This window comes from Hetaerina americana, unplaced genomic scaffold (genome assembly GCF_022747635.1).
Source record: "Hetaerina americana unplaced genomic scaffold, ioHetAmer1.1.p SCAF_25, whole genome shotgun sequence".
Classification (NCBI taxonomy): Eukaryota; Metazoa; Arthropoda; class Insecta; order Odonata; family Calopterygidae; genus Hetaerina; species Hetaerina americana.
The window spans coordinates 1,469,892-1,614,070 of record NW_027286819.1 but is presented as its reverse complement, the minus strand read 5'-3'; the positions used below and the strand labels follow the sequence as shown (position 1 = coordinate 1,614,070).

At 41.6% G+C, this 144,179-nt stretch overlaps 1 protein-coding gene across 1 annotated transcript; it reads left to right on the top strand.

Moving 5' to 3' along the window:
• Positions 1–37,378: 37,378 nt before the first annotated feature.
• TrissinR (Trissin receptor) lies at positions 37,379–124,682 on the top strand. The gene is made up of 6 exons (XM_071586733.1): positions 37,379–37,406; positions 38,307–38,451; positions 112,485–112,644; positions 113,695–114,074; positions 116,006–116,277; positions 124,009–124,682. Exons 1-6 carry the CDS (start codon positions 37,379–37,381, stop codon positions 124,680–124,682), a joined length of 1,659 nt encoding a protein of 552 aa, XP_071442834.1.
• The last annotated feature ends 19,497 nt before the right edge of the window (positions 124,683–144,179 follow it).

Genomic DNA, 144,179 nt, shown 5'->3' with positions numbered 1-144,179 from the left:
CCTTGCCCGGGAATCGAACCCGGGCCCCTCCGATCAGCAGTCTAACGCTCTACCCACTGGACTACCGCGACCGACGAAGTCAAAGAGCAAATGTAATTTACTTGAAGTAACTAAAGAGTGATATCACGAATCCATCACCCTTCCATCGTTTTACTTTTTCCACTGAATATGAGCCACTGAAAAAATTCCCATTTAAAAGCATCACCGTATAAAAGGGACGTTGTTCCTCCGATATTTTATCTGCATAACACTCCGCAAGCCACCGCAGGGGCGTGTTGCGGAGGGTGCTAGGTCATCACCCGTAACAGTGAATAGTACAACGTACAACACCAACAAATTCATGCAAACCTACACCCATAATGGCGTAGATATTCATGCAAAACCTCTTTAACTTACACGCATGCAAATACATACAAAATCGTCTATCATGCTCATGCATCTGAAAATGTCGTAAAAGTCAATCCAATTACGTGAGGATTATAATTGAAAAGTGTGAAGGGGAAATTCCACTAGTGCATGGACATGCGACTCATGGTCACATACCCATTAACCATGTGACATATCACATCAGACACTGTAAGCATTGGGTATCCCACAGGGAAGTGTTATTGGTCCGCTCCTGTTCCTTTTATATATAAATTAATTACATCGGGTCTCAGGTTTCGAGTAAACTTCGTCTGTTTGTTGCCGATGCCGTGACATATACGAAAATATCCAATCATGGAGATAGAGTATCATTAGCTAACCACCTGAATGCAATTCAAAAGTGGTAGGAGACATTGGAGCTTCCATTAAATTTGAAGAAATGAGTTTCGATAACTTTTTTAGGTGAAAGTACTTCATCAGAAATTCAAGCACAATACAGAAAACCAGCATTACACACGTGGAATTGGCGAAATACTTGGCTGTAACGATAACTACAGATATGTTCTGGGGAAAACACATTCGTTAAATTTGCCGTAGAGCTAATAAAAAGTTAGGATTCATAAAAAGAATATTTGAGAATTGTAATGAAAAAGACCATGCAGCTTTGTTATATCACGTCATTTAGGTCCCACCTGGCGTATGCTGCAAGTGCACGATGGGATCATCATGAAGTAGGGTTAATTTTGGAACTAGATCGAATGCAAGGAAGAGCAGCTAGGTTGTGAAGAGTTGTTGTCTTGGGCAAGGCAGCAGTGTCGCGACACTATTGGAAGAATTAGGAGGGTAGCCACTTGTTGAGTGCAGGCTTATATAAAGGTTACATTTATTAAATTTGGGGCAGGTTGTTTATCTGAGGATGTTAAAGACATATTACAGGCTCCCACTTACTTACTACATCTACATCATCTACATAATACCCCGCAAGCCGCCGCAAGGGCGTGTGGCGGGGGGTGTTTGGTCACCAACCGTAAAAGGAAAAATACCACATGCAAAAAAACCACACGGAAAATCACACCCACAGCAGCGCACACACTCATGCAAAAATCCCTTCATCCAATACTCATGCAAACACATATAGTATACCGCACAACAACTAAAAAACTGCACCCCATGATGCAGCACGAAAGCCATCCTACAACACGGAAGCCAGGACACAACAAGCAAGAAATTGAAACATCACTACCACATGAAAATGCACCACAAAACACTCTACCCCCAAAGAGTCTGTAAAAGGCAGGGAATGCGACCCAACGTTACAGGTAGCAGGAATTTCCCCCCGCGGAGAGGGACGAGGGATTGAAAGGGAGACTTAAAAAACAGATGAACGGAACACGAATGAGGTCATTCGGAAAGAATGGGTTATTATAGCAAAACACATAAGGTTAGTGGAAGAGCATGCATTTAAATACAACTAATTATTTTTTAGACGCTGAGGGTGGCAAGTGGAATTTTTGCTATCTATAACCCTGCAGTTCCTATCCCGTATTGTCCGTGGGAAGAAGGAGTCCTTGAGTCGGCTAGTTCTGGCATCTATTTCCCGAATTTTATATGCATGATCCAAGCGACCAATGTATGTAGGAGTACGAATAATTTGCGAGACCTCGGTGCTGAAACATGCGGTTCTAAATTTATTTAATAATTTCAATCTTGCATTGAATCGTCTTTCAGCCAATGATTCCCAGCCCAAATCCATGAGCATTTCGGTGACGCTTTGCGTTTTATCGTAGGAATTTTTTACAAAACGGGCTGCCCGGCGTTGAACCTTCTCAATTTCCCGAATGAGACCTTTTTCACTCGGATCCCACACGCTGCATGCGTATTCTAAATGAGGCCTTACAAGAGCGTGGTAACAACGTTCCTTGACCTTCGAGTCACTTTTGCCGACAATGCGTCTAATGAATCCCAATTTTTTATATGCTTGACCACAGACTTTACGTATGTGAGTCCCCCAAGTTAAGTCTTTTGTGAATGTGACACCTAGGTATTTTACCGTATCGACTACTGCTAGGTCACCTCCAGCTAATTTGTAAGCAAATCCCGTTGATCTTTTAAAGAAATTTACCACTGAACATTTATTATAATTTAGAGTCAATCCCCAGTTAGAACACCATTTAGTAATGCAATCTAAATCCTGCTCTAGAATAAAAGGATCCTCCTCCCCAGATATCTCCCGATAGATCACCGTGTCATCCGCGAACATCCTAATTTTACTTTTCACTTCGCGGTTCAAATCGTTAACAAAAATCAAGAAAAGCAACGGCCCGATCACACTTCCCTGAGGTACCCCCGACGTGACTCGAACGCTGTCGGAACTAGCGCCATCAAGGACTACCCTCTGTTCCCGCTCTGAAAGAAAATCTTTAACCCAGCTTATGGCGCCCTTGTTTATACCCGCGACCTTTAATTTATGAATGAGTTTACCATGGGGAACCTTATCAAATGCCTTTTGGAAATCTAAGAAGATGGCATCCACTTGCCTACCTCTCTCACCAGATAAAAGTAAATCATGTGTAAATAATCCTAATTGGGTTTCGCAGGAGCAGGTTTTCCTGAATCCGTGTTGATTGTCACTTAAAAAGTTAATATTGTCTAGGTGTCTCATTATTGAACTGACAATTATGTGCTCTAAGATTTTGCAACCGGTAGAAGTGAGAGATATAGGTCTGTAATTACTGGGATCCTCCCTGTCACCACTTTTAAAAATAGGCGTTATTTGCGCGGTTTTCCAAATCTTAGGTACTTTGCACTCTGTGAGGCATTTGTTAAATATAAATTCAAGGTACGGGGCAATGTTTGGAGCTAAATGTTTTATCACCCTAGCTGGTATATTTTCGGGACCCGGGGATTTGTTGGGTTTAATCTCATTAAGCAATTTTAGAATTCCTTGTTGGTCCACTGTTATTTTTTCCATGGGTGGAGTATGTATTGTTTCTTGGAGATATGCGGTGGCAACATCATTCGAGAAAACGCTTTGGAAGAATGAATTTAGGATGTTAGCTTTACCCTCGCTGTCTGTATGAATTATATTGCTACAATCCCTTAAGCAAGCCACGGTTTGTTTACTCCCATTTACTTCCCTAACATATGACCAGAAAGCTTTGGGGTCAGTGTCCAAGTGCTCGCAAAGTACTTTGCGTTTAAAGTCCAGTAAGGAGCTACGTAATTGTGTTTTGGTTTCAATTTTAGAGGATCTATATGTGTCCTATAATTGTTTATTCTCAGGGGATGATGTGTTCACGCCTGCCCTCTTTACCCTAGAGTGTAGCATTCTCTGCTTTCGAAGGGCTTTTCTAACGTCTTTATTGTACCACCTGGGGTCGCGATTTGCATCAACGTATTTTATAGTAATTAAATCTATGATGCCTTCTTGCATAATATTGACAAATTCTGTCCAAGTTTCTTCCACGTTGACATGACTTAAGCGGGTTTTGAACTCGGGTAGTGAAGAGTTTAATTGATTGGCAAAAGATTCAAAGTCTGCTTTATGGTAATTATAAATTTTTCTTTTTGGTTTAACAATCATTTTTATTTCTATGTCAAAGTGGACATTAATTGCTTTATGGTCACTCAAGCCCTCATCAGTTGATACACTAATAATCCGTTCAGGCGTGTTTGTGAGAAATAGATCCAATATGTTCTTTCCACGGGTGGGCATGCGTACTGCTTGATGGAGGGAGTTTCGTTGAACCAATTTTATCATGGAATTGCAAGATTCGCGATCGCGGGTCCCAGATTTAACGATATTGTTGTCCCAATCTATACCAAGGAGGTTAAAGTCGCCAACAATTATGTTTATGCTGTTGTTATATTTACGTGTAAAATTGTAAATTTGATCGTTGAGGGTGTGAAGTGTTTTCAAATCTGCTACGGTAGATCAGATCAAGTACGTAAAATCAGGGAGATTAATTGTAGAACGGATAAAATTAAAACGTCGTTTTTCCTGGTGCCATCAGAGATCATAATAGACATGACAGCAACCGCGAAATAGATAATTAGAAATGGTAGTGTATATATTTGACAATATCGTGCATTTTTCTTCCTGCTTTTTGTTCTATTTATTATAACACCCATCTTTTTTAACAGTTCCACTGCATAATTTGAATGTCCGCATCCAGTTTTTAATATTAATGCATATAAGTCCTTTCTTTCGTGTGATTCAGGTTTGTCGAGTGCATGAATAAAAAAATATCTGTGTAGAGGCATCATGAATTGCTTCTGCAAGTGGTTTAATTGTATTTTACGTGTGGTGACCTAACAGCCCCCGCCACACGCCCTTGCGGCGGCTTACGGTGTATTGGGTAGATTTAGATGTAGATAGATGGTATCCGCCCTCAAGGACACAGGTATGGACTTAGACACACTGTAGCTAGTAGCCAGCGGAGGAATTGCTGTGTAATTATGGCCCCAAATATTTTTGCTAGCGCTAATTTGAGCACCGAGAAACTAGTATCCCTAGGTGTCGCCTAGGATATACTCACTTTCTCGAAGTAATTTTTTTAGAACTTTTGCTATTTCTTTGTGAAGCCTGATCATATTTTTTTTAGAGAATCTTGTGTTACTGCAATATTCTCTTCAAAATATTTACGCGATCATTTCGGTTCGATATTAATTGGTAGTTGCTTAGAAATATTAGTAAATTATTTAACAATATTATTGAAATTGATTGTTCGTTTTATAAAACTCCAAATAAGATTGGTTTGCTTCTTCAAAAATAGTTACGAAAGGACAGAGGCTTCTTAAAAAACTGGGATGGGAATCGCTTCAAACATTAGAGGAGAATTCAGGGCGAGGACTTCGAGGAAGAGAAATAATCCTCTACATGTACATAATGCATCGCAAGCCATCACAAGAGCGGGTGGCGGGGGGTGTTGGGTCACCACCCGTAAAAGAGAACAAACCGCATGCAAAATTAACATATTTATGGTTACCTACACCAATTGTAGCGCATACATTCATGCAAAAATCCTTTTATCTTACACGCATACATATACTATCAACTGGAATGCACATACACCTTAGAATGTTGTGCATCCAATCAAGTGCAAAAGAGAATTGAAAAGAAGTAGGCGAAATGCCACCGCCACATGGACATGCAATATACAATGACCTCCTCCCCCAAGACACTGGAAGGGGAAGTGAGACAGGCAGCGGGAGGGTCCCACCTACCGAGAGAGAGAGAGACGAGGGATGGAAGGGGAAACTTGAAAACAAACAAGACGGGGCAAGCAATCGCTCCATGTGTAACGAGCATTTCATACTTTAATGGCATTCACACGCGGAAGGGTTTCGGCAACTAAACCCGCGTGGTTAGTGAAAGTAAATATCTAGTTTACTTTGGCACCGGAGACAACTGCACGTTATATGTATGCAAAAATCAATTTAGCAGCACGTAGTAAGAGATCAAGGCTCCAGCACGATCAGCTTGAATGTTGTTCCTCACCTCCTTTCAAACAGTTCTCGAGCAGCTTGCTTACTTCAGCAGCAATGCTCCAAGAATCCAGTTGGAAACTGAGAGAGGCATTACAAACACACAAACTTAATTCGAATTATAAAATGTTGACAGCCATCGCCACATACTCCCGTTGTCGCTGTCTAGGATGATGGATATTCCACCTTAAGATGCGATAACATTGCCAAAGAGCCATATTTCCGTATTCTTAGTTTGAATTGGAAACATTTATAACCATATAATAAGAGTTGGAGGTCCAAGTATTGCTCTTCCTCAGAGGGTGTTCAGTTGAAATCCGATCTTAATCCAATGTTTTGTTCGAGGTCAGTACATTCGAGAGTCGAGCAGTACATTCGTTGTTCTGCATCGTTCACTCATTTCACTCCCTCGCGTTTTGTGTCCATTTCACCTGAAAATCTCTATCGACAGTTGTACTAATCGCTGAATATCATATCACATACCCAAAATGAAATTTTGTAAAATTTTCAATCATGATATTTTGTTTTGAAAAAGCAAATACTGTATAATTTGTAATTATTATTATTAGGTAATCTACCGGTTGTGGTAGGTTTTTGGTCGAACACAGCTCCTAAATAAATATTTTGTGACTCCTAGCAAAAGTCAACATACTACTATAAATCAGGTCCCTCTTCATCTCTGAGTACTTTAGTCCTCCCTTCATCCCGTCCAACATCCATATCCTCTTCCTTCCCTTTCCTCGTTTGCCTAATATTCTCCCCTCAATTACAGTCTTCAACTCCCACTACCGGTTAATACCCCCTTCATCCACTTTTCCTGCCTCCATAGGATTTCTCCCAACAAACCCCTCTCTTCGCCCACCATACCAAGTACTTCCTCATTTGTTTTCTTCTCTGTCCATTTCACCTTCTCCATTCTTCTCCACACCCACATTTCAATAGCCTCCAATCTACGTCTATCCTCCTGCTTCAATTACTACGTTTCCGCGCCGCACATAGCTACGCTCCATATCAAAGTTTTTACGAGCCTGATCTTAATATCCTCACTCAACGTCCCTGTCATCAACTCCCTCCTCTTTGTGAAAGCCTCTTTGCCCAGCGCAATTCTTCTCCTTACGTCCGTACTACTTTGACCTTGTTGGTCCAAAACACATCCGAGATTAGTAATTATGTGATGGGTGATTGGTAAATTGTGGAATTTTAAAAACCAGAAAGCTAATGAAATTAGTTGAGACAGATCTAGGTTTTATTATCAAAGCAACAGCTATTTTGTAATTGTAAACGTTGAAAATGATCAGAGCAACTGTCCGGAAAAACGAAGGACCGTGGTGCGATTTACGCTTAATGCATTTCAATCCTCCCGAAACTCTCTTCTTTCTGCCTTCCACCCCACTCTTGAGCTCGCCCAATCAAGGGCTCCCGATTCCTCTCTGCTCGAGCGCGGGCCCTGAGATGTCTGCTTCAATCGTTTCCTCTCAGCACCGGAGAAGGGAACGGGGAGTGGATGAGGGTGAGAGGGGGAATGAGAGGAGAGGGAAGGGATCGGGTGTAGATGAGGTTGAGAGGGGGAATGAGAGGAGTGGGAAGGGAACGGGGATTGGATGAGGGTGAGAGGGGGAATGAGAGGAGTTGGAAAGGGAACCGGGAGTGGATGAGGGTGAGAGGGGGAATGAGATGATTGGGAAGGGAATGGGGAGTGGATGAGGGTGAGAGGGGGAATGAGAGGAGAGGGAAGGGATCGGGGAGTGGATGAGGATGAGAGGGGGAATGAGAGGAGTGGGAAGGGAACGGGGAGTGGATGAGGGTGAGAGGGGGAATGAGAGGAGAGGGAAGGGATCGGGTGTAGATGAGGGAGAGAGGGGGAATGAAAGGATTGGGAAGGGAACGTGGATTGGATGAGGGTGAGAGGGGGAATGAGAGGAGAGGGAAGGGAACGGGGACAGGATGAGGGCGAGAGGGGGAATGAGAGGAGTTGGAAGGGAACGGGGACAGGATGAGGGCGAGAGGGGGAATGAGAGGAGTGGGAAGGGAACGGGGAGTGGATGAGGGTAAGAGGGGGAATGAGAGGAGTGGGAAGAGAATGGGGAGTGGATGAGGGTGAGAGGGGGAATGAGAGGAGTGGGAAGTAAACGGGGAGTGGATGAGGGTGAGAGGGGGAATGAGAGTAGTGGGAAGGGACCGGGAGTAGATGAGGATGAGAGGGGGAATGAAAGGATTGGGAAGGGAACGGGGACAGGATGAGGGCGAGAGGGGGAATGAGAGGAGTGGGAAGGGAACGGGGAGTGGATGAGGGTAAGAGGGGGAATGAGAGGAGTGGGAAGAGAATGGGGAGTGGATGAGGGTGAGAGGGGGAATGAGATGAGTGGGAAGTAAACGGGGAGTGGATGAGGGTGAGAGGGGGAATGAGAGTAGTAGGAAGGGACCGGGAGTAGATGAGGATGAGAGGGGGAATGAGAGGAGTGGGAAGGGAACGGGGAGTGGATGAGGGAGAGAGGGGGAATGAAAGGATTGGGAAGGGAACGTGGATTGGATGAGGGTGAGAGGGGGAATGAGAGGAGAGGGAAGGGAACGGGGACAGGATGAGGGCGAGAGGGGGAATGAGAGGAGTTGGAAGAAAACGAGGAGTGTATGAGGGTGAGAGGGGGAATGAGAGGAGTGGGAAGGGAACGGGGAGTGGATGATGGTGAGAGGGGGAATGAGAGGAGTGGGAAGGGAACGGGGAGTGGATGAGGGTGAGAGGGGGAATGAGATGAGTGGGAAGGGAATGGGGAGTGGATGAGGGTGAGAGGGGGAATGAGAGGAGTGGGAAGGGAACGGGGAGTGGATGAGGGTGAGAGGGGGAATGAGAGGAGAGGGAAGGGATCGGGTGTAGAGGAGGTTGAGAGGGGGAATGAGAGGAGTGGGAAGGGAACGGGGATTGGATGAGGGTGAGAGGGGGAATGAGAGGAGTTGGGAAGGGAACGGGGAGTGGATGAGGGAGAGAGGGGGAATGAAAGGATTGGGAAGGGAACGGGGACAGGATGAGGGCGAGAGGGGGAATGAGAGGAGTGGGAAGGGAACGGGAAGTGGATGAGGGTGAGAGGGGGAATGAGAGGAGTGGGAAGGGAACTGGGAGTGGATGAGGGTGAGAGGGGGAATGAGAGGAGTGGGAAGGGAACGGGGAGTGGATGAGGGTGAGAGTGGGAATGAGAGGAGAGGGAAGGGATCGGGGAGTGGATGAGGGTGAGAGGGGGAATGAGATGATTGGGAAGGGAATGGGGAGTGGATGAGGGTGAGAGGGGGAATGAGAGGAGAGGGAAGGGATCGGGGAGTAGATGAGGGTGAGAGGGGGAATGAGAGGAGTGGGAAGGGAACGGGGATTGGATGAGGGTGAGAGGGGGAATGAGAGGAATGGGAAGAAAACGAGGAGTGGATGAGGGTGAGAGGGGGAATGAGAGGAGTGGGAAGGGAACGGGGAGTGGATGAGGGTGAGAGTGGGAATGAGAGGAGTGGGAAGGGAACTGGGAGTGGATGAGGGTGAGAGGGGGAATGCGAGGAGTGGGAAGGGAACAGGGAGTTGATGAGGGTGAGAGGGGGAATGAGAGGAGTGGGAAGAGACCGGGTGTGGATGAGGGTGAGAGGGGAAATGAGAAGAGTGGGAAGGGAACGGGGATTGGATGAGGGTGAGAGGGGGAATGAGAGGAGTGGGAAGGGAACGGGGATTGGATGAGGGTGAGAGGGGGAATGAGAGGAATGGGAAGAAAACGAGGAGTGGATGAGGGTGAGAGGGGGAATGAGAGGAGTGGGAAGGGAACGGGAAGTGGATGAGGGTGAGAGGGGGAATGAGAGGAGTGGGAAGGGAACGGGGATTGGATGAGGGTGAGAGGGGGAATGAGAGGAGAGGGAAGGGATCGGGTGTAGATGAGGTTGAGAGGGGGAATGAGAGGAGTGGGAAGGGAACGGGGATTGGATGAGGGTGAGAGGGGGAATGAGAGGAGAGGGAAGGGATCGGGTGTAGATGAGGTTGAGAGGGGGAATGAGAGGAGTGGGAAGGGAACGGGGAGTGGATGAGGGTGAGAGTGGGAATGAGAGGAGTGGGAAGGGAACGGGGAGTGGATGAGGGTGAGAGGGGGAATGAGAGGAGTGGGAAGGGAACAGGGAGTTGATGAGGGTGAGAGGGGGAATGAGAGGAGTGGGAAGAGACCGGGTGTGGATGAGGGTGAGAGGGGAAATGAGAGGAGTGGGAAGGGAACGGGGAGTGGATAAGGGTGAGAGGGGGAATGAGAGTAGTGGGAAGGGACCGGGAGTAGATGAGGATGAGAGGGGGAATGAGAGGAGTGGGAAGGGAACGGGGAGTGGATGAGGGAGAGAGGGGGAATGAAAGGATTGGGAAGGGAACGGGGACAGGATGTGGGCGAGAGGGGGAATGAGAGGAGTGGGAAGGGAACGGGGAGTGGATGAGGGTGAGAGGGGGAATGAGAGGAGTGGGGAGATTCAGAAAGCACAATCTTCCAAGGAAGAAGACGGGTGAAAGAGATGGCGAGGTCAGTCATTCGATTTGAAATCCGATTTGAAACAAAGATCCCAAAGAAACGCTTAAGCAAATTTGAACTTTGAACCTTTACGCGCCAAAGGTAAAGCATCATAAAATGTAAATGTTTCAAACTGGAAATTGAATTTGTAGAACTACTCAAAATGTTGATTTACAAAATGACCATTTTAAATTAACGTGTCTTCTCATTCGCCATTTCGCCCTATCAAAGGGAAAGATGTGTCAATAGCAATTAGGGTTAAATAGTCAGATATAATGAGTAAAACAAATTTGCAATTTTCCGCAGATTTAAATCTCTGGAAAAGTGCAAATTTATTTTTCTCATAAAGACTAACTTCCACCACATCTCATCTGATCCTGTTGAATGTTGTCAGATATCAAATTACCTGGTCACCAAACGTTAGGGAGGTGGATTTTCGAATGATTAATGTGTAAAAGAAGCTTTCCTTTGATTAATATTATATTTCTTGCTCATTTATATTTTATATTGGTTTTTAGGCCTGGCTCTGTAATCATAGACAGACAATATACGTATATATGAATCTTATTTTTATCAGAATTTACTCCAATACTGAAGAAATCATTGAAAGCAAGGCCTATAACCGCAAAATGGTAAAGGGTTTATTATTACCTTTCTTATTTCTGTCCCAAATAATTTTCTAGTTCTTAAATTGCTAACGAGAGCTGAAAAACGTTTAGTAACACAGAAAGACAATATTATTTATCCACCGAAATTCGTGAAACTGTATAAGTTTAATGTGCGTTAATGTAACATCATCGCCATCTTCTTATTGAGCGATCCATCGATATACCAGATCTGTTCGAAAAGTAACGCGAATTTTGAATTTTTGCGGGTTACGTATATTTGATTTTCAATTTTTTGTGGTGTTATGTTGGTACTTATGTCGCTCTCTTATGCCGAAAATTTCGGCCATTTTGAATGTTCAGTTAATTGTCGACAGTTGTTTTCCTTGGACGTGTTTTGGCTTGTCTTCGATTTTTGCCTGTTCCGAAAATTGGATCAAAGAATCTGTATCGAAATTTGTGCGGAAAACGAAATTAAGTGTGCGGACGCATTCCGAATGTTGACTGTGGCAAAATGTTCTCAGACGACTGAGAAGATGTGAACGACGAAGACCGTACCGGGCGTCCGAGCACGTAAACAACAGATGAAAACATTAATGAAGTGAAGTAAATAGTATAAGAATCACCATTATAGAAGTTGCTGAGGACCTAAACAATTCGATTGGCTCGTGCCATTACGAATGATTTGGGCATGGCACGGGTCGTCGCGAAATTCGTACAAATATTGCTCAATTTCGACCAAAAACAGCAACGCATTAACATTGCTAATGACTCTGACGGCCCAAATTTGCTCCAGAGGGGCATAACTGATGACAAATCATGGGTTTATGGTTATGACGTGGAAACTGATGCTCAATCATGCCAATGGAAGATGCAGCAGGAGCCAAGACCGAGTAAAGATTACCAAGTTCGGTCGAATGTGAAAGTTTTGCTTACGGTTTTCTTTGATTGCAGGGGAGTGGTGCATTATGAGTTTTTGCCACAAGAGAGAACGGTAAATAAGAAATATTGCCTGCAAGTTATGCGCAATTTGCGCGAAGCATCCGCCACAAACACCCGGATTTGTGGAGGAACAAAAATTGTCTTTTGCATCATGGCAACGCCCCTGCTCACACATTGTCGCTGGCCAAAAACCACACAATACTGATGCCGTAGCCCCCGTATTCTCCAGATCTGGCCCCTAGTGACTTTTTGTTGTCCCTGAAACTGAAGAGGCCCATGAAAGGACGACGCTACGCTACAATTGACGAGATAAAGACTGCATCGAAGGAGGAGCTGAACAAGATCACAAAAAATGATATTTTGAAGTGTTTCGAGGATTGGAAAAAACGTTGGTACAAGTGTATAGTATCTCATGGGGATTCCTCTGAAGGGGACGAAATAGATATTCATGAACAAAGAACTAATTTTTGAAAAAATACAAAAGTGGCGATACTTTTTGAACAGACCTCGTATTCGGCCCATATTTCTTCTCGCCCACGATTTTGCAAGATTTTTCCTACATAATCCAGCTCTTTTTTGGTGTTCATGAACCATATTTTACTGTTTTGCACAACTGTCTGCATTACTAAGCTCCTTTATAATTCCCACCATTTTTCTCATTCAGCACTTCTTTTGGAGTAGTTTATCTGTTTTTCATGTTCTTACTCTATGTATTTTAGATCCGGTCTCCTTCTGTGGCTTAAGGCGTCTATTTTTAATCTTCTCATCTACTACTGCCTTACACCCCTCATATTACTAGCGTGAATTCCTTTTTATTTTTCCTAGTCTATTCCATCTTTTGTATAAAAACATAGCTCGTTTTACGCTTATCTATTATTTTTCGAATGAATATTGTTCATTATTAATAATTTCCCTATCTCCCTTAATTCGTCAGTGAATTTTAAGTAGAGTCTAAGGGAATGAACCCTACCACTCAAGATTCCGAAATAAGAAAGGACTTAAAGATGGCTGGCCATCAAGTAATTGATTGTCAATATTTTCGATAGAAGTTCATTTCAGCGCTACCCTGAATTCAATGGCCTTATGGACTTGAAACAAGTTTAAAAACGGTATAAGTAAAGGAATTGTAATGGAAATGAAAGAATATCGGCAAAGATCATTCAAACTCAATCTACGAAAGCTCACGAAGTAGAGTGTATAAATTTAGAATGGCTGGTGACCTACCACCCCCTGCCATACGTCCTTATGACGACGAGCGGGTTTTTTTGTGGATGTTAACGTTAATATACAGAAAAGTACAACGCCAAATTCAATTCACAAACTCCTTCATCCAACGGATATTACGGGATAGTTTTTAATACAATAGGCATAAATTTGTGGATTATGCTTGCGGATTTATTCTTAGTGACGGGTGTTGACCTAACATCCCCCGCCTTACACCCCACCGGGGGCTTTCTGGGTACTATATAGATGTAGATGATAGAAACTATAGGGTTATAGATAGCAAATATCTCGCTTGACACCCTCAGCGTCCAAGAAAGAAATAGTTTTCCTCAAATGCATGCATTTTCACTAATCTCGTGTGTTTTGTTGTCAAATCCCTTCCTGCATGACCGCTTGGGACTGCTACTAAAGCACGTGTTGTTCGTTACATGACTGCTTGCCCTGCTTTTGTTTCAGCATTAAAAAATGGGGGCTGGAATTAAATTTAAAAAAATGTACCGTCATGCATTTTTAAACAAAAAGAAAACGCAACCAAACTTGACCAACTTACACACTCGGAGGTGTTCGGATGAGAGTCGCGGATGAAGTGAAATACTTGGGGGTCACCATTGCATCGAACATTTCATGGGGAAGACATATTAGCACGATTTTTGGAGGGGCGCCAATAAAGCTGGCATTCCTCAAAGGTATAGTCGGAAGATGTAAAGACGAAAAAGGGAAGGGAACGTGCTATTTATCTTTAATAAGGCGTCATATTGAGTATGCGGCCAGTTTTTGGGATCCTTTTAAAAATAAATTAATTACAGTATTGAAACACAGAGAAAAAGTGCCAGGTTCGTGAAAACCTTGCACCAAAGGGCACAAAGCGTTTAAACATACCAAGCAGAATCTGGGGTGGGAACCTTTAGATATGTGGATACTCGGGACTAGATTAACCTTATTACAAAGACATGAAGCGTGTGGTTTTGCATCCGACATTGGAGATATAATTAGCCTCCCTAATTACATTGGCAGGGTCGAAAATTGTCTTAAAATTAGAGTTAGTCTGTCGAACTGATAGATTCATGTAGTCGTTTTCCCGCGCACTATTCGCGTAATCAATAAAAAAGGGAAACCTAAGAAAATAATAGGTAAGCGCTGCCTGAAATAGGAGTTTACAAGATTAAAGTCCCACAAAACACTCTCCAAGTCTGTCGTCCCAACGACCCCGCCGTGCGCCCTTATGCCAGGTGGGTGGAGGTGAATGTATCTAACGTCTATTGCATTTGTGAATTGTCCGTCCGTAAATTGTAGAATAGTAACCGGGTGAAACTATATGAATTGTAAATGTGCCTGTCCTCCTTCGATGTGTTTTCTTGTCCTGTTAGTGTAGGAATAGGAGTCTCCATGTAACCATGTAATACTCTTAATATGAGGTGTGTTGAAAACATAAGCTTGCTTCTCAAATATCGCAAGCAGCATAAATTTAATTTCGTCGTGTCCGTACATATTTCATTAACATTTTTTTACAGTTTATAGCATATTTAGTTTGGTATTGATAGATTTAGGAACAGTGTGATAAATTCCCACAGCTTCCCGGGAGCGGATGCGGACTCTGACCAAAATTTAGTTGTGATGAAATGTAACGTCCGTTTCAAAAAGATAAGGCAGGGGTGGCGAGTTAGAAAATGGAATGTAGAAGCATTAAATGGTTTGAAAAGGAAGGAATGCAAACAGGTGGTAGAGGAAATCATGGCGGATGGTAAAGAGCTAAGTACTATCGAAGAAAAATTGGAAAGTTTCAAGAAAGGGTTGTCTAAAGCCGCAAAAGACACTATTGGAACCGTTTACGCTAAAATGACTAGGAAACCATGGATCACGAATGAGATGATTACAAAGATGGATGAGCGGCGAAAATGGAAGAATGCAAATATAGAGTTAGGTAAAATGAAGTACGAAGAGTTAAACAATAACTTGAAGCGGGCAACATATAAAGCAAAAGAAGCATGGTGGAAGACGCAGTGCGAGGATATGGAAAGTTTACAGAGGAAGGGTGAAATTGGTGCGCTGTACAGCATAGTTGAACCTTTATCGGGAAATAAGAAAGGAAGGTGTATGCAAACAGCATTGAGGCGGCTAAGATAATATTCGACACAGGAATGATCCAAGAGAGATGGAAGGAATATATAGAAGAACCGTAAGGTAAAGAACAAAGAAACTCGATGTGCAAATTAATGGTTTGGTGTAGTATCACCACCAATATAAGAGTAAGATAAAACAGGAAATGCCAAGAATTAATCATTTTATGATTTATTTGAAATAAAAATATCAGTTCTCAATATGGAAGACGAACAAAGTGAGGAAATTCGATTCAAAACACATGACAATTTTCGACTCTTCTCCGCTCGTGTACTGAGGCGGTTTCGACATTTTTCACTGTCGTCAAGAGTCCTCCCGAGATTGTATTGAGGGGCATCAAACTTACATATCCACCCGCGAGATGAGTGAATGAGGGGAAGGGGAGGGAGGGGAAGGGGAGGGAGGGGAAGGGGAGGGTCTTAACGCATAGCATCATCTTGATGGCACTACTCGCTGAAATCTGGGTCGGGTGGAAAAAAATTTAATGTGGAAATAAAAGGCGTATTCATTGAAGTCACGGATGGTTTCCACATATTAACACTGGAAAATTCACCTTAATACAAATCGAAAGACTTTACTATCTTTTTACGTCCATTTAAGCTGACCGCTGTTTACGTATCTCTGTGTTTATGAATTGCTTTGAATCGAACAGCCAGAATAATCGAAATCATGTGGGAATCTCTTGTTTGCTAATCACATATTTATAATGCGCGATCTATACGTGTTAATATTTACATTTAGGATCCAAATTTATTTAATTTACCAATGCGTCATCGTTCCTGCTCGTGCAAATAGTTTTTCTATTAGTGCATAAATTATTAGTTTTCATTCCATGATTTTACCTCATTACGATTAAACAATCAAGATGAAAAAGGACGTGTGGACACCACTTCAATGACGGATAAATTATTACGTATACATGGGTATCAACTATTTATTTGGACACTGACATATGCCTACGAAATTAAAATGTTGTTTTATATGTAGTTACGCGCTCAGCAAGTTGGACAATGCATGCGGTTTTTTTTTCTTTTTCTTTTCTAAATTGTCCTAGCACCCCCCGCCACACGCCCTTGCGGCGGCTTGCGGGGTGTTAAGTAGATGTAGATGTAGATGTAGACAATGGCTAACTAAAAACATAGTATTCCAGTGAACTTTTATTATGAAGCGAATTATTATCAAGACAGTTATTATGAATACTTGTCCTGTTCTTAAAGTATAATTATTAGAAAAATACTTGTGGAATTATTTGTTTACGTTAGTAAATAGCTAGTTTATTCATTTGATATCACCTGACATATTCTGACGTTTTTTCCGTATTGCTTCACGCAAACGGTGCATAAACTCAAGGTAATAGTCCTTATTGACCGTACGACCTTGTTGTAAGAACTCATCATGTACCACGCCACGATAATCGAAGAAAACAGTGAGCAAAACCTTGACGTTTGATCGAACTTGGCGTGGTTTTTTCGATCTTGGTTCTCGGTTGGGACGATTGGGCTTTGGTTTCGACGTCATAACCATACACCCATTATCCGTCGCCAGGTATGATCCTTTTGAGAAAATCAGGATCGTCATTGACGCCATGCAACAGTTCCTTAGCGATGCTCATGCGACGGTTCTTCTGGCCGAAATCAAGCAGTTTCGGAACGAACTTCGATGACACGCTGTCTCATACCGAATCATCCAAATAAATTGCATGGCACGAGCCGATCGATTGGCCAACATCCTTAGCAACTTCTCTAATAGTGATTCGACGATTCTTCAAAACAATTTACTTCGCTGCTTCAACGTTTTCTTCTGCTGTTGATGTGCCTGGGGCTTCCAAAACGAGATTCGTCATGGGCATCTTCTCGGCCATTTTGGAAGAGCTTGTATCACTGATAAACTTTTTTTTACTCAGAGCAGACTCACCGTACGCCACTGTCAAAATTGCAAGTGTCTTGGAGCACTTAATTACTCTTTTACGCAAAATTTGATGCAAATTCTTTGATCCATTTATTTTATAGGGGAAAATCGCCGAGCGCACCAAAACACGTCTAACATTTGTATCCGTCAATTATTATTACGTAATTTACCGGTTAAGGTAGGTTTTTGGACAGACAAAATTACTAATTCAACAATTTGCGGCCCCTAGCAAAGCACAACATCCTACCCTACATCAGGTCCCTCTTCATCTCTTAGTACATCGACACACGGCCGATTTGGCCGAGCCCCGTAGTTGCCACGACTCAGAATCTCTGTATTGTCCATCATTTAAATCTTAGGAATGATAATTGAGGTGGTTTCCCGATGCCTTCCTCAATAGTGTTTTTAACGTGACACCAACACTTACTGGCCGCCCCACTGGGGTCAGACGCCATTGCAGCCGCCTCACTGAGGAACAAACGCTGCGTGGACTACCTTTCGTCTGGCCCTAACCTTCGACCTATCTGGCATGGGTGACCCTACCAGGAACAATTATTATTACTCTTGCCAGAACAGCCTCAGGGGTCATCGGAACGCACACGCCCTTCCAGCACGCCAAGGTTGAAGTCCGGGGAGGGGGAAGTGGGATATTTGATAAAATTCAATTTCATCGATGAATTTGAATAATCAGCTCTTGCTCTCAAATTTGTTTTTGTGAAAAATATAAAATGTTAAAATTAAGCACTGACCGTCATCAACGAGGGTAGCAATAATATTTCATTAAAGTCACGTGATATCGAGTGGAATGTTTGTCAATGTGCTCGAGGATTCATTTTAATGAGAAAGCTCCCCGTCCAAGCCTTATTAAATATTTTAGTTAAAAAATAGGTGGATATGTGTGAGTGTCAGGGGGAGACGATAAGGAATAATTCTGTCGCAGCTTTAACATACACATTTACTGCCGGACAAAGAGTTGGCATCAGTGAAACGGTGCAGACATTTGTAAATCGACTCTTGCTGGACGGCATACATTGCTATTAATGCCTGGGAGGTTTTTAATAAATATTTGGGAAAAAATTGACCGTGATTTTTCTCTTAGCAAACACGTCATCAAAATACATTGGATTCAGGAAATTACTTCATCGTTCTTCAAAAAATAATTCAAATGTCTGAACAAACCAAAAATGTATATTCTGCCTCTCTTCATGTTTTCAATATTTCATTTGTTATCTGTTTGTATATTAATATTCCTAAACGGTTCCGTCTTCACTAAAATAAGAATGTCTTGATATCTTCTCCGGAGTAACCTTAAATTATGGTTGGAGGGGAGCCAACATGCGGCGATGAAGTGAATGAGGAGAGGCGGAGGACGGCGCCCTTCAAAGCCAGCTCAAATGAGCGCCCCAACGATTGGAGCTGCAAAACGCCATCTCCGTCCTTTTTATTTTCAACAATAATTTATAACCTAAACCTATTGAAATGAATGTCTTGCTTCTCAAAATTTGTGATAGCATCAAGAACATGGAAAAGAATTTCCACAGAAGTTGCATTACAATAATATTAAAAATAAGTATTCTTTACGCATTTCTTCGCAACTAATCTTCTTATTATAAACCAATTATAAATTGCATGCATTAGATAAAACCCAAACTAATGATAACCTTTGACTATATGTTACTTTTATCTTGCTAAAAAAAATTGAATTATGCGTTCAGAAACATTGTAGTTGAGTATTTTTCATTCGCCTTTAAAAAACGTTGCCTCGTAGATTTTAATGTCCAAATAAAATATTAGTTGGGTGACAGCAATTAACTGACTACTCTTTGCATCCATAAAAAATCTCTCTTTTTCTTTCTTTTTCATTTGTAGTAGCATAGAGAGATGTAAAAGATCTTATTTTTTCCTCTAACCATTATAAATTAAGTGTAATGGTTAGAGGAATGGTGAAAAATTTGACAATACTCTGCATATAATTATTTTTATTTAATTTAACCATATTTTTAACATTTTTACAGCATGATTTGAATATACGTATCCTGTCATTGAATGCAAATGCTAATCCTATCAGATGGAATTCTACATAATCATCCAAATGCATCCTACCAAAAGGTCGTGCATATTATAATGCAAATTGCTAGCAATTTCTTTCTGATGTACATTATTTATATTTTTAATGTACATAATTGGTAGTGTTTATGCTTTGACGATTTCCTGCATGTTATTATTTTATTGGACCCATATTTTTACGGTTCTACAACATGTTTTGAATATAAGTGTCCTGTTATTGAATATTGTTGCTCTTGTAAGTACTTTATTTCGTGTGATTAACATTTTTCGAGTGCATGATCAAACCAATATTTGCGTAGGGGTAACAAGATAGTCATTATGCATGGATGCCTAACACCCCCCCCCCCGCCACATGCCCCTTCGGCAACTTGAAGGATACTCTGTAGATGAGATAAGATAATTAATTGTATTGGTGTGGTGTATTGAAAGTCGATTTATTTAATAACGGAAGGAGTAAGACCTTGCATTGCCTAGAGAATGGATACAGATAGCCCGATGAACCTCGCAGCTTGCTTTCGCTATTGGTCTCCTGCAAAGTTGACCAGTAGCGAAATGACTTCGTAAACTAAGAGGAAACTTTTTATGAGCTTTTATCATGGGCCTATTTTTGAAATGATGCATTTTCTCAATAACTTCTACATCTACATAATACCCCGCAAGCCGCCGCAAGGGCGTGTGGCGGGGGAACTTATAGGAACTGCACCACAATTAAAACATCAGAGAATACTTACTAGGTATGCGAATAATGATATTGAAATTGATGTAGCGGGGATATATTTTGAATTCACAGGAAGCACTAAGAATGGGATTCAACAATTGTAGAAACATTTTCCAACTTTCCGACCGACTCACTACTGTCTGTACGAAAGATGAAATACGAAGAGAAGACGAAACAAATCTACATCTACATCTACTTAATACCCCGCAAGCCGCCGCAAGGGCGTGTGGCTGGGGGTGTTAGGACACCACCCGTAATTTAGAAAAGAAAAAGAAAAAAAAACCACATGCAATAACCACAAAATCACATATCCACAAAAAAAACATGGCATACATTCATTCATGAACACTTACACCCCACACACAAGCAAACACTCAATCTACACCTTACATACACATGCACCTGAAAGTATACCTAACAGCCTTGCAGTGTTTAACTTTGCTCCGACTTGTAAATTCAATGTTTTCAATATTTCTAAAGTTACTTCGGTTTCTTACTACGAGGGTCATCCGGAAAGTAGTACCCGTTCGTGAATTAAAGACACAAAAGTAAATATTAACAAACATAAAAAATTTTATTTGAAAGAGGATACTTTAAACTACTTCTCAACATAATCTCCAAGCAAATTAAGGCATTTGTCATAACGTGTGACAAGTTTCTGTATTCCTGCTGCATAGTACTTCGCCGCCAGCTCATTGAGATACAGGGTCACTCCTTCTTTAAGTTCTTCATCGCTGTCAAATCTTTTTCCTGTCAAAAAGTCTTTAAGCTTTGTAAAGAGATGAAAATCTGAAGGGGCCAAGTCCGGGCTATACGGTCGTATCGGATACGGACGGATCGTTCCTCACGAATTCGTCAACTGAGCTCACCAGTTGGTCTGTAATGACAGACGGTCTCCCCGAACGCTCATCGTCGTGTGTGTTCCCCCTCCCCATGTTGAAGTTGCGACACCACCGCCGAACAGACGACTCGTCCATTACATTGTCTCCATACACCTCCTTTAATTGGCGATGAATATCACATGGGCGAACGTTTCTTGCATTGAGGAATTTAATCACTGCCCTCACTTCACAACTGGCGGCGTTCTCAATTTTTTTAAACATTGTAAACAATCACAGAAACAACACAGGCAATGCTAGCGTCACGCAACTTGGCTCAGAGAAGGCAGACAAGCCACTGAAGCTATCTGACCTCGTCCAGCGGCTACTCGCGTCGGCAGCACTTCATGCGGCACGAACGGGTACTACTTTCCGGATGACCCTCGTATTATGATTTCTGATTGTTCGGGGGAAGAATGAGTATTTGTACCTATCTGTCCTGGAATCTATCTCCCTTAGTTTATCTTTGTGGTCTGATCTACCTAAGTAGTGTGGGGCCATTATAATTCCTTCAGTGTCATATTTAAACTCGTTTGTTCTGAACCTTTCTAAAAGTCTAAGCCTCGCTTGTTCTCTCCGCGCTTCAAGTGGTTCCCAGCCTAAATCCCCTAAGAGACCTGTAACACTTGTGTTCTTATCATAACAATTTTTAACGAATCTAGCGGATTTTCTCTGGACTTTATCTAATTCTTTTTGCCAAATTTTCTCCCACGGATCCCAAATACTTGCGGCATATTCCAAATGAGGTCTAACTAGAGCAAAATAACACCTCTCTTTAACTTTTTCATTACATTTCCCCACCACCCGTTTTATGAAGCCAAGTTTCTTTAAAGCTGATCCGCATATTGTCCTGATATGTGCTCCCCATGAAAGGCGTGGTGTTAGAACAACCCCCAAATATTTAACTTGATTTGCCGTAGTCAATACTGAACCCTCTATTTTGTAGTTTATATCCTGTTCCTCGCTTCCTTTATTCCAAAATTTCAAAACTGCACATTTATCTATATTAAGTGTTAATCCCCATTTATTGCACCATCCCGAGATATTGTCTAAGTCTCTAGAGAGTAGCTCGCTATCTAGTTGGCTCCTTGTTTCCCTATACACCACCGTGTCGTCGGCAAATAACCTCAGATTGCTACCAACGTGTGTGCTTAAGTCATTCATGTATATTAAGAACAGAAGAGGCCCTATTACACTTTCCTAGGGGTCGCCCGAAGTTACATCTCTATGCGTTGGGAACAACCCATCTATAACTACAATTTGTTTGCGGTTTGACAAGGTCTCTAATCCAATTAATTATTTTCTCGTTGATCCCATAGTATTTACGTTTATTTATCAGTTTATTGTGTGGGACTTTGTCGAAGGCTTTTTTGAACTCCAGGAATACTGCATCGACTTGTGTTGTTTTCTCCCGATAGAGGTATATCGTGAATGAAGAGACCAAGTTGTGTTTCGCAAGATCTGCTTTTCCTAAATCCGTGCTGGTTGTGGATTAGTATTTTCCTACTATCAATAAATCTCACAATGTTAGTGACAATAATGTGTTCCAATATTTTACAAGAGATCGATGTTAAAGAAATGGGTCGGTAATTGGTTGGTTTATCCCTATCGCCGCCTTTATAGATGGGAGTTATATGGGCTAGCTTCCAGTCGCGAGGCACTGAGCCTTCTTCTATCGATTTTAGAAAAACAATGTTTAAAAATGGAGCAAATGACTGCTTAAGACTAAAGCTCTAAAATCCTAATCTGTTTACCTTGTTTATTATCTTAACTCTTACGTCATATTTAATCTGCAATAAATTATTTTGAGTCCACGTTCACTCGTGGCAAATTTGGCGGATGAAACTCAACGAGCTTAAATTTTTACGTAACTATTATACAGGGTGCGGCGCTTAAATCTGAGCAAATTTCAATTTGAATTTCCCGCCATATCGCAGTTCCACTGGATACCGCAATTGGCGTTCTTGTAAGCTATAGGCATCTAGTAAACAGACATAACCTCAAAATGGCCGAGATGTTTCGCACAAGTGTGGAGTACAATCGAAGAACCGCCATTATCGAAAGTGTTATCGCTGGGCGTTATATTTCGAAATCGTTCGATTCTTCCGGTGGTACTCCAGATCATCTGTTTACGATATTGTGGCAAAGTATAATGCTTCGGAGAAGTCTGGGGAAGGTTTCGCTAACCCGACGAGGAAATCTCATTCGAGGAAATGCGTGCTTGTCCGGATTTAAGCGCCGCACCCTGTATGCATGGCAAACAAACAAACGACGTCTCGGAACGTGGATCTGAAGAGATCCTGCGGTCCTTTAAGGAGATGCACTCGGAGGTGAAACGGGTCGAGGTTGAAGGTCCCAATTAAATTAAATGTTTGCAGAATTGTACCGCGCATCGATCGTGGAAGGCTCGCCTGAAACCGAATTGGGGGTGCAGGTCAAAGATTATTGAGATTTTGTCGGGAAATTGGAGCGAAATTTGTCGATCTGAGGCCTGTCCTCTCATCGTATCGGGCACCTATTTACATGCGTGTAAGTTGAAAGGGTTTTTGCATGAATATATACGCCACTGTGGGTATTGGTCGGCATGGATGCGTTGATTTTGCATGTGGTTTTTTTCCTTTATGCGGGTGGTGGTACCTGACACACTCCGCCACACGCCCTTACGGTGGCTTGCGGGGTATTACGTAAATGTAGATATCTCAGCCTCAGAACTCTACAGCAAAGAAAATTGAAATGGATTGAACACACTTTAAAGTACAATGGATTAGTTATAAGGAAACTAGCAGGAAAAATTTGATGGACGATTCATAGGAATAAATGAAGAATGATATAAAAACACTATCATGGGATGAGTGATTTGATACTGGATTAAGAAGAATGAGGGGCTATAGTGAAGAAATCTTAGGATTTAAATACTAGTAATAGTATTATTATAAAAATACAGTGATCAACCATTTTATATTATTTTATCCTCCTCGTATTTTTCGTAATGAATAAAACCTCCTTCCCACAAATTCTTTTGCTCTACCCTCGCGCTCCATTTCATATTCCTAAATATGTCTTCATTTACATAAATACTACACTCTCCTGTAACAGTGTGTGTGGCAGGGGGTGCAATCATCAGATGGGAAGGGTAAGTGGTTACGGAGGATATGGGAAAGGAAAGGGAATGGGAAAAATACGGAGACTTGAGCCTGGCGCTCAGTTTTCCGGGCGAACTCCGTAACAACCCAGTCAACATAAGATGCGACTGGTAGGCTCCAACCGTACACGTGGGCATCAAATCATCCATGCATTGGATTCATCTACATCTACATAATACCCCGCAAGCCGCCACAAGGGCGTGTGGCGGGGGGGTGTTAGGTCACCAACCGTAAAAAAGGAACAATACCACATGCAAAACAACAACACGGAAAATTACACCCACAGCAGCGCACACACTCATGCAAAAATCCCTTCATCCAACACTCATGCAAACACATATACCGCCAAACAAATAAAACACTGCACCCCAGGATGCAGCACGAAAGCGAAAGGATTGCGCATGTATGGTTGGCGACCTCATACCGTAAACCGTAGTCCCCTAGCTCATTCCCTCCTCTCCTCTTAAGACCACTGCCACCCTCCAATCCACAATCATTATCAAATATTTCCTTCGAGGAACTCACAATCATTTCCTCCAACTCTTAATATGCAGCTATTTCAAACTGTAAAAATCAATCGACCCGTTCGGGATAATTTTTACACTCTTGGATATGATTTTGAAACAGAAATTGTGACATGTAAACACACATTAGTAGATAACTCGTTTAAACGTTAATCTTGTGGTATCTCCCGCAGTTTCTTAGAACCACTCTAAATCTTATTTCTTTAAATTATCTTCGTACAAAAAATGTAGGCAACCACTTCCCTCTGCTTTGTTTGCTTTAGCGCGCCCTCTATGGTTTGAGTCGCTGCTTTTATCTTCCCTACCTTCTAATCTTTGGTTAGCTTTCATGTGTGACATACGAAGGCATCAGCATGCTTTGAATGTTGGGTGCGGATAACAAAGAATAAACGACAGTTCGAAGGGCATTCCACACCACACGCTATTTGAATAAATTAAATGGCAATCCCATTTTACAGTCAAAATAACGCCACCATTAGCTATTTTCAAGCCTCGTGCATCTCTAAAGCCACTAACTGGGTTCATAGTTTTCGCAACTTTAGAAGTGACAAATGGCATCTGACTTAACGATCGATATCTTCTGCTTCAACCAGGGAGGATTATCATACTCCGCTACCTCAAGCTATCAGGGCTCCGCTTTCAGAGCCAATTAATTGTATTACTAACTTTAATAGTCTCATCTAAGTCATCTGTTTCTTGTATCTTAAGAGGATGAGGAAGAAGATGTACAATCTAAACTCCTTCTCCCGCCCCCCGGTCCAACCCGGCCTGGATTCAAAGCTAATTCTGATCTAGGCAGCATTCTCCTCGTAAATCCCACCGTAAAAACGCACTTCGAAGGAAAATGACTGCTTCACTTTGTAGGAATCATTTAAGTGTTAAACACACGGGAAATAAGAACCAGATACAATTTAGTTGTGTTTAATGAACAAGAATTTGACAAGTAACGTCGCATGTTAATTATAAATGGAATGAAATAATCTTTTGCCGTCTATCTAATTTGATACGACCACAACATAGAAAATTTAATAAATAAAATAAATTGTCCGTGGAAAAATAAAATCAACTCTTGTAATGTCGGTGGCAAATAGCCATTTCTTGTGTAAATTGAGAGGGGAAGGGAAAATAGATGGAAAAACGGCGAACAGGAGTTAGAGGGGAACAATTTATTTAGAAAAGAGCGCAAACGCTCAGGAGGGTGAAGAGAGAAGGGAAAAACCCGCCATTTCTTGCCATGAACACCTCGGATGATATCTTACAGCCGAGTCGTAACCGAACGATAAGTTCGAAGAGGTTTCGATTTTTAGAAATTATTGCTAAGAAACAACTAAGGTGCCTGGATGAAATTTATTCAACACATATTAATAGAATCTTATGTATATCATTTTGTAAGTTACAGTCTTTAGTACTGATTTGTCTGGTTTCGCGAAGCCGTTGATTGAAGTAACTCACATTGTGGAGAAGACAGAGGCTCACAGTGTGATTTGGTTCCTTCATTTGAAAGGGAAGAGCGCTCGAAAAATCCACGATGAAATGACGAATGCTTAGGAAAATGATAAACCGTCATACGGAACAGATTTGCCCCTCACAGACTATTCAAGACGTTAAAGACCATCACTCCCTGAAGATGCGATGACAATGAAGAAAGAGGAGGGCTTCATCCCATTAGAACCGAAGAACAACCATCCAAATGTTCACGACTCTGCATCTTCATAATACACCGCAAGCCGCCACAAAGGCGTGCGGCGGGGGGTAATAGGTCACCATCTGTAAAAGGGAAAAATACAAATGCAAAATCAACAACACATCCATGCAAACCCACAGTGGCGTATATATTCATGCAAAAATCCTATCATTTTACACGCATTTAGAAATTATTACTAAGAAACAACCAAGGTGCCTGGATGAAATTTATTCAACACATATTAATAGAATCTTATGTATATCATTTTGTAAGTTACAGTCTTTAGTACTATACCATCTACTCCATACTATAGTATAATATACTATTTATATTATTTAGTATATATCCATACTATACCATCATCTAATGAAGAATTGCACCTTAGGATTTAGGATAAGAAATTTATCCAATAATGTGCAAGCTGGAATTTGAGAAATAAGAATGCGAAATTCCCCTACTTCGTGGGCATGCAGCGAATCCGTGTTGCCCAATTGGCGTGGCGGACTTTCGTATTCCTGCCCTTAGCTCCATCCCCCTTGAGAGAAGCCACCCGGCCGTCTTTCTTTGATTGAAGCTCCTGCACCATTTTCTTCAAGGTGGCGATACGAGCCGCGCATTTTAGCATGAAGCCATCCTAGGTTGATGAACGAGTTCCCAAAAAAAAGCTAACCTACATTTACTAAGCCAAAGAAATATTTTTTTACAAGGTGGTACTTTAAATTAAATTGCACGAATCTGTTAAAAAATTGTAATGAACTCTGAAGCTTACGCGGCTTTTCAGTGGAAAAGAAGAGAAAAAGAGACTAGAAAAACTCTCCCACGCGAAGGAATGAAGACGTACATCCCGTCCAAACTCAAATGCGACAGTAAGGAACCTAGATGGTACAACGGGGAAGTCAGATCGGCATTAAGAAGGCAAAGAAAGCTACAGTCAAATTTTAAAAAGAGTTTAAAAAGTGACGATATAGTTTATATGAATGCATCCAAACAGCTACTAAAAGAATGTCGTAGTAAGACGAAAAGTATTTTGCGCGCAGCACTACACTCTTTTAAATCTAAAATGCTTAGCGAATATCTTGAGGAAAATCCAAAGTCATTCTGGTCCTATGTTAGGGAAATACAGGGTAAACGTCCCACTGTTCATTCTTTGAAGACGGAAAATGGAGAAATCATTACAGATAGCGTGAAAAGAGTAAATATGTTTAACCATTTTCTCTATAGCGTCTACCGTAAAAACACAAACGCACCAAACGATCCTCCACACCCACCCGGGGAACACATGAGCGATCTTACATTGACCAAGCAGGGAATAGTACATCTGCTCCGTAGTATCAAAGCACACAAGGCACCTGGTTCGGAAGAAATACCTCGGGAGTTATATGAGCTAGCTTCCAGTCGCGAGGCACTGAGCCTTCTTCAATCGATTTCAGAAAAACAATATGTAAAAACGGGGCAATGTTTTCAGCTAATTCCTTTAATATTCTAGCAGGTATTTTTGGAGCGAACCCGGAAACGATATCAAATTTGGCGAAGCCGAGATAATCGCCAAGGAAAGAAGATACTATCCTCGGCTGATTAGAGAATCAATTGAGATCACCAAAACGCCGAGAAACTTCAACCGGGAAGACGGTTACCACCTGACGAACGCCTGGAAGAGAGTGTTCCAGAAACCACAACGCAGCATCGAGAGAGCGAGGGCTATATAAACGCAGCCAAAGTGATATCGGCACTTTGACCTGAAGACACCTGATGGAATCCAGGCGAAACTGTCGTCAAGCATGACTACCAACGCGGCGGGAACCCGAAAAATGGAGACATCCACGAATCCTGAACGCCACGGAAGACTACGATCCATCCAAGACCCAGGTTTCAATTTATTAAGTCGCAATGAAGACCCTCTAAATCAAAACACAGGCCACGTACAACAAAATACATGGGGAAGAACAAATTATTTTCTTTTCCGATATGAATCGCTTCCACGAAGTGACAATTCAGACAATTCTCATCTACATCTACATCTACATCTACTTAATACCCCGCAAGCCGCCGCAAGGGCGTGTGGCGGGGGGTGCTAGGACACCACCCATAATTTAGAAAAGAAAAATAAAAAAAAAATCGCATGCAATAACGACAAAATCATATATAAAAAAACATGGCATACATTCATGCATGAACACTTACACCCCACACACATGCAAACACTCAAATTACCAACTAACATACACATGCACCTGAAAGTATACCTAACATCTTTATAATGTTTAATTTTGTTCCGACTTGTAAATTCAACGTTTTTAATATTTTTAAAGTGACTTCGGTTTCTTGCTATTATGATTACTGATTGTTCGGGGAAAGAATGAGTATTTGTACCTATCTGTCCTGGAATCTATCTCCCTTAGTTTATCTTTGTGGTCTGATCTACCTAAGTAGTGTGGGGCCATTATAATTCCTTCAGTGTCATAGTTAAACTCGTTTGTTCTGAACCTTTCTAAAAGTCTAAGCCTCGCTTGTTCTCTCCGCAATTCAAGTGGTTCCCAGCCTAAATCCCCTAAGAGACCTGTAACACTTGTGTTTTTATCATAACAATTTTTAACAAATCTAGCGGATTTTCTCTGGGCTTTATCTAATTCTTTTTGCCAAATTTTCTCCCACGGATCCCAAATACTTGCGGCATATTCCAAATGAGGTCTAACTAGAGCAAAATAACACCTCTCTTTAACTTTTTCATTACATTTCCCCACCACCCGTTTTATGAAGCCAAGTTTCTTTAAAGCTGATCCGCAAATTGTCCTGATATGTGCTCCCCATGAAAGGCGTGGTGTTAGAACAACCCCCAAATATTTAACTTGATTTGCCGTAGTCAATACTGAACCCTCTATTTTGTAGTTTATATCCTGTTCCTCGCTTCCTTTATTCCAAAATTTCAAAACTGCACATTTATCTATATTAAGTGTTAATCCCCATTTATTGCACCATTCCGAGATATTGTCTAAGTCTCTAGAGAGTAGCTTGCGATCTAGTTGGCTCCTTATTTCCCTGTATATCACCGTGTCGTCAGCAAATAACCTTAGATTGCTACTAACGTGTGTGCTTAAGCCATTTATGTATATTAAAAACAGAAGAGGCCCTATTACACTTCCCTGGGGGACGCCCGAAGTAACATCTCTCTCCGTTGAGCACAACCCATCTATGACTACTATTTGTTTGCGGTTTGACAAGAAGTCCCTAATCCAATTAATTATTTTTTCATTGATCCCATAGTATTTAAGTTTGTGTAACAATTTATTGTGTGGGACTTTGTCGAAGGCTTTTTTGAAATCCAGGAATACTGCATCGACTTGGGTGTTGTTTTCTCCCGATCTAAGTATATCGTGAATGAAGAGACCAAGTTGTGTTTCGCAAGATCTGCTTTTCCTAAATCCGTGCTGGTTGTGGATTAGTATTTTCCTACTATCAAGAAATTTCATAATGTTAGTGACAATAACGTGTTCCAATATTTTACAAGAGATCGATGTTAAAGAAATGGGTCGGTAATTGGTTGGTTTATCCCTATCGCCGCCTTTATAGATGGGAGTTATATGGGCTAGCTTCCAGTCGCGAGGCACTGAGCCTTCTTCTATCGATTTTAGAAAAACAATATGTAAAAATGGGGCAATGTCGTCAGCTAATTCCTTTAATATTCTAGCAGGTATTTCTTCCGGACCAGGTGCCTTGTGTGCTTCCCATCATAATTCTCATTAGTAAACGACATTGAGACCCGGATGTTGATGGGCCATGCAGAGCCAAATGAATGCAATTTCTAGAGTTTTTAATTCTATAGGGTTATGGGATGTGGGAAGGGGCGCTAGGACGGAAATATTGTAACACTGGTTGAAAGGGGTATTATGATGGGAAGCATGTTTAAGGATGGGGAGACCCGCGGACGGAGAGGAGGGATTGCACGAGGCTGGATGATTGTTTATCCTAAGGTTCAGGGTCGTGGAACATTGGCCTATGTAAAAGGCCGGGCAGAGTTTACAGGTCAGAAGATAAACAACATTCTTGGAAGTGCAAGAGGAGTGGGGGAAGGGCGGGAGAGAGTTAAATGGTGGGATGAAGTGGGGTGGAGTGGTGAAAATAGGGCAAGTTTTACATGTTCCTCGATGACATGGAGTGGGTGTGGCACTGGGAGTGGGAGGGGGTTTTGAGAGAGGCTTGGTGGATTTGAGGATATCTGCTCTGTTGGTGTGCCGTTTGAAGGTGACAGAGGGGCATTTGGGAAGAAGGTTGGAGGAAGTGTTGTGATTTTTGAGGATGGAGAACAGGTCTTTTAGGATTCATTTTGAATGCCTGGGAAGTAGGTAGTACAGATTGAGTGAGGGTGGTAGTCTATGGTGGAGGGAGGCTTGGGTGTGTGGTCATGTTTGAGTATGTTTTTAGTGAGGAGAGAATCTAGGTTTCATCGTTGGAGGAGGAAGTGGAATCCTTTAACCACGCTCACCTATAGGCACGGTTATATATAATCCATGATATGCATGATTTATTTATTTCCAATCAGAATGATAAGATTTCATCGGAGAAGAGCGAAGGTGCATCCTTTCAGAGCGCTTTCCTCTGCAAGGGTTAGCACGAATTAAAAGGAATATAGGAGCGGCAACACTGCCAGCCAGGGGCGACATTCTGCGGCCGGTCCGACTGGGACTACTATATTTCCGGTCTGTGATGAATGAATTCCTGAACGGGTCCTAGTCCTTGGTTGTTTCAAATTCCAGTGGGGGCATTGTGTCTGAGGAGCGGAAGGAAGGCGTGGGTCTGCTCCCTCCGCCCGGCGTTGCATTGAGTGGCGAGCAGCACGTGGTGCGGCGGGGCATTATGGGATGCGCTTCCGGCTGCTGCTCGCGCCGCTTCCCTTGAAAAATCCCCAGGAGGAAGGGAGGCGCCACTGCGGGGCAAGGTTGCTCGGAAATATCAGTCAGGGTTTTCGTGTCGATTTGTTAATTTGAATGTTGTCTTCTAAAACTTAAAAATATAAGAAAATATTACACATTCATTCGTGAAAATACGAATAAGTAGTATTTTAAATACTCTAGTTAGGCGTCATTTCGAATAACCCGTTAGTATTTGGGATCCTTGGGAGAAAATTTGGTAAAGATAATTAGTTTAAGTATTTTAGAATATCCGCCAGATTCGTGATAATTGTTGCATTAATAAGATAAGGGGCTTTGAGGGGAATTATACCGGGAGTTCTCTACAGCGCGGACCGAGAGAGTCACATGGACCGTCTAATAAGTGGGCCGGAGCTGGGCGGGCATATTTCGAAGACTGTGAACCTATGGGTACGCATTGCGCATCCTTTTCCGACCCGCCGACGAATATACAGGCATTCATTCATTCTCTGTGGGCTTGTCGTGGGCCTAGAACTGCGAATGCGTGAGCGGCATTCGGACCGCAGTGAGCTTTGAAGCCGAGTCCGGCGCTGATGCTTAGATGTCATCTCTATGCACATTAAAGCGAATCGCCACTTGACACAACACTATTGTTATGGATTAATTGGAGTTCGTTCAAATTAATTGGAAGCAATTGAAACACGAGAGCGGGCCCACATTCCGCTCCATGCATTTGCCCTTCGCCTCGAACTTTGTTTACGCGGCGAATTTTTGAGTTCCGGCCGAGGGGGTGTGACACGATCATTTCATTGGCAAGTTGAAAGTTTGCATCGAAATTTGGCCATCGCCCACGTCCCCTCGTGCGATAAATCAACGGCAATTTACTGCGTTCAAACCATCGTTGCAGCTTTCGAGACATGACTGGAACTTTCTCGGATGTCGCATCGAGGCCCCCAATTGGACCACCCCTCCCCCCTCTGCCTCCTGTCCCCTCCTCCTCCCGCTGCTGCGAGCCAAGTCATTGCTTCAGCCGACCGATACGGACCGGGTGCATTCAATACACGTTGGACGATAGATTGCCTCGAAATACGTCTTAATTACCCCAGGGTAACTCCGCCGTGCAGACTGTGCGGAAGCCAATTTTGATTTGTATTTCTTCCGTTTTGAGAATTATTACACGCAATTTCGACGGCTCGTAACGAATTTAAATAAAGTGCATCAGCTAGATACGTTTCAGGAAATGTCACTATTGTCAAAATCAACGTAAACAGTCCTTAAGTTACAGAAAAGGTGTGTGGCAGGGGGTACAAGCATAAGATGGGAAGGGTAGATGACAAGGAAGGATATGGGAGAGGAAGGGAAAAGTGAAAAATGTTTAGTAAATATTATTCGAATAACGTGCAAATTTGTATACACGCTGGTAAAAGATTAAATTAATAACTAGGGTTAATTCACTCATATTGAAACGAAATGTAATAATTAACTTTGTAATTCTACACAGTTTATTTTAAAAAACACGACCCAGGTTTCGACGTTGAACGTCATCATCAGGTGGTCCTCATTGAAGCACGCTGGCTTTATACACCTGATCATAGGAGGGGAGGGTTGGTCAGAGAGGGAGGTTGGAGGGGTAAAAAGGTTACAATGTAGCTGGGAAGAAAAGAGAATTACAGTTTTGATTTAGAAGAGTGGTAGGTCTAGGAGTGGGGAGTGGGAAGGATACAAAATTTCGTTGGCAAGATCATCTTTCCAACGGACACATTTCAAAATTTCTAACTGCTCCAAAGCATCGAGCCTTTGACCTTTTTCTTCAAAATTAATAATTTTTGTCACAAAGTCACTTTTGTGGTCACTTTCGATGAGGGGCTTTGCAAAGAGGGATGTTATGTTCTTATTTTTTACACATGTTTGGTGTTCTTTAATCCTTTCTTTAAATTTCCGTCCTGTTTGCCCAAAATACTTTGTGCTACATTCTGAGCACTTTAACTCGTACACTCCACTGCTCTCGTTTTTGGTTAAGAGATCAGGTTCTTAAGAGGTGTACCACTGTGAAAGGCACATTTAATTTTTTCTTTAGGAAAAATTAATTACTTTTTGAGAAACAGTCCCAAGATATAGAATTCTCCGCCATTTGGCAGTTTGATCTTTTTAATGTTCGGGGTTGTAAATGTGGCTTACGGCTATTTTTGTAAGTTTATTCTGGTAAAGTTTATTAATTGAATCTTCTGAATAGTCATTGTTTACTGCTAACGTTTTAATCACATTAAATTTCTAATTTACATTGAATTTTGACATAGAGATAGCGGTTAAACGGTGGATCATTTCATGAAATGCCGAAAGCTTTTGGGTGAAGCAATGCCGTGAAGAGGAATTAATTAATTGGTCTGTATACATTTCTTTATAAAAATGGAATACCGTAACCCATCTTTGTCTTTAGAAATGGATAGGTCAAGGAAATTCAAGGGACCATTTTCCTCTTTTCACTCGTGAATTGTACATTAGAATTGATAGAATTTAGATGTGCTAGAAACTGATCTAGTTGCCTATCAGAACCTGTCCACGCACAGAAGACATCGTCTACATATCTTACCCAACAAAATACATTATTAATGAGAGGGTGAGCTGAGGAGAACAAAACTTTTTCAAAATTGTCCATATACATATCGGCCAGGAGTGGGGACAAGGGCGAGCCCATGGCTAAACCATTGGGTTGTTGGATATATGTACCATTAGAAATGAAATAATTTTGGGAAACACACGTCTTAAGTAATACACAGAGTTCACTTATAACTAGCACTGGGATGATTTCCGGATGAGGATGTCTTCGGCAAGGTTCCCATATCCATGAGTGGCACGAAAAGGTTGCGTACAGCGAAGGAAACAAGAATGCACTCTTTCGGGATGACCTTTTCCATAAGGTCATCCCGAATCCCAAATTTTCATCTGCTTAAGATGAATTTGCCTACGAAATTTTGTATCCCTCCCACTCTTTTGAGTCAAAATTGTAATTCTCTTTTCTTCCCCGCTACATCGTAACCTATTTAACCCCCCCAACCTCCATCTCTGACCAACCCCCCTCCCTCGATCTAAAGGTACATATAGCGAGGGTACTCCTATGAGAACCACCTGATGATCTACACCTACATAATACCCCGCAAGCCGCCGCAAGGGCATGTGGCGGGGGGTGTTAGGTCACCAACCGTAAATAGGAACAATACCACATGCAAAAAGCCAACATGGAAAATTACATCCACAGCAGTACACACACCTATGCAAAAATCCCAAAATCCAGCACTCATGTAAACACATATACCGCAAACAAACAAAAAACTGCACCCCAGGATGCAGCACGAGGTACATCCTACAACACGCAAGCCAGGACACAACAAGCAAGAATGTGAAACACCACTACCACATGAACATGCGCCACAAAACGCTCTACCCTCCGAGGGGAATGTAAAAGGCAGGGAATGCGACCCAACGTTACAGGTAGCAGGAATTTCCCCCCTTGGAGAGGGACGAGGGATTGAAAGGGAGACTTAAAAACAGATGAACAGAACACCTACATCTACATCTACATAATACCCCGCAAGCCGCCGCAAGGGCGTGTGGCGGGGGGTGTTAGGTCACAACCGTAAAAACGAAAAATACCACGTGCAAAAAATCACACGGAAAATTACACCCCAGCAGCCCACACTCTCATGCAAAAATCCCTCCATCCAATACTCATGCAAACACATATACCGCAAAACAACTAAAACCTGCAACCCAGGATGTAGCACGAAAGCCATCCTACAACACGCAAGCCAGAATGTGAAACATCACTACCACATGAAAATGCACCACAAAACACTACCCCCCAAAGAGACTGTAAAAGGAAGGGAATGCGACCCAACGTTGCAGGTAGCAGGAATTTCCACCCGCCGGGAGGGAAGAGGGACATCTACATCTAATATCTTAATACCCCGCAAGCCGCCGCAAGGGCGTGTGGCGGGGGGTGTTAGAACACCACCCGTAATTTAGGAAAGAAAGAGAAAAAAAAACCGAATGCAATAACCACAAAATCATATATGCAAAAAAAAAAAAACTTGGCATAAATTCATGCATGAACACCTACACCCCACACACATGCAAACACTCAAACCACACCTTACATACACATGCACCTGTGTTTAATAGTATAGTGTTTAATTTGTTCCGGCTTGCAAATTCAACGTTTTTAATATTTCTAAAGTGACTTCGGTTTCTTACTATTATGATTTCTGATTGTTCGGGGAAAGAATGAGTATTTGTACCTATCTGTCCTGGAATCTATCTCCCTTAGTTTATCTTTATGGTCTTTTCAACCTAAGAAGTGTGGGGCCATTATAATTCCTTCAGTGTCATAGTTAAACTCGTTTGTTCTGAACCTTTCTAAAAGTCTAAGCCTCGCTTGTTCTCTCCGCAATTCAAGTGGTTCCCAGCCTAAATCCCCTAAGAGACCTGTCACACTTTTGTTTTTATCATAACAATTTTTAACAAATCTAGCGGATTTTCTCTGGACTTTATCTAATTCTTTTTGCCAAATTTTCTCCCACGGATCCCAAATACTTGCGGCATATTCCAAATGAGGTCTAACTAGAGCAAAATAACACCTCTCTTTAACTTTTTCATTACATTTCCCCACCACCCGTTTTATGAAGCCAAGTTTCTTTAAAGCTGATCCGCAAATTGTCCTGATATGTGCTCCCCATGAAAGGCGTGGTGTTAGAACAACCCCCAAATATTTAACTTGATTTGCCGTAGTCAATACTGAACCCTCTATTTTGTAGTTTATATCCTGTTCCTCGCTTCCTTTATTCCAAAATTTCAAAACTGCACATTTATCTATATTAAGTGTTAATCCCCATTTATTGCACCATTCCGAGATATTGTCTAAGTCTCTAGAGAGTAGCTTGCGATCTAGTTGGCTCCTTATTTCCCTGTATATCACAGTGTCGTCAGCAAATAACCTTAGATTGCTACTAACGTGTGTGCTTAAGTCATTTATGTATATTAAAAACAGAAGAGGCCCTATTACACTTCCCTGGGGGACGCCCGAAGTAACATCTCTCTCCGTTGAGCACAACCCATCTATGACTACTATTTGTTTGCGGTTTGACAAGAAGTCCCTAATCCAATTAATTATTTTCTCATTGATCCCATAGTATTTAAGTTTGTGTAACAATTTATTGTGTGGGACTTTGTCGAAGGCTTTTTTGAAATCCAGGAATACTGCATCGACTTGGGTGTTGTTTTCTCCCGATCTAAGTATATCGTGAATGAAGAGACCAAGTTGTGTTTCGCAAGATCTGCTTTTCCTAAATCCGTGCTGGTTGTGGATTAGTATTTTCCTACTATCAAGTAATCTCATAATGTTAATGACAATAATGTGTTCCAATATTTTATAAGAGATCGATGTTAAAGAAATGGGTCGGTAATTGGTCGGTTTATCCCTATCGCCGCCTTTATAGATGGGAGTTATATGGGCTAGCTTCCAGTCGCGAGGCACTGAGCCTTCTTCTATCGATTTTAGAAAAACAATATGTAAAAATGGGGCAATGTCGTCAGCTAATTCCTTTAATATTCTAGCAGGTATTTCTTCCGGACCAGGTGCCTTGTGTGATTTGATACTACGGAGCAGATGTACTATTCCCTGCTTGGTCAGTGTAAGATCACTCATGTGTTCCCCGGGTGGGTGTGGAGGATCGTTTGTTGCGTTTGTGTTTTTGTTGTAGTACGCTCTGGAAAAAATGATTTAAAATATTTGCCTTTTTCACGCTATCTGTAATGATTTCTCCATTTTCAGTCTTCAAAGAGTGAACAGTGGGACGTTTACCCTGTATTTCCCTAACATAGGACCAGAATGACTTTGGATTTTCCTCAAGATATTCGCTTAGCATTTTAGATTTAAAAGAGTGTAGTGCTGTGCGCATAATACTTTTCGTCTTACTACGACATTCTTTTAGTTGCTCTTTGGATGTATTCATATAAACTATATCGTCACTTTTTAAACTCTTTTTAAAATTTGACTGTAGCTTTCTTTGCCTTCTTAATGCCGATCTGACTTCCCCGTTTTACCATCTAGGTTCCTTAGTGTCGTATTTGAGTTTGGACGGGATGTACGTCTTCATTCCTTCGCGTAAAATATGTAAGAAATAATTCCAAGTGTTCTCTGTATTTGTTGTCAGTGTTTTTGTCTTGTATTGTCTTGTATTTTGACGAACTTAGTTTTTAACTCTACAAGAATAGCCTTATGGTCACTGATTCCGTCTATTATTTCAATGTTAGTAATGATTTCGGGCTTAGAAGTCGCAAAGATGTCTAGAATGCTTTGGCCCCAAGTTGGTGATTTAACAATTTGTTCTGAGGAGTGTTTTGTGAATATATGAAGGAGTTCTTGGCATGAATCTCTGTTTTTGGCAGATTTTCCTACGCAGTAGTTGTCCCAGTCAACTGACGGTAGATTTGTGTCACCAGCGATTATAGTAATACTGTTGCTTTGTCTGCTGCTGATAGTGGATATTTGTTCGTCGAGCTGGGGTATTAAGTAGATGTAGATGTAGATGTAGATATGCTTATCCTGACGGAAAATGGTTTTTCCCCCTTAAAATAATGTTGGGTTGGAGAACTTTCAAAAATTACTACTTTGATTTCCTTTATTCATGCATTCCACATTCTACTGGCAACCATTCTGTCGTCATTCGCATATCTTATGATCTCTTTATCTACCTAAATCTGTTGCAAACATTTTCCATTATGGCTTAACCATTCAGCCATAGCCTCTACCATTAGCTAAGTACTAATTTAATATGAAGCAAACAACAATTCAAATTAAATGTATTTCATTAATTTTAAGAAATGCAATAAGAAAGTTAATTAGAAATATTTAATGAAAAAGAAAAGTGCGTGTTTCAGTGTAATTTTTTATATGTTTATTTATCGTATTCTTTCTGCCATTGTTCACGTCAAAATCAATTTTCTTCAAAGAGGTTTTTTTGGTTGCAATAGAATTTTCTAACCTTGCAATATGCGATGAAAGCGTCTGATTGCGATGCTATTTGAAAAAATGGTCCGCGTCATGTGTTAACGTTTAAATATATATGTGTAATGTAGTCATGTGCTTATCATATATTAAGTTGAAATGTAATATCATTGTGTGAAGGACTCCCTTAGTCCCCAAGAACGCAAATGGAAGATTGCCGCTCCTAACACCACGCCTCTCTCTCCTCCTCCACGCCTCCTTAGGGAATCTGCTCGTCATCCTGGTTGTCACTCTCCACCGGAGACTTCGCTCGACGACCAACTTGTTCCTGGCCAACTTGGCCGTCGCGGACCTCTGCGTCGCCGTCTTCTGCGTTTACCAGAACTTCTACATCTACCTGATATCCAGGTGAGCCAATTCCTTTTCGCAACTCCTTTGTCGCGCTCTGCTTCCCAGTGCCGAAAGAGGCCGAGCCGGGAATCGGCGCTCAACGATGCACTTTCGGGCGTGGGTCTGCACTATGCAAGCGTTTCTGGAATCAATCGGGGCGTGACGACTCCAAATCCGGAGTGCCAGCTCCAGCTGCATTGGAGCTGTTGATGCTCGACAGATTTCAATCAATCTTTCCGTTAGTAAATCCGTCGAAAATTTCACTGTCCCCTAATGCGCATTGTGGTTGGAAAACTTATTAATGATATTTTTTGCTCAAAAAAGGGACATATTTATGAAAATATATATAAACAGAAAGAAATATGAAATTGTACGGAGTCTTGAAGTGCACTTGAGGTACCCATGGACTAGAGTCACCATTTTAAGAGGAAAAAATGTCGTCATAAGAACATGTTCCTAACACCCCTCGTCCCAGCGGCAGCTTGCGAGGTATTATGCATATTTAGATATACGTGAATATCTCAACATTGTTCCCAGAAAGAAATAATTTTATAAATTTCCAAATAGTTATTAATATTAATAATTTTGCTGGCTATGTAGTTATTTTGGATTTCAGGTCACGTGTGCGTATATAAAGAAAGTTTATTTAATACATTGGCCAGGGAATAATATTTTAAGTTTATTACGCAAATGTTATAAACCCTGATGACAAAAAGTTGACATATTACCACTTCTCGCATAAAATAATCTTAAAAGCCTTCTTCATAGAAATATCTAATGGCAACTGATTAAGAATAACAAATCGGACATAAGTACTAATGGCTGCTTCTAATTCAATAATTTTGTGCATTATTTACGGTGAAATTAGTACTTGTTTCAACGAAATCCCATGGAGTATGTTCCGTCTCAGCAAGATACATCCAAAATCAACTGAGGCTGTACCAAAGAAGAATGATTTTTTTCCGAAATAAGTATCGGGAAAGCAATTTTATTATAAAGTTTATAGCTGCATGCAAAAGTAAGAACTGAACGTTAACATGTAATTTTTAAAATACATTTCCTTATTTCACTCAAAATTCTATTCTGTTTAATCCATTTTCCTCTGTATTCATTATATCCCTTCCTTTAAAAAAACCGGAGTCCATTGAAATTGAATTATACTTCCTCATTCTTCGATGTTGGTTCCGCAGTGCGTAACAAAGTATCCGTCGCATCTCACGCCCGGTTCAGGATTCTCCTTGTCAAAATGTCTTTGTCCACTTTTTCCTGAGAATTATCTCGTAGTAGTAGTTTTGAGGGGAGGCGACCGACAGCTGAGGTCATTTGCGCCATAGGGGATGGACAGGAAAGGATGAAGGGTGGAGAGAAACCCGGCGTCGGCATTAACCTACTCTTAACGTCCCATCCGACGGACGGCGTACTCACTCAAAGTGCCCTCCACAAAGTACCTCTAGTAGGGATCGAGATACTTCTGAAAAATGTTCAACACCACCGGGATTTGAACCCGCGTCCTCTGGGTGGGAAGTCAGTGCATTAGCCCCCGCACCATCTCGATCCCCAAGTATCTCGTTCCTCGCAGTTTCTCGCGTCTGATTGTCCATAGTATATTTATTCCCATGCTCGGAAATAGACGGATGCATTCTACATCTACATCATCTACATAATACCCCACACGTCACCACCACTGGGGTGTGTAGCGGAGGGTGCTAAGGTCACCACGTGTAAAATCAGAGTAAAGCAACGTACAAAACCAAATCATGCTACTTCTGTGCAAACATCTGGCCGATCATGCACTCGAGAAACCCCAACCACACGAAATAAAGCACTTACATGCAACAATATGCAATTGCAGGATACGTTTATTCAAATTATGTTTTTTAACTGGTAAAAATATGGGTGTGTTAAATAAAAAGAGTAACATGCAGGTAGACAATGCAGGATATCGATGATTATATTCACTACCATGTATAATGATCTCTTACGTGATTGCTAAAAATCCCATAATTAATGACTGATAATAATGATTTCTCCCGTAATTAATGACACACGGGATTTCTCCCGCAAGTCATTATTTCCCTACAAATATGCAGAACAAACGAAAACCCGAGCTAAATGTATGTTACCAGAAACGGATCGGAGGCTTAATTAGCTGACTGAATTGACCACCCCGAGAAAAGCGGGTCAAGGCCGATGGATTAACAACTCGAGCAGATGGACCAGGAGTCCCCCAAGTATTACCGCCCGGGTTTCTCCTCACGAAGATTTCAACTTTTAATGAGAAGAAGAACAATTTAGGAGAATGCTCTACGTAAACTAGGTTCCAGAATATCGTGTCCTGCGTAACCAAAGTAAGCTTTCCGGAGAACTACAAAAATGGGAGATCCAGGTGTAATTGTAAATTCTCAGAATTTGCGACAATAACTGTAGTTGCCTATGTTACCCAACCACTTATTAGTTTGACCGTGTTGCCTAGAAATTGCAACGGGATATGATCACAAAACAAAGAATCGCAATAATTATTACTGAATCTTAAGGAAATACTGTTAGCAGCGCGGCAGAGGCTGAAGTTTCGGCCAGTCTCTGGCTGGAAATTCGATAACTTAGCTTGTTCAAACGTTGAAGATACAAGGAACTCGGTAATAATTAATGTCGTACGGTAAAACTGTCAGGTTAATTCTCGAATTTTAACCAGCTATTTAATTTTTCAATGCCATATATTACACCTCCTATGCATTGATCCAATTCAATGTTTCAGTGTAATAAATGCATAGTATGACAGTTTAAGCAATTTAGAAATTCGGTAGATTTAAGAACTTAAATAAGTCATCGCTCTCATAATTATTCAAGGCGTGAGCCGAAGCTCATAAGTATGGGTAGGAGTCTCTTCTTGATGTTTATACGTCAACAGTAACAACACCACCATAGAAGAAGATTATTATCCCTGGTTACTTGAGTCTCGAAAAATATAAACCTCCGAGAAAGATCCATTCAAGTAAATTTACCGATAGATGGCCGATTCTGTACCTCTTCTAACCAATACTGTTCGGCATCTCACGATAGCTTTATATTGTTTGCATTGCAATATTTCCTTTTATATTTCTTCTTAAATTTTGCCTGCCTTGATACTGCCAAAAAACTCCGCGTCCTTTCCGAAATTCTTATTTGAGAGAAATCCCTCTTCCAAGTTTACCCAAAATTCCCCTTAAACTGCCCGGGGCGTGGACATCCCTCCCGCGCCCACTCATCTTGCTCTCTTAGGACTTCACCCAAGCAGCTCTTCGGCCTCCGCATCTCGAATTTATTCGACAGTTTTCATTCTTTGTTCAAAATACCTGTTTCGACCTTTTCCACAGCCACACATACCGCACTCAGGGCCGTTTAAATTACCGCTTTTAATTGTTTCGTCTTTCTCAAAGGCAATTGAGCCTGGGACTAGAAATGTATTTATGTCGCATCACTTACATTTAATCACTGTTACTTCCGCTTGGAGTCCCCCTGGACGGTTATACCCCCGGCTTCATTCGATTCGAGGGCGTCGCCTTCCCCCGCCCCCATCCGCCCGCCCCCAACGCGGAGGCAAACAGGGCGATGGGAACGCACGTGCGACGACGCCCCTTGCCCTGACTTGGCGAGGGGTGGTGTGTCGCGCCACCCCCTGTGCCCTCCAAGAGAGAATCTGCCAAAGGGCCAAAGGTCGAAGGAAGTTAGGACGGCCAGAGTCACTCGGTTATATAGTTAGGGTTAAGGGCCACTTTAAGTGACCAAGAGAAAGTTGCTTTTTCTGTATCGATGGTGCACTGTGTCCTAAGGATGGCATTTTTACAATTCACCATGTGAAGGATTTAATGGATGACTTTGCATATTTTTTATGATCCCACAGGGAATTGCAAGGGTAAATGAGAAGAATTTCAGAGACGGCCGGTGGCTAGCCATATAGTCTCCGAGTGGTGATATCATCCATCACATGACCATCTTAACTCTAAAGAACATGTCTGCAACCACTGATCTCATCTCTTTCCACGATTTTTATCTTTTTCCAAGATTTTCTGTCCATTTTGCCCGTAAGAGCTTTTATGAACAATAATAATCTTGGTCCTCGGCCTAAACCTATTTCCTTTCTCCAAATAATCATTTCTTTCATTATTATTTTTTATTTTATGCGCAATAATTTTTGTGCGCATTTTTTCTATTACCTCGGCAAAATATATCTTTTCGGTTATTTCCTTCACTTTACCTTTCCCCGTTTGCTTTCGACATCCACTCTGCTTTGTTTACTTTACTCTAAAACCGTATCTGAGCAGCTTCTAACTTCTCCTCTCTCGCACCATAGAGTCCCACGTTTCTCCATAATCTGCTAGTGCACTCTGAATAGAGGTTTTTATAAATTCGTTGTTTGCGTATAAAATATACGAATGTAGTTTATTAGAGCTTTTTTGTTTTAAATTCAAATTAATTGATTTTTTTCTTCTTTTCACCTCCTATTGAGTCTATCAGTGGGTGATGATGATTCCAAACGCCATTTAATGCTTGCTTATTTTCCCAGTGTCGAATTGAGTACGGTTTACGTTTTTCATTCGCTTCCCTTTCGGAGTTGGCAATGATGGAGATGTCGTTTAAGAACCTTAAAAATATTACATGCCTCATATTTACTTCGATGAATTCTTTTACCCAATGGAATTACTGCAAAAGCTTTTTATAGTTATAGATTGAATAAATATTGAGAAGTGGGCAAAGCTTATTCGCCCTTCTTTTTCGTATTTTTGTCTCCTTACTCAAAGAAGTCAATTTATCATTATTAAAGGAAATGGAAGTTTTCACCCCACCTTATCAAACGCATTCTCTCTATTGATTTGAGTGAATTTAACTTTCTTGTTTCGTTCTAATCTTCTTTCAAGAATCAATTGTTAAGGGCACGATTATCACTAAAAGTATGACATTAATTAGTAAGATTATAAATGACCTTTTTGAATGACAGTTTTAAACTATGATATGAAACGATATAGAATTGATAAATTTGGTTAATTACTGTTTCTTTCCACGCAATAAAAATTAGTTACTCATATTATGATTGTTTTGCTTCATCACGAATGTCGACTAAATTTCTTCGTTGGCTGACCTCTTCAAAAGAAAGAAAAATCCCGATGGTATAGCTTCGACCAAAGATTCATTTGAACGACTCTTTCCCAAAATGATGTCGGCAGTTGAATTGGACGACTCCAGTGCTTACAGCTGGGGGAGGGTGCCTCAAGTCCCTCCTGCATTGACTCGTTCAAGAGACAGTGGAAAGAAGCAAGCCGAGTCACTTCCGCCCATCCTTCTTACTTCATATCCCAACGGAGTCTTTTTCCTTGAAACGGCGCTTCGTTTTTTTTCTTTTCGTTTCCAGCCACGTGATAGCTTTCACATGTTTTGAGATTCTTCGTTTGGAATTTCCTTTCGACGGCTCCTATAAATTTCCTAAATTGTTAAATATTACCTCTCGTATTAATTTTCACGTGCCTTTGGGAGGCCATGAGTTGCAATGTAGCAGTAGAATACCCCCTTCTTACCTTTTAGTCCTGCATGACCTCTCTCTTGTAACTTTCATCGACTCCCTTCTTTCATTAACTTTCAGGAGGGAGTTGATGAAAGTTACAATAGAAGTCCGCAAATGTATATGCATGTATTTACAATGTAGCGAGCATGGAAAATAGCATATGAAGGATGGTAGAAAAAGCTGCCTTCATCATGAGGTAAGTTAGAAAGCACTCAACATTAGAATGGAGACTGTCAGAAGAAAGTAGAAAGGCAGGCACAGCGAAAACAAAGCCCAGGAAATGCAGGGATGGAAAAATCGGGCATCGCAGAATTTTAATACATCCAAAAACATTCGGCCTCGTCAACAGCGTTTCCTCTGCGAACCAAGTTCTTCGGATCCCCGTTCATTCTCATTTTTGGGAATGGAAGGGCAGTGCATACATTGTGCAGACCCAATATCCTATCACCGAATCTTAATCATGCGGCTGGTACTGGTTCTGGTCAGGTGGTCATCTGCGGGTTAATCCTACCAAATGGTTTTCCGATCTATTTTGTTCTATTTACAAGCTTATGTAGTTCTCTTTTAATTGAATGATAAGGAATGCGACATATGTCAATGGTTTTTGCGGTATTTTTTTCTAAAAATCCAACAAATTAAGCGAAATTTCATGATTCAATCTTTTGATGCGTTGATATCGTTTCGTAAACCCTCATTTGGAATATGAATGCATCGTAAGAGATCCGAGTGAGAAAGGCCCCATTTGAGTAATTGAGAAGGCCTGGCAGGCCGTTTCGTTGAAAACTCTTACGAAAGAACGAAAAGAGTCGCTGCAATGCTTATGGAGCTGGGAAGGGGATCATTGGAAGAAAGACGATTCAATGCTAAATTAAACTAACTAAATAAATTCAGATCCGCATGTTTCACGCGAATTTTCAGGTCTTGCAAAGTTTTCGCACTCCAGCATGCATTGGTTGCTTGGAGCATGAATATTAAGTTCGAGAAATAAATGCTAGAATTAGCACACCCAGGACTACTTCCCACGGACAGTACGGGATAGCCATGCAGGGTGGAAATGCCACCCACAGCGTCTAGGGAATAATTACATTAACTCAAAGGCATGGACTTTCACTAATCTCGTGTGTTTTCTGGTGTAAAACCCTCCCCGCATGACCGCGTGGGGCCGCCATTAAAGAAAGTTAACAAGATTAAATTCCCACAAAATACAATCCAGGTCTGGCGTCCTAACTCCCGTCGTCTTGTGTCCTTGAGCCGGGTTAGCTGTAGGGCAAGGTATACTATTAAGTACACTGTATTTGTACGGATGGATTGCTGTTTTGTTTCGGGCTCTTGATCCAAGATTCGTCACCTGTGTGTGTAGATGTTATACGCAACTTTTGACGCACCGCGATTGCATTTGTTGAGCATTTCTTTGCACCAATTGACACGAGCATCTTTTTGAGCTTTTTTCAAATTATGCGGGATCCAACGAGAATAAATTTTCTTCACAGCTGAATGTTCATGCAACATCTTATTGATGCTCGTCACGCTAATCTCCAAGGATGCCTCAATTTCACGATAAATCACATGGCGATCTACCCTTTCTAGTTCTTGCACAGCATCGATGTTTTCTGGTACAGTAATTTATTTTGGACGATTTTCGTCGCTGAGCGAACGAAGGCCATGATGAAATTCGTTATACCAGCGTTTTGCAGTGGAAGCGAATGGGGTTTAATCGCCAAAAGTGGAAGAAAGTTGATCGATGCACTCCTGTCTTGATAATCCAAGTCGAAAGTCGTAAAAAACCATCGCTCGATAGTGTTCACGAGTGTGTTTGTTGCTGTCCCAGCAACTCTTAACGAGTTGCTGGGACAAAATTTTCGAGTCACTTTAAACGACAAAAGTAATGATCAAATGACAAAATGTTTCGAAAAAATTCAGCGTTAGAAGGGTCAAACTTTCGAATGGAAACGTCTGATGGCGGTGAAAGCACTTGGTGTTGTCAAGGCTCAAGATATTAATAGCAACTCTCGTAAAGATCCTGAATTACGTTATTGAGGTAGGTTAGTTTGAGAATCTTATCTACCATTTCTAGAGAACGTGCGTCTAATTCATGCAGATATTATTTCCTGTTTCTGACAAGGGGTCAAACTGTTGCACAAGTTTCCGTTGAAATAAAATTATTATTTCCATTCATCACATCCACCGTTTGGCGAGATTACCTCAATTACGCCACTTCGTTATGTGGTCATTTTGTGCAATAATTATTTATTGCATGGCATGATGCTTCACCTCACCTCACTGCAAACTTTACTTCCAAGATTAAAGCAAGGAAAAATTTCATGCTTTACACACCGCCAGCATGGCTTTCCAATTTCTTCTCTCCATCTGCTCAATTCACTTCTCCGGAATCAATTTCAACTTGGCACACGTGGCGTCATTCCGAGAGAGATTGTCTCGGATACATTTTTTCCAGCAGGGCCAGTATTCCTTTACTCCCACCGCCGTCTCAAGACACATTCACTGTCTTTTGAGCACTGCCGAACTCCATGGAAACATATTACCCTCACTTTTTATTCTGCTATTTCTTCACTCGCAAGATGGTGAGTGTTTATCGCTATTACTTCCTTTGACGCGATCGATAAGTTATGAGGCATAATACTTTCAATTCCTTTTAATGCATAGAAGTATGCATACATTTATTTAAATCTATGGATAATATTATTTCTTTCACAAGTAACGCGTTAGGAGAGAGAGGGGATTTTGGTCAAGGGTAGTTTGGTGTGTAATTCACCATTATTCACCATCGACGTTATCCCCCGATTCCGGTAAACATCAATATTAGAACTAGAAAGAGAGGTCGCCAGTTTGAATTCCCATTTACACAATGGGAGAACTATAATCGGAGAGGATCTCAATCTTCCGTCCATAGACTGGAAAAACTATAGTTTCATTGCAGGAGGTAAGGACAAGGGGTCATGCGAGCCATTGCTTCGCGTTTCCACATCGCATTCATTAAACCAATTAGTGCAGACACCCAACCCACCAGAGGAAACAATACACTTGATCAAGAAGCCACAAATCAATCCAAAGTCGCCCTAAACGCAGCCGCACTTGATTGACTTAGTCACCACTGAATTGTGCTGGCCAAAATTAACTTGATGACTATGAAAAATTATAAACCAAAAAGAAGAATTTCATTGTTCCACCGGGCCGATTACGGCGGATTAAGGCGTGACCTACTGCAGTCTTATTTTACGTTCAAAGAAAGAATTATAAACAGAGACTCAGAGTTTGTGCAGTGCTTTTCTCAGCGTCACCCGAGCTTCAATAAAAAAATACATGCCCGTTAAAATTTATAAGTAACCGGAGGAAACCTAGATGGTACAAGTGCGTAAAGTATTAAAACACCAAAGAGCGTGGAATTAAAAAATGAGGACATCACCCAAGGACGAGTCTGTTAAAACAAATGGGTCTAATAAATAAAAAAATTAACATGCAGGATATCGACAAATGTGTATACACGGCCAATTCTAATTATCTCCTACGCGATATCCCAGTCATATCTATTATGATATCTCATGGTTCGAGAAAAAAATGGCAATTTAAAACAATCCTTTCTGCAGTAAATCTCCCTGATTTCACTGTGGTAATCTGAATTACCACAGTGAATCTGGGCCTGTAATATGTTTTACGCATCCTCAGTTATGTAACCTCGGATTAATGCCCCAGTGGGTTATTAATTACTTTCGTCTTTTAAAGATCGCTGAATTGATTGTTTTTAATCGTGTTGCTTTCATTGCATTTTTAATTAATGAATCCACATTCTGACCATATTTTCAGCGTAATGCCGAGCTCACCGAGAGACTCGTCCAAATAATCCTCGCTTAAAAATGAAGATCGGATGATTTCCAGTGTCGGACGCTTGATTCCCTTGCGCCCTCACTTTCCTATTTATTTTTCATCGGGATTCAATCCTTCCCCACTTCAATCCTCCCTCCCTCATCCATATTCCAAACAAAGCCATTTCCTTTCCCAATCCATCTGGTTCTTCCCTCCTTGCTATCGTCATCTTTTCCCTCCCCTGCCATCTTCCTCATCACTCACCTAACAAACCTCTCCATCTCGTCTCCAGTGCAATATTTCGAGTGCTCGTGTTTTTCATTCACGTCCTTATGGCTCATTTCTCTCTTGTCCAAACAGAGCCACACTCCACCGTGAATATCCTCGCGGCTTGCTTCCACCTACTCGTACTCTGATCAAATCCTTTTTCTCCCATGGCACAATATGACGTATTTTTTAAAATTATTTTCATTTCGACCGTAGTTAATGTATTTTTGGTCCGCTCCGTTAAATCCATCCTGCAAAGCGTTACTTTAATATTTATCGGATTTGGAGGAAGGGTTTGGCTTTGGAGTAAGATAATTTATCAGAATTTATTAGGCAAGAGTATTCATAGAATTGAGGTCTTACAGCTCGCAGTATGATATGCCTTTCTTATCCCTTTCCTTTTTACCTTTTACCCTCTCCTGAATTGTGGCGTTAGCCAACTTATCTCATTTTTACTTTGTTTAGAAAGGTAAACTTTACGGCTATGGGAGTTTTTCATTTATTTCACAGGCAAGAATAATTCACCAGAAAAAGCACTACACAGGGAACCAACATAATACATGTGGAACCGGTAAAAAACTTGGGTGTAACGATAACTACAGATATACCCTGGGGAAAAAACTCGTGAAATTTGCTGAAGAGCTAATAAAAGTTAGGATTCACAAAAAGAATAATTCAGAATCAAAATGAATGGGCCAAGGACCTTGTTATTTCGCAATATTTAGGCCCCTCCTGGAGTGCGCTGCAAATGTATGGGATCCTCACGATGAAGGCTTATTTTTGGAACTAGATCGAGTACAACGAACTAAATAAATATTTTGTGACTCATAACAAAACAAAAAATCCAGTGTTTGACTATAAATCAGGTCCCTCTTCAGCTTCGAGTACTTTCTTCCTCCCATCATCCCGTCCAACATCCCTATCCTGTTCCTTCCATTTCCTCTTTTGCCTAATATTCTCCCCTCAATCACAGTCTTCAACATCCCGCTGCCGGTCAAACCCCCTTCAGCCACTTTTCCTGCCTCCATAGGATTGCTCCCAACAAACCCCTCTCTTCGCCCACCATAACAAGTACTTCCTCATTTGTTTTCTTCTCTGTCCATTTCACCTTCTCCATTCTTCTCCACACCCACATTTCAAAAGCCTCCAATCTACGCCTATCCTCCTGCTTCAATGACCACGTTTCCGCACCGTACATAGCTACGCTCCATATCAAAGTTTTTACGAGTCTTTTATTAATATCCTCACTCAAAGTCCCCGTCATCAACTCCCTCCTCCTTGTGAAAGCCTCTTTGCCTAGCGCAATTCTTCTCCTTACATCCCTACTACGTTGACCGTGTTGGTCCAAAAAATTGCCGAGATACGTAAACTGTTCTACCTGCTCTAGTTTTTGCCCTCCTATTTTAATCTTAAGCTTGGCCTTTTTCTTTCTAGAAAATCGCATTACCTTTGTTTTATTAATATTCATTCCTATCCCATACCTGTCGCACTGAATTTCCAATTCACTCAGCAATGCTTGCAGCCCCTTGGTTGACTGAAAACCTGAAGCTTGATCATCAGCAAACCTAACTGATTCTACGAATTTACCGCCCACTTTCATTCCTACTTCCAGTTCTTCCCACGCCTATTTGATCATTTCCTCTTCATACAGGTTGAACAGCAACGGTGATAATGGGCTACCATACCATACACCTCTCCCTAACACTGCCCATCCTGACTCCCCGTTTCCCACCCGCACCTGAGCAGTCTGAGACATGTACAGTTTGCGGATTAGCCTCCTTTCCCTCCAATCTATTCCTATTTTCTGCAATATACTCATTAGTTTTTCCCAATTCACTCTTTCAAACGCTTTTTCGAAATCTACGAAACAGGCAAATACCTCCTGGTTGTGTTCTATATTCCTCTCGATTAATAATCTCATTACTGCAATGGCATCACGCGTACCTCTCCCCTTCCTAAACCCAAACTGATCATCCCCTAAGTAATCATTTGCCCTAATCTCTATCCTTTTGTTTATGATCCTGAGAACAACTTTAGCTGCGTGGGATATCAAACTAATTGTCCTATCGTCCTCACATGACGTGGCCTTTACCTTTTTCGGAATAGGAACTAAAACTGATCTCACAAAGTCTTCCGGCCAGATTCCCTCCTCATAAATACTACGGATCAGCCCATATAGCCTCTCTCCAATATTTTCCTAAACATTTCAATAGTTCCGCGGGAATGTTATCTACCCCCACGGCCTTATTTAGTTACATCTCGCTTAATGCCCTTTCTATCTCATCGTCTAGTATGCCTTGACCTAAGCAGTCGTCCCCTACGTCATATTCTTTTTCAATGTCTAACTTTGTTGGTCTAAGTTCTTTACTATACAAATCTATACACTCCTTCCATTACTGTTGTATTTTTACAGCGTCAAATATTACCTTACCCGCCTTATCTCTAACTGTTGGCATAGATCTCCCTTTCCTACTTCCCGATAACGATTTAAATTTGCTGTTCAGCGCACCGATTTCACCCTTCCACTGCACACTTTCCATATCCTCGTACTGCGTCTTCCACCATGCTTCCTTTGCTTTATTTGTTTCCCGCCTAAATTTATTGTTCAATTCTTTTTACTTCATTTTGCCTAATTCTGTATTTACATTCTTCCATTTTCGTCGCTCATCCATCTTTGTAATCATCTCATCCGTGATCCATAGTTTCCTAGTTCTTTTAGCGTTAACAGTTCGATTAGTGTCTTTTGCGGCTTTAGACAACCCTTTCTTGATACATTCCCATTTTGCTTCGATAGTACTTAGCTCTTTACCATCCTCCATGATTTTCTCTACGCCTGTTTGTATTCCTTCCTTTTCAACCCATTTAATGCTTCTACATTCCATTTTCTAACTCGCCGCCCCTGCCTTATCTTTTTGAAATGGACGCTATATTTCATAACAACTAAATTGTGGTCTGAGTCTGCATCCGCTCCCGGGAAGCTGTGGGAATATATCACACTGTTCCTAAACCTGTGCCTAACCAGGATATAATCTAGCTGATATCTTCCTGAGTCACCTGGCATTTTCCATGTATACCTGCATCTTTTGTGGTGTCAAAACCAAGTGTTGGTGATGAATAACCCCTGTCTCCTGCAGAACTCAACTGCTGTCTCCCCGCGGTCATTCCTCGTGCCTAAACCACCACCACCAACCCCCACCTCATCACCATCTCTTCCTTCGCCTACCGTCGCATTCTAATCCCCCATCACTATCAAATGTTTCCCTGCAGGAACACACGCGATTATGTCCTCTAACTGATCGTACATCCCATATACCTCTTCTTCCTTATGGTTGCTCGGTGGCATGTATACCTGAATAATAACCTAGTTCGTCGGTGCTGCTTTTATCTCTACTAGTAGTATTCTATCTGTTACCTGCACTATGTTGACTACGCTTCTTCCTACGTCTTCCTTTAATACTATGGCAACCCCTCGTTGGCTCTCGTCCCCACCGCTGTATATTATTCTATACTTATCACTCCAGTAATCCCCGCTATCTTTCCATCTCACCTCGCATAGACCTAAAATATCTATATTTCCCCCTTCGGGAGTTGCATGTCCATGTGGCAGCAGAAATTTCCCCACTTACCTTTCAATGCCGCATGATCTCTCTTGATACGCTGGACTTCTATCGTACAAATAGTCGTGATTTATTTTTATTCCCATTTTTCGTCAAAGAAATAACTAATTTATGAGGTGAATTAACCCTCGTTTTGAATTGAGTCTTACTCCAGCGTGCTTACAAATATGCATGTTATTGGTTAGATTTTTACCTATTTATTTTCCTTATCCCCTTCCTCTCCTATAACCTCGCTTATAGCTGTCCTTCCTATCTAATGCTCGCAACCACTGCCACACACGTTTTTGGTGGCTCGCGGTGTATTTACGTCGATTAATGGAATAATAGGAAAATTGCTGATGTTGCCCTCGAAAAGAATGTAAGGATTACAATAAGGTCACATAAGAACTAGATCGTCGCCTGGACGGTTTTTTAGACCGAGTGGCGTAGATGAAAGCATCCGTTGAGAGAGAGAGGTGAGCAGAGGGGAAAAGAAGCCCCAAGTCAAGGAGCCAGACGACAAGAAGGCGTGGGCACGCTGAGATATTCTGAAAGAAGAATTGAGTGAGGAGCTACGAAAAACCGTTCTTGGAATTGATACATTACGGTGATGAATGTTTATGTCAAGCAAGTAAATTCCAATAAACGATTTTCCGGAAGCAAATACAGAACATTCTGGCCTAGAAACGCGTAATAGTCCCAGAAAAAACATTGAGTATTACGGAATCTGCGTGCCCACTTTGAGTATTGCGACATCTATTTAGCTATGCCACTGCGCCCCCTCGCCAAAATACTTCGATTAAATTGTCAATCCTGCGTCTTTATCATAAATTAACATTTGATGTCGAGTGCAAATATTTCAAGAGTATTCTGCGCCCCCCCCCCCACGAATGGTTACATTTACATGCTGGTTGCAGCATGACCTCTGCAGCCGCCGTTGCTTTTGACCTGGCGTCTATTATGGGACACAACGAAGTCAACTTGTTGCGAATACCTGAATTATTCCTATGACTAATGATCTCTGACGAATTTAAAATTTCAGGTCTAACGAGGGGATAGCAAAAAGTTAATATTAATATCTCCACAAAATAATGTGTTCATTCTCCGGAAAGAAGCACACTCTGCAGTGGATGCCAACTCTCCCACCAGCAAGCTTTTTACAGAGCTTTCATGACGATTATTCAATGCCGGAAATGCACCGACTTGCACCCTTGTGGTCACGGAAGTAGCTCCAATGTATCTCATCCTTACATAAGAAGATCTGATTAAAATATGATGATTAATGATATTTTTAATCTAATTAAAGAGAAAAATTAATCTCAAAACTAACGGGCATTCATTTTGGTTCGCCTTGAATAGTGCATTGGAGAAGTTCAATAATTATTTCACTCAAAAGAATCTGAATTCTTACAAGTCCCCATCATGGTTTCAACTAATATCATCTTTTGATGTCGGATGGCTTTGAAGATATTATTTGATGTGGAAGTAAACCATGATGCAAGTCTTCTGCTATGAACAACTTTTCCTTGCAAACTAACTTTTAATTTTCTTAACACACCATGTGTGTTTGATCCATCATAATCCCGTCACTATTCCCATGACGCCTTTTTCCCCTTACATGTTTAAGACTTAAATGTAACCCCATCGATTGGTTACAAGTTTCGCTAATCTTGTAAAATACAATTCAACACTAAACAAGCTCATTAAAACCACAGTGAAAAAACTCGAAGGCTAGTTTGACAAATGATTCATCTACATCTACATAATACCCCGCAAGCCTCCGCAGGGGCGTGAGATGGGGGGCGTTATGTCGCCACCCGTAAAACAGAATGAAACCACAAGCAAAATCAACACATCTAGAAGAGAAAAGCTAAGGAAAGTGAAATTTTAACGTTTACTTGGAATATGTGTGACAGGTAAGAGACAGGAGGAACCGGTCTCTGTGTACCACCGGCAGTTTCTCCCTCAAAATTTACTCAGATTGATTGATTGCTGGGGTCTAAGCAGAGATGCCGTTAGGAATCGAATCCATCTTCTCAAATTATAGGCCCATCTCAAATAAGTACTAACAGCACTCCCGTACTTCATATTGGGGCAAAGAAAAGTCATTGACATTAGGCCATAATTGATCAATTATTAACATATCAGTGGGAACCGACGTTGTATCAGAGGTGGGAGATGTTCAATTGTTAAAGATTTTGCGCCAATGCAATCTCCAGTTAGTAAACACATTTGCGGAACACCCAATGGGAGCTGGAGATGGAAATACTGTACTTTCCAGACGCGAAGGATACAAGTCCGTTCCGCTGGAAAATGACTCTTGACGGATTTTTTTAATCCTTTACGGAGGAATACAATTTTGCAAGTGGCTTTTCAAACAAATGAAAGCAATCAGCAAAGCTTTGCATCTCATTTCTTCACGATCCAGATAAGTTTTTCCCTCTGCTCCGATGAATTAGCGGTCATTGCGTTAATATAAACTCAAGCTTATTTAAAATTTCACTAAAACCGCATGAGGTTTCTACATTGCCATATTTTCCAATGGAGCGTATTTTCTGCAGGAGTATTCGCAAAAGTCGTCAAGCAAATCGATAAAGTTCTTATTCGTATTATATATATATATATATATATATATATATATATATATATATATATATATATATATATATGCATATTTATATGTAATTGAAATCTGCAGAAATCAAGCACTTAATTACTTCAAAATGAAATTCCTCAATACTGGTACACAAGAGAACAAGAAACTTTTCTTAAATATAATATTATATCAACAATCAATTAACTTTTATTATCTATCAAATAAAGGAGAGAAATTACTTTTCCATGCAATTCCAATCTATGGAAAAACGCGCTTTACTTTACCATATGATGGATAATTTTTACGTAGTGAAGCCTGAAACTGTGCAATTTATTTTAAAAGTATTTTTAGAGTTCAAGGAAGTCTTCGAATACATTCATCAAAAGGAAAGGGTTAACTAGCTGTTAAATACCTAGCGGTGATAATTGAACAGCTACCAGTTATGCCTTCATGATAAAGAAAAATTAGTAATCGAAAAAATGATCTGTAAATGAGACAAATAATACGTGTGCGTACATCCAGGCTTCCTGTGGGTATAATTATCGGGCTTACCCTTCCTTCCGAATTGTGAATATATACATCTACACAATAACCCGCAAGCCGCCGCAAGGATGAATGGCAGGTGGTGTTAGGTCACCAGCCATGTATTCACAATCCTAATCATGTTACCTCCACACAAATATTATTTTGATCGTGCACTCGATAAATTTTATTCACACTTAATAAAGTACTTTCATGCACCAATATTCAAAAATAGTATACTTATATTCAAATCATGTTTTACAACTGTAAAAAGATGGGCCTATTGAAAAATTAACGTAAAGGAATGAAATCGCAGGATATCGAAAAAGCATAAACACTACCAATTATGTACTCGTACTTTAGAAAGATGAATAACGTACAACGGAAAGAAATTGCTAGCAATTTGCATTATAATATGCACGGCCTTGTGGAAGAATGCAAAGACTATTATGTAGAATACCATCTGATAGGAACTAACTTCAAATCTCGACTACTGTGCACAATCATTTATAACCCTTAGGGCTTTTAGGAATTAAAAAAGATCATTACCTCAACCAAGAGAAAGCATATCTGATTTGCTGTCAAAACACATTATAAGGTTTTCCTATGTACGCTCGAACGAATTAGGTCGTTTCGAAAAATATAGAGAAATGAGCTTTCTGGGACGAAGCAGCGCCAGGGTTTAACGGGAGTAATTTAAGGGACGGTAAATTGGAAAGCGCAAATAGGAAAGCCTCCAGGGAATGCGTTGTAGGCAATACAATAATGACTGAGGAAAGATTGAAGGCCAAGTCGTGTGATAACTAGCGCAAGGTTATTAGTATTAATTATAGTAACTCATTACTCGTAGCACTCGTAACACTTCACCCTTTGCTGCCACTAATATGCAGTGGTAGTTTAATGAGTTGATCACCAAGACAACTTCCTGGAAGACCCGGGTTCGAATCTCGACAACGTCTCTTTTTACCCAAAGATAAGAGATCGTGTCTCATGATTTGGGAAGGAGAGCTTTTCGGCAATCCTCGGGTGGCCAAGGGAAAGGCGTTGACCCTCCCATCTATCACCGCCAACTGCGCACGTTTGGGTAGTGTCATCATAATAAGTGGGTTGGATCTTTGCATACTTCCTGTTGATGTTCACTGACTGATTTCATGATCAAAATTTGAAAGCATGAAGCTTGATTCTTTGGCGTTTGAAAGTATTTCTTTCACCATTTTCAAGAAAATTATTTGCCATCTAGATGTTTTCAGGAAATAATCAAAATCTAGTAACAATCGTACCGTTTCCATGCAAGTGAATTTAAACCAATTGAAGTGTCTTTTGTATTTAATTTAGGCGTTTTTTCGTAATATAACCTTTATTCCAGGAATAACTCTAAAGACACAGTAGTTTTAATTAAAATGAACTCTGACCTTTGGTTTTTCCACTATTATTTTTGAAAGTTCATGAATTGTAGAAACTCGTCAATTCAGAGTTCATTTAATGTGGAAATTTCCCCCAAATGCTTACCTAAAGAGATGCTTTGCATTGCAACCAGAGAATAAAGAGTTTTGCCCAAACATTATTTTCACCTATTTCATCCAACCGCGTTTTAGTCGCATGGCAAAATGTCTTCTAGGCCAATATGAATAACAATTTTACAAGACTTATGTCAATGAAAACTACTTTAAGTGTATTATAAAATGTACTATTGTGTTTAATAAATAATTAAGTGTATTATAAAATGTACGTCCTGAGTATGAGTTATGGCACAAGATGATATTTTTGGAAAAATTCATCGGGGTCAGTAAAATGCCTTAAAATGCTTCACATGTGCGAAATCGGAACCACAGTTACCTTATGCATTTCAGTTTTGGTCAATTTTGTGTCAAGTTGAGCTAATCCTGTGTTGTTTGATTACTCTTCAATTTTTCTTCAGTTCAACTTTTGTGTTTTCGCCAACTGAAAAGTGTTGGTATGCAAAATTTTGAGAACAGGGAGATTCTTGAACACAGTGGAAGCCATAATCCGTCGGTGAATGGCATTGAGTCTACCTCTCACTCCCCTCTCCTCGGGTTGGCAAAATGCATGGGTCTCAGTTCCAAGGACTCCCCCCCCACCCGGGCAAGCCAATATACTATTCCCCCTCCCCTTCCTTCGCCCAAATCAACCCAACTAGCTGTCAAGGAGGGTATACCCCTCCCTTAACCCTCAACCCATTCCTCTCCCAATCACTGACCCTCCTTCACATCCTTTAATATGATTACATATGCATATACCCCCATATTACCTAAACATAGTAATAAAAGCCATAAACAGAGTAATCAACCCGAAGGTCGGTTTAGAAGGTTATGGCAGAGTTCACCCAGTACTACGCCCTATACGGCGTGTGAAATTCACACATCAGCGTAGGGGGGCTAGTTCCTTTCCCTGTGCCGGTTATGGTTTCCCAGGAAGATCTGGTACCCGAAAAATCACTTTAGCTTGGGTTTAGCTGAGGGTGTTTAGAGAGGCTTGCTCGGGAATCGAGCCCGCGCCCTCCGGTCATAAGTCCAACGCTCTACCCTTGGACTACCGCAACCCACACACATCCAGACACATACGATGTATATTCATTCACTTGGAAATAGATAAAAGGAAAAGGAAGAAAAATGAAGGACAGATGAGCGATGGAGAAGGCAGAATCGAGCAAATCACAAATGTAAAAAATATTTCCTTGAGCAGGACTTGAACCACGGATCTTTTGAATTGCCGGGCCGATGCTCTAACCGCTTGAGAGGTTTTTCGTGTTTGAATGTGTATTTTGCCAATGTGGCTCGTTTCCTTCTCCTGGCTATGCGTGCCACAAAACGCACTGTCCCTCTCCTTTATTACGCCTTATGATTGCTCTCCCTGCTTCCCTTTCCTCTCGTACCCTCGTCTATTTCTCTTTGGTGGGTGCAATAGCTCCCGAATGCTACCTCCCGGCAAAAGAATCGGGGCACTTGGTTGCATAAGCCCCCCTTTCAGTGTAAATAACGTTTCCTCCTGACAGCTCAAGTGGCAAGAGCAGGATAGTTGTAAATTCTTTGACTGATGTTTGATGATGCTGTACCGTGGTGGAACCAAGGTCGCATTAAAGTTTATTTAATTCGTGGAATTACAAAGTTTTATTTTGAAGTTAATCGTCATATAGCATTTCCAAAAAGTTGGGCCTGAAACGGTCAATTTTGAATGGAAAAAAGTTTTGCTTAAAAAAGTGTTTTGAAATAAACGAGTGAAACTATAAGTGATGTTAAATTTATTATTAATGGATCTATTATTTATTATTGAGCCATAAAAGTTCGCATTGAGAACGAGCATATGTAGTATAAAGAATCGGGGTGAATCTAACGTATTCCTAAAACTAATTTAGCGAGGTCTCAAATTTAAGAAAAGACGTAATGGAAAAATGTTAATAGATCTAAAAAAGGATCCTTATATTTCTCATTTATTATGTATAGATATGATGATATAGATGTAATAGATGTAATAAGATGATGATATAGATGTTATGAATAGAAGAATGCCATTGCTTGCGTTGAATGGGACTGAAAAATACGTCTTTTCATCCTTTTTTTCCCAAAGGATTTTGATTTTAATTTATTTTTAACAATTGAGAAAAAATGGGTACCGAGGTTTTTACTCAAATTCAAACAAATAAAACATGATTCATTTATTTTTCTATTCAAGTTCTCCAATTGTCTTTGATTCGTCTTAATGCAGAGATTTCTGAATCGTAATCGCGCTCATTGGGAAGAGCATAACAGCATTTTGGACCTCTTATCCTCAGAACACCAATATTTTCTCGTTATCGTAAAAACACTCGCTCTTCCAGGGATTTATTCTAAAATGAACAGATCTCTTAATTATTTTCTTCTACACAAGGCCATTCAATGATTATAATTGTTCTTCCCCAAAGGAAAGTACGAGCTTACTGCGTTATAATCTAATAGCGAGAGACAGTCAAGCTTCTTAGGTAAGGAAATAAAAACACATGCGTTAAAAAGTTTTGGAATGCGTTAGGGAAGGTTTTGTTTATTCTGAGTTCAACGACATCATAAAATTTGCTTATTATCTTGCGGTCAATGTTGCGAAGCATTCTTATATGGTTACTGAAACTAATCTCCAAGTGGTAGCGGATCACGTCAGTGAAGTACAATTTCTTACGGCATATATCTTACGAAATTTGTATTCATTCCTTGAGACAAAATATTTATGTAGCATTGTTCAATTACTATGAAATACTTCATTTTTGGTGATGTACTTCAAATTATTAATTACAAAAAATAAAATTTCTCCTTTAAAAATAAAATTATAGAATTCACTATTGGCAACTGAATATTTTGAGATTTAATCTCCCAGTTTTAGGATGGAAGTGAAGGGAAAGGTCCCTCGCTTGATGCTGCCACAGTTCTCACGTGCAGGCAAGAAGCATACTTTCACCTTCGGCATTATTGATTCAATGGCGTTTTGTGTTGCATTTCCATGTGATGGCGGAGTTTCGCATTATTGCTTTTCATATTCTGGCTTGCGCGTTGTGCGATGGATTCCATACTGCATCCTGGGGTGCAATTGCTTGTTGGTTTATGGCATATGTATTTGCATTGTGGGTGAAGGGATTTTTGCACGAGTGTTTACGCCACTGTGGGTATATTTTTGCATATATGTGTTGATTTGGCATGTGTTCTCATTCCTTTTCACGGGGGTGACCTAACACCCCCCGCCACACGACCTGGCGGTGGCTTGCGGGGTATTATGTAGACAGATACGAGGGTCATCCGGAAAGTAGTACCCGTTCGTGCCGCATGAAGTGCTGACGACGCGAGTAGCCGCTGGACGAGGTCAGATAGCTTCAGTGGCTTGTCTGCCTTCTCTGAGCCAAGTTGCGTGACGCTAGCATTGCCTGTGTTGTTTCTGTGATTGTTTACAATGTTTAAAAAAATTGAGAACGCCGCCAGTTGTGAAGTGAGGGCAGTGATTAAATTCCTCAATGCAAGAAACGTTCGCCCATGTGATATTCATCGCCAATTAAAGGAGGTGTATGGAGACAATGTAATGGACGAGTCGTCTGTTCGGCGGTGGTGTCGCAACTTCAACATGGGGAGGGGGAACACACACGACGATGAGCGTTCGGAGAGACCGTCTGTCATTACAGACCAACTGGTGAGCTCAGTTGACGAATTCGTGAGGAACGATCGGCGCGTCACAATTGATGACATCTGTGAGCATTTTCCCAATGTTTCTCGAACAATTGTTCATGAAATTGTTAAACACCATCTGCATTATGCAAAAATTTGTGCAAGATGGGTCCCTCGCGTATCTCAATGAGCTGGCGGCGAAGGACTATGCAGCAGGAATACAGAAACTTGTCACACGTTATGACAAATGCCTTAATTTGCTTGGAGATTATGTTGAGAAGTAGTTTAAAGTATCCTCTTTCAAATAAAATTTTTTATGTTTGTTAATATTTACTTTTGTGTCTTTATTTCACGAACGGGTACTACTTTCCGGATGACCCTCGTAGATAGAATGGGATTCGACGGTTTAAGTTTCCGGAAAGAATGCGAGACGAGCGATTGGTTCTCGCCATCCTAATAATAACTTACCGTCCCTGGACAAGGAGGCTGACCCCGTGTCTTAATCGAGAGCGTCGGGGGGGACGGGAGGAGGGACGAAAGGGGAGAAAGTCCAAAAGATCCTCGAGTGACGTTGAGTCGTACGAATGAGTGAATGAATATTCTGAGGAAGAGCAAGGCTTCAAATAAGAACGGTTGGCTGAAGAGGGAGGTACGGAGAGCCCTGTTGGAGCTGGACATCGACATCAATACCTCGCGATCCACCAAAAAGGTGTGAAGGGTAAGTGATAAGGGTGGTTAGGGGTGGGGAAGGGGAAAGGGAAAAATATTTAGTAAAAACCGTCAAGTAACGTGCACATTTGTATTCATGCTGGAGGAAAACCCAATTCAAAACAAAGGTTAATTTACCTGATAAGTTATTTATTTGTCTTGCAAAAAATGGTATAAAAATTAATCACAACCATTTATACGACACCATAACAAGGCAGGTCATGCAGAATTTTACAAGTGAGAGATGGAAAAAGCGCTTTCACATGGACATACCTAAATGGATATTACCCATAGTCTCCACCCCTAAAGTCTCAGGTAGGGAATGTGACACAGCGAAGTAGGCAGGGGACGGCGTGAGTCGCCCCTTCCCCACCACCAAACAGAGAGAGAGAGAGAGGGATGGAAGGAGAAGGTAGAAAAGAGCAAGTTAACCCTTTCGGTGCCGATACCCATTAGGAGTCGTCGTCATCGGAAGTGTTTCCTCAGCACAAGGTTACCCAAACAAGTGAGAATGTAGGCTTTAAAATTCTGCAATCTATTAAAAATATTTTTAGTCGTTGTCTCGTGATTATTATCGCTGGTGGACACGAGTGAATCAGCTGACGTCGCAGTGCTCAACTCTTGGCCAGCGAGTACTCGTTGAAACTGTGAGGTGAGAAATTATTTTTTTGGCCCTCTCATAAGCAAGCGGAAAACATTTCACCGCTCTTGTTGCATTCTTACGATGGAATCGGGAAGCAAATGTTCCACTTGATAGCTGAGATTAAAAGTAAAGATCATGGAAAAAGACTACAGGGGAAGTGTACTGGGCTTCAGTTAGTTTAATGGCAGAATTTATTTTGATATAATTCCCTGAAATAGTGACGCTTATTAAACGAGTACTTAAAGTGGTTATGTCATACATTTTCGATACTTGTGATCATGCAAATTTTGCGCAGATGAAATAATCCTTTGCTTTACTTCGATTTCGGGGTTTCTCTTCTCGTTGTCCTCTCGACTGCCAGGGTAAATTTTACCCTCAATCTGGGCCTTTGCTCGAAGTCTAAACGTCTCTCTCTATTCTTTTTTCTCACAGAACACAGGGTTCCGTGGATTTTGAAATTATTTTCATGATTTGCAAACTTTTTTATCACCTCGACAAACAGGAGAAAAGAATATTTTCAAAAAAATAAAGTAAAGAAAGGTTTCCTGCGTGTTTCGGAATAACTTGGAATTTCACGGTTCGCTCAGAGCGTGATAGTCTTTTTCGATTATAATGTACACGTAAAATGTGCACAAATTTTTCCTTTTAATAGCATCCAAATATATCCCGAATTAGTTTTTAACTTTATACTTTAGTTTGAGATTTTTTTCTGTTATTTTACTGGAGTATGCGTGATATCTCTGCTACTGTTCTCACCACGTACATGTATGCGGTTCTCATTATATTTTTATTTTTGCTTTTGGTGCCTTTTTCAATGGGAAACGAACAATCTACAAACTTTGTAGGAAATGCGTTGTACACATCAATTTCTGCGGCAGTATTAGTTCAGTAATACTGTTTTAGATAGCTTAGAGTTTGAATAATATTGAATGACTGACTGAAATAATTACCACTGCTATTGCTACTAAAGATCACCCTAGAATATTTTTTTTAATTCTTCCTGCTATTGTGGTCAAATAGTTTTCATCAGAAGAATTGGCCTTTTGGAACCCAGGCTAGAGTTTTAAGGGAATCAATGCTATCGTCAAATAAGAAACGATCTCAATGGCTACCTTGTACGAATATTGCGAAGGAAGTAGGTAGGTGGGGGGGGAAGGAGTCCTCCGTTCCAATGAGTCCTGAGGTGCGTCGCCTGAGCGGTGGGGAGTGCGAGTCGCCTTCCTCCGAGCCATGCAGAGAAGCGCGGATGTTCGTTCTACAGTTAATGATTGCTCGCCTCGAGCATGGCTCCACTGTGTGGAACCCTTTGATGGGAGGAGGGTTGACTATCAGTTGCCTGTCCATGTGATCGTGGAAAAACATATTACTTTTTTTAATTCCGCATGACCTGTCTTTTTTTGATGGGGGTCTTACACGTGGTTGTGCTTCTTTTTTATTCCCTTTTTTTGTGTAACAAAATAACTAATTTATTCGGTTAATTAACCCTTGTTTTGAGCCAAGTCTTTCTCCGGCATGTATTTAAAGTTGCACGTTGTTGGATAGATTTTTACTACATTTGTAGGTGTGTGTGCACGTTAGTTGATAGTTTTATGTATTGGCATGTGTGTGCGTGAAAAAGGTTTTCGCATGAATATAAACGCCTTTGTGGGTTTAGATTTTCATAAATTTGTTGGTTTTGCATGTGGTTTTATTCTCTTTGACGAGTGGTTGACCTTACACCCCCCGCCCGCCACGTGTCCCCTCGGTGGCTTGCGGGGTATTATTTAGATGTAGACGTGTATAAGCTTGGTCTTTAGGTTAAATATTGAGCGTGCAACGACCGTGTTTCATTTTCTCAGGTCGACGAAAATTTTGCAAACAAGCAGCGGTCAAAGCAGGTCCGTCATCAAACCCTGTTTGCTTTTCCATGAATTTTTTAAACGAAATTATTTGAATTATTCAGGTTCTTCAATTTAACTTGTAGTATTTTATTTGAAAATGAACGCCATTATCGTATAAATATATCCATTTTTTATCTAACAGTAAAAGTGCCGTGTAGGAATTCGTCGAAAAGAACAAAAAACTGTCGACAGATGTTCAGGAAATTAATCATTTAAATTCATTAACACAATCTTTTTCCTTGAACTAAGTGCATTACATTAGTTACACTTGGATTATCTCTTCCATTTGGTTTATTTCAATACACCATTAGTTTTTTCTTGCAATTACTACTCACTACTAAGCCCGCCAATGCAGATCACGCGCTCTTTTGAATTGACGCTGTGTATTTGCAATGCAAACCCATTGCTAAAGTATGTTAACTTGCCTGAGTTTATAGCTCTGAAAATGCCTCGAGCTGCGGTTGTTTGGTCACCTCTTCAGAGTCCCAATCGGTCACAATCCTCTGCATGGACAGGGCCACAAACCCCCAAGTACTTTCCGCAGATTGATTTGGCTCTCGCTCGCGTGAAGTACGTAGAGGGGCACCGCCGATGGAGCTCCGCCCTTCTGCACGCATCGCATTTGCTTACACCATTGTCGCGCCATCTCCTCCGCGCCATCTTTCACAACGCGTGCGATTGAAATGGATTCCCACATCCATCGATGATCTCTCAGGGCATTGGAGAAACTTTCGAGTCTTCGCATGCACTCAACGTGACCTTCTCTGGGAAATCCGAAGCTTTCACTCGAAAATCAATCTCGAATGCCATTGGCTATGCACTGGGCACTCGACAGAACAGAAAAATTAGACCTCGAATTGCTTTCAAAGAGTCCCTTCGTGAAGAACAAAGTAAATAGCCTCCCATCCTTGAAGAATTTAGATCTCTTGACCCGTTTAATCCTTATCCATCGCCAATCTCATTCAGCGATAGTAAACGTATTCCGAATCGTATCCCTCGAGCTGCGCTGCTTTTCAAAATTCATAATAGCCACGGCCAAGTAGTGAAAAATCAATTTCATAAACTAATATCAGTCATAATGCATCACACCTCATAGGCACCCTATATCCTACCAAATAACGCAATAATGGGTCTCTGCGGAACCAATTTTATTTATTTATTTATCGACTTAAATGGGCAAGGTTTGGGGGAAGAAGGGACTATAGGTCCCTTCTTCCCCCAATTCTAACCATTACATTACAGACATTACATTGAAGACAATCACGTACAACCAGGCCCTAGTTGCAAGAAAATCCACCTAGGCGGGAATCGAACCCGCGACCTCTGGGTTGGTAGGCGAGCACGTTACCCCACCGCCACCGGGGCCGGCCAATTTCATACCCAACAACACCAAAAACCCTCAATGAGTGCCATAGACAACTTGCCATTCTCAGAATCCCAACACTATCTGAATACTGAAGAGAGCTGAATCAAAGGTAACCCGAATGTGGTCCCAAAACATAGGAATATCGAATCTCAGAAGCTGAAAGGCAAAAGACTTGTTTTGACGCATATTTCAAGAGGGCGTGCAAATTTTCCTTCACGCAACTATTAAATTCCCAGAATATTCTTCAGTTTGAGGTGATTATTAGATGTTATGCAAGGATTACGAATCAGAGAGTGAAAATATACTTTTTTCATTGGATTCTTTCCGGTTACAACAAGCAAAACATTTTTTTAAACGTTTCACTTTCACATCGCATAAATATGGATACGTTCATAAAATATTTTAACCGTCTGAATGTATATAAATTTGTCGGAAATTGAAAAGTGTAGCCATGCAATCCCATGCATCCCCTCCCTCCCAGACGTGCCTCGCATGAACGGCGTGACGACATCACTTTCAATGCTGTTTGATGGATTGACGAGCGAATCCGCATTTCCGACAGCTGTGAATTTCAATTAATTATAACAATGTTTGATCGAATATCGCCAAATCATGAGCCGTGAAATGGAAATTGGAACGGAACTGAATATTTTTTCCATTCCCGCCATTCCTCCCCTGCGTGCCGAGGGGTGGGGTGTCACCATTCTTGACAGCGCCGGGCGCTCACCGGTCGAGTCGCTCTGCTGGAATTCGCGCGCTTCCGGGGAATGGAGGGGCCTCACACCACTTACCCCCTCCCCCCCAATATGCGCCCGGAAAATTCGCACAAAAAGAAATCCACATCACGGGGCTTTATTATTTGCAGCTGCATATTCAAGTGCTCCAAAAATATTCCGACTTGCAACGTTTTAAAATATGTAAAAAAAATTCCTATTCACAGCAACAACTTACCATACAGGTCGCCATGATAGCGAGAGGCTTCACCAACCAATAGAGTATTGACTGATTGGTGATTAATGTTATTTATTAATCTAAAATTGTCGCAATATACATTCCCTACTTTTTCGGCCTTGTATTGTAGAGGAAAAAGTAGTTTTTTTTCATTTGGATAGTACCCTGCAAGCTACCGTCGTTATGGTGTGTGGCAGAGGTGATTACCGACCAGACTACCCTCGACCTATTGCCAAACATCATACAACATTGAAATCTCACTGTCCCTCCTTTAATCTCTCGAATTGTGTTGACCAGATCCATCCTACCATAGCACGATGAGGCTAACAATACATTTTCAACATCATTGCTCAAGAGACATCCTTCCATTTTATGCAAGAGATTTAATCTACGATTTAACCTTCGCTTCGTGAGTGATTCTCAACATAGTTCCTTTCGATAATTTTGATATGGATTAGGATATGATACGTTAAATAGAGAGGAATCTGGCAATGAAAAGCCATCCATATGAATAGAACAAACCTGGAAATCACCTAATTATGGCCTGCGCAACGAACATCACATTGAAATTTCTACTCTCGAAAGAGAAAAAGTAGAAATACAGAGCTCAAATGCGAGATGAAATAGGTATCAGGGCGTGAGAAAGCTAGTTCTGGATATGCAGTCAACCTATTTTTCGATGGAAATACTAATTATACAAAGCCACTTCATTGATTCCGTCAAATATTTAAGATCGTTGTAGAAATGAAAAAAATTAAAAAAAAACAATGGTCCGAATATGTGTGGAATTTAATTACTCCTGTTTTTTTAGTTTAACCCATGGCTTTTAACTTTTACCATTCATTCGAAGAAAATGGTTTCGTTTGAATGTAAGTGCTATTAAGTAAGATTTGGAATGAAAATTTTCGAATAATGTAACAATAAATGAATTTTATTGAAAAGAGCTTGAATGAAGAGCTTAATAAAAACTTGAGTTTAACTTAAAACTCACCTATATATATATATATATATATATATATATATATATATATATATATATATATATATATATATATATATATATATATATATATATATATTATATATATATATATATATATATATATATATATGTATATATATATTCATAAAAGTATGTATATTCATACATATGTGTATATATATATATATATATATATTCATATATATATGTATATTCATACATATATATATATATATATATATATATATAATGTATAACACTAAGCACTAATGGACACAGACAAAAACAAACAGAAACACACAAAAAAGAGAAAAGGGAAAATCATCCAATTGAAATTTTTATAAACCTTCTATTGTCCAGAATTTCCAACCCGTTTTTCCTCAAGTCCCTAAATCCTCGACCTATCTCCTACCGAATCCACAGAAATAAAAAGGCTAATTAAGGGTCCTAATATCATCATTAATTTCGCGGACAAATGTTCAAAGGTTGTTGTCTTAAATAGATCAGATTACATAACGGAGGTTGACAGACAACTCTCGGATACGTCCGCATACCGGCAAATCCCCGAAGACCCAAACCCCGCACTTCAGAAGGAACTTAATGTATTGCTCGTGTCCAACGGGCCAAATGAGGGTCTATCTCCTTCAGACCTGGCCCTCCTCTCCCCTCCACACCCACGCACCCCTCATTTCTATATCCTTCCAAAGATTCACTAGCCTGGGAATCCCGGTCGTCCGATTTTATCCTCCCGTCACTCCCCAGCCGAAAGAATCTCTGCATTTGTAGACCACTATCTCCAACCGATAGTCCATTCCCTACCGTCACACACCAAAGATTCTTACCATTTCCTGGAAAGGCTAAAATCAACCTCCCTCCCTTCAGATGCCGAGTTTAATATGGCCACTATAGATGCAACATCCTTATAAACATCGATTCCCCACTCAGAAGGTCTCTACGCTCTCAAACATTACCTCTCCCAACGCCCTGAGCCACACATACCCAGCACAGATATTTTCCTTAGTCTTTCCGAGTTTATCCTCACTCGCAACTCCTTTTCCTTTAACGATAAAAGGGGGATCGAGATGGTGCGGGGGCTAACGTACTGGCTTCCCACCCTGAGGGCGCGGGTTCAAATCCCGGCGGTGTTGAATATTTTTCAGAGGTATCTCGATCCCTACTTGAGGTGCTTTGTGGAGGGCACTTTGAGTGAGTACGCCGTCCGTCGGATGGGACGTTAAGCCGCGGACCCCTTGGCGCCTTTCGTAAAGAGTAGGCTAATGCCGACGCCGGGTTTCTCTCCACCCTTCATCCTTTCCTGTCCTTCCCCTATGGCGCAAATGACCTTAGCTGTCGGTCGCCTCCCCTCAAAACTACTACTATTTAACGATAAATTCTTCTTGCAAATCAAGGGCTGTGCCATGGTCAGCAGGTTCAGCCCTTCCTATGCAAACCTCTTTCTTGGTCTTGCAGAGAAGAAATTCCTGTTTAAACAAGCACTGAAACCTCTATTGTGGCTCAGATACATCGATGATATCTTCCTCCTCTGGCCGCATTGTACCGAGTCCCTGAAAACTTTCATTTCTGACCTCAATGCTTCGTCCTCTGTCTCCTTCAGTTCTACAGTTTCCTCCTCCCAAATCGCCTTCCTGGATGTAAATGCAACATTAAGAAACCAAACATTTCACACCTCTGTACATATAAAACCCACAAACAAACAGCAATACTTACACTATAATAGTTGCCACCCATATAATACCAAACGCTCCATTCCTTACTCCTTGTCCATAAGAGGACACAGACTTTGCAATGACCCTGATTCCCTTGATAATTTCCTTTCAAGTCTACACTGTTCCCTCCTCAAACGAGGTTATCCCGAATCCCTCCTGAACAAAAGAATCCGAAAACACGCGTACACTCCCAAACCTTCCTCCACCGCGGAACCCCACCCTCTTTCAATTTGCACCACATACTTCCCGGGCTTAGAATCTCTACGATCAATCCTCAAAGACCTCTACCCTATTCTCAAAAATCATAATGCCACCGCCAACCTTTTTCCCAAATGTCCCTCTGTTACTTTCAAACGCCCCGCCAACCTATCCGATTTCCTCAAATCAACCAATCCAGTCCTTAAATCCCCAAACCGTCTCAAAACCACTACCACGCCATGCAATAAACCTAGATTCAAAACATGCCCTATTTTCAAAACCAAAATCCCATCCCTCTCCCACCCGCTTTTTAACTCTCTCCCACCAATTCCCTCCTCTACTTGCACATCTAGCAATGTAGTGTACCTTCTGAAGTGCCAACTTTGCCCTGCCTATTATATTGGGCAGTGCACCACACCCCTCAAAATCAGAATTAATAACCATCGAGCCTCAGGAAAAAATTCCTCCCTAATTGATATGCTCCCTATCCCCAAACACGCCTCCGAACACTACACTCCCTTTGATAAATGCTATAGTGTTTCCATCCAAGCATCCCTCCCACCCTCTGATCCTCCACTGAAACTGAAAACATTAGAGCAATCCTTCATCTGGCTTTTGGAGTCCTGGAATTGGCCAGGAATCAATAGTAGGTATTGTTACCCTGCTCCGAATATATTTTCATCCCCCTTCCACCCCCATCACCTTCTACATTTTCCCCACCCTTCTAACGCTGCCCCTCCAAACCCATCCCTTCGAATTTCTCTCCCCACCTTCCCCTTCCATCCATCTCTCCAGCCCTCGTATTCCCTTCAGTTCTGTCCCTCTCTTCCTTTCGGTGGTCGAGACCACCGAAACTTCTAAAAAGAGTGTGTCTCTTTTTTGTGTGTTTCTGTGTATTTGTCTGTGTCCACTAGTGCTAAGTGTTATACATTATTATTCACGTCCGTAAGACTATCAAAAGATGTTATATATATATATATATATATATATATATATATATATATATATATATATATATATTTTTTTTTTTTTTTTAAGGTAATCTACCGGTTAAGGTAGGTTTTTGGATGGACACAACTACCAAACAAATATTTTATTACTGCTAACAAAACACAAAATCCATCATCCTACTCTATATCAGGTCCCTCTTCATCTCTGAGTACTTTCTTCCTCCGTTCATCCCGTCCAACATCCCTATCCTGTTCCTTCCCTTTCTTCTTTTGCCCAACATTCTACCCTCTATCACAGTCTTCAACATCCCACTGCCGGTCAACACCCCCTTCATCCACTTTTCCTGCCTCCATAGGATTGCTCCCAACAAACCCCTCTCTTCGCCCACCATACCAAGTACTTCCTCATTTGTTTTCTTCTCTGTCCATTTCACCTTCTCCATTCTTCTGCACACCCACATTTCAAAAGCCTCCCATCTACGTCTATCCTCCTGCTTCAATGACCACGTTTCCGCACCGTACATAGCTACGCTCCACATCAAAGTGTTTACGAGTCTTAACTTAACACCCTTACTCAAAGTCCCCATCATCAACTCCCTCCTCCTTGTGAAAGCCTCTTTGCCTAGCCCAATTCTTCTCCTTCCGTACCTAATACTTTGACCGTGTTGGTCCAAAACACTGCCGAGATACGTAAACTGTTCTACCTGCTCTAGTTTTTGCCCTCCTATTTTATTGCTTTGCTTAGCCTTTTTCTTAATAGAAAATCGTATAACCTTTTTTTGAATAAATTGAGTAGCTTCAGGCGTGATGTGGTGGAATTCGAACATAATGAATAACTGATTGAACCACTTTTCCACTTGATAAAAATATTTTTATTTACGACCGGGTTTCGATGTATTACATCATCATCAGGTAACCAACTTAATTCCAATTCCAATTCCAAAAGGTGTTTATTTATCCAGGTTGTTGTACATAACATTTATAAGCAACAAATAACAAATAACAGGTAACAATGTAACAGTATATATAAAAACAGTAAGTTGTACAACAAACAAGGAAGCCCTGTTTTAGGCTGTGCGCCTCTTCCGGGTCTAAAAACTGTTTTATAAAGTCTTTCGTTCAGCTATTGCATGTATCTTTTATCTTTTCGCGGGGTAGCATTGGCCTGGTATTCACCCTAGGCGAAGGGGAAACCCGAAAAACCCTTCGCAGGCCGCCATAAGGAAGTCCATAACAGTTATGTCCATAAATAAATAATAAATAAATTGAATAATAAATAATAAATAAACTGAAGTTGTGTTCAAGCTTATATACCTTCCGGAAGGGGTGGAGAGGGCGTGGTAGGAAACGAGAGGGGCTGGAGAGGGGGGGAAAAGGAGGGGAAGGGGGTGAAGGGAAAGACAAGGGAGACATTTACAAGAAATACGGAAACAGCGTATTGACCTTGTCAAAAAACACACACAGTATATAGTCTTTAGGGTTCGAAGTGATCCTGTTGGGTGGATGGCGGCAGTCTCCAATACACGATCGGTGGCCGGGACGAAACCAGTAGACGGGCTGGGTTTGGAGGCCAAGGATTAGGCCCTTCTGGAAGGGTGGTGGTGGAATACCCCCACTTAAGTCACACACTGGAGGGGGGGGAGGAGAAAGCACTCAAGGAAGGAGGCGGTTGTGTGTCACGCGTGCTCAAAGTTTGCTGACGAAAGTGGACGGAAAGGAGGGGGGGGGGACGAAGAAGTGAATTGCATGTCATTGAGAATAGGGGTTTTCTTCTTAACTCGTTGGACGATTTCTAATTGGTCCAACGCGTCTAATTTTCTACATTTATTAGACACATGAAGCACTTTTAATTTAAATTCACAGGTGTGTTTGGTCCCGAGTAAGTGTGTGATCGCCAAACCTTCTTCTACGTCATATTCTTTTTCAATGTCTAACTTTTTTGGTCCAAGTTCTTTACTATACAGTTCTTCTATATATTCCTTCCATCTCTTTTCCTACCTCTTCATTTAATACTATGGCAACCCCTCGTTGGCTATCGACCCCGCCGCTCTATATTATTCTATAATTATGACTCCAGTAATCCCTGCTATCCTTCCATCTCACCTTGCATAGACCTAAAATATCTATTTTTCCCCTTTCCATCTCTCACTTAACATTCTCCAATATCCCTGTCCTCATCATCGTCCTAACATCCACGTTCCTATTCTAACTAATTTGGTCTTGTTCTCCTGCGTTTTCTGTCCTGCTGCTGCAGGTTTTCCCTTGCAAGGGTTTCATGGGATGACGACCGCGGAAGCCTTGCTTCCCCCGCTGCCGGGCACGACACACGGCGGATTGGGCCAAGCCCCGTAATTGCCAGGACTCAAAATCTCTGTATAGTCCATCATTTAAATCTTGGGAATGATAATTGAGGTGGTTTCCCGTTGCCTTCCTCAATAGTGTTTTTAACGTGACACCGACACTTACTGGCCGCCCCTCTGGGGTCAGACGCCATTGCAGCCGCCTCACTGAGGAACAGACGCTGCGTGGACTACATTTCGTCAGGCTTCTAACCTTCGACCTATCTGGCATGGGTGACCCTACCAGGAGGAATTATTATTACTTCCGCCAGCACCGCTCTAAGGGTCATCGGAACTATATATATATATATATATATATATATATATATATATATATATATATATATATATATATATATATATATATATATATATATATATATATATATGTATATATATATATGTATATATTAGTTTAGTTTTATTAATTGGAAAAGAGATTTTGTGTGAATGAAAATGCTCTTGGTTCAATAAAGGTGCAACAAGTAATGCATCTCTCCGTTTGCTATATTCGACACTTGCAAAATACAATGAAACGATTTTGATTTTATCCCCTCATGTCCGGTAATATCACTTTTTTTTCGCAATGCATAAAAAACAAAATAATGCAGGTGAGTGCATTAAATTAAACATGACGGCCATAAACAATGTGTAAGTAGATCAAGATGGGAGATAAGAATGCAAAGCAATTACATTCTTGCAAGTATGTCAAACGTAGATTTTTAGAAATACATTAGTCTTCCAATTTAAAATGTAGCATTATTTACAGAGGAGCGATTTTACACAAACGATGCCTCCAGCGTTATATTTCACATTATGATAATGTTGGATTTAGCTGTTCAGGAGTTATGTTTCTAGAAAAATCTGTAACTAACGTTGAACATATACATAAAGATAGATGTAAAAGAGATTTGAAAAAAATAATTTTGTTTACGCACTAAATCTAAGCCACAGTGACTGTCCCGTTTTCTTTTCACGATAATGGCAGAGAAAATGTATTTAGTATTCGTCAAATATCTTGTTTAATTTGAATGAATACCTTGAAATCACTGGGGAGACAAATTGAAGATAATTAAAAAGGAGCAGAATTTCATCTATGACTATATATTTTAACCTTTCACCATTTTTTAACCACATTAATACACAGAATAAATTTTTTAATACTCCTCACAAGGGAAGCTGCCTAAATAATTTTGAAGCGGTTTGAATGGCAGGAAAATACATAGATCAAAAGGAAATGGCAGGGCGTACTGAAAATTAACTGTTCTATAAGATTCTCCGCCACATCCGATTACGTGAGTTCTGGTTACCGAATGGTTTCCAAAGCAATAAAAGCACCTTTGCATCCCTGTATGACCTCTTTATGCATAATCACTCCGCTATGAATAAAAGAAGTTAGAGCGTAGTATTTCGACGAGACACCTTTATGGAACTTCCCATTTGTCCCGCTAATTAAAAGTTTCCGCAGATGAAATAAGTGCGAGCCTATCTGCGGAGCACTCACGCCGGGCCACCTTCGTCTTCTTTGAGGAACAAAGTTTTGCAAAGGAGTTTTAGGGAACAAATTCCAGCTACGTCGCCACAGAATGTGTCCCACTGGTAATGTGCTCCAATTAATTTGGACAATTTGATTTAATCCAGAAGAGGGTTGTTCATGTAGACACCGCTTGACTCACACTCAAAGAGTGCCGCACGATAATGAAATCTTAAAATTCACAACGAGCCATTTTTGACAGAGAGTCAAAATCCCGGAGTGCTCTACTCATTCATCGGAGGCAAATGCTCCAATTGCTCTATTTCGAAATTTCTGCGCGTCTGGTGTATTTGTTATTTCCTTGCAAATACTGCGAACGTTAAACCTTAAATGATTTCACTGATACGATGATGATACGAAATGATATCGAACTCCCCGCGATCTTCCAAATAGGTGTGTGGCAGGAGATGTAAGCACCAGGTGGCTAGATTTAGTGATATCGGAGGATATAGGAAAGGAAAGGAAATGAGAAAAATATTCGTTAAAAAACTATCAAATAACGAGCAAATTTGCATACATGTTGGAGGAAGACTCGATTTAAAAGAAGGGCAATTTCAATTGATGAATTAGTTATTTGTTATGCGGAGAAAGGGAATAATAATGAACCACAGCCATTTATGTGACCGGTTATTAGAAGACAGGTCATGCCAAATTCAAAAGCAAGCGGGAGATATTGTACTATCACGCGGACATGCAACTCATAAATATAACTCAGAATTTCTATGTTTTTAATGTGCAAAGTTAAACTTTAAACTTTGAAAGTCAGCTTTAAACAATTCTGTGATTGGCTTTTAATTCGCAATGATCGCCCTCAGACGTCTCGATGCGCCTCACGACTTCATAATGTGTTGTAACTTCTTGCGTCTAAACAATTTAATTTTCAACATTAATGTCTTTTGCAGTCTCTGGGTTTTTTTCTGTCCACAATATTTAATAACAGGACGAATCTCTTCTCCTCGCAGCTTCTCTAAAAAGACAAAGGACACTTTTTTTCCATGAACAGCACCACGTAACCATAATGCATGAGAAAGGTTTTTCCTGCAGACCACATCCACACCTCTTGACCTCGTCTGCAGGCTACGTACGACATGAGCGTCGAATTTCCTTCTCATTTTTTATATGCATACACTTTGACTCTAAAAGTTTCAATCGTACGGTGATTAGCCATGGGTTTGCTTAATTCTCTCTAAAAATAATCGGGTGAGCCGATGCGCATGAGATGCGAAATAAAAGTCAACTAAGTGGTACAGAGCACCATGGCTTCATAACATGGAGAGAGGCCCTCGGAGGTCCCCATGCACATCATATCATCTGCGGAGCGAGGCTCTACTTGTTCATACAGTTGAGACGGAAGTCGCGCCCGCCAGTTGAGTGTTCACCGGCAAAAAAAGGATCCCACCAATTGGCTCATCCAAGCGTTCAGTCGTAGTATAGAATACTCTCCATGATTCGAACGATATATTTCACCGTTCCCCCCCCCCCCCCCCCCCCATGAAGAGATCTCTGTAACCAGGATTGCATGAATGGTTACTCTAAAGTTTCATTAATATCATATTTTTTCATCTCAGATAATTTTACAGTTCATACGATGTGGGATAAAAGCAATACTCAATGTATTGGCACATTTCTCTTGATATGTAGTAACCATTTTTTTAATGGTTCCTACATATCGTTTATACCCTCCCCGGACTACAACCTTAACGTGGTGGAAGGGCTTGTGCGTTCCGATTACCCCATAGAGCTGTGCTGGCGGGAGCAATAATAATTGGTCCTGGAAGGGTCACCCATGCAAGATAGGTCTAAGGATAGGAGGCAGAAAAAAGGTAGTCCACGCAGCGTCTGTTCCTCAGTGAGGCGGCGGCGATGGCGTCTGACCCCAGTGGGGCGGCCATTAGGTGATGGTGTCACGTTAAAAACACTATTCAGGAAGGCAACGGGAAACCACCTCAATTATCATTCCCAAGATTAAAATGATGGACTATACAGAGATTTTGAGTCCTGGCAATTACGGGGCTTGGCCCAATCCGCCATGTGTCGTGCCCGGCAGCGGGGGAGGCAAGGCTTCCGCGGTCGTCATCCCACGAAACCCTTGCAAGGGAAAACCAGCAGCAGCAGGACAGAAAACGCAGGAGAAGAAGAACAAATTAGTTAGAATAGGAACGTGGATGTCAGAACAATGATGAGGACGGGGGAATTGGATAATATTAAGCGAGAGATGGAAAGGGGAAAAATAGATATTTTAGGACTATTCGAGGAGAGATGGAAGATAAGCGGGGATTACTGGAGCGATAATTATAGAATAATATACAGCGGCGGGGACGGGAGGCAACGAGTGGTTGCCTTAGTATTAAACGAAGAGAATAGGAAAAAGCGTAGTCAACATAGAGCAGGTAACGCATAGATTATTACTAATAGAGATAAAAGAAGAACCGACGAACTTGGTTATTATTCAGGTATACATACCACTGAGCAACCATAAGGAAGAAGCGGTCGATAGGATATACGATCAGTTAGAGGACATAATCGCGTGTGTTCCTGCAGGGAAACATTTGATAGTGATGGGGGATTGGAATGCGACGATAGGCGAAGGAAGAGATGGTGATGAGGTCGGGGACCACGGTTTAGGCACGATGAATGACCGCGGGGAAAAAATAGTTGAGTTCTGCAGGAGACAGGGGTAAGTCATCACCATCACTAGGTTCAGACACCACAAAGAGCCGCATCCGCTCCCACCCGGGAGCGGATGCGGACTGTGACCACAATTTAGTTCTTATGAAATGTAGCATCCGTTTCAAAAAGATTAGGCAAGGGCGGCGGGTTAGAAAATGGAATGCAGAAGTATTAAATGGTTTGAAAAGGAAGGAGTACAAAAAGGCGGTAGAGGAAGTCATGAAGGATGGTAAACAGCTAAGTACTATCGAAGAAAAATGGGAATGTATCAAGAAAGGGTTGTCTAAAGCCGGAAGGACACTATTGGAACCGTTAACGCTAAAATACTAGGAAACCATTGACCACGGATGAGATGATTACAAAGATGGATGACCGGCGAAAATGGAAGAATAGAAATACAGAATTAGGAAAAATGAAGTACAAAGAATTAAACAATAAATTTAGGCGGGAAACAAATAAAGCAAAAGAAGCATGGTGGAAGACGCAGTGCGAGGATAAGGAAAATCTGCAGAGGAAGGGTGAAATCGGTGCGCTGAACAGCAAATTTAAATCGTTATCGGGAAGTAGGAAAGGGAGATCTATGCCAACAGTTAGAGATAAGGCGGGTAAGGTAATATTTGACGCTGTAAAAATACAACAGTAATGGAAGGAGTGTATAGATTTGTATAGTAAAGAACTTAGACCAACAAAGTTAGACATTGAAAAAGAATATGACGTAGGGGACGACTGCTTAGGTCAAGGCATACTAGACGATGAGATAGAAAGGGCATTAAGCGAGATGTAATTAAATAAGGCCGTGGGGGTAGATAACATTCCCGCGGAACTATTGAAATGTTTAGGAAAATATTGGAGAGAGGCTATATGGGCTGTTTCGTAATATTTATGAGGAAGGAATCTTGCCGGAAGACTTTGTGAGATCAGTTTTAGTTCCTATTCCGAAAGAGGTAAAGGCTACATCATGTGAGGACTACAGGGCGATAAGTTTGGTATCCCACGCAGCTAAAGTTGTTATCAGGATCATAAACAAAAGGATAGAGAGTAGGGCAAATGTTTACTTAGGTTTACTTAGGCAAATGTTTACTCAGTTTGGGTTTAGGAAGGGGAGAGGTAGCGTGATGCCATTGCAGTAATGAGATTATTAATCGAGAGGAATATAGAACACAACCAGGAGGTATTTGCCTGTTTCGTAGATTTCGAAAAAGCATTTGATAGAGTGAATCGGGAAAGACTTATGAGTATATTGCAGAAAATAGGAATAGATTGGAGGGAAAGGAGGCTAATACACAACCTGTACATGTCTCAGACTGCACAGGTGCGGGTGGGAAACGGGGAGTCCGGTTGGGCAGTGTTAGGAAGAGGTGGAAGGCAGGGTTGCCCATTATCACTGTTGCTGTTCAACCTGTATGCAGAGGAAATGAGTAAAGAGGCATGGGAAGAACTGGAGGTAGGAATGAAAGTCGGCGGGGAATTCGTAAAATCACTTAAGTTTGCTGATGACCAAGCTTTAGTTTGTCAGTCAGCCAAGGAGTTGCAAGCATTGCTGAGTGAATTGGAAATTCAGTGCGACAGGTATGGGATGAGAATCAATTATTAATAAAACAAAGGTTATGCGATTTTCTAGTAAGAAAAAGGCTAAGCTTAACATTAAAATAGGACGGCCAAAACTAGAGCAGGTAGAACAGTTTACGTATCTCGGCAGTGTTTTGGACCAACACGGTCAAAGTAGTAGGGACGTAAGGAGAAGAATTGGGCTAGGCAAAGAGGTTTTCACAAGGAGGAGGGAGTTGATGACAGGGACGTTGAGTAAGGATATTAAGAAAATACTCGTAAAAACTTTGATATGGAGCGTAGCTATGTACGGCGCGGAAACGTGGTCATTGAAGAAGGAGGATAGACGTAGACTGGAGGCTTTTGAAATGTGGGTGTGGAGAAGAATGAAGAAGGTGAAATTGACAGAGAAGAAAACAAATGAGGAAGTACTTGGTATGGTGGGCGAAGACAGGGGTTTGTTGGGAGAAATCCTGTGGAGGCAGGAAAAGTGGATAAAGGGTGTACTGACCGGCAGTGGGATGTTGAAGACTGTAATTGAGGGGAGAATGTTAGGCAAACGAGGAAAGGGAAGCAACAGGATAGGTATGTTGGACGGGATGAAGGGAGGAAGAAAGTACGCAGAGATGAAGAGGGACCTGATAAAGAGTTGGACGTTGTATTTTGCTGGGAGTCACAAATTTTAGAATTAGTAATTTTGTCCATCCAAAAACCTACCTTAGCCGGTAGATTACCTAATAATAATAATAATATCGTTTATAGTTATTTATCCTCGCTAAAAGGGTAAAATTTGAGAATCCGTTAGTGGCAGATTACCATGCTGTGTTTCTCTCGCTGTCGTCTTTCCTTCATAATCCCTTTTTCCCTCTTATTCCTTCTATCTTCAAGGAAGGATCTCCCAGGAGTAGTAGGATTCATTTTTTCCCGGATAGACGGACGTAGACGATTTCTCCGGCCGTGTCCGAGGGAGTGATGTCTCGGGGAAGGCTATAGACTGGGGGCAATTGGCTTCCAACCATTGTTGCGTGAAGATCTTTCGTTTGCTAAAACTCTATAATGTGACTCCTTTACGCTCCGTCACGAATCGGTCATTGGAACACCGCTACTTCATTAAATTTTGTGTGAAACTGAAAAAAACGGGAAAGAGACTAATGAAATGTTCAAGGCAGTTAGTTTATGGTGATAGCGCCATTTGTAGATCGGGTATTTGTGAGTTGCAAAAGTTGTTCCGGGAGGGTAGAGAAGATGTTGAAGACGCCGAACATTCAAGACGTCCTTTTACCTAAAAAATAAGTGGCGGAAATCTAGCAAAAGTGAAGGCTTTGTGGGACAGGGATCTCATACTAAGTGTTCGCATGTATTCTGGTGAACTTGGCATCCCTAAAAGTGGTGTGCATCTACTTGTGACCGAAATGATGGGCAATATAAAAATGTGTTTGAAGTTGGTGCCTCGAGTGGTCTCAGACGAACGAAAGGAAACTCGCACCCGGATCTGCCAAGAGTTTCTCGGCCTCATCCATCCTGCAGATCTGACGTTGCCCCACCAGGCGTCATCCTCTTCCCCCACCTCAAATTCGATCTGAAAGGACGTCCCCACGGCTCGGTGGAAGCGTTACAACAGGCCGTGACGAGGGAACTTGTAGCATTCCGGGCGCCGCCTTTCAGAAGGCGTACGAGTCGTGGAAAACTTGCTGTCATTGGTGTGTGGGCTCACAAGGGCGCTACTTCGAAGACCTTTGAGTGCATTTTTTGAATTCTGGTAATTAATTTTTCAAATCAACTCGGTCGTACTACTTTTGGGATAGACCTTGCGTGACGTTATATCTGGTTATCAAATGTACGTTAGAGTAGTCTTGCTATTCATTTCCATCTCCAATTGTAACGTTCCATCTTCCATTATAATATTCCTTTTACGTGGTTCTTATTGTTTTGCCAATTAGTTGCCGTTTACTCGATATTGTTCTTCCAAAACCTTGGCTCTTCACTTAATTTTCAAATCTTGTGTTAAGTCAATACCCTAAAAGGAATTGGACGACCTTTCATTCCTCTCTGGCGGCGTCGTATTCAAACCCATTTCATCTCTACCATTCGTCTTTCAAGTCTCATGGAAAGGGAAACGAGAGAAAAGTTAATCCACAGCTTTACTGAACCTATTCCTTCCGTCTAGGCTTAGGCGTGTTGTTATGACTTTCCGTTGGCCGTCTCGCTTTTCCATCATGAGGAGGTGGCCCTGGGAGGGGTTTTCCCACAATAGCCAAGTTGTAAGATGAGCGATCCAGGCGGACTGGAAGGCGGGAGAAACCTCATAACAGGCCATGGCCTTAATGCGCAAATAAACTCGGTACAATGTGGCGAGGGGCCTGTGACGGAACCCGCCACGTTAACTCCGCTAACTTAACTCATTCCCCTCGTGATAAGTAAAATTTATGAATGCTATCCTGCCAGTTCTGCTGATTTCTCTTTATTTTATAATGAGCGATGGTGAAGCCTATAATTATGGCATTTCCTCTCTAACTTACATCTACATCTACATAATACCCCGCAAGCCGCCGCAAGGGCGTGTGGCGGGGGGGTGTTAGGTCACCAACCGTAAAAAGGAAAAATACCACATGCAAAAAAAACAACACGGAAAATTACACCCACAGCAGCGCACACACTCATGCAAAAATCTCTTCATCCAATACTCATGCAAACACATATACCGCAAAACAACTAAAAAACTGCACCCCATGATGCAGTACGAAAGCCATCCTACAACACGGAAGCCAGGACACAACAAGCAAGAAATCGAAACATCACTACCACATGAAAATGCACCACAAAACACTCTACCCCCCGAAGAGTCTGTACTAAACTAAACTTGACCCCAACAGGATGCTTTTTTCTCGTCTAGGTTGTAAGAGGTCACCGATTATCGTTCAAACTACTCCCGGTACGTATTTTCACACAGTTTGATCTCACCCGGTTAATCTCGTATTGCACCGCAATACCAATCTACCAGTTCTAACCGCGCTTTGTAAGCTATCCATATTTGATTTTAAAGTGCTGATACTGTGCTAATATGTGTGATTGTCTAGAATACTGAATTTATAGAACAGTGAATACAGATAATACTCGGCTTCGGACCTCCGGACGAGACACCAGGAAGAAGAGGAAGACGCCGGGCGTAATGGAGAGGGATGCACATCCCATTCTAGTGAAACCTTAGGGCAAGAGCTACTCCGTGGGAAAGATAGCTAAAGGGCACGGTATTCTTTCTTCAACCCTTTGAGCTATCCTTCAAAACTTAGAAGTCCTTTTAACTTGTACAAGCGAAAAGAAAACCTAACTAGTGGCTACAAAAAATGGAATGCCAATTATTGATCAGCAATAGAGAAGGGGACATATTAAGCGAGCAATGCCGGTTGATGTTATTATTTGTCCAGTTGCTATACACATTCAGATACACAACAGCTGTTTACCCAGCTTTTGTGTATCTGAGAGTAAAGTAAAATACTTGGGGGTCCCCATAGCATCGGATATTTCTTGGGGAATACATATTCGCACGATATATGGAGGGGCGCTAAAAAGCTGGCGATCGTCAAATGTAGGGCCAGAAGGTTTTGCGACGCAAAAGTGATGGAAACGTGCTATTGTTCTTTATTAAGGCCTCAAATTGAGAATACGGCGAGCGTTGGGGATCCAATTCAAAAAAAAACAATTACACAGTTGAATATAGTACAGAGAAAGCCGCTAGGTTCGTGAAAAACTAGTACCAAAGGGCACTAAGCGTTACACATTTAAAACAGAATCTGGGTTTTGGAACCTTTACATATGCTAAGACTCAGGGCAGGATTAAGCTTATTATAAAGATATAAAGAGCATGGCTTCGCAATTGACATTGGAGATATAATTAGGCCCCCGTATTACATTAGGAGGGTCCACAATTGTCACAAAATTAGAGAGACTTTGAAATTGATTGAAGGATTCGTTTTTTCCACTGCACTATTCGCGACAACATTAAAAAAAGAGCACCTAAGAAAGTAATAGGTTAGAGCTCTCGAAAATAGGGGTTTACAAATTAAAATTCCCATAAAACACCCTCTAAGTCTGGCGTCCCAACGCCCTCCGCCGCACGCTCTTGTGCCAGGTGGGTTGAATGTAGATAAAGACTACATCTACTTAATACCCCGCAAGCCGCCGCAAGGGCGTGTGGCGGGGGGTGTGGCCGAAGACTATTGCATTTGTGAATTGGCCCTACGGAATGCGTGGAATACGGACCCGTAAGAGGTGCCTGAATTGTGTGTTTGGCTGTCCTATTTTAATGATTTTTCTATTCCTCTTTATGCACACATAGGAACAGTCACTAACCACGTTATACCCTCGTGTATGTGTGCGGGCGTGTTGCATGATTGGTGTTCGGTCGCCCCCTTTCCCCGCGGTTTTTGGTGGATCGCGGGGCGCACGAGGAAATAGAGGGAATATATGTAGAATGGCTGGTGACCTACCACCAATAGCAAGTGACCTACTGCTACACGATGCCCTGCAAGCCGCCGCAGGGGCGTATGGCGGGGGTTTTAGAGCACCACCCATGAAACAGAATAAAACCACATGCAAAACAAACAAAAGGATGCCAATCCACGCCCACAGAGACGTGTATAACCATGTAATACCCATTTTAACTTACAGATATGCTGACACATATACTAGGAAAACGCATTTACCAATTCCCACGTCAAACAAAACCTATTCGCCCTGCCGACCTGCAAATCTATTTACACAGTGCACTCAATAACTTGCATAATACTGAGGGACTTATTAATAATGACTTAGCAAATCTCAACACAAATCAAATTTAAAATGTGAAAAATCCTAGGAGTTCACAAGCAATTTTAGCAGGTTGGTTAGCCCCGGTTAAGAAAGAGGAAAATGTCAGTATCAGGGGGTGCAGGTGCCTCAATACCATATTGCGATGCTGTTACAACTGTAGGTTAAATGATAGATGGAGCTCTCTCTAGGACGTCGCATGTACGTAATTAAAATATGCAAAACCTTCAAATAGTCCTATTATCATCCTCTTATGGAAGGTGTTAATCCTATAGCTATTATTGAATGTTTGAGAGGGGCTCTTTACCGACGCTTCGGTCAATTGGTCGACCTTCAGCAGGAGTGGAAAACTTGACAACGTAGAAGAGAGCACTACTTCGTTACAGTCGTCTTCACCAATGTCAAGCTTTTCACTTAGTTGATGGTTACTCAATTGACCGAAATATTGGTAAAGAGCCCCTCTCAAACATTCAATACTGGCTATAGCATTGACACCTTTCATAATCACAGCCAATAGTTCACGCCATCTTCGTTTCCGTCGCATCGTCTTCTTGAACTTAATCACGCCATTCGCATAGCTTTAAAGACAACATTAGTTGCCAGCTCAATTCTTCCGTATTTAGTGCACGCTGACGTTGCCGACAGTTAGTAGAATAGCAATATATCTCTCAGGAGATTACCATAAAACTCCAACGTTCCCTAAGTACATTCATAAGGTTTACCTCTAACTTTCTAATATCTTACCACATTATCACTCATCCATTCAAACTCTCTTGGCTAAAACTTGACACCCAATTACTATTACCCACCCTGACCTTTCCGTACCGAGTTCTGAAAACCAAAACGCCTCACACTCTATCCAACTTTATTTTTCCTCATTCTAGTCATTATTTTATCTATTCATTTATTGTTACAGAATAGGCAAGACCGTAAACTTGATTGGCACTAGGTTCGTTTGAGAGGGGGGTATGTAAAAAACAAGGTGACAAGTAAGAGAAAAATGAGAAATGGGAATCGCACCCACTCGCTCGTTCAGGGTTTACAAGGATGTCCTCCAATGGCAGTGTCCTGTCAATTATACAGATAAAAAGTCTACGAACATTCAGATGAATACAACATTGTAAAACGAATATACGCACGTTCTCACTCAATCACTCGGGTGTGTTTGGAAACAGGGACCTTTGCGAATTACACGTACTCACACTTTTGGGGTTGACAAGGATTTCTCCTATGCCAGTGAATCGTCAATCACACAGAAATTACAAAACGAAACAGAAGCAACTTTTGTTTTTCTTTAGTGTGTGGGGACAATGGTTCTCTGGTATAGGCGTTAACCTTGCAAACCATGAGTGTGAGTGTAAATCCTGAGGTACCTGAGAATCACACCGATGCGCCAAAACTAGTCGCACTGAATAAAAATTTAGTATAAATAAACCTTTGTATTTTTACTTAAGTGATAATGGATTTTTACAAATTTGAATTTAAGTTTATGAACATCGAATATAAAGCGACTGTTATTCCTTAGTGCATTCTTGTGATCGAGTGGTCGTAAGTTTGTTCCAAAATATATTTTTACATTGTTTATGAGTGATTGAGGGTCACTGTTTCCCAAACAAACCCTAGTGACCAAGGGTTTGTTCCCAATTCTTCCCCTTACCTGAAACTTTGTTTTCACCTCCCCCCTTAAAGAGGCCTAGTGCCAATCACGTTCACGGTCCCGGCTATTTCGTTTTCCATTGCTTCTTGACCGTAGATACGTTCATTTTAAATTTATATTTATTTTTATTTGGCATTTTCCTATGAAAACTGTAAAATATTTTTACACTCTTTGTCTAAATGTTTTTTGAATAATTTATGCATGTGAAAGACGAAGGGTTGAAGGGTGGAAGAAGGGTCTCTTTACTCTCGCCCCAATAAAGACATTTCATTGCTATTACTTAGGGCAATATACAGACAATGAGTCGTGGCGACGACGGGATATGACTCAAACGCAATCGTTTTGCATCCGGCAAAGGGAGAGGCAACATTTCATCTACATCTACACAACAACCCGGAAGCCGCCGCCAGGGCGAGTGGCGGGGGTTGGTAGGTAGGCCACCAGCCATTCTACAGGTAAAGCATCTGATGGCTTAACGAAACGGAAAAATATCCAATTGAATTGTTTTTTTTTTATTTTCGGTCCTTCCTGTTCAGAGTAGCAACGATGCCACATGTGAAACATGTACTCTTTTGCATATTTCTGATAGCATGCCCTGCCTCTGCTTTCTAAGTGCAAAACACATTCCATATTATTATGTTTTATAAAGAAAAGCGCGCAACGCATTAACACTCGTAATCTGGAGAATTCATTTCATCAAAATTGCCATATTTGAGATTCTTTTTGAACGTTTTTTTTCCAAGTCTACTCTGGGAATTTCGACTTCACCTTATTCTAAGTCACATGCTCCGGAATGGACCACATATTGCGAGACTTGGAGGCTCAAGCCAGTGAGGCAATCAATGTGTTGGCAATCATATCAACATAAAACCGCGTTATCGCTTGAATACACAAACACATTAAGAGGTGACCATCCATTGAGTTGCGATTGGTCCAACTGGTGAAGGATCGCGCTGATTAATGAAGTTCGTGGGATATCACAAGGTGGCTTTCTCTGACATCTAACCTGGCCCGTTTGGTAAACCAATTCTTCCATCAGGCCCATTCACAACTTCATTCGCAGCAACAGTAATCATAGGACCACCTAGCCCTTTTTTCCTGTCCAAGACCTTCATCTACATCAAAATAATACCCTACATATTTGCCATTGCGCAGTTTGATAAGCAGATTTTATCTTTTTTTTTGTTTGTTTATCTTGAAGTCGTCCGTTTTTATTCAAACTCTGCCCCAATTGTATGGTTGTCATAGTATTCGTTTAAATTATTCCTCATAAATCATGTTTCGCGTGACGTTATTTGCCGGGCGCCGAATCACTCGGCACCTTTATGCAAGGCCCAGGGCGACGCGCCCTCCAATCAAAAGCATAGCAAATCTCGGTAATCATGCTACCACCTACCCGGCCTTCATTTAACTTTCATGATAAATTTGAAAATACTTAATGCTGAAAAGATTTTTGGCTATGGTTTGCTTGCTTTATACTTCCCTCAAATTCCATAAAAAACAGTTAACATTCGTTTTTTTCTTCGATACAAATAACGAACAGTGAAAAAAATTATTTAAAATTGCAAATTCAGTTGAAAGCACATGAGTCAGTCATTCTCTCCCTCTTCCATTTAAAACCAAGCCAGTTTCCCCGCTGGAACAGATTTGTGGCAGATGATAGGAGTATATTCGCTAAAATTGCCATTATTCAACATATGAGGGAGGGCTGAAAACTAATGCACACATGCTTGTGGACAACAAACAAGATGGCCTTCAAAAGCACCCTTGGTGGCATGTGGAAGTCACATTTCCCCTCATAACGCATGTGCAGGTTAAAGCGTGCTGTTATCGAATTTTTAACTGCTGAATAAGTGACCCCTACTGAGATTCATCGTCGTCGTTTAAAGGCTGTTTATGGTAACGATGCTGGTGATAGGTCTACCGTAAATCGATGGGCTAGTAAAATTTGTTGGTTGCGAGCCTGTAAGAGCCACAATTGTTGATGAAACACGCAGCGGATGCGCAATCACTGCCACAGAAGATAAACATCGCAAACTCGTCGAAGATTTGATTCAAAATGACCGCCGAGTCACTCAAAAGCGCATCGCAAACCATATTAGAATATCTAAGGAAGAAGTATGCCGTGTTAAAGGTAGTCTGGGGCCAATAATCTCCCAACATAACAGCGCTCGTCCACACACCTCGCACGCCACTGGAGAGGCTCTGCGAAACCTGAAATTTGAACTGATTCCACACTCTTCTAATTCTCCCGACCTTGCGCCTTGCGATTTTTATTTATTTCCTCAACTCAAGAGACACCTCAAGGGTAATCATCACACCTCGGATAATGAGGTGAAGGCAGCTGTCAAGTCAAGTGGATTCGAGAAAAGTCGGAAGAGTCTTCCGGGGACGGAATGAAAAAACGTGTTACATGTTGAGAGAAAAGCGTTAGCCTTAACGGTGACTATTTTGAAGAATAAATATATTATTTTGAAACTGAAGAATATGTACTTTAATGTAATTTTCGCCAAATCTTGCTATTATTTGTTTTTGTTTGCGCTCTACGGGTATAAGCGTGGGCGCATTACTTTTCAGCCTACCCTCGTATTATTTGGGATGCAATGGCGATCCACGCAAGTTCGCTTCACCCCTGCAGTGAGTTTGGCCTCCGTTTACGACGAAGCTGCCCGGAAACCTGAACGCGCGGAGTCACCTATTTTCATACTAAATGAATTAAATGGTGGGAGCAATAACTCACGCTATAGTCTTACGATTTAAATCAAGTCCGTTAACGTGTAATCAAGATATTCCCTTTGAAATTGTATCCAAATCAAACACCTTTATGGATATTAAATCCATTAAATATTCGTAAAAATTTGAAATCTGAGAAGAAGGATTCGTTAATCGAAGTGTCTCAGTCAAACGTCTATTGCTGTACGATCCTAATTTATAAGAACTTAGGATACTTATGAGGAAGACGGAATGCAAAATGCAATTTAATGAAGAGCAATCTAATTACCAAGGAAAAAATGAAATCTAGTCGACAATATTAAATTAATAGAGGGCGATGTGATTTTGAGGAAGTACCAGCAACCAAAGCATTAAAATGACTATACTCGTTTTCTCTATGCGTAACTCTTGAAAGAGTCTTACCGAATTAACGGATACAGATATCTATTTTGAATCCTTTCCTTTACATCGCATTTAATTCTGTTGTGATGGTCGCCAAAAATATTCATTCACTTTCACTTTCTTGTGTTTTCTCCTTCACGAATAAATTGGAGAACATGGAAAACATATTTGGAAATCAGCGGCAGGGGTCTGGGGCGTAATTCGATCGGAGGCCTCTGTTCATCTACATCTACATAATATTCCGCAAGCCGCCGCAAGGGCGTATGGTGGGGGGTGTTAGGTCACCAATCGTAAAAAGGAACCAAACCACATATAAAACAACAACATGGAGAATTACAACCACAGCAGCGCACATCCCCATGCAAAAATCCCTTCATCCAACACTCATGCTAACACATATACCAAAAACCAACTAAAAAACTGCACCCCATGATGCAGCACGAAAGCCATCCTACAACACGGAAGCAAGGACACAACAAGCAAGAATGTGAAACATCACTATCACATGAAAATGCGCCACAAAACACTCTACCCCCAAAGAGTCTGTAAAAGGCAGGGAATGCGACCCAACGTTGCAGGTAGCAGGAATTTGCCCCCGCGGAGAGGGACGAGGGATTGAAAGGGAAACTTAAAAACAGATGAACAGAACACGAATGAGGTCATTCGGAAAGAATGGGTTATTAGAGCAAAACACATAAGGTTAGTGGAAGAGCATGTATTTAAATAGAACTCATTATTTTTTAGACGCTGAGGGTGGCAAGTGAAATTTTTGCTATCTAACACCATGCAGTTGCTATCCCGTATTGTCCGTGGGAAGAAGGAGTTCTTGAGTCGGCTAGTCCTGGCACCTATTTCCCGAATTTTATATGCATGATCCAAGCGACCAATGTATGTAGGAGTATGGATAATTTGCAAGACCTCGGTGCTGAAACATGCGGATCTGAGTTTATTTAATAATTTCAATCTTGCATTGAATCGTCTCTATTCTAACGATTCCCACCACAACTCCATGAGCATTTCGGTGACGCTTTGCGTTTTATCGTAAGATATTTTTACAAAACGGACTCCCCGGCGTTGAACCTTCTCAGTTTTCCAAATGAGGCCTTTTTCACTCGGATCCCGCACGCTACATGCGTATTCTAAATGAGGCCTTACAAGATCTTGTAACAACGTTCCTTGACCTTCGAGTCACTTTTACCGACAATGCGTCTAATGAATCCCAATTTTTTATATGCTTGACCGCAGATTTTAAGTATGTGAGTGTTCCAAGTTAAGTTTTTTGTGAATGTAACACATAGGTACTTTACCGTATCAACTACTCCTAGGTCAACTCCAGCTAATTTGTAAGCAAATCCCGTTGATCTTTTAAGAAATTTACCACCGAGCATTTATTATAATTTGGTATCAATCCCCAGTTAGAACACCATTTAGTAATGCAATCTAAATCCTGCGCTAGAATAAAACGATCCTCATCCCCAGATATCTCCCGATAGATCACCGTGTCATCCGCGAACATCCTAATTTTACTTTTCACTTCGCGGTTCAAATCGTTAACAAAAATCAAGAAAAGCAACGGCACGATCACACTTCCCTGAGGTACCCCCGACGTGACTCGAACGATGTCGGAACTAGCGCCATCAAGGACTACCCTCTGTTCCCGCTCTGAAAGAAAATCTTTAACCCAATTTATGGCGCCCTTGTTTATACCCGCGACCTTTAATTTATGAATGAGTTTACCATGGGGAACCTTATCATCAATTGCCTTTTGAAAATCTAAAAAGATCGCATCTACTTGCCTACCTCTTTCACCAGATAAAAGTAAATCATGTGTAAATAATCCTATTTGGGTTTCGCAGGAGCGGGTTTTCCTATATCCGTGTTGATTGTCACTTAAAAAGCTAATGTTATCGAGGTGTCTCATTATTGAACTGACCATTAGGTGCTCTAAGATTTTGCAACAGATAGAAGTGAGAGATATAGGTCTGTAATTACTGGGATCCTCCCTGTCACCACTTATAAAAATAGGCGTTATTTGCGCGGTTTTCCAAATCTTAGGTACTTTGCACTCTGTGAGGGATTTTTTAAATATAAACTCAAGGTACGGGGCAATGTTTGGAGCTAAATGTTTTATCACCCTAGCTGGTATATTTTCGGGACCCGGGGATTTGTTGGGTTTAATCTCATTAAGCAATTTTAGAATTCCTTGTTGGTCCACTTTTTTTCCATGGGTGGAGTATGTATTGTTTATTGGAGATATGCGGTGGCAACATCATTCGAGAAAACGCTTTGGAAGAATGAATTTAGGATGTTAGCTTTACCCTCGCTGTATGTATGAATTATGTTGCTACAATCCCTTAAGCAAGCCACGGTTTGTCTACTCACATTTACTTCCCTAACATATGACCAGAAAGCTTTGGGGTCAGTGTCCAAGTGCTCGCAAAGTACTTTGCGTTTAAATTCCAGTAAAGCGCTACGTAATTGTGTTTTTGTTTCAATTTTAGAGGATCTATATGTGTCATTGTAATTGTTTATTTTCAGGGGATGCTGTGTTCACGCCTGCCCTCTTTACCCTAGAGTGTAGCATTCTCTGCTTTCGAAGGGCTTTTCTAACGTATTTATTGTGCCACCTGGGTTCGCGATTTGCTTTAACGTATTTTATAGGTATGAAATCTATGATGCTTTTTTGCATGATATTGACAAATTCTGTCCAAGTTTCTTCCACGTTGTCATGACTTAAGCGGGTTTTGAACTCGGGTAGTGAAGAGTTTAATTGATTGGCACAAGTTTCAAAGTCTGCTTTATGGTAATTATAAATTTTTCTTTTTGGTTTAACAAGATTTTTTATTTCTATGTCGAAGTGGATATTAACTGCTTTATGGTCACTCAAGCCCTCGTCAGTTGATACACTAATAATACGTTCAGGCGTGTTTGTAAGAAATAGATCGAATATGTTCTTTCCACGGGTGGGCATGCGTACTGCTTGATGGAGGGATTTTCTTTGAACCAATGTTATCAAGGAATTGCAAGATTCGCGATCGCGGGTCCCAGATTTAACGATATTGCTTTCCCAATCTATACCAGGGAGGCTAAAGTCGCCACCAATTATGTTGATGCTGTTATTATATTTACGTGTAAAATTGTAAATTTGATCGTTGAGGGTATGAAGTGTTTTCAAATCTAAGTCTGGAGGTCTGTAGAAAGAGCATAAATTTATGTTGGGTTGATTGGTCCGTATTAAGGTGCACCAAACACTTTCTATGTTATCATTTTCAAATGAAACTTGCCTGCTTTCAAAATGACTTTTAACTGCCACGAAAACCCCTCCTCCGGGTCTTGTATCTTTATCCTGTCGGTTAACTTTGAAATCCATTGGGAAAATTTCTTGGTCGTTTATGTCATTGCACAGCCAACTCTCTGTGCCTAATACTATATCAGGGGAATTAGTTTGGATTATGTGTTCGAGATCCGCTGATTTGTTTTTGAGGCTTCTGCAATTTACAACAAGTATAGTTAAATTATTTTGATGTTGAATATCGTCCTTATTTGTGACTGGCTGTAATTTAGGACGCCTTTGTGGGGATGTGCGTGTCAGAAGTTTTTCTAAATAAATGCCAGTGTTGTCGGCGACATTTATATTTTTATTAATAATATTATACGCGCTATCCCTAGATGTTACCGACCCACTAAGTGACCTGCCCTCTATCCTAAAAAGGCCTACAGTGGTCGAGTATCCTATCCGCTACCTTACTCGCCGCTTCCGCCGTGTAATGGACCCCAGATCGGTTAAGGGGAGTCCTGCAAGATCGGAGGGTTGGCCTCAGGTCGACGAGGGAGGCTCCTACAGGTCCGAGCAGAATCTCGAGCTGTTCCGGGTGATGCCTCCCTCAGCTTCAAACAAGTCGAGTGAGTCTCAGATCTTCGTTGTGGCCCCTTAGAAAACCTTTCGATGCGTTAATTTTACACGCCGTGTTAGGTGAACCTCAACCCCAACCTAATTGTTCAACCTTTGAACTGCTTATTGAGGCTTTGGATCATAAATCTATGTCGGTTGACCTCGTTAAAATAGCTACCGGTGACACCATCTTCGAACATTCCAGCACTTTGTGTGAGAAGCCTTACGGGAAATTAGTGTATTTAAAGAGTGCTCCTGACGACGGTTATTTTGGATATCTCTGTGGGATGTAACAAACTCTGCCTCGCCCATCACATCCCAATGCATTGGAACAGCACATAGCGGAGGATGGAACACATCCCATCAACCACCTCTTTTTCCCTCATTCATCAATTCCATGCACCTTATATGTATGTAGTTCAAATGAAAGCACTCTTCTATTCTCTTTTAATCCTTAAGTTTTCATTTCACATGAAGAAACACTCCAAGTGTGAACTTTAAGAATAACTTTCTTGTTTTAAAAACTTAAGCTTTTGGTCGTCAAAAATATTTTTAAGGGCGACTACTGTTTGCAATAGCTCTTCATTCCACTTTAAAACTTCATTTCTCTCGTCCTCCGTGACTCTGCTTCTCAGCTAAATAAAGGAGTGTACCTCTTCAAGGTGACCATAACCAACGTCAAACTGACCTTCGCCATGTCCGCCCTCCTCGCCAAAGTTTCCCTTTGTCTAGGATTTATTCATAGTGGTGATAGTTTTCAGCGCAGGCGGCCGGCAGCTAGACTCATTCTCACGTGATGCCTCAATACATTCTGCGCTGTAGTTTGCTGCAGTTTGCAGGAGGGTCGGAGTACCAGACAGTGTGCCCCCTCGGCCAGTGGACACACGACTCGACATCTCACACGCTTGAGAGCGGCGTTAATATTTCACCCTTCGCCACCCTCCAACCGTTCCGATGCCATTTCCCTTCGGGTGGCGCATTCCTGCGGAGTGAAAATACATCATGCACTCGAACCGTTGCGTAAAAACGTAATGGCAGCGTGTTCTGCTCAGGTGTGCGGGGAACACAAAGCACGCCGGGGGAAGGAGGGGGGTGCGAACTACTCCCACCCACCCTCGCACTTCCGCGGAAGGCTCGCCATGCACAGCCGCTCTTCGTGTTTACTTTCAGAGCTCGCAGGGAAACTTCTATCCCGCCCGCCAAGGCCTTGGATGGCGCTGTCGCCATAATGCATAATTAACACACTCCCCCTGGACGAGAGATGGCGTGCGCTCCGCTGCCTACACTCCTGAAATTATCGCAGTTTTATCGCAAGCCATACGTTTCTCTCGAATGCTCTCATGTTTCCTCCCTCCTTATCGAGTTGCGGTGTCCTGCGCTGTTGTAAGATTCCGCCGTGGAGATACGGATGCGAAGAAAGCTCCCGGACACGCACGCTCAACGCAGAAGAATGTTTAATTCAACGCATTTCGATTCGATCTTGCATTTAAAAATAGGATCTGAATTCTGTTCGAGACATTAGCACGTACAGTTCCTTGGCTCATTTCCTTCCCGAAATTTTAAACCTGTTGCTTTTTACATCACATATTACTTTAACAAAGCAATGCCACAATTTCACAGTGTAAAATTCATTCGCCTTGACTGGGATCCCAGTCAAGGCGAATGATTTTTACACTCTGAAATTGTTGCATTGAAATGCACATTAGTGGATGACTCCGTTAAAAGTTACTGCCGCGGCATCTCCAATGCAGTTTCTTCGGAAACTTTAACAAAGGTTTGAGCCTTTCGTTGAAACATTTAAATCACGTTTTAGTGAAACATTTCATAAAGCAAACCAATTTTTCGACCGAATACTTCGGTTTTCGTGATTCATCAAAGATTCAGATTAAAATTTTATCTTCTCTATCAATTTGAATGGTCATTTACCCTTTGTAATTTCGCCCAAATAAACACCTCTATCTATTTATCTATCTATAAGGTTGGATATTGGAATATCTTTAACATTGTTTGTAATAATACCCGGATTAGAGGAGTAGTGTTATTTTGTAAATGTACTAATTTAATAAGTTGATGATGTCTTAGAAAACTATGGGCGCTAGGTAGGTAAGGAATTTTTTTAGTCTTACTTAGAATAATGATAAGTGAAAAATTAGCAGCAAAAGTTAAGAAGGTGTTGATTTTTAAATATTCAGTAATGACTTCGTGCTAGTTGGATGGATTCCCTTTTGGGATGAGCACACAACTTATGGGATTCGCTCTCCCATGAGGAATGGCACAGCCGTGGGCTGGAATGCGCCCTAGGCTCCGCTGGCTTACACAATAATCTCTCCATAGAAAAGAGAACTTATTAATGCTTATTTGTGTATCAAAAAAAGTGCACCCTGTTGGCAAAAGACCCAAGGAGTTGGAAGTTGCTACCTGTTGGATTTTGCATCAAACCCGCCAGCAAAATTACGAAAAATCACGCAATTTTGTCTTGCCCCCCACAATGCGTGGGAATTGTTACGAAGAAGAACCGAAATACATGCTGCCTGTCCATGAGTTGGACATTAAAATGCGTACATGTCCTGTTATGTAACATTGCTCATTAAGCATCTAATATATTTTCATTCTCAAAATGGACGTTTCTACTCGTACTCTGGCTTCTCCATTGCTTGACCTCAAGTGGTGAATTCCCGGGAGTGTTTTGAGGCGGTACCCGCGCAAAAAATATCCAATTCCCCTCCGCTTCAAACTGGCGTTTATGTACGATGTTGTAAGTGAAGAGCTAAACAACTTCCTTTTCTATGATTATTCTTTCCCTTCTACGAGGCATCGATAATTACATGAACTCTGAACATGAGAAATAGTACCTGCATAATTTTCCAGAATGTCGGTGAATCGGTTTGAAAGTTTCAAATACAGATTCACTTATATAAAAACACGGTCACATGTTGTAAAATTTTCCGATAGAAATGACATCATTCTATTAAAAATAATTAATTAGAAGTAAAATTCACATTTAAAAATATATTAAGTATTTAGAATTTACGTTTTATTTTCATTCTTACATCTTCTACCAAGGGTATCCTCAAATTAAGGGTAATATTTTTGATTTTTGTAAACTTCATAAGGTTTGCAAATACAAAACTCCTTGCCTATTTCTATTCAACACTAAATCATATCAACTGTTAATTTGCCTTTAAATACAGGTTGCTGGAAAAATAATTGAGTGTTTCAAAGATATTTTCAGAGCGTCCAATTCGCCTCCTTCCTCTATAAACTTCAGGATAGATTAGTTTACTGAATTTGGATCAATAATTAGGCTAGAAATCTGGAGTTTTGAAATAAAGATAATTTTGCATACGCACCAATTACTTTCAAAATAAATTCGATTGATGCTGTTAACATTCATTCAAAAGAAAATAATTTCCCAAACTTTGATTTTTAGAGGTATTAGTATAATATAAATTTATTCATTCAGACTTGATTTCATTGCATTTTAATCAATTTTCACACGTTTTTGCATGATTGGATTAGCAGTGTGAATGTCATTGATTCGTGAGGTGTGCGAGATATCCGAATTGTGTACCTTTATTCATTACACTCTGTTCTGCTTGATTCAGTTGAGATTAGAAACATATATTTTTGTATATATATATACATTTTTATTTAAACCTAAAGTTCCCTTTAACTACGGATTCATTGTTCCACCACCAGGTAGAGCCTAGAAAAGAAAAATTGGAAATAAGTGTGTTCGTAGCATAGGTTTTATTCGATTATTTTGAAATTGTTTACGATTTAGAGCATGTTTATCTGCCGATTTAAATCGACGGTTTACTACGTAAGGTTAGTTTCTATTTAAGATGTTTTTGGGCGCATGCTTTCAATCGCTATTTTTTCTTCTTTTTCACACAACTCTGATTCGTAAAAAAGCAACAGGGATTGCTTTGTTTGCCTTGTTGTTTCCCTGAGTCTTCATACAATCTCCACCTGAAATTCTCACGTTTACTCACTCAGAGGAAGCGAAATATAGTGTCCACTCCTCATAACCCCACCAGCCTCTCAAAAGCGGTAGTTTCCCACCACATGTTGATGCTCGCGAATGAACGCAGCCGTCTCTAACGAGCGTTGTAAACGGACGATCCGTGAGTTTACAGCTGCCTTTCTGAAAGGCCTCGTGTGCCCGGAGAATAATCATCAACCCTTTCAAATTCTTGTGATCCGTGCGTATGTCATCATAATGAATAAACAGTCGTCAGCCAGATAGAGGAATGACAGAATACATGTTAGTTTTATTTTAAGGATAAGAAGTGCTGCTATGCTTTCAACATCGACATAAATATCCCCTGATCCACCAAAAAGTTGCGTGGCGGGGAGTGCCAGCAATCAGGTGGGAAGGGTGAGTGCTAAGGGAGAATATGGGAGAGGAAAATGAAAAATATTTCGTAAAAATATATTAAATAACGTATGCATGTTGGAGAAATACTTAATTCAAAACAAGGGTTAACTCACCCAATAAATTATTTATTTGTGATAGGAAAAGAGGAATAAAAAAGGAACCGAAACCATTTATGCAACAGGACTCCACCACAACGAGACAGGTCATGCAGAACTGAAAAGTAAGAAGGGGAACTTCCACTATCACATGGAAATAAAATTCAAAAGCGCAATTCAGAATTTGTATGTTTTTAATGAGCTAAATTAAATGTTAAATTTTGAAAATTAACTGTTTTGAACTCAATGAATGGGTTTTAATTCGATATGATTGTCCTCGACACGCATCTTCATAATATCCTGAAGAAGAATGGAAAAGTAAGAAGGGAAGACTCCACCATCATACACGTAACTGAAATATTTAAACACGTATATAAGTAAGAACCAATTGATTAGAGAGCTATTTCCCTCGCATCCGTTCCGTGCAAAGCTATGGAATATGTAGTCGCTAGTTCGATCGTGATACTCCTTGTAATCAGCAGTTATCCATGAAAAATCAGCACGGTTTCCGAAAGTGTTGATCCTGCGAGATACAACCTGCACTTTTTGTTTATGAAATTCTTACTTCGGGAGAGAGCAATGTTCCAGTGGACGCGGTTTCTCTAGCTTTTAAGGAAGCCTTCAATAAAGTTCCTCATTGTAAACTACTCGCAAAGCTAGAGGCATATGGCATTGATGTCTGGGGTTAGATTAAAAACTTTTTGAATGGTCGATTCCAAAGAGTAGTGGTAGATGGCGTTCCCTCAAATACAGTAAAAGCAACTCCATCTGTTCCCCAGGGAAGTATTATCGGACCTTTTTTATTCCTACTTAACATTAACGATATTGACTCCGTAGTCACCAGTGAGATACGTCTATTTGCCGACGATGCAGTGGTTTACCGTGATATCCGTGTTGCTGAGGACACAGCAGCTTTATCAGATTGCATAAATGCTATACAACGCTGGTGCGACACTTAGTAATTAGAATTAAACTCCATAAAGTGAGTAGTGATAACATTTTGGAAAAAGAGCAATTTCCTCCCGAACGTATGCTGCATCGGTAATACCGAAATGGAATGTGTAGACTCGATTAAATACTTGAGGTCGTTACCCTCACGCACGACCTCTCCTGGGTGCAACACATGCGGGGAATATGTGAACAAGCTAACAAAAAATTAGGATTCATTAGAAGAGTACTGGGTAAATGGGATTAAAAGGCCACTTAGAAAGGTTATTTTCCGCTGGTTAGGCCTCATTTAGAATATACTGCAAGAATGTGAAATCCTCACGAAGTTGGATAAATTTCCGAATTGGATCACGTTCAGCGTAGAGGACCTCGACTTGGAAAACGTTGCTCCGAAATATTAGAGGACCTAGGCTGGGAATCACTTGCAGAGCGAAGGTTAAATCACAGACTACACTCTTCCTCGAACGATAAGAGATCAGAATAACATTTTCCGACCGCGGTAGGGTCATTTTCGTGTCAAAATTAGTCTGGTGTGTATTTACCCCCTGCCACACACCCTAACGCAAGGCTTGCGGGGTACTAAAATAAGAAAAACGTAAGAAACTCATGGTTTCCCTCTCCTTAAAGACACAAGTATGGAATGTGACACACCGTCTTTTTTAACTTCATAGGATGACGTGATTTTTTCGTAGTTTTGCAAGCACATCCCCACACCGCATAACAGCGATAAAATGGAGAATTATGGTGTTGGATTCAGCAATATTTACTCTCAAAAGTCCAGTATTTCGTCTTGTTTCAGAGAACGATGATGACATCTGTTAATATTTCTACTTTTAATCTCTCAAAACTTTGAAATAGTCAAATATATGAGATGAGATGCGTGCAAGGAACATGTCATCATGTGTAGAAAATTCATTTTAATAGTTTTTTGGCATTATTCAATGCATATGGTGATGAAATTGCTTCGGAAAAGATAATGAGCCTCTATTTTCTCCCTGCTACGAATTACTACGGTTTATTGAAACAGAAAAATCATGATTGTACGGATTGGATTTAATTGCAGAATAGATTTTATCCAGATATCTCGGTTATTTCTTAGTTGTAATTACGTAAAAATGATATCCCACGTAAGCGTGTTTTTTATTCCTTAAATGGCTCAAAATCAAGCTTTTTTCTCCTCACGAAAAGGAAATTGCTTGATGTGTATTAATGACCGCATATTGAGCAATGACTGTGTTTACGCGTTGAGGAAAAGGCATTCTCAGTGAAGAGCTTCCCATCAAACCAGTTAAACAACCCTCGGAAAAGGTGCGTCGCTCTCAATATTAATGAATCTCAGAAACATTTCGAGGAAGAGATATATAATTTTATATGTTATGCAACCTAGCTCAACTTTAAATATTACTCTGTGGACTAGATGCGGTCGGTACCTAATACCAAATCGCCCTTTATAGTATTAAATCCCAGCGGCTTCATGTACTATTCTTGCACGAAAGGCTTAGTAGTTGAAGAGTGCATGAGCTTTTTTAGAACTTGTGATGATTTAACGTTGAGTACCGTGATATATGGGAGAAAGGTAGATAAGTGAGCTTGGGGGTGGAAAGAATCGGCATATTACACGGAATGAAGGCAGTTCGAACACTTGGAAAATTGGAAAACATTTCATTGTAATGTGGGGTGTCAGGCTGTTTTGCTAGGCGAGACTAAGGAATGCCGAGGTTTTAAGTTTGTATTTAAAAAGAGCATAGAACGCCAGACTATCAAATGACGTCTAATTTACACCTTCGCTTTCTTTAAACTTTTACATCAGACCTTAACCAGAAAATACTTTTGGTATTTGGTGCCCCCTTCTCTACTTTCAGTGAACTGTGAAAAAACAAATGGGGCGGAATATGACCAAATGCATAAGTACCAGATGAAAATTTTTCATTTAGATTATTCAAATTATCTTTCTAAAAGTAGGGGGTCATGGATTTTTTTCTGGTTAATCGGTTAGCCTTTCTTTCTTTTGAATACAAAATTATCATTTCTGAAGGCCTGCATGCTAATGTACGCATAAAAACATGCATGGACACAAATCGTACCGCAAGTAAACTTAGATTGTATAAAAAGTATTAGGACTTGTTTCGGAAAATGGATTTACTTCAGATTTTGCGACAATGCCTAAATATTCTTCTAAGTACACAATTCTTCGACACAATTTTGCCAGAGCGGCTTTTCCACGACTCGAAGGCTACCTGGTAGGCGGGAGGTCCTCAAGGGTACGCGCGCAAGCCTATTTGACGGCACTTGAGGTCCCAATGGTGGTGTTCTTTGAGAGAGGGAGGATTTCACTTTTGGAAATTGGAAATCTTCTGGTGCCAATTCGGGAATCGTCGCATCAATTTCATTGTAGGAAGTCTTTGCAAGTGGAGACCCGACTCTGCCCTTGGTCGTCCATCGAAAGACCTTCGCGAAGAGTTTAGCGCTTTCGATCTTTCGCTTCGCCAAATGTTCAGCAATAATGAAGTGTGCACTGTCATCTTATCAATGCCAATATACGATCTGCGATCATGCGACCACTCTTAGAATATCTTTTATAGTCGTCGATCTAAATCTCATGCAAATGTTATAGCTCCGGCCTCCGGATTGTTAAGGCTATGTTACGGAGTAATATATGAATTCATGCAAAAGCGAGGAGTTAAGGTCGACGAAGCCAGATCGCGAGGTCCTTGATCGTACGGCATTGCTCTCTTCCCCTTGAGGCATGCAGGGAGGGCGTGTCAGGGGCGGCGATGCTCATCATCTCCCCGCTGTCTTGCTGTATCTTAAGAGGGGGAGGGGAAGGGGGATGGAGGTGGATTCAATGGCCCATCCGCCGACTTGGAGCGAGTCGGGGGAGGCGTGCGGAGGAAGGAAGATGGAACCGCGCAGGGGATGTCTGAGGTGGCACGTGCCTTCTGTTAGAACTTTGAATGCGGATTGATGGCTGTCACACCATTAAGCGTGAGGGAAAGATAAGCGTGGCTGGGACCCGGTTACGGTTGAGACATAAACTTTTCCGAAAACTATTCAGAAAAATTATTTCATAAAAGTTTTAAATCCTAATATTTTGAAGCACATGCTGCTAGCCTTCTCGCTTACTTTCGGTTGGAAAATTTCCTTTAACCTTAGAAGAACCACCTATATTTGAGTTTTTTGTGTAGGCACTTGAACTTTCTAAAATGCCTTCATAGCCACTTGTCGAGTACTTACTGCATTGCGACAATTATTGAGGGAATATTTGTATTTATTCACATTATCTCCTCGTATTTCATACTGGATGCACACCATCCCTTAATGCTCAAATCAGTGTACCTACAGTGTCTTGAAGCAAATTAATTAATTACACTAATTGATTTGCTTCAAGATTCCACGTACTTCCATGCACATTCAAGTAGGGTTTCGGGGTTTCAAAATTTGTCCTAGTTGATACTTCATTTCCCCTTTTCTTCATTGGTTTATTGTTTATATTGATTCCGTGAAAATAGAGCAAGCTCTATATCATTTAACATTCACTTTTAGCTCGTTTCCCGCATTTTTAGGCATGAACAAGCGCGGTCGAATAATATGTTAGTACTTAGGATTAAAGCTTAGGTTTTGATAAAAGATTTTACTGCAAATTTAATGGTAATAAGCGGGAATGTGCCCTCCATGGTGCGCTGAGTGGCGTTTAGCCCCCTCCCCCTTCTTCTCCGCCTGGCCCTCACCTCGCCCCATCGGTGTAGCCAGGGCAACGGGGGCTGCAGGGGTGCCAAGGCTAATTGGAACCACAAGCCTAAGATTCAGGAACGACTTTAAAAATTCGAGCTCTTTAAGTAATTGTGCTTCATCATAAATGATGAATTTCTTCTAATACATGCATTTATTAAATGCATTAAAATAGAGCTGCCCTCTGACCGGGAGCCCTCCTCATTGCGGAGTGCCATGTCCCTTCCCAATTACGCCGCTGCTTCCTACATCCTAAGGTTGCGCAGTACGTACGATTCGGCAGCTTCGTTTCGGAATATTTTATCGGTTGCTGTGAAAAACGGCGAACTTATCTCGTAGTTTTCCGTATCTATTTCTCACAATATCGGCACTAATCTTTATCATTTGAACTCTATGCAAACTAGGATTGCGGAAAAAATACTCCGATGTTTCCTTGGGACTCCTTTTCTTCGAACGTTGGAAGAAGGAGTGCAATTCGCTGGATTAGTATTTTGCATACATCGACACTCGATTACTTCTTCCTTAAGTAACAACCCTTATGTTTCATTTGTCTGCACTCTTTAAAGATATAACTATTAAAATTTATAATGATCATTGGATAATATATTCGCTGCGGATATACATTTGAAATGAACTATCCGACCTGGTATTCTTTAACCAAAAAAGAAATGAAAGTAATATTTTTTTATTTATTTTTGAGAAAAAACAATTTAAAAAAATTCAAATCCTTCGGAATTCAGTACTTAAATTGCACACATTACTGGAAACTTACATTTCCGGAAACATGTACATAGTACACTGCAACCTGCCGTAAGGGCGCATGGAGGGAGATGTTGTGTAACCGCCCGTAAAAGACAATAAAACCTCAAGCAAAACCAACAAATTCATGCCAATCTACACCCAAAAAGACTTGTGTATTAATGCAAAAACCTTTATAACTTACCCACATGCAAATATATTTATACTATCAACTAACATACAAATGCTTCTATACGAGTGTGGTCTGAAAAGTTTCCGACATCAGCAAATTTCAGAAAAAATGCCTTGTATCTTTGTTTGGACAGAAACCTTCGTAAATATACCTTATGTCGTAAAAACGCTTAATCTTGTCCTCCCTTGTAAATAAATATTTTTAATATTTATAAGGTGACTTCGGTTCCTTACTATTATGATTACTGTTTGTTCGGGGAAAGAATGAGTATTTGTACCTATCTGTCTTGGAATCTATCTCCCTTAGTTTATCTTTGTGGTCTAATCTACCTAAGTAGTGTGGGGCCATTATAATTCCTTCAGTGTCATAGTTAAACTCGTTTGTTCTGAACCTTTCTAAAAGTCTAAGCCTCGCTTGTTCTCTCCGCACTTCAAGTGGTTCCCAGCCTAAATCCCCTAAGAGACCTGTAACACTTGTGTTCTTATCATAACAATTTTTAACGAATCTAGCGGATTTTCTCTGGACTTTATCTAATTCTAATTGCCAAATTTTCTCCCAAGGATCCCAAATACCTGCACCATATTCCGAATGAGGTCTAACTAGAACAAAATAACACCTCTCTTTAACTTTTTCATTACATTTCCCCACCACCCGTTTTATGAAGCCAAGTTTCTTTAAAGCTGATCCCCATATCGTTCTGATATGCGCATTTGTGAAACATATTAACCTAGCTTAGATATTAGATGAACACCTAAGATAGACAAATTTATTTCTTTCGGGTTTTAAGGCAAGGGATAATGGGACGAAATAACTTTGGGAGATATATCGAACGGTGTTGCACGATGAGCTATGCCTAAGCGCGGTAGGAAATAAAAGTATTTTTTGTTGCGAAGCACGAGAAATAGATGGAGCTTGCCCACCGTCGCTGGGTCTTAGTGGCGCGCACATCCGCCGCGGCGGAAGCGCGCTTCGTCGGCCCCCGCCTGCCGCATTCTCCGTAGCATCAAAGGGAGGGCGAGGGGAACCCGAGCGCTTGCACGCATCCAAGCGGACGGGGTCGGGACTTCCGCCTGGGATGGCTCCGTCTTAAGGCCTCATAAAATCATGCGAGGATTAATTTTCAAAGCTTTTGATTCGGACACGTCTGAAAGTGCAAATTTTGAATTAGGCGAATCCTCCATTCTCAAATCCGTACGACAATATAGTTGTCATCATTTATCGAATTGACAAACCACGGCAATTGTCACCAAATGAGAGAGTTAGACTTTTGAACTGATGGATTTAAGTATTCGTTTTTCCCGCGCACCATTTACGACAAAAAATAAAAGCGGGGACGCCAAGGAAAATAATAGGTACACATTTACGAAAATAGGGGTTTACGAGATCCCACAAAACACTCTCCAAGTCAGTTGAGAAGTCTATTGTAGCTGTGAATTGTCCATCCGGAATGTGTAGTATACTAACCACTAATAAGAGTCAGAATTTCATGTCTGCCTGTCCTCTTTTAATGTATTTTCTTGTCACCTTTGCGTAGGCTTAGAAGTAGCTGCTAACTATGTAATAATCGTAAAATATGTATGTGGGCATGTTGCATTGCTGGTGTTTAGTCTCCCCCTTTCCACGTGGTTTTTAGTGGATCGCGGGGTGCCAGGTGCATGAGGAAATAGAGGGAATATATGTAGAAAGACTGGTGACCTACCACCCCCTGCCACACGTCCTTGCGATGGCTTGCGGGATATTATTTAGTTGTAGATGCACGAAAGATGGAATAAATCATTTAAATTCTAACGCAATGTGTTCGCATTGTTAAAAGGACATTTGAATTGGGACAGATCATGATAGTTGATCTTTGCTGGCAGCTAATTTGCCCGCTTTGGAATGAGAAAGTCATTTTTTGCATATGTTTGCCTTGCATGTTACCTGATATTTAGAATATCCGGGGAATAATATCCTGTTTCAAAAATGAAAAAAGACTTATCCGAGAAGGGATGTTTTATCTGTGAATATATATTTAACCACTTATGTTATCTCATAATTACATTTCACTTAGAGAGAAAATTGAATCAAAGAAATGACATGATATCTGATGAGACCACACCTACATTTTTATTTTCTTGCAATTATACCATGTATTTACATATTTCTACGCCTTCTGTTTTGGTATTGACTACGCTTTTACTCTTATTTTTTTGTAGTTTTTCAACTTTCGTCCTGGCATATTTTTTTCAAATTTCCTATTATTTAGTCATCTCATAATGATATTTGTTTCTGTACAGAAACCTACATTGTCTTTGAAATACATTCCATGTAATTGGATAAGAATATTAATGTGATTTTATCAATTTTATCAACACAATTATGACAGGTCTCTTAGGGGAATTAGGCTGGGAACCACTTGAAGGCGCTGGCGGAATTCAAAAGGAAAAAATTAGGTGAATATTTAAACGATAACCCAAAGATGTTTTGGTCCTACTTCAGAGAAGTGCAGGGAAAAAACTCCACCGTAAACTCATTGAAAAACGAAAAGGGGGATAAAGTAACAAGTAGTTTAGATAAAGCCAACATATTAAACTCATTCTTCCACAGTGTTTTCAACAAATGCTCCCAGAATATACCAGAGAACCGTCCGAAACATTTCTACAGCCAATGCATGCAATCGACTTTTCCACCCGCGGAATAGAGTTACTCCTTAAAAACATCGACCCCAACAAATCTCCGAGACCTGATGAGATACCGGCTCGCGTGTAAAAAGAACTGTCGTCTGAAATTGCCCCTTATCTTAATATAATATTTAAGAAATCATTAGCAGAAGAAAGCGTGCCTAGCGGCTGGAAGATAGCTTCTGTGACACACATATTTAAAAATGGAGACCGGGAGGACCCCAGTAATTATAGGCCAATATCGCTCACCTCCATCTCCTGTAAGATTCTTGAGCACATCATTGTTAGTTCCATAATGAGGTACCTCGATAGCCAAGATTTATTGATTAATAACCAACACGGGTTCCGTAAAGGTAGATCCTGCGAAACTCAACTCGCACTCTTTGTTCATGATATAATGCATTCCGGTGGAAGTAATATTCGCAAATATCCAGATGATGCGATATTCCTAGATTTTAAAAAAGCTTTTGATAAAGTCCCTCATTGCAAGTTACTCGCAGAGTTGGAAACTTATGGAATACACGGGAGTGTTATATGCTGGATTAGACATTTTTTTAAAAATCGCGTTCAAACAGCCGTCCTGGACGGTGTATCATCCGATACTGTCAAGTTCACGTCGGGTGTACCACAGGGAAGTATCATAGGCCCCCTCTTGTTTCTTTTTTCCATAAATGGCTCAGTACCCTGGTTAATAGCAGGCTCCGTCTTTTTCCTGACGATGCGGTGATTTATGGGGACATTCGAAGTCGCGAAGACAGAGTCACGTTAGCTAACGACCTAAATGCAATCCAGACTTGATGCGAACATGGCAATTGGAATTAAATTTGAAAAATGCGTAGTAATGCATTTTTGGGAAAAGAGTAACACCCCCCCATTTAGTTACAATGTGAAACAAACAGAAATCGCGAGGGTAGATTCCTTTAAATACTTGGGTGTAACAATTACTCACGATCTGTCCTGAGGAAAGCACATACGGGAAATATGCGGTCGTGCTAATAAAAAATTGGGATTTGTAAAAAGAGTGCTGGGTAAATGTGACGAAAAAGTGAAGGAACGATGTTTTCCTGCCCTAGTCAGGCCCCACCTAGAGTATGCTGCCAGTATATGGGATGCTCAAGAGATAAATTTAATTTCGGAATTGGATCGAGTTCAGCGGAGGGGGGCTAGATTTGTCAAAAATTGTTATGACCAACGCATTAGCGTAACTACTTTGCTAGAAAATTTAGGCTGGGATTCCCTTACACAGCGGCGTTTACAAAATAGGTTAAACTTATTAAAAACATTTAAATATGGGTCCTTTTCCGATGACATCAAGAACATAATACGAACCCCAACGTATTACGGGCGGAGGGATCACGAATATAAGATTAGAGAGATAGACTGCAAGACTGCCAGGTTTAAATGGTATTTTTTTCCAAGAACAATAAAAGATCAGAATGCTCGTAATCCAAATCCCCCAGGAGCCGGCTCGACATAATAAGTATTAACCTACAAGGTAGCGACTACCCATAGTTATACGATTATATTTATATAGTTCTCTTGCAGGTTCCCCTCACCTTTCCCCATCCATTTGAAAAACCCTAACCCCGTCATCCCTTACCCTTTCCTCCTGGTGCCGCACCCCCTGCCACACACCTTTTTGGTGGCTTGCAGGGGGATGTAGATGTAGAAGTGCGGAGAGAACAAGCGAGGCTTAGACTTTTAGAAAGGTTCAGAGCAAACGAGTTTAACTATGACACTAAAGGAATTCTAATGGCCCCACACTACTTAGGTAGATCAGACCACAAAGATAAACTAAGGGAGATAGATTCCAGGACAGATAGGTACAAATACTCATTCTTTCCCCTAACAATCAGAAATCATAATATTAGGAAACCGAAGTGACTGTAGAAGTATTAAAAACATTGAATTTACAAGTCGGAACTAAATTAAAAATTGCAAAGATGTTAGGTATACTTTCAGGTGCATGTGTATGTTAGTTGGTAGTTTGAGTGTTTGCATGTGTGTGGGGTTTAACTGTTCTTGCATGAATGTATGCCATGTTTTCTTTGTGGATGCATGAATTTGTGGTTTTTGCATGCGATTTTTTTTCTTTTCTAAATTACGGGTGGTGTCCTAACACCCCCCGCCACACGCCCTTGCGCCGGCTTGCCGGGTATTCAGTAGATGTAGATCAATGAATCGTCAACAATACAAGGCCTGTCCAGAAAATACCTTACGTTTCGGCCTAGGAGGTGTGTCATAGGACTTGAGCCACCATCTTGGGGCCTAAACGACCCTACACACTCAGTACTACGCATCCTAAATTGGTAGTGTATGCAGACTGTGGTTCTTCTACTTTGCTCACTGCGAACAGTTGCAATGTGCTCTGCAATAGAAAAACCCCACGACTTGTGAAGTGCGATCTGGATTGGGTTTTTACTGGCAAAAACCGCAAGCCAATTGAAATTCATATGGCAACTTTGTAGTGAAGTGTGTACGGAGATGAAATATAGTAACGAGCGAAGACGGATTGGGGCAGTGGTGCATTCTCAGTTTAAAAATGGCCACGGCACCAATCTTCACGACGAGGACCGACCGCAGTGGTCGGCCTAGCCTTGTGACAGATGAACTGACGGATGGCCAGTTCTTGGGCATCATGGACGTTTGTCCGTTCACTTTATAACTAACAACACTATAACTCATCGCTTATTCGGTGCAAAGTGCACCTTTCCCATCGAGTAGCTTTGAAGTTTATTGCCACTAAAAACCTTATCACTAAACGGATTTGGCATTTGACTGGATTTTTTACTGTATTGTTCATTTTGACTCGCCACTGCAAACAAAAGACAATAGTTGCGACCTTCTAAACAATGCAGCTCGAGGCGTACTGCCCTAGTGAGCGTGCGTGCGTGTGTGTGTGTAAATACAGAAAACATTCGGCTCCCCTCACTTCTTCGCTAAACGTAAGTTACTTTCTGGACTTCGCTCATAGATGCATTGTGTTTTCCTTTGGCAGAAAATGATATTCCGTCTATTTTTTTACATTTACTTTCCCTTTATTTGTGGATAGTTGAGAGGAAGAACTGGAGCGTGCCAGAAAGGTGCAGGGATTGTTTGGAAGGTGGTGCGGAGAGGGAAGTTGGGAAAAGACGAGAAAGAGGGAAAACGACAGACGTCATATTCACACCTTCGCGGGGAGAAATGGAATATGGCGGAGATAATTAGAGCGATAGTTACGGAGTATACTGCGCGTGGAGCATGAAAACGAAAGGTCAGCGTGGGGAAGGCATAGTATTGAAAGTGAAAGTGAGGAGAAATGCAGTGAACGGGGAACAGGTGATCGACAGATTAATACGAGCGTTAAAGTAAAGGTAGGAACAACAAGTAGTAGTCGGCTCTGTTCGTGGTAACCGATGTTTCCTTGAAGATAAGAGGTCAGAAGAGGGAAGAAGTACATTTTGCATCCGAGAATTAGAGAAAATTATTTCGAAGGTACCCGGACAAGGCCCTGGAATGCGGTAGAGGATTGGAATTGGGTTTTTGGGGAGGTGGCATGGGGGGGAATGTTAGTGTTCGTTAAAATGGAAAGGCCGTTGGGAGTAAACTTCAGAATTTCATCGTATGAAAACCTTGATCATAAGTAAAGTCAGCTTCAAATTCAACTATAGACATAGGTATACATGTAGAAGTTCAGGAAATACATGGAAGTATCAAATAAACAAACAATTACTAGGCGCAGATTCAGAAATAGCGTGATGAACTCATGCAATTTCCCAGGAGCAAAATTGAAATCAGATCAGAATGCAATGATCATGAAGAGTAATTTTAACTATAGCTGTAAAGCTACTCTTTTTTTGCTTAGTCTCCCTGAAAATTCATATTCCAGTTATAAACAATTAAAAAAATACCAAAACGGGTGAATTTTGACGACGGTAGAGGGACTCCATATTTTGGCTTCCACGGATACATTTTGAGTATGCCACGGATCACTTGCAAATATTCAACAATACCTGGTTTACCTAAGCATATTGTGAGAAAAAATATCATGTTAATCAAATTTGCACAGGTAGAAAAATAAACAGAGTAAAATTCTGTTGAGGCCACTCGTGGATGATAACTATTATTCATGGAGTTCGTGTTTATTTAACGATTTTCTCTTCGCGCGATGTGTCGACGATTTCCATGGAGAATTCTGAAACTGTTAATATGAGTGTAATTTAATGTGATCGCTTACGTATTAAGTGGTTCCATTTTTCTTTGCCCCGGTTTGAAATAAAACTACCGAAAATTAAGTTTTCCTGACGCGAGTGGCAGAACTCTCTGAATGTCTAGAGGATTTGAGATAAAAGACCCACAATAAATACGTCCGTTGACGTGTTTCTTTTTATTTTTTCAATTTTTTCCTTTTATCACTAAAATATATAATTATTTGTTTTTTATATTGATCAGCAACAAATATAATGCATATTTATATGCTCTCAATATGCATATATGCATATGCATATGCTATCAAAATTAATGCAACAGTTTCAGAGTGTAAAAATCATTCGCCTTGACTGGGATCTCAATATCCGGTCGAGTGCTTTAGCCACTTAAGCTACCGAGGCGTCCTCTTAAACTCTGAAATTTTGGGGCTTTTAAAGGAACAAGATGGTGTGACGAAATGCCGTACATACAATGTCACAGGCATTCGTACATACAATGTCACAGGCATCCCAGTCAAGGCGAATGATTTTTACACTCTGAAACTGTTGCATTGAAATGCACATTAGCGGATGACTCCGTTAAAAGTTACTGTTGCGGCATCTCCCGCAGTTTCTTTGGAATTTATCAAAATTAAATTAAAATGGAAACGCGAACAACAAATAGGAAAAAAAGCATAATCCACTTCAAGCTGAACCAACGCATCATTTCGTCTAAAGATCAAGCGTCTTTCCATCCTCGTCTTGGGAGTAGTAGCTTTTCGTTTGGTCAACATGGACTTTTATTCAAGCATTTGTCAATATATGTACGCGAGTCCCTTTTCCCTGTGTTTAGACGAGGTTTTAGCCAAAGTATTGCCTTGTAAATTATTTGACTATCACTTATTTACAATAATGCGTTACATACATGATTACATTCCTCGGCATAAAGGCCCCTCCTTAATTGCTTACACTGTTTATCGATATTTTATGTGTATCCATACTAACCAATTAATACCAATTAAGGGTCGGGTTAATGGCATGATTCACAGGTGTTCATTGTAATTTGTACATAGGGACGATTAATAAGATTGCTTATAATTGAAATTACTCTGATGTAAATCTTTAGAAATTTTATTTTTTTTACAAAGTATATATTTTAAAAGCTGTACCAGAAATTGTTAAATGAAAACAGTATTATTATTAGGTAATCTACCGGTTAAGGTAGGTTTTTAGATGGACACAGCTCCTAAATAAATATTTTTTGACTCCTAGCAAAACACAACATCCTACTCCACATCAGGTCCCTCCTCATCTCCCAATACTTTCTTCCTCCCTTCATCCCGTCCAATATTCCTATCCTGTTCCTTCCCTTTCCTCGTTTGCCCAACATTCTCCCCTATATCACATTCTTCAACGTCCCACTGCCGGTCAATACCCCCTTCATCCACTTTTCCTGCCTCCATACGATTTCTCCCAACAAACCCCTCTCTTCGCCCACCATACCAAGTAATTCCTCATTTCTTTTTTCTCTGTCCATTTCACCTTCTCCATTCTTCTCCACACCCACATTTCAAAAGTCTCCAGTCTACGTCTATCCTCCTGCTTCAATGACCACGTTTCCGCGCCGCACACAGCTACGCTACATATCAAAGTTTGTACGAGTCTTTTCTTAATATCCCCACTCAACGTCCCCGTCATCAACTCCCTCCTCCTTGTGAAAGCCTCTTTGCCTAGCGCAATTCTTCTCCTTACGCCCCTGCCACTTTGACCGTGTTGACCCAAAACACTACCGAGATACGTAAACTGTTCTACCTGCTCTAGTTTTTGCCCTCCTATTTTAATGTTTAGCTTCGCCTTTTTCTTCTTCTAACTAAACAGGCAAATACCTCCAGGTTGTGTTCTATATTCCTCTCGATTAATAATCCCAATTCTGCAATGGCATCACGCTACCTCTCCCCTTCCTAAACCCAAACTGATCATCCCCTCAGTAAACATATGCCCTACTCTCTATCCTTTTGTTTATGATCCTAAGAACAACTTTAGCTGAGTGGGATACCAAACTTATCGTCATGTAGTCCGCATATGATGTAACCTTCACCTTTTTCGGAATAGGAACTAAAACTGATCTCACAAAGTCTTCTGGCCAGATTCCTTCCTCATAAATACTACGAATCAGCCCATATAGCTTCTTCCTCCCACATTTTCCTAACAATTTCAATAGTTCAGCGAGAATGTTATCCACCCCCACGGCCTTATTAGTTTCATCTCTCATAATGCCCTTTCTATCTCATCGTCTAGTATGCCTGGACCTAAGTTATCTTCCTCTACGTCATGCTCATTTTCTATGTCTAACTTGTTGGTCGAAGTTCTTTATTATACAATACTTCTGTATATTCCTTCCATCTCTGTTGGATCTTTCCTGTGTCAACTATTATCCTATCCGCCTTATTTCTAACTGTTAGCATTAATCTCCCTTTCTTACTTCCCGATTAAGATTTAACTTTGCTGTACAGCGCAACAATTTCATCCTTCCTTTGCAAACTTTCCATACCTTCGCACTGCGTCTTCCACCATGCTTCTTTTGCTTTATTTTTTGACCACCTTAATTTATTGTTTAATTCTTTGTACTTCATTTTACCCAACTCTATACATACATTCTTCCATTTTCTCCGCTCATCCATCTTTGTAATCATCTCATCCGTGATCCATGGTATCCTAGTCCTTTCAGCGTTAACGGCTCCAATAGTGTCTTTTGCGGCTTTCGATAACCCTTTCTTGATCCTTCCCCATTTTTCTTCGATAGTACTTAACTCTATACCATCCTCCATGATTTCCTCTACAGCCTGTTGGTACTCCTTCCATTTTAATCCATTTAATGCTTCTACGTTCCATTTTCTAACTCGCCGCCCCGGTCTTAATTTTTTGAAAGGGACGCTACATTTCATAACATCTAAATTGTGGTCAAAGTCCATATCCGCTCATGGGAAAGTGTGCGAATTTCATCAAACTGTTCCTAAACCTGTGCCTAACCAGAATATAATCCAGCTGATACCTTTCTAAGTTGCCTGGCACATTCCATGCATACCTGCGTCTTTTGTGGTGTCTAAACCAAGTGTTGCTGATGACTAACCCCTGTCTCCTGCAGTACTCAACTGCTTTCTCCCCGCGGTCATTCCTCGTGCCCAAACCGTAGTCCCCCACCTCATCACCATCGCTTCCCTCACCTACCGTCGCATTCCAATCCCCCATCACTATCGAATGTTTCCCTGCGGGAACACACGCGATTATGTCCTCTAATTGATCGTATATCCTATCGACCTCTTCTTCCTTATGGTTGCTCGGTGGCATGTATACCTGAATAATAACCATGCTCGTCTGTTCTGCTTTTATCTCTACTAGTAACAATCCATCCGTTACCTGCTCTATGTTGACTACACTTCTTCCTACCTCTTTATTTAATACTATGGCAACCCCTCGTTGGCTCTCGTCCCCGCCGCTGTTTATTATTCTATAATTATCACTCCATTAATCCCCACTGTCCTTCCATCTCACCTCGCATAGACCTAAAATACTATCTAGTATCTAGTATCTATTTTTCCTATTTCCATCTCTCGCTTAATATTCTCCAATTTCCCCGTCCTCATCATCGTCCTAACATTCCACGTTCCTATTCTAAGTAACTTGGTCTTCTTCTCCTGCGTCTTCTGTCCTGCTGCTGCTGGTTTTCCCTTGCAAGGGTTTCGTGGGATGACGACCGCGGAAGCCTTGCCTCCCCCGCTGCCGGGCACGACACACGGCCGATTGGGCCGAGCCCCGTAGTGGCCAGGACTCAAAATCTCTGTATAGTCCATCATTTAAATCTTGGGAATGATAATTGAGGTGGTTTCCCGTTGCCTTCCTCAATAGTGTTTTTAACGTGACACCATCACTTAGTGGCCGCCCCATTGGGGTCAGACGCCATTGCAGCCGCCTCGCTAAGGAACAGACGCTTTGTGGAATACCTTTCGTCTGGCTCCTAACCTTCGACCTATCTGGCATGGGTGACTCTACCAGGACCAATTATTATTACTCCCGCCAGCACAGCTCTAGGGGTCATCTGAACGCACAATCCCTTCCACCACGTCAAGGTTGTAGTCCGGGGAGGGGTGAGGTTGAAATAATATATCTAAATAAAATATTGATATAACTTAAAAATAGTTGTTAACTGGATTTATATTTCATGACATGCAGTAACAATAAAGCTCATTTCATAGTCTTTTAAAATGTTGTTTTGCGAAAGAAGGGAATTTTTTGAATAAAATAGGATATTTAAAAGGATAGAGAGAGCAGCTTGCCTTGGCGGGGACATCGAACAAATAGGTCGGCAGAAACACACCGCGGTGTATCTAATTTAAGAATTGTCATAAATAAAAGGAATTAATGAAATGGTATATTGTGCAGATTAAGAATTTGGATCCTCTGCCTTAAAAAAAATAAGGCGTTAAGAAAGGGACATCATTTCCATGTGAAAGCTTGAGAGAAATTTTCAAAAATTTCTGTAAATTGAATCAAGACGTTATCAAACTGATTAGTCTATGTATGGAGTCTTCGGCCATTACTGCTATTACTTCCTTCAGGTCCCAAAAGATAGGACCGTGGAACTGGATGAGGACAAAAGTACATTTCACAGGAAAGCCATAGCCTCTTCTTTCATTTCCAGTTGGGTGCTGGGTGACTTCTTCTGCAAGATGTACCAGTTCGTGCACAGCCTGAGCTACACCGCATCCATATTCATACTTGTCGTCATTTGCACGGAACGCTACTTCGCCATCATTCACCCCATCACGTGCAAGCAGATACTGACGCCCACTAGGTTACGGGTAAGTCCCTGAATTGGTGAGCTTAGTAATTAGCTCCCTGTTTTGTGGTTTCTCTCGATATCCTTTTTCCGCCAGTAGGGTTAATTTCCTAGGATTGCAATTTTTGGGTGCTTAGTTCTTTGGTATGGTCAGTCTAACAGCAACTAAATATAGGCACGTGCGTAAGAAAGCTGTCATTTTTTATCAATTTTATTCATGTTCAAATCACTGGCGGAAGGATGATTCAGTGTATTCACGTATTTATGTAAACAGCTATCCATTTTACAAATTGGAATTTTACATGTAAATATAATGAAGTACTTATTCCGATTAACATGGTTTTTATCGAGCAAGATGTGTTAGTAATAGTATCAAGGTGCCATAAAGTTCGGCACATTCATTTTCTTTGAGCAAGCGACGTAAATCCTGTTAAACTCGCTGTTAGTACCCATTGGTCTGTTATAAAAATACGACTAAATGTTTGTTTGGGTTATTATATGGTTCATCAATCAAAACGGATACATTTACTTTGCGGGAATATTAAATATTTTCTTTTTCTTTCCGATAGTGATTCTTCCGTGGCGTATGATTTCCTTCTCTTAGCCTTTTGACGTTAGGCATTTAAATAATAATTATTATTCTTTTTCAAGGTCCTGTTTAAAAGTACTATGTTTTCTTTTGTTATTCAGATTCGTTTATTTATGTTTTGTAATGCGCTACAAGCGAACCAAAATTTATGGAGAAAAGTAGAGACAGAGACGAAGAGCGGGATTGACAAACAGACGTGATTTTGGAAAAGTTGATAGCAAAAATAAAATGTAAAATTGATATCGTTTAACGAATTATTTTAAAGGACAATGCGAATATGGTAAACTCATATCAAATTGAATAAGAGGATATGTGGACGTGGTGTAGGCACCTGACAGATTTACGCAGTTATCACCTGGAAGAGCGTCCACCGTCCAATTCCCTGATCGATGAGCAGGAGGCGCTGCGGTCTCGAGCGGAGCGATGGTGAATCGTGCTCGCGAATTCATTTGGGCAGGTAATGTCTCGCTTTTCGACTTCCAGCTCACGATGGCGCTGGTGTGGGCGCTGAGTGCCGCCTACAGTGCGCCCCGCTTCCGCATCATGAAGACGATCACCAACTCGCTGCCAGGGGGCCGCACGGAGACCATCTGCGTCCCGGACCGCCAGAAGTACGACTCGGAGGCCTTCGACATCTGCAACTTCGTCCTGCTCTACGCCATCCCGCTGCTGCTCATGACCGTCCTGTACGCCCGCATCGCCCTGGGGCTGTGGGCCACCACCACGCGCATGCGCCGTCGCCGGAGGGTGCTGTACCGGCGGCGGCGGAGGCCGGCGGGCGAGGGCCCGGGGCAGACGCCCGGCGCCGAAGCCATGCGCATGCGCGCCATCGCTGGCGGGACGGACGATGACGAGGATGACGCGTGAGCCATCGGGGCAATACTCAATGGAATGCACGTTTCAGTGCACACACACACACACATGAAACGACAGATAAGATGTGTACACTGCGATGTCCCTATTTATCCTTAAAACACAACCTCCCAGCAAAGGCCAATCATCTCCCGGCCATACGCCCCCGTGTCGGACCCCAGGATTAGATGTGGGGCAATTGGGGTGGGGTGGGGCTGGGTACACGGTTGGGAAGGCAAGGCACCAGCAACTACCGATTCACTGGAATCAGTTCAGAGGACCAACATCCTATGCAAGGTTACTATCTTCCTGTATATAGGAGCCAGTATGAGAGAGCATTGAGTCTAATGCCTCAGCGAGTTACGTCTTCTAATGGCATATGAATTTTTCTACTTTGATGATGGCACTTTTTTTACATGTAAAATTGAAATTAATGCCGAAGGATGAACAATAACAAATAGTACTTCGGTACTTTTGGAAAAATTATATTTCTGCTGCTGTCAACGGTATGAATTTTAGTAATTCCTCGTAGCCGAACGCATGACGACAGCTGAGAGGGCTCACGACACAAACACTACGTGGAAGTCTAATATTCCTCAATATTGCAACCTACCTCGTATATCACAGAAAGGATGGGAAGGGCTTTAGCCAATGCCCGTCTTGATTATGTCCGGCAATGGCAATGTTTCTTCCAGCTGCTTGCATTCTGTGGCAGTCCCCCAGCGTCGATTTCTCCCAATGCAAACAAGGGTGCCACTCGAAATTCGTTTGATCTCACTGCCTCCTTTTGCCTCGCTGATCGCTGGGATCCTGAGCTCGTGATCGGATATTTCGGGTACATCCTGAGGACGTTAGTAAACTGAAGACCATCATTGAAAGAAGTAGACAAGGGAAGAGTTTTAGAGGAAGGACTAGAATGAGCTACGGGAAGTAGTCAATGGAATAATTTATCATTTCAGGCGTAACTTTATGGAACCGATTCATATCTGAAATGAAAATGCAGTAAATTTTGAATGCCACAGAAAATATATATCGATACGACCCGGTTTTCGACATTGAACGTCGAAATGTCTGAAGATGACGTTGAACGTCGAAACCTGAGTCGTATCGAAATAAATTTGCTGTGTAATCACAAAGTTCCTATTTTTCATTTCCGACAGTTAATGAAAGATGCTGGAGTAGGTAGCAGTACGGTGATGAAGAGGTTGGAAGGTAATAGGATAGTCTGAGGAGCCAGTCATCATCAAAAACTCCATCTTGATAAGCTATTGTTATCACGTTAAAGATCATATTTAACATCAAATGAATCTACACGTTCTTAAACCGTATTAGCCTCCACGGTGGAATGAGGCAGGGGGTGTTAGGGCGCCACGCTTGATCTAGTCCTTACGGCCGAATTTGATGTGTCCCTTGTGTAAATTTCGCATTATAATTTTGAACTGCCAGCGTTGCTGTTGAGGCATTTGATCTTGCTTTTTTGCAATCGCGAATACTGCCATAGTACATCTGGTTACACAAGCCTACAAATATATGCATACATTACTATTCATTCAAACGAAACAAAAACTTGTGCATTAACACCATTAAAATTATTTCACTCTTATCACAAACATCCAAATGTCAAATTTAATGTGACTCCAGGTGCGATTATTTCTCTCAGATAATCGAATCGAAAGCCCCAACTATAAGGTTCCTCTTCGGCAAGTAATCGAATAAAGTTCGAAAATGACAAACTAATGAGTCGCGTCCTAAAAAATCCACGATTCCAACAATCCAACTTTGTTGTTTGCCAAACATGCGACCTTAACAGTTTTTCATTGTCCGGTTTTATGAATATGGATTCTGAAGAAGGGTCCGGCCAGGTCCCATCGCCGAAGGCAAATTCACATGATGCTCCCGCTTCATTGTACCCCTGACGTGCCTTCCCCTTTCTTCCTTGCAGGGAAATAACCGCAACAGTGGTGGAGTACCAGGGGGACGCCTCTCCCCTTGGGGAAGCCAAGGGGTGCTCCGAGCCCCTGGACTACGCTGCCCCGAACGCCGATGCCCCGGGGCTGGGAGGCTGCAGGCGGAGGTCGCCCCTCGGCGGGGGTCGCTGCGGAGGGGTGTGGGGCAGAGGGGGCGGCGAGGTGGTCGGCGGGGCGGCCACCTCCTCCACCTGGGGCTCCGGCATGGCCAGGAAGCTGCGCTCCTTCAGGAGGAGGGAGGGCGAGTGTGAGTTAGAGCGGCCCCTCGGCTCACGCCGGCCCGGGGTGGACACGAGGCCCTTTGAAGGAATCCATTCCCTCCGTCCGTTCCTCCGTCTCGCCATTTTTTCACTGGCCATCGCATGACTCTCGCGTAAAAACCGACTCCGAGGTCATACCTAAGATCGTACTCACTCGTACGAGACACACAAATAGGGGCCGTTTGGTCACAGGAAACATACATGCTCATATGAAACGCATTTTATTGGCTGCACTTTTAGTTAACTACAAACCTACTTCACTTCTCTACATGATTGCCGTTCACTTCTAAGCATTTTTCGTACCACTGTACCAGCTTCTTTAACCCCTCTGCATAGAATCTCGCCGCCTGAGAGTTGAACCAATTGACAACGCCGTTCTTGAGTTCCTCTTCGGTTTCGAAACGGTGTCCAACAAGCCACTGTTTCAAGTGCAAGAAGAGGAAGTAGTCGCTAAGTGCCAGGTCAGGACTGTACGGTGAGTGGTCAAAGAGTTCCCAAAGAAAATCTTGAATTTTCTTATTGGTTTTGGCAGCAGTGTTTCGGTACCCACCTTGCACACAATTTGTGGTATCCAAGGTTTTCATTGACAATATTGTAGACACTAGTGCGTCCAAGTTGAGGAAATTGTTCAGCCAGGCCATTAATCGTCAATCGACGATCACATCGCAGTTTTTGTTCCACTTGCGAAACAATTTCATCGGTCCGAATACTGGGCCTGTCACTTCGTCATGGACATTTATTTGTCCATTTATAAAATCAAGGCACCATTGTCTAACCTTTCCATCACGCATAACTGTAACTGCCGAACAGTCTGATGCGACACTTTTATGTGTCGACTTCATCATCCGTTCCGGTGGGAACTCCCAGCACTACCGGTACTTATTACAATTGATGGGGAAGGGGACTAGTGAGATATGGGCACGTGTGCTTGCGTCGTTTGTGAGAAGAGAGCGCTTACAGACTAAACTTAGAACTATTTACAAGTTTTGCAGAATAGGGACAAACATATTTACAAGTGAGATACATTTCTACATCTACATCTACTTAATACCCCGCAAGCCCCGCAATTTTGGTTTCTTTTTATTATTTATTATTTATTTCCATATATATAAGCTTTTTATTATTATATTTATATTTTCTATATATATATATATATACATATATATATATATACATATATATATATATATATATATATATATATATATATATATATATATATATATATATATATATAATAATGATACATATTTGGGTACATTTACACTTATTGAGGAGGACACGATACTACATTGGTTATCATTTACAGACAAGATATGTGAAAAGTATCCAACTTATAACTAATGCATTTTGAGAATAAATCTTAACAGTGAATTTTTAATAGGTTTAAAATAAGGATAAAGAGAGATAGGAAAGACTCATAGGCGAGTCCTTATAGGTTAGAAAGGGTGTCAGGAAGTCTGGGCCAGTCGGTCAGTTGTCTTGTCGGAGGATGTTGAGAACGGGATTAAGTGGATGGTAAAGAGGATAGGTCGGAGCTGAAGTCGTGAATAACTGAGGGAGGGTCTTGAAAAGGAAGATGGAGGGATACCGCAATGTCTAGGATGTCGCATCTAGCTCTAGCTTGTGGAGGGACAATGGTAGGTTCCAGAGGAGAAAGGATGGGTATTGGCTTGAAGGAGATAAAGGACTGGAGAATGCGGCCGTTGCCGTTGGAGACTAGGCAACCCCAGTCCTGGTGTTTACAATTCCAGTCGCCGACGAACATGGCCCTGCTATGGAGTGAAAATAATTTGCTGAGGTCATCCCTGCTTAGGGTATGAGAAGTAGGGTGGTAGACAGAGTATAATTGTAAGTTTCCCTGCGGGGTATGAAGTGTAATAACCAAGGGCCTCTAGTTTTTGGAAAACGGGAGAAGGAAGAGGGTTGTGCCTCAACCCTTTCTTGAAAAGGGCGGCAACTCCTCCTCCAGGAGTGTTTCTGTCAAGTCTGTAAATGATGTATTTAGGAAAGTATAGGGAAATGTGAGGTTTAAGGAAGGTTTCTTGTAGGAGTATAATGTCGGTGGCGTTGTCGGTAGAGTATTTCAGTAGTTCTTCTTTTTCTTAATGATGCTGTTACAGTTCCAGGAGAGAATTGTGATGTGTTTCGATGTATTCACGTGAGGGCTCTTTGGTGTGTTCATGGTCAAGTCTGGAGGAGGAGAATTTGCTCCAAGATAAATAGCTTTTGGCTTTAACAGTGGAAAGAGAGGACATTCTTCCCCAGATGTCTCCAAAGAAGGTATTGAGGACTGATTTCTCAGTTGGTTCTTGGGGATGACTAACGTTGGGAAGAGGGTTAGAAGCAAGGGAAAGAAGGAAAAGAAAGGGGGTTGTGAAGTGCAGCGGAGTATGATGGTGTGAGCGGTTTTGGAGCTGGAGCAGGGGAGAAGGAAGCTGTCTTACTTAGGCGGATTATAAAATTTTGTTTTGCCTGCTTGTGGAGCGGACAACCTCTGTAGTTTGCCGTGTGCTCTCTCTGACAGAGGAAGCATTTAGCAGGGGTGTCAGGCAATTTTAAGCACTCGGAAGAGGCATGGGGAACGCCGCAGCGGACGCAGTTCGGGGGGAGAGTGCCGTGATTTTTGGTGTGACACAGGGCCTGACGCCTAAAACACTGCACTGGATGAAGAGATTTCCGGAAAAAATCTATTTTTATTGAAAGTTCTAACTAAACTTAGAAAGAGAGAGAAACGCTTGCGAGTCTATTGAGTTTTCTGCAATTATTTGACAGGTTCTGGTTGGGTGTTTGTAAACGGAGAGGAGTCTTGAGGCCCGTTCAGCGGCTGACGGTCTAGTGGACCAGATTCGGTGTACAGCTATAATAGGCAAACCCTTTGTTTTAGGCTCTGCTAGTATGTCCTCCTCAGAGATTGAGGGGAAGAGACCACGGAGGGAAAATTCTTTCCTGCGCTCATCCTGTAGCCGGTAAGTGACATACGGAATAGATTTTACTTTTAGAAGCGACGCCACCTTCTTGTAGCAATTAATCATGATATTCCACCATATCACGCCTGAAACGTCTCTTTTTACCTTCTTGTAGTCAGCCACCGAGGTGCATTTCACTACCGCAGATGAGGGCCCTGTTGACTGACATACCGGGGAAGATTTACGGGCTTTAGAGATGTCTGCGTGAAGCGCAGACCAATTAGAGGTATCCGCCACCTTAAACGGAGGAATTTTTACCCTTGATCTATGTGGAGCATTGGTAGTTGAGTTGGTGGGCGGAGAACTTGAAATTACCCTTTTGGTAAGGATGATGGAGTCAGAGTTAATAGGAGCCTGAGCGCTTCAGGGTTCTTCGAAGAGTGAAGTCAGGGGTTCAAACATATTTTTGGTGGTGGGAACAGAGGGTCAGAAGCAACTTTGTGCTTCTGGTTCTTTTGGAGGGGCCTTGTAAGTGAAAATCGTCAGCGGAGGCGGGAGAAGAAATGGGGTTATTTGAGGCTGTCGGCGGAGAGTAATTAAATTGGGGTTTTTATCAAGAAGGAGAGGAAGAGTGTTTTTTTCTCTTCCTCAGGTAAGGCGGTAATAAAATTAATTAGATCGAAGTTAGGTTGTGGCGTCGGATCCACTTTTTTTACGATCTAGCGGCCATTATGGTGCTGTAAACTGTCAATGGAATGTCGGAATCAGTGGATTTCGGCATTTCGCCTTTAAAAAACGTAATATTTAAAAGTACCTGGGATGGGGAATGGGGAACCCTAATAAGTGGACCCTTCCGCTTCCTCCAAACGTGCTAGGAGGTTCAAGCCCTCTGTTCGGGATAGACGGCCGAGAAGGCCTAGGGACGTTGTTGGGCTAGAGCGTCAATCAGGGGTGAGGAGGTGGTTCTCAGTTAGCCACCCCCCCTTTTGCCTCTTATGCCCAGGTTACAGTGAGCAGTTGATTTGATTGTCCCTGTAAATGGACGTAAGTAAAGTGGCTCCCAAAAGGGCCGGGTGAGAACGTTTCTCCAAAAGATGTGGCCCCAAAACGGGCCGATAACGGAAGAGAGTCCGAACGGTAAGTATCAGCAGGAAGTAGTCCTAGAGGTGCAAGGTCGGTAAGGCAGGACAATCAGCAAAAGCAGAAACCGTATCCGAAGAGTAGTCCAAGGGGTCCGGGTCAGAAAAGCAGAGATCAGCCGTGCAGGAATGATGAGTCCAAGGGAACAGCCACTCGCCAACCACCTAGCTCTTTCAGCAGTACTCCAGTCAGTCAGTCCAGTCAGTAGGCTCATAACTGTAGGTCCATAAATTAGGCATAACTCCCGATGAATTTCAGCAGCAGACAATCCTTTTGCATACAAGAATCGTATGACAGAACGAACTTCACAGCTGGCGGGATGAGCGATTGTCGCGGCATTGCTATTTGCATGCATGGACAAGCAAACGACTTCTGAAACAAAACTAATGCTGCTATAGCTTCTAAACGAATCAGTAGTTAGCGTTGTAAGAGCAAAAATTTGTTCTGGAGCACCAATATTTAATTAAAAGCAAATGGCCCTTATTTTATGAATATGCCTCGTACTTAATTTTACTGAAACATTCCCTCTACGCCCGCCAAAAACCGTAGAAAATAGAGGTGACCTTGAACTTCCACCTTTTACTGAGTTTCATAATTGGTGATGATATAACGAATGAGAATAATTTTTAATGTATCAAAAACACTTGGATTTTATTATGAGAAAGGTAGATTATTACAATTTCATAATAAAATAAACTAGAGAGCAGGTGTTTCACTTTAATCTATGCGAAATTCTTACAAATGGAAAATGAGGCACAGTAAACTCAATTAAAAGCCATTAGATCAGGTGCAGATTCCAATTTTATGGCTGTTTGACATGATTGCCACAATAACCGACGCATCGAAAACATCATATGGCAAAGTATCAACAATTGGGGTAGACAATGACACAACTGGAATAAGATAAGTACTGCTGAAAGAAGAAACAAAATTATACTTTGCAATACACTACAACTATGCCCATAGGCTGGAGACTTGTGGCGGAAGGGCTTGTGCGTTTTGATGACATCTGCAAGGTCTGTCCCAAAAGAAATAAGACTGAGTCGATTGCTTTATTTTTACCAGAACTTGCTCAAAATTCTGCGAACTGTCACTATTATACTTCCTTAGACATCGCTGCCAGCGGATTTTTCTGAACGGTGGCACCCGGAATGCTGACTAAGCTTCCTGCCTCGGCCTGTTTTAACGCTCTCACGGCCCGTGGTGATGTCCATCCAGCACTGATTTCTAGCGGGGGAAGAGAAAGTAAGTCTGGTGGTGCTACGTCACAGTTGTAGGGTGACTGATGTATGTTCGAGAAGCGTTTGGCAGATCCGCGACCGAGTTTCCTTGTGCTCATCGAAGAGCACTCGGCGGCACAACTTTGCACGCACTTTCCCCAGGCCCATGTTTTCGGTCACAAGTCGATACACATCACTTTTAGAGATGCCAATTTCATCGGAAACCATGCGAACACAATCTGCGATCTTGATCCTACCAATCCTTCACTTTTGCAACATTTCCGTTACTTTTTTCGGTCGAAGGGTGTTCTGAACTTTCGGCGTCTTCAACATCTTCTCTACCCTCCCGGAACACTTTGTGCCACTCAAAACCATAAGACTTACCCATAGCGTAATCACCATAAGATGCCTTGAGCATGTCATGAGTCTCTTTCCCCGTTTTGCTCAGTGCCACGCAAAATTCGATGGCGTACCGCTGTTCCAATAATCGGTTCATGATGGGGCGTAGCGAAGTCTCGTTATAGAGGTTTCACAAACTAACGATCCGCACTCCATAAAGGCCGGGAGCCAACTGCCATCGGCCTCCAACCTCTCTTGAGACTCCTTTTCCCCGAACCCAGCCAGAGAAACCGCCACCGTTCCCGAGAAAAAATGTCATTCTACATTTGGGACAGACCTTGTATAGCTGGGCTGGCGACAGCAATGATGATTGCTCTTGGTAGAACTATCCAAGCGAGCTTGCAGCCAGACAGCCAGGTGGTGAGTGCAGCAACTCTTATTCAGTGATTTGGCTGCAAAGGTGACTGACCCCGGTTAGATTGGAATGTAAGTGGTGGGGTCACCGTGTAGAAAGACAGTATTTTTTAAGGTACGATTTAACCCGTGAAAGACCCTTCCATCCACCTTTTCCAACATTTTCAAGTATCCCAGTGGGAATGTTATCTAAATCAACAGCCTTAAGTGATTTCAGCGTCTTCAATGTCCTTCCCCCAATTTAGAACTATGCCTAGATCTCAGCTATTTGAATCAGATAATATCCTTGTCATTTTCCAATAAGCTGTTCCCATAAGTTGGCTTGCGTCTTTGGATGTCCCGTTTTTAATGTTTCCTTTTTATCTCATCTTAGAAAATACGTGAGGTTAGAATAATTCCATATTACTATGGATTTGTAGTAAGGGCTATTTTTAGTTGTGCTGCGTGGATCATTGAAGCAGCAACGTTTGCTGCCTGTTTCCGTCAGAAGCATAAATTGACCGTCAGGCTGCGATTGAAAACTCCCATTAAAAACAAAATATAAACGAAAATTTGAACATATTGTTTGCTACCAAAAGCTTGAAGGATGGAGGCGGAATTATCCAGTGGGTTGAGCTTCCGTCTCTTCTGTTTGTGGTGCCCTGGAACTTGCATGACCCCACTGGGCATCATCGTAGGCGCGGTGCATCAGTAGGTGCACTCCCCTCTCCCTGTGCCAAAAAGTGGCACAGGGAGAGGGGAGTGCACCTTTCTCGGTTCACGTGAGTGCCCTTCTCGAGGGCCATGTAGGTGTGGGAGAAGGGCACTCATGCGACATTTATATAAATATGAATATATTTAGGACACCTTGGAAGTCTCCTTAATATATTCATATTCGGGACACTTGCTGGGTGAACTCTGCCTGCACTCACCTGTCAAGAACAGCCTTCGGATTTATTGCTGCGGGACTCTAAGAAACTCATATTTGGGATCACTGAAGATACGCAGCGTATTTCTAAAAAACCCTCGTGCCTGGTATCCCTCTGTGGCATGTCATCAGGCCACGCGAGCGGATAAGAAGGGAGAGAGCCATTGGGCAATGCACTCGCCAAAGCATCTTCTAATTGCTCCTGCTGTTACATTCAAATTGTCCCCTTAAATAGTCGCGCCTTTAAAAATAGTCATTAATGAATACATATTGTTTTAAAATTAATATCTCTTAATTTAACCCTGAAATTAAAGCTAGTGATTCATAATGTAATTAGTTTAAGAACCAATGGGAGATCTCGTTACTGATTCAGTTATTCAGGATGGTCATGCAGAGATATTGCAAGTTTTTCACTCGCGAAATTCTATTTTCAAAGATTTTAGCAATTTATTTTGGTTATTTGTACATACCCTGCAATGCATATGTGGGTCAATTATTTTTATTTGAATCGGCATAGCTTCATGAGCGGTCTTTGCAATTTGAAACACGTTCAGTTTTCCTACAGCAACAAAAGAGGTCACGGGACATGGAAGTGCCCTCTTTTGGCCTCACATACTATCCCTTTCGCATTATTCGGTTATCCAAGGTGACCACCACGCACACGAGGCCATGGATAATCTCGAACTCTTCAGCACTCCGATTCCACGAATGGCGTGCGTTTCCGTCGGGGGTCATCGCCCTGGCGGTCCATCCGCGCCTTCGCTGACCTCCCTCCTCTCCGTCTCACAGTGGTGATGGCCAACTGCGCGGCGGCAGATGGCGCGCCGCCGAGGGCCTCGAGGGCCGTGCTGAGGGCACGCCGCGGCGTGGTGCGCATGCTGGTGGTGGTGGTGGTGGCCTTCGCCGCCTGCAACCTCCCGCTGCACGCCCGCAAGATGTGGCAGTACTGGTCTCCGGCGTACCGCGGCGACTCCCGCCTCAGCTCCCTCCTCACCCCGCTCACCTTCCTCGTCTCTTACGCCAACTCCGGCATCAACCCGCTCCTCTACGCCTTCATGTCGCGCAACTTCCGCAAGGGCATGAGGGAGCTGCTGCGGTGCTCGTCTGGGTCGCGGCGCGCGGGGGCCGCATCCAGCGTGGCGGCGGGAAACCGGGGAGGCGGTGGTGGGGGCGGGGCGGCGGGAGGCAACGCTGGAGGCTGGAGTCGGAGAACGACGCAGCATCGCGGATGGGCCGCCGTTAACTTCGCGCGCCGGAACAGCAGCAAGAGGAGCTTCCGGAGGAACGGCAGCACCAGGTGGGTCAGGAAGGTCACTAGCGACACCCTTCCGCAGGGAAATGGTGCAGGAAGGTCATTGTTCTCCTGCCCCGTTCGTCTGCTGCTGATGAGATTGCTGTCTTCATCTTCGTGGGGCACTTCTTCAAATGGACATACAGCTTTCCTCCTCCTCGAAAACCTCTAATAAAGATTACATTGATTCGCACCCCATTCTCATCGCTCTAAGTTTTTGACAAATGCTCAGTAATAATTGCAAATCCTCTACCGACTGTCAAACTGCAGCTTAATTATCAGAAAACCTAACGGATTTTACGTATTCCCCGCCGACTTTCATTCCCATCTCCAGTTCTTCTCGTGCCTCTTAAATCGCTTCCTCCGAATATACATTGAAAGTCAAGGTTGATAAAAGAGGAGCCCTGTGTTACCTCTCCCCTTGACAATGCCCATACCCACTCTCCACCCCCCCCCCACCCACTCGCACCTGAGCATTCTGAGACATGTTCAGGATATGGTGAGGTTGCTAATCCTCAAATGGTCTCCTTTTTTCTGAACAAATATATATTCATATTCATTAATTAATTCTAGTCTGATGCTCAAATTAACTCAATGTAACGCTTTCCCGAAATCTACGAAACAAATTAATATATTCTTATTTTATTCTTTGTCTTTCGCCATTAAAGACCTCATTTCTTATACCTTTCCCTTTTTGGGGCCCACATTATCATGTTTAAAGTAATCATTTGCCCTTTTCTCCATTCTTTCAATGAAGTTCCTTACTCAAACACTTTCGCTGCGTATGAAATCAAACTGAGCGCCTTATAGTCCTCAAATACGGCTGCCTTTACAGAGGGTTTAAGAAAATTTGGGAGAAATACATATTATTGGCTGGCTAATTTGTGGAGGGCGAAGTGGTCGCTTGCATAAATGGGATGCCTCTTTAGCGGTGACGTTAGGGACCATTTCAATAAAATTAGAGAGAGAAGCAGATAGATTTGAGATGTCATTTTTTCACGAACAAAAGGGATCAGAAAAGCTTTATCCGACCGCGGGAGGGGTAAATATATTAAGTCGCGGCTATTATGCTGCTTCAACATGGTATTTAAATACTGTTTCTGCATGATTCTATTGCTTTCTTTGTCAAGTCCCCATTCTAAATGGTTCTGTTCTCTTCTGTTACGTCAAGCCCATGCGGAGAGCATAGGGGTCAAAAGAATTCATTTCCCTTTTCATCAAAGGGAAGATCACCTGCGGCATTTTTAACTTTATAAATTAAAATATCACCCGACAATCAACAGCGACTCTAGCGACGGGTTACCTCGCATCCAATTCCCCAGCAGCTTTCGTAGTGGCTTTGTAGGGTGCGTGTATTTTTGCATTTTTAATGCCCTGCAAGCCACCGGAAGGGTGTGTGGCAGGGAGCGAATACACTCCGGACTGATTTTGCCCCGAATATTTTTACCCCTACAATGTTATTCTGATCTCTTTTCTTTCGTGGAAAAAATCAAAGCTTAAATCTGTGTGTATGAGCGCGTGTGGACGCGGTTCCGTTGGTCCCTCTTCGCCGTCTGACCCCCATCTCTGTTTCAGGACCACCCAGACGGAGGAGAGTCCAGCGATGGAACGCAGGGGGTCACTGCGCACGCCGAACCTCACCGTCCTCGCCCCCGACAGCTGACCGCTCCTCAGCCCGCGGCACCCAGACTGCCCTTTCTGCATGGACCCGGTCAAGGAGAAGGCCCTTTTGGTGGCCCTGCCCGTACCCCACGCGCTCGCCTCCGGCTGACGCGACCCCTCCCTCTCCTCCCCCCCCCCCCACCCGTGGACCTCTCCTGCATATTGCCATCGTGGATGGTGTCCGGAGGGAGGGGTCGAGGGCAGCTCATGATTCAGGGCCCTTCTTTCCCAAGTGTCCAAAAGGCCCCTGCCTGGATTGGCGTGGTGTCATGACAAAATATATGTAAAATATAAAAAGATATGCGCCTGGCATGGAGCGGAAGTTTGTGGATTCGCAATTTTCTGTTGTGACAAGTACATAACATTTCTTTTAAAGCTCTCTGTGTGTTTTGCAGTAATTGTATTTGTACAACTTGGGCTGCGGATTATATTTATGTCTCGTTACTTGTACTTTGTGGTTTAAATAATTGCACGCGTGTATTTCCAAAGAATTTTAGAGGTCTCCCAGTTAGCGCCGGGTTTCCGTCAGTCTCTCCTCGGAAGACTCTCCCATGTCGTTTTATACATAATGTACGCATCTCATTTCGTATCCCAGGTGACACGTAATGAAATCTTGTTGAGAAAAGGATTCATATTTTCGTTAAATGAAATTAATGCTCCGAGGTGCTCTAGAACAGGCGCCAATGTTTGAAAGCGAACTTCCTTTTGTTTTGATACACATTGGCTTGATGGGTTTTGATACATGGTATTTGGTATATGTTACACATTGGCTGGTAATACCTTTTGATTCACGGTTAGGCCAGTGATATTGGATTGGTTGAAACATGCTCGGGTTTCATTATTTAGGGGTTTTTGAAATCAAATATGTGAAGTTCTTCCTTCGCTGATTTTAACGAAAAATTCGCTGTCGTTCCCCTATGTGCGCTCAGGAAATCATTCACCAAGTACTCGGTGAAGTAATTTATTTTCAAAATTTAACCCAAAGTTGTATTCCGGCGAATCGACTAGAGAGCTCTTGAGTTCTTTTTTTTATTTTGTTGCGATTTTTAGGCGTCGGAAAACAATTTATTAGAAATTGGTATTCTCGAAACCATTAGAAATGAGTTAATGAATTTGATTTGACATATGGGCGCGGAAATAACATTTGATGTTACGCCTTTATGGGCTAGAGAGATCTGTGTGAGCGAAACCTGCTTCGTGTGTTATCTTTGTCTAACTGCTAGCCCTGTTGACTATTAATTGGGATAGATAACCTTTCCTTTTCCGCCCTTCTATTCGTGAAGGAAAGTCAAGGTGAGATATCAGATGTGTGAAATAATCATTTTTATCAAAATCAAGAAATTTCAATGCGTTCGACTTTGTAATAGATCCGGTGAAACCTTTCAATCAGCACTCTATAAAATCCATAAAAGATTTGAATCACCTCATTCGGGTCATTGGAACTCATTTCTGGGAATGCCTTTACGCAAATTAAACGTTTCCTTTCGAATTGAACTTTGAACCCCCCAATCTGGCTCCAGATATCGGTCATCAGAAGAGCTGCATCGCGGGGCCAAAGAAACGAGAGATAAATGAAAGGGAATTGGAGGGTGGTTGTGTGGGGAACGTGGACTCGCTGATTTCAACGACAGTCCTCCGGGCGAATCCATTCGAAGTCCTTCTGAATGGAAACAGCATTCACTTGAGTCCTGATTTGTCATATCCCGACCCCTTTACTCAGAAACATCTATTGCCTGCAGATCTATGCGAATTATACTTTGCTGAAACTTATTTTGGGATGAAAATTTACGCCAGGAAATCGAACTCTATCTTCGAAAATTCAACTTTTGATGTTGCGATGTGTTACTTTATTTATTTTTCTGCGGAGGTTTCCAATGCATTTTGGTGAAGCTTTAATGCGTGTGTATTGCCGGCCTATCCGTAATTCAAATATTGGCCTTTATTTTGTTGCATTACACTCTCCTTCAATTCTGCTGGTCTCCGCTTGCCCCAAATATATCTTTTTGAGAGTGTTTGAAGTCTGAAACCTTAAATCGATACCGAAGACTGTTTTCAAAGATCTTACTAATATCTCGGTAATTCTGATATATATTTTTTTGCATTATTGGAACCATTTAATTGTTATCTATTCGAGAATGATAACCATATCCACAGCTTCCATCGCGACGTCGGCAGCGTATCAGTGAGTTTCACACAATATCAGCAAGTAACCTCCGTTAAAAATATAGAAATATAAAACATTATGAATATTTTTGTAAATTATACCATTTATCACTGTATAGAAAGTTCTTGCCACATTAATGTCATATTTCACTCTAAATGTAAATAAAAATTGTAGAATAACAACCATCCTTCATGTATTGCACAATTTAATTCATGAAAATGCTCATCATAGCAAATATATATATATTTATAATATATATATATATATATGTATAAATATATATATATATATATATATATATATATATATTATATATAATATATATATATATATAATCAATATCCCCTCCCCGGACTACAACCTTGACGTCATGGAAAGGCTTGTGCGTTCCGATGACCCCCAGAGCTGTGCTGGCGGGAGAAATAATAATTCTCCAGGTTGGGTCACCCCACGCAGCGTCTGTTCCTCACTGAGGCGGCTGCAATGGCGTCTGACCCCAGTGGGGCGGCCAATAAGTGATGGTATCACGTTAAAAACACTATTGAGGAAGGCAACGGGAAACCAACTCAATTATCATTCCCAAGATTTACGTGATGGACAAAACAGGGATTTTGAGTCCTGGCAACTACGGGGCTAGGCCCAATCGGCCGTGTGTCGTGCCCAGCAGCGGCGGAAACAAGGCTTCCGCGGTAGTCATCCCACGAACCCTTGCCAGGGAAAACCGGCAGCAGCAGGACAGAAGACACAGGAGAAGAAGACCATATTAGTTAGAATAGGAACGTGGAAGGTTAGGACAATGATGAGAACAGGGAAACTGAATAAGCGCGAGATGGAAAGGAGAAAAATAGATATTTTAGGTATATGCGAGGTGAGATGGAAGGACAGCGGGGATTAATGGAGTGATAATTATAGAATAATATACAGCGGCGGGGACGAGAGCCAACGAGGGGTTGCCATAGTATTAAATAAGGAGGTAGGAAGAAGTGTAGTCAACATAGAGCAGGTAGCGCGTAAATCATTACCAGTAGAGATAAAAATAGAACCGACGAACTTGGTTATTATTCAGGTATACATGCCACCGAGCAACCATAAGGATGAAGAGGTCGATAGGAAATACTAGTAATACTACCTTGATCAAAAAGTTCCCGGAATAACCACCGTGTGGCGCTCCCATCGTTCCGATTTGAGTTCTGTTTTTTTGTTAAATTGGTACATCTGTTGTTGATATTCCCTTTAAATCTTAGTGTCATAACTTGACATTTGCAAAAGTTACGTAGCCAAGAGTACATCTATCTCTGTGTGTGTTGGCGATTTTTTTACAATTTCAGAAATGGATTTAAATTTGCAACAACGAACTTGTATTAAATTTTGCGTAAAAAACGGATTTAGTGGCGCACGGACGTTGGAAATGTTGGAAAAGTGTTTCGGCAACGATTCTCTAAAAAAAACGGTCGTTTACCAGTGGCACGAGCGGTTCAGAAGTGGTCGTGAGTCAATCGAAGATGATGAACGCAGTGGCAGACCATCGACATCGAAAGTCGGTGAAAAAATTGATAAAGTAAAAGAAATGTTGGTCAATAACCGCAAATTAACAATCAGAGAAATAGCGGAGGACTTGAACATTGCCTATGGATCCGCCCAAGACATTGTGGTTAATGATTTGGGTTTCCGTCGTGTAGCAGCAAAGTTGGTGCCAAAAGACCTCAATTTCATGCAAAAAAGAGACCGTGTTGACGTCGCAAAAGACATGATTTGCGAGGCTGAATCCGATCCCACATTCATCAAAAGGATCATTACTGGAGACGAGACGTGGGTTTATGAGTACGACACGCAATCCAGACATCAGGCAAGTGAATGGCGTTCACCAAATGAGCCGAGACCAAAAAAACCACGTCGTTTTCAGTCAAAAAAGAAGGCAATGCTGACGGTTTTCATGGATTACAACGGTGTAGTGCATCATGAATTTTTGCCAGAAGGCCAGACAGTAAACAAAGAGTATTATTTGGGCGTTATGAGACGTTTGCGTGAAGCAATTCGCCGAAAGAGACCAGAAATGTGGGCAGAAAACTCGTGGATTTTGCACCATGATAACGCACCGTCGCACAGTGCTATCATTATTCGTAATTTTTTGACGAAAAATGCAACAAATACCATCCAACAGCCACCGAATTCACCTGATTTGGCTCCCTGTGACTTCTTTCTGTTCAATCGAGTTAAAAAACCATTACGGGGAACGCGTTTTAGCAGCCGAGAGGAAGTAATGGAAAAATCGCAGGAAGCACTGATGGACATACCGAAAACCGAATATAAAAAATGTTTCGAGGATTGGATCAAGCGCTGGCATAAGTGTGTTGCAGTCGATGGGGATTACTTTGAAGGGGACAATATAGATTTAGATGAATAAACTTGTATTTTTAATTTTCTGAATAAATTCCGGGAAATTTTTGATCAAGGTAGTATATATATAAATATAATATAATAGAAATATCAGTTAGAGGATTTAATCGCGTGCGTTCCCGCAGGGAAATATTTGATACTGATGGGGGATTGCAACGGTAGGCGAAGGAAGAGATGGTGACGAGGTCGGGGACTACGGTTTAGGCACGAGGAATGACCGCGGGGAGAAAGCAGTTGAGTTCTGCAGGAGATAGGGGTTAGTCATCACCAGCACTTGGTTTAGACACCACAGACGGCGCAGGTATACATGGAATGTGCCAGGTGACTCAGAGAGGTATCAGCTAGATTATATTCTGGTTAGACAGGTTTAGGAACAGCGTGATAAATTCGCACAGCTTCCCGGGAGCGAATGCGGACTGTAACCACAATTTAGTTGTTATGAAATGTAGCGTCCGCTTCCAAAGGATAAGGCGGGGGCGGCGGGTTAGAAAATGGAATCTAGAAGCGTTAAATGGAGGGTGAAGCATTAAATGGAAAAGGAAGGAGTACCAAAAGGCGGTAGAGGAAATCATGGAGGAAGGTAAAGAGCTAAGTACTAACGAAGAAAAAGGGGAAGGTATCAAGAAAGGGTTATCGAAAGCCGCGAAAGACACTATTGAACCCGTTTACTCTAAAAGGACTAGGAAACTATGGATCACGGATGGGATGATTCAAAAGATGGATGAGCGGAGAAAATGGAAGAATGTAAATACAGAGTTAGGTAAAATGAAGTACAAAGAATTAAACAATAAATTGAGGCGGGCAACAAATTAAGCAAAAGAAGCATGGTGGAAGACGCAGTGCGAGGATATGGAAAGTCTGCAGAGGAAGGGAAAAATCGCTATGCTGTACAGCATCTCACATCTACATCTACATCTACATAATACCCCGCAAGCCGCCGCAAGGGCGTGTGGCAGGGGGTGTTAGATCACCAACCGTAAAAAGGAAAAATACCACAAGCAAAAAAACAACACGGAAAAATACACCCACAGCAGCGCACATCCCCATGCAAAAATCCCTTCATCCAACACTCATGCTAACACATATACCGCAAAACAACTAAAAACTGCACCCCATGATGCAGCACGAAAGCCATCCTACAACACGGAAGCCAGGACACAACAAGCAAGAAATTGAAACATCACTACCATTTGAAAATGTACCACGAAACACTCTACCCCCCAAAGAGACTGTAAAAGGCAGGGAATGCGACCCAACGTTGCAGGTAGCAGGAATATCCCTCCGCAGAGAGGGACGAGGGATTGAAAGGGAAACTTAAAAACAGATGAACAGAACACGAATGAGGTCATTCGGAAAGAATGGGTTATTATAACAAAACACACAAGGTTAGTGGAGGAGCATGCATTTAAGTAGAACTAATTATTTCTTAGACGCTGAGGGTGGCAAGTGAAATTTTTGCTATCTATAACCCTGCAGTTGCTATCCCGTATTGTCCGTGGGAAGAAGGAGTCCTTGAGTCGGCTAGTCCTGGCATCTATTTCCCGAATTTTATATGCATGATCCAAGCGACCAATGTATGTAGGAGTACGAATAATTTGAGAGACCTCGGTGCTGAAACATGCGGATCTGAATTTATTTAATAATTTCAATCCTGCATTGAATCGTCTCTCTTCTAATGATTCCCACCCCAAATCCATGAGCATTTCGGTGACGCTTTGCGTTTTATCATAAGAATTTTTTACAAAACGGACTGCCCGGCGTTGAAACTTCTCAATTTCCCGAATGGGGACTTTTCCACTCGGAACCCACACGCTACATGCGTATTCTAAATGAGGCCTTACAAGAGCGTGGTAACAACGTTCCTTGACCTTCGAGTCACTTTTGCCGACAATGCGTCTAATGAATCCCAATTTTTTATTTGCTTGACCGCAGACTTTACGTATGTGAGTCCCCCAAGTTAAGTCTTTAGTGAATGTGACACCTAGGTATTTTACCGTATCAACTACTGCTAGGTCACCTCCAGCTAATTTGTAAGCAAATCCCGTTGATCTTTTAAAGAAATTTACCACTGAACATTTATTATAATTTAGTGACAATCCCCAGTTAGAACACCATTTAGTAATGCAATTTAAATCCTGCGCTAGAATAAAACGATCCTCATCCCCAGATATCTCCCGATAGATCCCCGTGTCATCCGCGAACATCCTAATTTTACTTTTCACTTTGCGGTTCAAATCGTTAACAAAAATCAAGAAAAGCAACAGCCCGTTTACACTTCCCTGAAGTACCCCCGATGTGACTCGAACGCTGTCGGCACTAGCGCCATCAAGGACTACCCTCTGTTCCCGCTCTGAAAGAAAATCTTTAACCCAACTTATGGCGCCCTTGTTTATACCCGCTACCTTTAATTTATGAATGAGTTTACCATGTGCGACCTTATCAAATGCCTTTAGAAAATCTAAGAAGATGGCATCCACTTGCCTACCTCTCTCACCCGATAAAAATAAATCATGTGTAAATAATCCTAATTGGGTCTCGCAGGAGCGGGTTTTCCTGAATCCGTGTTGATTGTCACTTAAAAAGTTAATATTGTCAAGGTGTCTCATTATTGAACTGACAATTATGTGCTCTAAGATTTTGCAACAGATAGAAGTGAGAGATATAGGTCTGTAATTACTGGGATCCTCCCTGTCACCACTTATAAAAATAGGCGTTATTTGCGCGGTTTTCCAAATCTTAGGTACTTTGCACTCTGTGAGGGATTTGTTAAATATAATTTCAATGTACGGGGCAATGTTTGGAGCTAAATGTTTTATCACCCTAGCTGGTATATTTTAGGGACCCTGGGATTTGTTGGGTTTAATCTCATTAAGCAATTTTAGAATTCCTTGTTGGTCCACTGTTATCTTTTCCATTGGTGGAGTATGTATTGTTTCTTGGAGGTATGCGGTGGCAACATCATTCGAGAAAACGCTTTGGAAGAATGAATTTAGGATGTTAGCTTTACCCTCGCTGTCTGTATAAATTATGTTGCTACAATCCCTTAAGCAAGCCACGGTTTGTCTACTCCCATTTACTTCCATAACATATGACCAGAAAGCTTTGGGGTCAGTGTCCAAGTGCTCGCAAAGTACTTTGCGTTTTAAGTCCAGTAAAGCGCTACGTAATTTTGTTTTGGTTTCAATTTTAGAGGATCTATATGTGTCCCATAATTGTTTATTCTCAGGGGATGATGTGTTCACGCCTGCCCTCTGTACCCTAGTGTGTGGCATTCTCTGCTTTCGAAGGGCTTTCTAACGTCTTTATTGTACCACCTTGGGTCTCGATCAAAGCAAAGTTATATCTTTATCGGGAGGTAAGAAAGGGATATCTACATATACTTATTACCCCATAAGCCGCCGCAAGAACGTGTGGCAGGGGGTGTTAGGACACCACCCGTAATTTAGAAAAGAAAAAGAAAACCGTATGCAATAACCACAAAATCATTTATCCACAAAAAAAAACATGGCATACATTCAGGTATGAATACTTACACCCCACACACATGCAAACACTCAATCTACATCTTACATACACATGCACCTGAAAGTATACCTAACAGCTTTCCAGTTTTAACTTTGCTCCGACTTGTAAATTCAATGTTTTCAATATTTCTAAAGTTACTTCGGTTTATTACTATTGTGATTTCTGATTGTTCGGGGAAAGAATGAGTATTTGTACCGATCTGTCCTGGAATCTATCTCCCTTATTTTATCTTTGTGGTCTGATCTACCCAAGTAGTGTGGGGCCATTATAATTCCTTCAGTGTCATAGTTAAACTCGTTTGTTCTGAACCTTTCTAAAAGTCTAAGCCTCGCTTGTTCTCTCCGCACTTCAAGTGGTTCCCAGCCTAAATCCCCTAAGAGACCTGTCACACTTGTGTTCTTATCATAACAATTTTTAACGAATCAAGCGGATCTATGCTAAAAGTTTGAGATGATGCGGGTAAGGCATAAGTTCGAATAATCCAAGGAATTAAGGAATAAGACACGAATGATCCAAGAGAGATGGAAGGAGTATATAGAAGAACTTCGACCAACAAAGTTAAACATTGAAAAAGAATATGACGTAGAGGTAGATAGCCTAGGTCCAGGAATACTATACGATGAGATAGAAAGGGCATTCTATAGGTTTACATCTATAGGTACGCAATACCCCGCAAGCCGCCTCAAGGGCGTGTGGCGGAGCGTGTTAGGTCACCCCCTGAAAAGGGAACCAAATCACATGCGAATTCAACACATGCATGCAAAACTACATTCACAGTGGCATAAAAACTAATGCAAAAATCATTCTATCTACATGCAAATACATACACTATCATTTTACAAATCATTCCACCCAAGGATGCAGTACGAAGTTTATCCAATAACGCGCAAGCTAGAATTTGAGAAGTAAGAAGTCGAAATTCCACTACCACATGGACATGCAGCATTCAAGGGGAGCAGGTAGGGAGTGTGACCCAATGCTGCAGGTAGGGAGATGGGAGCAGGTAGGCATTAAGGGAGATGAAACTAAATTAGGCCGTGGGTGTGGATAGCATTCCCGCGGAACTATTGTAATGTTTGGGGAAATGTGGGAGGAAGAGGCTATATGGACTGATTCGTAGTATTTATGAGGAAGGTATCTGGCCGGAAGACACTCTGAGGTCAGTTTTAGTTCCTATTTGGAAAAAGATAAAGGCTACATCATGTGAGGACTACAGAACAATAAGTTTGATATCCCACGCAGATAAACTTGCTCTAAGGATCATAAAAAAGAGGATAGAGAGTAGGACACATGATTACTTAGGGGTTGACCAGTTCGGGTTTAGGAAGGGAAGTGGGACGCGTGAACCCATTGCAGGAAAGAGATTATTAATTGAGAGGAATAGAATACAACCAAGAGGTAGTTGCCTGTTTCGTAGATTTCAAAAGAGCGTTTGATAGAGGGAATTGGGAAAAACTAATGAGTACATTGCAGATAATAGGAATAGATTGAAGGGAAAGAAGGCTAATCCACAACCTGTTTATGTCTCTGACTGGTCAGGTGCGAGTGGGGGACGGGGAGTCCGGTTGGGCCTTGTTAGGAGGAGGTAGAAGTCAGAGTTGCCCATTATCACCGTTGCTGTTCAACCTGTATGCAGAGGAAATGATTAAAGAGGCATGGGAAGAACTTGAGGTAGGAATGAAAGTTGGAGGGGAATTCGTAAAATCAGTTAGGTTTGCTGATGACCAGTCTCTTTGTCAGTCAGCCTAGGGGTTGCAAGCATTGCAGAGAGAATTAGAAATTCAGTGCGACAGGTCAATGATGAGAATCAATATTACTAAAACAAAGGTAATGCGATTTTATAGAAAGAAAAAGGATAAAACAAACATTAAAATAGGAGGGCAATAAGTAGAACAGGTAGAACAATTTACGTATCTCGGAAGTTTTTTGGCCCAACACGGTCAAAGTAGTAGGGACGTAAGGAGAAAAATTGCGCTAGGCAAAGAGGTTTTCGCAAGGAGGAGGGAGTTGATGACAGGGACGTTGAGTAAGGACGTTAAGAAAAGACTCGTAAAAAATTTGATATGGAGCGTAGCTATGTACGGCGCGGAAACGCGGTCATGGAAGCAGGAGGATAGACGTAGATTGGAGGCTTTTGAAATGTGGGTGTGGAGAAGAATGGAGAAGGAGAAATGGACAGAGAAGAAAAGAAACGAGGAAGTACTTGGTATGGTGGGCGAAGAGAGGGGTTTGTTGGGAGCAATCCTATGGAGGCAGGAAAAGTGGATGAAGGGGGTATTGACCGGCAGTGGGATGTTGAAGACTGTGATAGAGGGTAGAATGTTGGGCAAAAGAGGAAAGGGAAGGAACAGGATAGGGATGTTGGACGGGATGAAGGGAGGAAGAAAGTACTCAGAGATGAAGAGGGACCTGATATAGAGTAGGATGATGGATTTTGTGTTCTGTAGGAGTAATAAAATATTTGTTTGGCAGTTGTGTCCATCCAAAAACCTACCTTAACCGGTAGATTACCTAAAAAAAAAATGTTAAATATAAAATGATATATTTCTCTGGGGTTTTTCCAATTGGCCTTGATCCTATCCGCTCATATTTTTACACTAAGTGATCGCTTGCCGCTATTAGTGGGTTAACCTCGTCTCACACGCCGGCCGACTTCGCGAAGATGAACCACTGGGAAAATACGCAGCCTTGGACAGACTCGGGTGCTCATTCGAGCGACGGCTCTGTGCCCCCTCGGCTGAGCATAAGCCCGTCGATTTTTGCTGGTGGTGTAGGGAAAGAGTATTGAATATTACTGGCGCCGCCCGACGCCTTTCAGTTGCCATCAAACGATTGCTTCCCTTAACCATGAAACATATGTCTATATCTATCAAAGACGAAATATTGCTTTCTCCGTTTCAATAAGGTTTAGTATCGCTACCCGCATCTTAATAAAAAGGAAATCTTAGGCCTGATCTTAGGTCTCCTACAACTCCTGATTGAGAACTAGTACCGTACTATTTAGCGTAGATTTTTTCTGGCCCATGCACCATTTCCGATCTTATCTTAATAGGTTATAGATAAATACGACTGATATTCATCTTTATTTTGTGGCAAGATTGAGACTATGGAGTCTCTTACCTTACACCTCGCCACACTTTCACAAGATTAAACTTACTATGAATTTAACAAATTTTACACAAATAGCATTAAAATTAATGCATGTAATTTCTTAGGAATAACATACAGCAACAAAATACATTAGTTTCATAGTTCAATTACTAACTATAACACCATATTTAAAGCATAAACACATACGATACATGCACAAGCTATACGTACATATACCAATACACGCAAACAATACTTGTAAAACAATATTCCTGTTTATAATTACAAGCGCCAATGCAAAGTATTCCGCTCCTGCCAAAGAAATAGGAAGGACCTTTAATCTGTTTACAGTTGGATTTTTACCGGTTGGTTTGCAGTTTAGCGATTTATGAAGTGTACGCCTGAATGGCAACATGCAACGGATGATAACTCGTTCCGTTGACGACATGCTGTGACTGCAAATGACTGGTTGTACGCATGTAGTTGTTCTATGACAAGGGATAATGATTTCATGATTACCTTTGGTATTTAGTTTATCTATTTTATCAAGGCTTTTGAAGTAATAGGTAAAATACTCAGGGGTTCACTATTATTAAAGAAACCATTGATTACTTCCAAAATGTCTTGCATGAATTTTTCGGTGACTTTCAACTATGAAGCTCGCAAGACCTCTCGCGTTGCCTCGAGCCGGACTCTGACCGATTTGGACATTCCGGAGGACACTAGAGAATAAACTTTGCGGGGAAGTAAAATGTAGATTGAGTGGTTTGAGTGGGAGGGGTGGACCGAGGAAGACATGTGGCGGAGGAGAGGGAGACGAAGGGTCGCCGGAATCTCAGACAAGCAGGTCACCACGCCTTTGCAAGTGAATGTTAAAAGAAGTATGCGAGGATGATTTTCTCCATTACGTCCTGTTATGGAGCAAATCGATGGAAGAGTTCCATTTGATAAATTAAAATGAGCCTTCATTTACAGACCCAAAACGGTAACGGCGTAAATGGCATGTATTAATATATGCTGAAATGAACGAGCATAGTAATGCTATGAAAACGGGGATGCCATTTTCATTTGTCGTGAAACATTTTTCGAGAGCTTGACCCCGCTCCGAGGTGGGAATAGGAAGTCTGCCAACCAGTGTATGTTTGCCCCTCTTCGTCCCCGCCTTTCTCGTGTACCCCGCACTAGGCCTTGCGAGGACGAAGGGTTTTTCCGAAAAAGTAACAAACGTAGTTGAATGTTTCATAGATAATAAGGGAGAGTTCTCGCGTTAGTTTTCTGAGAAATCTATTTCATCGCGGAAGATGCTTCTCCCCCAACATATACGTTTCGGTGCCCTCAAAGGAGAATGTCTATTTGTAATGTGTTCCCCACAAATGTGGTCACATGTTGACCTGACAGGTGATACATATATATGCTGGGCTGAAGCTTTTGAGTCCAGGGCCTACTTCCTGCTAACGCCGTTTCAGAGAAAACAGCGGTGGACGCATCCTGGGGATTAGCCAAATGCTTCGTCTAAATCTGGGAAAATATTCCCAATCCCCCTTGACTAGGAGAGATAGACAAGATCAGCGAAAAAGTGAAACACCTGGAATTCGCAAATACATCATCGTACCTTACAACACAGGAGTAACATTCTCGTGTTGTCATTCCGAGCTCACCTTCTTGGTTGGACACGAAGAATATTATTGAAAAAATACAATTGTTTTGTCAGTCAGTCAGAGTGTACCACATTTACAGAGTAATGCACTATCTGATATAATATTCATGGATTGTGGCTAGTCATAAGTTTCAAACTTGAATACTGTACATTTACATTTTCCACGCAGTTATCCCAGCGAGGAAACAAAAGAATTCGCAAAATTTGTCCTTCACTCAAAAAGCTCTTCTTATAGTGTTTAATTCATATTGTTATCATAGCAATACTAAATGATTTGATTTGGTGGTTGATTCAAATCAACTCCACCTATTTCTCCAGCGAGTTCGTCAACGGGTGTGCTCAAATTACTTCGACCTTTTGGAATTTCGTATTTAAAGTTCTTTTCCGATATACGTATGCACACTACATATTTACCGTCAAGTGAGAAAGGAACAGCAAGTGACAACGAAGTTTGGTGTTTTCCAACGAAGGTTGGAGTGTTCGTGGGTTGAGGTTGACGAGGGGTTCGGGGGGAGGCGAGTGAATTCCGGAAAGTGAGCTCCCTCTCATTCCACTGACCTTCCCACTCATTCGCCGCACCTCTCGTCCCATCTGGAATATAAAAAAGGGTGTCTTTTTTCGAGACGAAGACGGACGAAAGGAACCCCGGGGAAATCGGCATGAAAGTGATCGGTTTGACCCCATCGGAGCCTCTCGCTTTCCATCGCCACCGCTCGGATAGGTGAGGCATTGATGAATAGTAGCATTGCATTGTATTTCCGTCACCATGCGTACAAAGACTTTGGATTGATGCAATCGCATTACGAAAGTCCCCTCAAACCCCCCCCCCCCCAATAAAAGCAAAAATCACGTATTCATCGATTTTTTTAAGCACAAGTGAAGTAGTTTGTTGTTTTGTAGGATAATTATGTGTTCAAACATAAACTTCAAACTTACTTCAACTTTTATCCTTTAAAAATAACAACGAAGATGCTGAAAGGAACTAAATTCATACCTGAAGTCTCACTCAAGTGGCCTACTTCGATAAATACCACTGAATCACTGACGAATTGAACTCTTTATTTTTTAACCTTGGTCCACTCATCCTCTTTGATTGATCCGAACACTTTTTCGCTCAGTCAAATATAAATATTGAAAACAGTCACCTTTATGCTTTCATGCGAAGTCTCGCCTTTTTAAATGTCATCTGCCTTAGTCAAGGGACTCTAGCGGGCTGCAGAAAGTTGAAAGCAAACGACACAATACTGAAGTTAACAGTTTCAGGCTTAGCTCTGTGAAATTCCTTCATGATGTGGGTAAAAAATAAGAGAGGCTTTACAGTTCGACACATTTTCAATGTTCTACGACCATGGTATCGATACCGGGCATCATCATCGAGTGTTGATGCCACCTGATGATGATGCCCGGCATCGATACCATGGTCGTAGAACATTGAAAATGTGTCGAACTGTAAAGCCTCTCTTATTTTTACCCTCGACACAATACAATGTGCGAAAACACAAAGATAACTTATTTAACCCTGGACAAAAAAATACTTCCGTCAACAGCATCGCATTGATGATTTCAACACGATCATCGCCACTTAGAACCCAGGGTGCCCACACCTATGACACACCCCCACATCGAACCTATCCATCTTTCGACATACATCCACTAAAGTGAATTTGATGGTTTGAGTTTCTTCTTTGCAAAAATTGGGCACCTGATCATTCAGTGATCCCCAAAATGATTAACTTGCGAATTGTAAATTATACGTTAAAATTTATGTAAATTATACTGAGCACTAAGTTCAGCGCAAGCCATAGTATTGCAAAATAATGCATAATAACAATAGTTGATGCCCTCAGGTCAAAGAGGTAATCCACCTCACCCTTCGTTCTCAGGCCGAAGAGCCCCCTCGAAGGCGGGAGCCGGAAGGAAGGAGCGGCGTGATTGACTCCATTGGAAGGGCCCATGCTTCGAAAGCTAACCAGTTGAGTATACCATTGAGCCCTGCAAGGCAGGACGAAGAGGAAAGGGGCGGGCGCTGAAAGCAGTTCGTTTGGGCTCGTCATTCCCCAAATTGAGTTAATCAATTCCATTTGAAAATTGAGTCGAGGGTCGAAAATTCGGTGCAGTTTAAAACTATGCCGACTTGTCGATTATTCTTGATGAATGGATTGATTGCTCGAGGCAAAAAGAAGATCTTCCGTGAACTTCTGAAAGGCGAAATCGCCACTTAACTTGACGAAGGACAAAATATGTGGTTTCGCTTCTTTGAAGTTCAAAGAGAATTGAGAAGTCCTTAACCGGCCGAGCGCGTAAGATTTTCTCTGGGGCGTGGGGAAGGGAACGGATCAGAGACAGCTACTTATGATAATTCTTATATAAATCTACCTCTAACCAACCATTCTCCTTCTTAGATTTAGTCAATACTCGCAACGGTTACAATATCATCCAGTCCCTGGATTTCTTTTGGAGATATAATTTTCTTTTTTTTCTAAGAATATTATTTTACAATTGATTATAATTGCACTAAAAGAATAATTGATGAATGAGTTAGTTAAAACAAGGCAAATAATTACCTAGGGGATGATCAGTTAGGATTCCATTGCAGTAATGAGGTAACTAATAGAGAGGATCATAGAATACAATCAGTTATAATTTTCCTATTTCGCAGATTGCGAAAAGGTGTTTCATAGAATGGATTGGTGAAAACTAATGAATATTTTGTCGGAAACGGGAGTAGATTGGAGGTATAGAAAACTTATCAATTGCCGGTTCATGTCTCTGACTGCTCCGGTGAGAGTGAGGGATGAAAAGTTCACCTGGGAGAGTCAGGAAGGCCTGTCCGTTATCACCTCTGCCGTCCAACGCACATGTTAAGGAATTGGTTATGGAAGTATGGGAAGAATTGGAGATAGGAATGCAAATCATTGGGGAATACACTAAATGCGGCAAGAATTTCTGATGATCAAGCTTTAGTTTGTCAGTCAGTCAAGGGGTTGTGCAAGCATTGTTGAGGGTATTGGAACGTCATTGCGATAGATATGGGATTTTTTTATTAGGTAATCTACCGGCTAAGGTAGGTTTTTGGAAGGACACAGCTACTAAATAAAACATTTTGTGACTCCTAACAAAACACAATATCAAGCATCCTTCTCTATATCAGGTTCCTCTTCATCTCTGAGTACTTTCTTCCTCCCTTCATCCCGTCCAACATGCCTATCCTGTTCCTTCCCTTTCCTCGTTTGCCCAACATTCTCCCCTCAATTACAGTCTTCAACAATCCACTGCCGGTCAATATCCCCAACGCAGCTAAAGTTATTCTCAGGATCATAAACAAAAGGATAGAGAGTAGGGCAAAGGATTACTTAGGGGATAACTTTTGGGTTGGGGAAGGGGAGAGGTACGCGTGATGCCATTGCAGTAATGAGATTATTAATCGAGAGGAATATAGAATACAACCAGGAGGTATTTGCCTGTTTCGTAGATTTCGAAAGAGCGTTTGATAGAGGGAATTGGGGAAAACTAATGAGTATATTGAAGAAAATGGAAATAGATTGGAGGGAAAGGAGGCTAATCCGCAACCTGTTTATGTCTCAGACTGCACAGGTGCGAGTGGGGAACGGGGAGTCCGGTTGGGAAGTTTTAGGAAGAGGTTTAAGGCAGGGTTGCCCATTATCACCGTTGCTGTTAAACCTGTATGTAGAGGAAATGAGTAAAGAGGCATGGGAAGAACTGGAAGTAGGAATGAAAGTGGGCGGGGAATTCGTAAAATCAGTTAGGTTCGCTGATGACGAAGCTTTAGTTTGTCAGTCAGCCAAGGGGCTGCAAGCACTGCTTAGTGAATTGGAAATTCAGTGCGACAGATATGGGATGAGAATCAATATTCATAAAACAAAGGTAATGCGATTTTATAGAAAGAAAAAGGCTAAGCTAAACATTAAATTATGAGGGCAAAAAATAGAGCAGGTAGAACAGTTTACGTATCTCGGTAGTGTTTTGGACCAACACGGTCAAAGTAGTAGGGACGTAAGGAGAAGGATTGCGCTAGGCAAAGAAGCTTTCACAAGGAGGAGGGAGTTGGTGAGAGGGACGTTGAGTGAGGATATTAAGAAAAGCCTCATAAAACCTTTGATATGGAGCGTAGCTATGCACGGCGCGGAAACGTGGTCATTGAAGTAGGAGGATAGACTTAGACTGGAGGCTTTTGAAATGTGGGTGTGGAGAAAATCGGAGAAAGTGAAATGGACAGAAAAGAAAACAAATGAGGAAGTACTTGGTATGGTGGGTGAAGAGAGGGGTTTGTTGGGAGAAATCCTGTGGAGGCAGGGAAAGAGGGTGAAGGCGGTATTGAACGGCAGTGTGATGTTGAAGAATGTAATAGAGGGGAGAATGTTAGGCAAACGAAAAAAGGGAAGGAACAGGATATGGATGTTGGATGGGATGAAGGGAGGAAATGATTTGAATAGGAGCCTGTTGTTAAGTAAAATGCTGGGTTGCGTTTTTTCAGGGGAAACAAGATAATTATTTTGTAGCTTTTTCCACCCAGTTAGCTATCTGAGGGTGGCTTAGAAATTAAGGTACCTTGTCCTGGGAATGATGCCCTTGGTAAATTCAGCGGTAATAAATCTGATAATAGTATATTGTTTGTTGAAAAAATATTTTTGATCTATTTGTTCTGCATTCAAACGTTTCAGGGTCCATTCTCTCGTTTATGGTTTGGATTTGTAGTGCATACGAGGAACGTATTTTCAAGGAGTAATGGAAATTGTATAATTTCGGATAGTGCACCATGACTTTTTGCAACAAGGTCCAACGATCAATAAAGAGTACTACTTACGAGTTCGACGCTGTTAGCATGAAGTGTTACGAGAAAAATGCCCGTATTTGTGGCGAAACAATTAATGGGTTATTGACCACCACCTGCGCTGCTCTCTGCTTGTTCGCGAATCTTCGGCCGCTGGAGCATTCTTCGCCATCGTTGCTTCCAAATGCGCCAGACATGCCCCCGTTGAATTTTTCCTTTCCCAAAAATAAAGATGAACTACATATAAGGAAACTAAGATAAAGGGCAATCGTTTTACTACAGGCATAGGTGAGATTAAAAACGCATCGCTGAGAGAGCTAAAAGCGATATCAAAGACCGAGTTCCAGAAGTGTTTCGAGGATTGGAAGAAGCGCCAGCATTC

Excerpts from the sequence above, each read along its gene's own strand:
- TrissinR (XM_071586733.1), top strand. The coding sequence starts at position 37,379 with ATGTCTAGAATGCTTTGGCCCCAAGTTG. Across the intron at positions 114,075-116,005 it reads GACGATGACGAGGATGACGC|GGAAATAACCGCAACAGTGG; the intron begins GTGAGCCATCGG and ends TCTTCCTTGCAG. Across the intron at positions 116,278-124,008 it reads CAGGAGGAGGGAGGGCGAGT|TGGTGATGGCCAACTGCGCG; the intron begins GTGAGTTAGAGC and ends TCCGTCTCACAG.